This window comes from Sorex fumeus, unplaced genomic scaffold (assembly GCF_029834395.1).
Source record: "Sorex fumeus unplaced genomic scaffold, SorFum_2.1 ptg000047l, whole genome shotgun sequence".
In the NCBI taxonomy this organism is placed as follows: domain Eukaryota; kingdom Metazoa; phylum Chordata; class Mammalia; order Eulipotyphla; family Soricidae; genus Sorex; species Sorex fumeus.
This window is the reverse complement of record NW_026606104.1, coordinates 37,369,802-37,512,780: the sequence shown is the minus strand read 5'-3', so window position 1 is coordinate 37,512,780 and position 142,979 is coordinate 37,369,802. Positions and strand designations below refer to the sequence as shown.

General features: G+C 49.9%; 1 protein-coding gene across 1 annotated transcript; it reads right to left on the bottom strand.

The window, feature by feature from the left end:
• Positions 1-76,089: 76,089 nt before the first annotated feature.
• Positions 76,090-142,150, bottom strand: VWA5B1 (von Willebrand factor A domain containing 5B1). Its single transcript, XM_056122928.1, has 23 exons — positions 142,011-142,150; positions 141,589-141,662; positions 119,253-119,417; positions 116,201-116,350; positions 113,939-114,209; positions 109,724-109,917; positions 108,735-108,866; positions 107,836-107,960; positions 104,596-104,772; positions 99,458-99,568; positions 97,257-97,459; positions 96,747-96,861; positions 94,984-95,169; positions 91,633-91,816; positions 90,557-90,747; positions 86,044-86,245; positions 85,286-85,597; positions 83,934-84,071; positions 81,131-81,265; positions 78,472-78,540; positions 77,627-77,696; positions 76,783-76,903; positions 76,090-76,666 (listed from the first exon to the last, which is right to left on the bottom strand). Exons 3-23 carry the CDS (start codon positions 119,389-119,391, stop codon positions 76,175-76,177), a joined length of 3,717 nt encoding a protein of 1,238 aa, XP_055978903.1. The 5' UTR covers positions 119,392-119,417; positions 141,589-141,662; positions 142,011-142,150; the 3' UTR covers positions 76,090-76,174.
• Positions 142,151-142,979: the final 829 nt, after the last annotated feature.

The following is a 142,979-nucleotide window of genomic DNA, read 5'->3' as shown; positions in this document are numbered from 1 at the left end:
CCGAGTGCAGAGCCAGGAGTAACCCCAAAGCTCTGCCAGGTGGGTGACCCCTCAAAAAATCCCAACGTTTTATTGTTCACAGCTTGATAGACTTGCCTCCAATTCCTTGCTCCCTCACTTAGTGGCTAGTGACTTTGGGTAATCGACTTCATCTTGGGATGCCGGGGTGATCCCAATAATAAAAGCCATTCACATGTCCACTTGCAGATGTCACTCTTGATGCTCAGGGTACTATGTGGTGTTGGGATTCAAACAGGGGTCAGCTGTACACAAGGCAAGTGCCTTCCTCTCTGGCTCCTGTCACTGAGTTTCTACTACTAGGAACAATGTTAAGCCTCCTTTGGGTCAGGAAAATGTTTAGAAAGTAATGGGTGGTCCTCCCATCTTACCAGATGCAGTCAGATACTCATTTGCTGGGAAAATGAGTCTATCCTGGGAACAGACCCTCATTTGGCTCGGTTGGGTTCATGAGCCTGCCCTGCAGCCTAGGGGGTTCGGTGTCTGATTGGCCAGATCCTTTGGAACTATGGCATCCATCAGCTCATTTTACACAAGGGGTCAAAAGCAGGAGAGTGAATTTCTCAAGGCAAAAAAAAAAAAAAAAAAGGTAGTGGAGGGCTGAAATCTGACTCAGGTGGTGAGACAAGGTTGCCTCTCAGCCCCAGTCTCCGACCAGGGTGGGTGTGAGTGCCTCCTCTAGGCTGGCACCCAGTGGACAGCTCAGAAGCAGCAGAGAAATTGATCTGTGATGCCTCCTGAAGGTACAGAGATCAATCAACAGGGGTGGAGGATAAAGCTGCATCTTTCCAGCAAGATCCTAATACAAGATCCTGTGGACTCTTAATACGCATCCAGGAAAGAGGAGAGAGCTCCTTGAGGACATCACTTTGTGAAATACTGGACTGAACAGGGCGAATTGGTTTCTTAGCACTAGGAAGTCTCAGGATTTTTAAGAGGTTCAGAGCAGTGAATACTCCACAGGAGGATCTGGCAGGCAGTGTTTCCCAAGTTTGTGTGACTATGCAATCCTTTTTACAAGGTGGGGTGGGGTTCTCCCATGAAGTGCTCAGGAGTTCTCCTCCCTGCAACTTTTGTTGTTGTTGTTGTTGTTGGGTCACACTGGAACCAGAGGGATGGGCCAGGGATGTGTGTGAGGGAAAATGTGTCAGAGTGATGGGGCAACTCTTCCTCCTTCCCAAGTCCCCAAACTTCCATACTGCAGCCTCTTCTAATACCTTTTGTTTGTTTTTGTTTTGGGGGCACACCTGGCGGTGCTCAGGGGTTACTCCTGGCTCTGCACTCAGAGATGACTCTTGGCAGTGCTCAGGGAACCGCATGAGGTTCTGGGGATCAAACCCAGGTCAGCTGTATGCAAGATAAACGCCCTCTCGCTGTCCTACGGCTCTGTCCTCCTCTTCTAACACAGGAAGCATCCCATGGATCTCTGCTTCCCACCCCAGACCTAATCACAAGCATCCCTTACCTTGCTTCTGGCAATAGCCTTTACTCTTTGGTGCTGAGGCTTGAACTCTGTACCTCATTCATGCCTCGCCTGCATGTCACTACTGAGTTGCACCCCAGCAGTCTGACGACAGTCTTGGACATGGCCTCCCCACCTTCATCATCCTCCACCTCTTCCATCCTACCACTCATACCTGGTCTTGATGTAGCGGTCTGTTAAGAAGTCACAAAACCAACTGGGGTCAGAGAAATGGTCCAGGGCTGAGGGAGCTTGCCATGCATGGGGCCACCCCCAACTCAGTCTCTAGTTCCACATGGTCCCCTGAGTAAAGGCTGCCAAGCATCCCTGGGTTGTCCTGAGTGACCCTCAGGACTACAGGGTCCAAACAGTGCAGGAATTTCGGGTCCTTATATCGAATGTCTGGAATAGTTGCCAAGATGACTTCCCAAGGCCTCCTGACCACCACTTGTGAGCTCCTATCCTCAGCCCCCAAACCTCAAGTCCGATGTTGTGTGCAGTTTTCAGTGCATCATCCCTGTCTCTTCTTGGGGAATTCCCCTTGTCTTCTAGATATGCAGGTTTTCTCGTGAATGAGCCTTAACCTCTGAGCCTTTGCAGATGCTGTTCCATCTACCTTGCCCCCCTCCCCCTGCAAAATCCTCCCTCAGATGATGCTCCTTTTATTGGCTTTTTTTTCAGCAATAGTTCCCCATCTCTGTGAAGTCTGCCTGGGGACTGGGTGGGGGTGGGATGGCCCTGTGGTAGAGCCCCTACCTTCCAGGCATGAGGCTGCAAGTTGGAGCCCCGGTTCCACCCCAATTTTCTGAGTGTGATCCTAGCCGCACTGTCGTTTATGACTGCGGGTGGGAGACACAGCCAAGTATGCGATAGATCTCTGGAGCCTGCAAGCAGAGGTGTCCCCGAGGGTTCCTTTTCTAGGGTGACTTGGTCCAGCCTGCGTGAGAGGTGCCCGGTGAGCTCTGATGCTGTGGCCATCTGGGGCTGAGGCGCTGTGGTGCTACAGGCTTCAGGCTTCGGGGGCTCATTGAGAACTTACAGCCCAGAAATGTTCTTTCATGTTTGCACATTTTGAAGAGATGTTCGAGTATGTTCCCCCATGAATCCTGGGTATCCACTCCCAGGGAGCTCTAACTGCTCCGGAGAAGGGGTGTGAGATTTAATTTGCACTAATTATCCCGAAGTGAGAGAAGCGGGAAATGAGCTGGCTCTGCACATTTGGCCCCTTCCAGCAGCTTCATTTCCCCAGGTTGCAGTTTATTTATGTGCAAGGGGTGGGGGTGTGGGGGGGGGGTGCTGTTACCATGGCAACTGCAGCTGCTGGGACTCGGGGTGGCTGGGAGGGGTGGCTGAGTGGGTAGGAGGGAAAGGAGTGGGAAGAGCTGGGGCCAGCCCTGAGAATGTGTGCACCCCGCCCCCCGCCCCCCCCCGCCCCCTCCCCCTGCAGAGCCCTGGCTGTCTCTGAGTGGGAGGGGTCCAGCCCAGTGCCCCCAGCGCTTTCCTACCGCCCTCTCAGCTGCTGGAGTCCTTTGGCTACGTAAGGTCAGTGGCTGTCCCTGGAGACAGAGGCCAGCTCTGGTCTGGAGGGAGACAGCTGGAGAGAGCAGTTCCTGTCATTTCAGTGATACTCTGGGGTCGGGGTATCCTTCCCAGGCCCCCAGGACCTGCTGCTCAAGTCGGGGAGGAGGTCCGGAGGCAAGAAAGATGCCCCCTCTCTCCTCTTGTTCCTGTTGAAGTCCGTTCTTAGCTCCAACTTTTCCCTTCTCCCTTCTTTTCCCCTCCCCTCTCCCTGTCCTCTCCTCCCTTCCCCCTTCCCCCTCCCCCCCCTGTCTCCTTCCAGGCACGCTTTCCTGCCACCACTAGAGGGCGCTAAGGCGCCACGGTCGCCCGGATCTCTCTGCCTAGCCCGCCTGGGCCACCTTGACGGCAAGGGTGGGTCAGGGGGAGGAGGCCACGCAGCATAGGGGTCCTTGGTAGATCTGGGTTGATCCTTGCCCGTTTAGAACCTCATGCAGGTTCCCCGCGGGCTGAGAGGGTCACACAGACCTCTGTCTAACAACCTTAGGGGTTTTAGAGGGAAGGGAGCACCTTTGGATTCTGGAAGCAAGGGCCTGGGTTTCCACCCTGGCCTCTCATCTCCACCTGCACGGTGTGATTCAGGGCCTGCTCCTGTACACTGAGGCAGCCGACCTCCCTCCACTGCGAGGACTGGGTAGAATAACAGTCAGGGATGCCACTTAGTAGATACTCATAGGAAACTGTCTCTGCTGGCAAGCAGGCAAGCAACACCGGTTTATTGAGCACCTACTATATGCCCGGGGCTCTGCAGGGCATTAGAGACAGGGCTGACATGGATTTATCGCCATGAAACTTTCAACCCAGCAAGGCTCAGGTGGTTAGACATAATTGAAAATCCATTTCACATGATTATGGGCCAGAGATGGCTCGTGCACGCTTTGCATGCGGGAGGCCTAGGTTTGATCTCTAACAACACTTGGTCTCCTGATGACCACCAGGATTGGCCTGTGAGCGCAGAGCCAGCGGTAGCCTCCAAACACTATCAGGTGTGTCCCCAAGCCCAAAATAAGTAAATAAAACTACTGTCACTCTTTAAGTCATCCAAAGCATGTGTGATTATTCCAAAAGGAAAACCGCGCGTACCCCAGAAGTGCGGCTAGGGAGCCTGGCCAGCTCTGGCAGTCCAGCTCTGAAGGAAGAGCGGATATGTTTCAGGGAGTGGGGAGAAGGGGAGGGCCCCGCCGGCAGGGGGTGGGCGCAGAGGTTGGAAGAGCAGGATGTGTTCTGGGCCCTGGGGTGCGGAGGCTAGAGAGTGGGAGGGCTGCCTGGAACCCAGGTGTGCTTCCAAGTCTTCTGTGACAAAAGGACAAGGGTGGGTGTTTTCAAAGTGATGATAATGTTTCTCAATGGGAGGATGGAGCTTTTCTTCTTCCTCAGTGGCCCGGGGGCAGCAAAAAATAGAGCAGGCACAGGGAGAACATTCTGGCAGTGGCATCTTCCTGCTGGGCTCAGATGTGGAGAGAAGGGGGTCCCATTGCTGCTAGAAGGCTGAATTGGCCTTATGGTGTCTGGGGAGGCCTGAGTGGGCAGGAGTCTGGTCTCTAAGTTGTGACTCAGGGAGATTCTTTGCACTATTGGTCTCACCCTCAGCTTACCCATCTGTACAATGGGGAGGCCGGTCCTCACCACCTGCCTGGTCCCTGGAAAATGCTGCCGGAAGTCCTCCTCATTAGATAGAAGGCTTGTTGGTGCCTCAGAGAAGGTGTAATCTCTGTTCCAGTGGTAAGGAAATAAAGTTTGAGTCCCTTATTACGTGATGCCAGTCCAGTATTGGGGATGGAGTATGGGGGATGAGGGTCAAAATGACAAGTTTTTCTAGCTTCAGAGAGCTCAGAATTGTAGAGACATGAGATGATTCTGTATGCTGTAGGAATAAAACAAAACAAACTCTCTATACCTCATCCTCCCTCCCGTGCTCCCGCCCTGTCTCTAAGTGTCCCTTCTGACATTTCAGGAGCATAAGCCAGTAAAATGACTCTACATACATTTTATCCCTTAGTCTTTGTTCAGCCATGAGTGATGGATATTGCTACTCCCATTTTACAGGGGAAGAAACTGAGGCTCAAACACTTGAGTGACTTTCCCAAGGCAGTCACCACTAAATGCCAGATGCAGAAATTAGACCTTAAATTGCCAGGATTCAGTCATGTCCCCAAAAGCCTATTAGCTGAGAAATGAGTTTTTGAAAAGTTTACTCGGCAATGGAATATTACTTGACTGTGAAAGGGAATGAGGGACTGGCTCATGCTTCTGCATGAATGAACTTGGCAATATCACACACTCCTGGCAGCATTGGGTTTGGCTGTGGAGGGCTGATGGCTTGGTACTCAGGCCCAGTGATGCAATGAGGCTCAGGACCAGTGGTGCTGGAAGCCACCTGGGTTAAATTCAGTGGTGCTACGCAGTGCTGGGGACTGAACTCAAAATCTTGATCAAGCAAGTCATGTATTCTAGCACTTTGAGTTACCTGTCCCATCTGGAACAACTATTTTTGGAACAAATTGCATAGCACTATTTACTTCTTGTAATTGCATGCATACAAGTCTCACAATGTTACTGGGCCCACTCCAACAAATTGATGAGCAATGGGAGGACTGTGACAGTGAACTACATGCATAGAAAACTTGATGAAAATTTAAACTTTGGGGATATGAAGTTAATATCTCTGATTTCTGGCTAGAGAGACAATATAGAGATTAAGGCCCTTACCTTGCCCATGGCCAACCTGCTTTGATCCCCAGCACTGCATGGCACCTTAAGAATTTCCAGGAGCTGGTAATAGCTCCAGTACTGCTGGCCACTGCTGGGTGTGGTCCAATCACCTTCATTCCTCTTAATCTCTGGTCTAGAAGGAAGCTCAGCTATCCAGAATAGAGCTGGGAGGAGAAATGGAGACTGGAGAAAGGTCAGGAAGAGGGAGCAGGAAACTTAGACTTTCTCTTCTTGTTCATTCTTCGAAAGGTTGGGGTTGAAAGAAAGGAGCTAGAGGGGTCATGGTTCTGTGTTGGGGTTGCTAATCTTGCTAGTCTGGCTCTGTCTCAAGGAGAATCTCCCAGACAACATGCAACAGCAAAGGAGATAGGCCTATTGCCAGGAAAGCCGTCAGTGCCTGACCCAGGACCTACTGAGTGTGTATCTTGCACTAGACCCCTTCACAAATGTCACTCTAAATCTTGCAAGGGCACTACGAGGAAACTGGTTTCCATATTTTAGCTATTATGAAAACTGCACTTATGAACTATGAGTACTTATGTGTGACATTTTTGTGCGGATTTGTGTTTTCATATCTCCTTGGGTACCTTATACCTAGGAGAGGATTTGTTACATCATAAGACAACATTTTCTGTTTGAACCTCTGTTTATTTTTTCCTTTGTTTTTTTGGGTCACACCTGGTGATGCTCAGGGGTTATTCCTGACTCTGCAGTTAGGGATCACTCCTGGAAGGTGCTTGGGGGATCATACAGGATTCTGGGCATCAAACCCAGGTTGGCCGCGTGCAAGGCAAGTGCCCTGTCTGCTGTATGGTTCCAGTCCTTTGACACTTTGTTTAAGTGCAAGACTTTTCCATAGTGGCTGCACCACTTGGTGTTTCCATTTGCTATGTATGAGGGCTCCAATTTTTTCATGTCCTCGGTAACTTTTGGTATTTTCTTTTCTGTTTGATTTTTCGGCCACACCCGGAGATGTTCAGGAGTTACTCTTGGTTCTGCACTCAGGAATTACTTTAGGTGGGGCTTGGAGGACCATAAGGGATGCTAGAGACTGAACTCAGGTCAGCTGGGTGCAAGGCGAGTGCCTTACACACTGTACTATGGCTCTGGTCCCACACGTGTTATTTTTGAGTCTGGTTATTATTGAGTCTGGTTATCTGGCATTCTGATGGCTCTGAGATGATATTGTGTTGCGGTTTCAGTTTCTGTGATGGGTATTGGTATTGATTATATTTCATGTGTTTTTGGACACTTGCACATCTTCTTTGGAGAATATATATTCATTTAGACCATTTGCCATTTGACTCTTAAAATTTGAATATTTTGACTTTTGCCTATCATGTTATAAGAGTTTTTTATGGGCTAGGTTCAATTTCCAGATTAAGTATTTCCAAGCATTTTCCCCATTCTCTAGTTTTCTTTTTTACTTTCAAAAACTTTGTGCTTTGAAATACACATATTTTTAATTCAGATGAAGTTATTTTTATTGCCTGTGCATTTGTTCTTATAACTAAGAATCTGTTGCCAAATTCAAGGTTATTAAGCTTTACCTTTATATTTTTCTAAGTATTTATATTTATAAGTATTTATAACACCAAGCTCCTGGAAGAGAAAAAAGCAGAGTCTCCTGCCCCCCGTGCCTGGCTGTCCTCACCAGGGCCCCCTTGGAGGAAGGCGGGTTGAGTTTCCGTCTCTGCCCCGAGCAGAGCCCTGACAGCCGAAGACCTCCAGGACCCAGCCAAAGCCATGCTGAGACCACTCTCCACATGCTTGGATGAACCTCACGCATGAAGGAACTGGCAGAGGAACCCAGGTGTGCGGGACCCGGGGTTGAGATCTCCAAGCCTGCTCGGTTCGGGACTGGTCCTCCTCCACTCAGCTCCCCCACCTTTCAGTAGCTAGACAGTTACACCCACCAACTGCCATGTAACCCCATCAACGTCAGGATCCAGAGACTATAACACCAACCTCCTGGAAGCGCGCGGCCGCATTCACGGCCGCACAACTTGTTATTTTCTAGTTCTTGCTCTCAGAGAACCAGCAGGCTACTGGGAGTATCATACCAGCACATATGCCTGAATAGGAACACCTGTAAAGTTTATTTGTGTTTTCAGGCTACCGAGAGTATCCCACCCACATGGCAGAGCCTGGCAAGCTATCCATGGCATAATCAATATGCCAAATCCAGTAAATACAATGGGTCTCATTCCCCTGACCCTGAAGGAGCCACCAGTATGGCAGCGTTGAGAAGGATGTGGAAGGAGAGGCTGAAAAAATCTCAAAGCCGAACTAGGCTGCCAAAATGAAGAAAGACAAAAATTACTTTCAATGCACGTACGCTGGCATCAGATGCATCCATCGAGCACCTGATGGTATAAGCGCGAAAGCTCAAGTATGACATCATTGGTCTGACTGAAATGAGAAGGCATCAATCACATTGCACCGTTTTCGGCACTGGAGAAGAACTGTTCCCCAGAACATGCGACAAAAGAGGCGTTGGTGGTATTGGTGTCCTTGTCACATGAACTTAGCCATGAGCATTGATTCATTTAAATGCCTAAAAACCTGAATAGAACGATTACACTTGAATAGATGTGGCTCATTGCCAGCAGTTTCTATCTTCGTTGTCTATGCATCAACATCCAATTATGATGAAGGAGAAATTGAGAAGTTCTACATGGAGCTGGAGAAGTTCTATAAAGAAGACCACACCTTCTACAAGATCATTGTCAGTGATTTTAATGCCAAGATAGGACCAAGAAGATCATCCGAAGAACTCCTCATCGGGACCCATGGCCTAGAATGGAATGCACAGGGTGACAGTCTGTCTGAGTTCATCATGTTGACCAAGACCATCCATGGTAACTCACAGTTCCAGAAGGCCGAATTTAAACGTTGGGCATGGGAGTCTCCTGGTAGACGGTTCCACAACGAAATTGACCACATCATATTCAATCGACGGTTTGGCCTGACTGATGTCGCTGTTGTCCCAAAATTCCAAACGGGATCAGACCACGGTCTCCTTTGTGCAAAATTCTACTTCACAGAGTGGGGAAAAAGGACTGCAAAGTTTAAGAAGAGAACTCCCAGAACGACCACCAACTGGTAGCTCTTTGGCTCTGTTGCGGCAACATTGTTGACAACATTGATGAGGAATACAATCGACTGGTTCAGAAACTCCATGATTGTGCGAGGAACACCAAGAGAGAGATAACCACACACACACACACACACACACACACACACACACACACACACACAAAACCAAAAAAAAAGCCTGTCTTCGAAAACTCTTGAGCTTATTCGCCAATGTGGCTTGGCGAGCTCGCAAAGCAGTGCAGAGAAGTGATCAAGGAAGACCTCAAAGAGAGAAGAGCAGCAGTGCTGGTAGGAGCTGCAGAAGCCGGGAAAAGCATTCATAACGCCTGCCTGTCCTTCACCAACTACAAGACCAAGATGACTGCCCTCCAATGTCCTGATGGATCTATCACATCTTCCAGAAGGGCAATGGAGACGATTATTCATGACTTCTACTCACATCTCTTTGATAGCCACGTTCACCTGCCCACATACCAAATTCCACAGGATGGATATGTCGTTCCTAACATTCTCCCTTCCGAAATTCAACACGCCAACTCGTTGGTAAAGAAATGAAGAGCACCTGGCCCAGACAAGGTCAGACCTGAACACCTGAAGAACCTACCATCAGTACTTATCAATACACTGTCTCGGCTCTTCACACGCTACCTGTCTGAAAGCAAGGTTCCATCCCAATGGAAAACCAGCAGGACTGTACTACTGTACAAGAAGGGAGACATCCACAACACTGGCAACTATCTCCTGATCTGCCTATTATCTGTCATCTACAAGCTGTACACTCGAGTCATCCTGAATAGGATTAGCAGAACACTAGATGAAGGACAACCATGCGTGCAAGCTGGGTTCCGAAAAGGATTCAGCACCATCAGCCATATCCACATGATAGATAACCAAGCTCATTGAAATTTCTCAGGAATTCAAGATGCCACTCTGTCTAACGTTCATTGATTTAAAGAAGGCCTTTCATTCTGTTGAGACAGAAGCGGTCATCGAAGCCCTAGCCAATCAGGGTGTTCAAACTTAATACATCAGGATCCTCCGTGAGCTATATTACGGATTCACTACCAGAATCTCACCATTCTACAAAGAAGTAATCATCGATGTCAAGAGAGGGGTTCAGCAGGATGATACTCTTTCACTGAAACTCTTCAGTGCCACCCTCAAGAATATCATGCGACGACTGGAATGGGAAGGAATGGGAGTGAAGATAGACGGTCGGCAACTATACCACTTTCACTTTACTGATGACATCGTTCTAATAACACCAAACATTAACCAAGCGGCACAAATGCTGGCCGACTTCTACCGTGAGTGTGGAAAGGTCGGACTGCAGCTGAATCTCACCAAGACAATGTTCACGAGAAACAGTCTTGTTCCTGATGTTCCATTCGCTCTCAATGGAATGACCATGTCCGAATGCAACAGTTATGTGTACCTACGTCAAGAAGTCAACATGACAAATGACCTGTCACCTGAGTTGCGCAGGAGGAAGAGAGTGGCTTGGAACGCCTTCAAGAGCGTCGAAGAAATAGCTAAGAGGACGAAGAACCTCCAGCTCCGGGCACATGTCTTTGATTTCACTGCTCTTCCTGCATTAACATATGCCTCAGAGACTTGGGCCCTATGAAAACAGGATGAGAATCTATTCGGGACTCTCAAAGAAGAATTGAAAGAGCTATGCTTGGAGTATCACGCTTCATTCAAATGAGAGAAAGAATCTGGAGTTCCGACCTCCATCAACGCTCAAGAATCAGGGATGCTGTCTTGTTTGCCAAGGCATCAAAAATCAGATGGGCTGGACACGTAATGAGAGTTGGAGATGACCTCTGAACTAGAGCCATTACCGACTGGATTCCACAGGATGTCAAAAGATCACGTGGCTGCCCACCTATGAGATGGTCAGACTTCTTCGTCAAGACCCTGAATGGTTTGAGGCTCTTCGTGTTCCTAGAATGAGCAGATGCCATTGGGCTACACTAGCACGCGACAGGGACGAATGGAGATGTTACTGGCGCCTGCTTGAGCAAATCGATGAGTAACGGGATATGAAGTGATCAAGTGATTTTATATTTGGCTCTTACATTCACACCAGTGAATTTTCAGTACACTATTTTGTGTATGATGTGTGATAAGGGTCACGATTTATTCTTTTGTGTGTGACTATCCAGTTGTCTCAGTGTCATTTGTTCATAGACTAATCTTTCCCCATTGAATGATATTGATACCATTGTCAAAATTCAATTGGTCATAGGTACATGTTTTTATATCTGAACTCTATTTCTTTCTATTGATCTATTTTCTATTCTCTTATTAATATCACTCAATTTGATTAGTGTAGCTTTGTTGTAAGTTTTCAGGTCAGAAAGTGTGTGGATTTTTTGTTTGCTTGTTTGTTTTTTGGTCTATACCTGATGATGCTCAGGGATTACTCCTGGTTCTGCACTCAGGGATTACTCCTAAGGGGTTCAGGGAGCCATATATGGAGCCAGGGATTGAACCTGGGTCAGGTGTAGGCAAAATAAATGTCCTACCCACTGTACTATCCCTTAGACTCTCAGGAAGTGTGATTATTTAACTTTTGTTCTTTTAAAATGCAGTTTTGATCTTTGAAAGATTGTATTGCTTAATTTATTTTCTTCAATTTTTTCTTAATTTTTTTTACATAGCAACTTTACTAGACATTGATTGAATCTCTAAATCAAAATAATGTAGAACTGAAGTGACAAGGGTGGAGATCCTTGAGTTTATGGATTTGATTTGCAAATAGTTTGTGGAGGATTTTGCACCTATATTCACAAGAGATATTGTTCTATAACTATGTTTTCTTGTGATGAAGCTGATTTTGGCATCAGAGTAATACTGGAATGTATTTAGTTTATCATTTTTGAAAGATTTTTACAGGATATAGGATTGTAAGTTGGCAGTTTTTCTTTAAGTACTTTTTTTTTGCTTGTTGGGTCACACCCGGCGATGCTGGGGGTTACTCTTGGCTCTGCACTCAGAAATTACTCCAGATGGTGCTCAGGGGATCATATAGAATGCTGGAAATTGAACCTGGGTCAGGTGCTTGCAAGGCAGACACCCTACCCACTGTGCTGTCGCTCCAGTACAACTTCCACCTGATTGCCATTGCTTCTGATAAGAAATCGGCTGTCAAGCTTGTAAATAATGACACATTTTTTCTCTTGGCATTCTGGACATGTTTTCCTTATTGTTGGCTTCTGCATTTTTCCTAATTTGCTCCTATTCTACTTGGAGTTTTCTGAACGTTGTAAAGCTGCAGAGAAAACTTATTTGAAAATTATTTGTGGAAGTTTTCAAGGGTTGTTGAATTTTTTTCCCCGCTCATTTCATTGTCTTCTCTCCTTCTGATGCTCCCAGTCTGCATTATTGATGTACTTAATAGTGTTCACAATGTCTCTGAAGCTCTTCACTTTCTTTCATTCCTTTTGTAGTTTTTGTTCTTCGGATTGTAGGCTCTCTATCAGTTTTTCTTCAAATTTGTTAATTATTTCTTCTTCTACTTCAAATCTATGCTGAGCCCTTTTCTCATGAATTTTCAATTTCATTCATTATATTTTTCAATTCCAGATTTTCCATGAAAAACTTTTCTCTATGAGTATAGGGATTAAGGTGTTTGCCTTGCACACAATTTGTCTCAGTTCGATTCTCATAGAGAATTACCACTGTTGGATTTCTCCAGGTCCTTACCCATGATGTTCTTCTGATTAGAGGAGTATGTCTGGTAGCCAATGACCTGATAACAGCATGGGAGAGATGGTTAGGGTATTGATACCATATTCACAGGCTCTCCTCATCATTAGTAGAGTCCCATTCTGTGTGTTGAGCCTGGGATCCCCTACAGACAGGCTCCATGTCTACAGCTTCTTAGCAATCTTTAAGTTCAAATAAAATCTCTCCTTTATTTGAACTGACTTTAATCTAATTTCAAGAGTTATCTGATGCTGCCAATCTCTGAGGTTTGGGGAATCATTTTTGTCCTGATCTCTTGCACAGTTATTTTCACCTCCTGAAATTTTGTTGCCAACCTCTCCTGTTCTTACCATGCTGTGGACTTAGCGTTTTAAAGACTCATCAACCAGGGTTTACATCTGACTTCTTACAAAGGCTTCAGTTCCTTGTCTACTCTCCACTGTGAGCTCTTCCAGGACATGGTCTGGGTATTTTTCAGCTCAGTGTCCCAAGCCCCAAGTTCTGAACCCCAGGAGCTACTCCAGGAATGAATTAATGGAATGAATGATGCAGACTAGAAGTATGGTTAAAATGGGAACCAAATTTTCCTCTCACCGACCTGGGGAAGTGCCTCAGCTCTCTGGACCTCAACTCCCTTGATCTACCAGATGGGGAGAAAAGTAGTTTCCTACTCCACAAGGATTCAATGTGCTTGTGAATGAATTTGCTTACTCGGGGCCTGGCACAGAGTAGGCATATATTAGAAATCAGTGTTCTACTGAGTCAGGCTTCCCGACTACCAGCTCCTCTCTCTCCACTGCAGGTGCCTCTCTGACTTCCTGCTGGGGTCCTGGATCTCTCAGTTCCTGGCCCACCACCTTGGCCTCTGTCATTTGGGGCTGGTCTGTCTGCTCTTCATGTTGGTCTATAAACAGCCTGACCCTGTTAGACCTAGTCTTTGTCTGCTGGCTAAGCTGGAGAAAGCCACCCTGGGGGTAATGCCCAAGGACATGGGGCAGTGATGAGGAGCAGGGCCGGGTAACCCAGGAACAGCCTGCTGCTGGAGCACAGCTGGGCAGAGGGGATGGACAGGGATGCAGGGAAGGCGAGGGGTTGACCTGGGCCCTCTCTGGATAATTTGGGAAGGTCTGTATTTTTGCTGTGGTTTCAAAGCACCAAAAAGAAATTTTCTTTTCATTTTATATATTTTGGGGGGCTTCATGACTGTTGTAAAGGCCACTCTCAGTGGTGGTGCTTAGAGGCCTGGGGCTTAGAATTCAGAGGCTACCAGGACCATTTTCAGTGATGCCATCCATGCTGGGGATTGAACTCAGGACCCCACATGCTAGTCCTGTACTCTACCACAGAGTCACAGTTCTGTCCTCACCTAAAATTTTTCAAGGTGTGCGGCTTTCAATTGTCAAACATTTGGCAGGTTTGTCAACTCCAGCTCAAGTCAGAGCCCCTTCTCACTCTGTGTTACGGGGCTGGGGAGCAGTGGGTGATCTGGAATCTAACAGCTGTCTCCACAATGCTCTTTTCTTCATTGTCGTGAATTGTTGGTTAAATGCCTGCCTGCACTCTGAATGGTTCTCTGTGTGAGGGTGGGGGTGGGGAGATTAAAAAAAAAGTTGTTTATTCCACTTTTTTACCCCTTTCAAGCCCTGGGCAGTGCTGGCTATAGAAACATAATTGTTATGAGTAGCTACCTATTCATGAGTCCTGTCACCAGTCCTGAAAAGGTCTCTACTAATTTTTTTTTTTTGGTGCCTGGCAGTGCTCAGGGCTTACTTACTCTTGTATCTGTGCAGAGGAATCATTCCTGGTGGTGCTCGGGAGACACTATGTGGTCTCAGGGACTAAATCTGGGTCAGCCATTTACAAAGCAAGTGCTTTACCCACTGTCCTATCTCTTCTTCCCCTAGATCTCTACTTTTACCTTCACTTTGGGACAAAGAAAGTTTCAGAGAGGGCAAAAGTGGTGGCAGAGCTGGGGGAGGGGGGTGTGGCAAACAGAGATGACCCTTCTAACACCGGTGTCCTCGTCTCTAGTGCACAGTCTCTCCACCACATTGAACAACTGACAATGATGACGTATGGAGGTGGGTGGATGTGTCCCCAGGAAAGGACTTGAACAGTTCCCCTCTGCCTGCTACAGCTTGTTGGGGACAGAAAAGAAGATTGTCATCTGGGGCCAACACATCAGGGGGCTGGGATGAGGGTTGAAGATCCAGCAGACTCAGACGTCCTGGTGGGTTCACTTGCTGCCCCCTCTTGGGAGAGTTGAATCTGGTCTTTCTAGTAAAGTGTTCCCCAGCCATGGTGGGGGGGGGGTCCTTCTCTTCACGGGGAAGCATTCTTCTTAGGGGTGAACAGCTAGGATTGTCAGGGAAACTTACCCCTCCATTTCTCATGTCCTTGATGGCAGTCCTGTAGAATAGGTGGCATTGGCCCAATGCTCCTTCACATATTTGTCAAAAAAAAAAAGATAGAAAGATGCCATTTTGGTCCACGGGGGAGCTAAATAAGAGTTAATATTTCTGCTCTCTGTCCTGGTTTTACCTATCATTAATGCCTTAGCACAGGGGCTGGAGCAATAGCACAATGGGTAGGGCTTTTGCCTTTCATGCAGCCGATCTGGGTTCAATTTCCAGCATCCCATATGTTCCCCTGAGAACCACCAGGAGTAATTCCTGAATGCATGAGCCAGGAGTAACCCCCCTGCACTGCCGGGTGTGACTCAAAAACCAAATAAATAAATAAATAAATAAATAAACTACATTAAAAAAATGCCTTAGCACAAGTATGGTACTTAGTCAGAGCCTAGAGGATGAAGCTGGTGCCTGACTATAAGTCCTACTGCAGACGCCGTTGTTTGGGTTCCATGACGACTCAGTTTTCCCACTGATGTCCTTTTCCATTCCAGGATCCAGTCCAGACCCTCAGACTGCAGTGCAATTGTCCGTCCCCTGAACGACCTCTGGGCTCTGACGTCTTCTCTGTTTCTCCGTCTTGCTGGAGGTTTCCATGACCTTGAGGGTACTGGGGAGCAGTGATGGGACCAGGGCTGTGGCCTGGGGGAGGCGTCCACTGGAGGGAAAAGGTCTTCCTCATCATGTCATGTTAGGGGATACAGGGCACTTGAGGGACCTCACTGGAGATAGGAACTGGCCCACTTGGGGGTATTTGCCAGGTCAAGAGAGGGGTGCTTCCGTCCTGGTATGGAGGGATGTGTGGCAGATGTTTGCTCCTTTTCTCCTCACATGCTTCCTGGGGGATGATACTGATGATGAGGAGACCGAGGGCCAGAACGTGAATGCAGCCTGGCCGGGTCTGTAGTGCCCCCACAGCACTGGCTCTGGAGCTTGGCTCTAACTGGACAGATTCTCTCCAGGCCCCGCCTTGTTTTCTGACTGTGACCCGGTGCTGCTGCCCTCCCCTGTCTCACCAGGCTCCTGTGGCATCACAAAAGTGCCAGTTTCCCCTTCACCCCCACCTTGGCATGTCTCTCCTGAGCTCAACCGGCCACAGTCTCCTGGGTGCACCTGTTCACCTTCCCTCTTCACCCCTATGGAAGAGGCTCTGCACCCCTGAATGCTCTCTAGCCCCATGGAACTTCTGGGAGGCAGGCACCGGCCGACACAGACTCTTCATTTTCTTTTGTCTTGGCTGATTATTGCCTCCCTTGACTCGAATGTGAACTCCATGAAGACAGAGACCTTGCCTTGTTTGGAGCTGTCGCTGGTGCCTAAAATGGTGCGTGGCACAGACTAACCTCCTCAGCCCCCCACCCCACGCAGTGCATGCTGTCCACCCAGGTTCCTCCGTCATCACAGTCCGGAGGACACAGTCCAAAGACAGAGTCTAAGACACTTGCCTCCTTGCAAGAGGTGTCCTTGGTCTTGGGAACATGCATTTCACAAATGTCACCGCCATCCGCACACACGTACACACACAGAGAAACAAACTGCACTCACACAGGCTCACACATGCTCATAGACACTCAGAGACACACACACACACACTCATGATACAGACACACCAGTCCTGGGGGAAATCACTGATGCATGCACACATCTACTTGGCTTGAAGGATGTAGAGGGAATGAATAGAGAGAAATCAGGTGACGCTCCCCAGGGGAAGCAGTGAAAATATTATGCAATTGAATGTATTTATACACAAATAGTTTGCTCTGATCAGAGGCTCTGGGGAAACTGGAGTGTGTCTGGCCGTGTGAGTGGGAAGTAGACAACAGAGATTCCTCCGCTCCCCCTCTGTGGGAAAACAGCTCCAGGCACCTTTACAAAACGACATTTATCCGGGGCCTGCCCTGTGTCAGGAGCTTTGCGTGGCAGCTTCCTGCCGCTGCAGCAGAATGACTTGCCAAGAGTGGGGAGAGCTGGCGGTGGAAGAGCTGGGAGGGGACCCCAGTCTGTCTGCATCCCCTCCCCCCCATTTCCTGGCCCTGACTTGGACGCCAGCTGCCCTGGGTGGGGGACGGACTCTCTGCTGTGGGGGACAGGGGAGGAAGTCGCACCCTGTCATAGTGGGATGGACGGAGTGATTTTTCGTACACTCTGGCGTGTCCATCCAGCTTCCTGAACCTGGTGGCCCAGGATGGCTCCTAGGAGCCCGTTTCACCGTGGGACTTGTGACCCCTACCGGCACCGCTGCCAGGGACAGAGGCCTGGGACACGGAGCAGGAGAAACGCATTTCCGATTGTGTGTGTCAGCTCTGCGTTGGCAATGAAATGCCTTTTAATTTCATCGTCTGCTCTTTCTTTTGTCTCCATGAGTGGCGCTGTCTGGTGCCAGGAAGCCCTGGGCCACAGGATGTGTGTCGGAGAAATCCAATAGCGCCTTGATTGGGCTGGCTGCTGGCTCCCGGGTGCCCCCACCGCCTGGGAGACATGACTTCATTCAACGCAGCTCACCTGCAGCAGGAGGGGCAGAGGCCGAAGGAGAGGGGGGCATCAGGGTTCACAAGGGGTAATGGGGGCCTGTGAGGGTCAGTGTCCCGAGACTAGACTTACAGACCACAGCCTCAGCGAGCCCTGGCTATGCTAGATTTTGGTTTTCCTTCAGGAAAGTGGCAGGATTAAGCTAGATCAATGGATTTTATGTTTTGATGAAGATGTGGTGCAGCTTGGACCCTGTAGAGCTGGGGTAACCCCAGAGTTGTTTGCAGGATGGAGGCATGAAGTTCCCGGGATCAAATTGGGCTGTGCCCCTGACCTCTATGCTATCTTCTGGCCCGATTTATGCTTTTTATTTATTTATTATTATTATTATTATTATTTTTAGTATTTGGGTCATGCCTAGCTATGCTCAGGGCTTACTCCTGGCTTTGTGTTGAGGAATCACTCCTGGGATGGGGCACAGGGAACCATATGGGGTTCCAGGAATCAAACCCGCATCAGCTACATGCAAGACAAGTACCTTACCTGCTGTACTCATTCTCCGGTTCCCATTTTATGCTTTTAAACAACAGGAAGACCCCATCTCCCCATGTGAAAAGGGTTCCAGAAGGTTCCCCTGGGGTGCGGGTGGGGGTGAGGCTCAGCTCCTGGTCACATTGCCTTTTTGAGCTTTTAAGATGGCAGCTGGGGCCAGAGAAATAGTAGAAGGAGGGAGTGTAAGGGTCTTGTCTTGCATGCAGTTAATTCCAGTTCAAGCCCTCCATATGACATAGGGTTTCCTGAGCACTGTCTGGGGTTACTTCTGAGCACAGAGCCTGGAATATCCACTGAATATGGCCAGGTGAGGCCCAGCACCCCTTCCCACTAGAAAATGGAAAAGATGGCAGACCTGTTTCTACCTCAGGACTTTCCTTTCACACGGCTATTGTTGTGCCAGAATGTCCCATGTACAGCTGGCCTTGTTCTTGCCATTCTGCTCCAATATTGTTTCCTCAGAGAATCCCGGACCAGCCTGTGGAAGCACGTGAGCTCGCACCCAGAACCAATCTCTACCATATCTTTCTGTCTCTGTGTCCTTGGCCTCCATCGCTCTGTGATATATTTGTGTCTTTGTTTTTTTTTTTTTTTTTTTGGGGGGGGGATTACACCAAATAATGTTGGAATGGAGGACATTCCTGCTGGTGCTGAGGACGGAACCCAGGACTCCTACTTCAAAGCATGTGCTTCAGCCTTTGAGTCATCTCTCTGGCCCCTGTTAATGTATTTTTAATGACCCATTGGATTTGTTCACTTTGTTTTTTTCCTTCAATTTTTAAAAAATGTGTAATCATCTTACTCCCACTACCAAAAAGACCGATCTCTCTGCGCATTCCTCCAATCCCCCCTGCTAACCACCATGATGATCAGCAAGTCTGGGGTGAACACATCCCACCCATTTTATTTCAAACAGCATCATTTCATTGTTTCTTGCAGTCTAGTATTCCACCAAGCAACAACACTGCTGCGTCCTTCCCAGTCCCAGTTGTGGGTGTCTCTGCTGCTATGAATGATGCCGTTCTGAAAGGAGGCTGCCCCTCTTTCCCGAGTGCTTCCCTGTCCTTCTGGCTGAGATGTGGTCTTGTTGTCTTCTGTGGAATTTCCATTTTTATTTCCTTAAGGAAGTGCCACACTGTTTTCCACAAAGTCTGCCTCCATCTGAATCTCCCTGACACTGTCCCAGAATTCTGCTCTTCCCACAGCCTCGACAACACCTGTGAACCTCTTTGTGGTCTGTTTCTCATTGTCCTGCGGTTGGTTTTTGTTGCCCTTGCCCTTCTCTTTAGAGCAGGTGTGTGGCAGCAGATGCTCAGGAAGGCCCGGAGACGCTCAGCATCTATCTGGTGAATGACTGAATACAAGTCCAGGAGTGACTGTTGAGTGGATGTGGTGAGACTGGTCTGGATTGGAGGAGGTGTGAAGGTCCTGAAGTCTCCTGGTTCTGGACTACCCCTTATAACCTCCTTCTTCCTGCAGTCTTTAGGGTTCCCTCCACCTTCCCCCAGTTGGCAGGCAGGGAAGAGGGTGAGAAGCAGAGTTCAGTCTCAAAACTACTGGGACTTGATCTTGAAGGCTCCGAGCCCGCCCTGACTATACACAGAGACTCTGAATGCAGTCAGGCAGACAAGAAGTGCTGGGACTTCAGGGGCCTCTGGGGAGGTGGCTTTTAAACTGGTTTGGAGATCTGGAGACCATTTGATGACCTCTCTGAAGAGGGAGCAGAGGCCTGGGGAGAGTGTGGGCCTATTCCAGAGAGCTGCGTGCCCTCTGGGAGGAGCGGCAGGGCCTGGTGGTACCATGGGAGCTACCCACCAGCAGAGGGCCAGGTGATGTGTAAGAGGGGGCATTGATGCTTTGAGGGCACAGGAGGACCCTCAGAGACTTGCTGGTGGGCAAAAAATGGGATGCTGACACTGGAAAGGAGGCAGAGAGAGGGTGAAAGTGGTGGGAAAGAGTCCAAGACAGGGCGGTAGCTTCCAAACGTGTTTGTGGGACCCTGGGAGCCTTCTGGGTGATTGAGCAGAGACGGTGAGGATGGCTGGGCTTGTGGACAGAAAAAGAGGTTGGACCCGAGAGATGATGCAGCATTTGTCTTGCATGGGGAGTATTTGGGTTTGATCCCCAGTGTCCCATTTGGTACCCCAAGCATCAACAGAAGTGATCCTTTTTTTTTTCCTTTTTGGGTCACACCCTATGATGCTCAGGGGTAATCCTGGCTCTGCACTCAGGAATTACTCCTGGCAGTGCTTGGGGGACCATATAGGATGCCAGGAATCGAACCCGGGTTGGCCGTGTGCAAGGCAAACGCCCTACCCTCTGTACTATTGCTCCAGCCCCAGAAATGATTCTTGAGCGCAGAGCAAGAAGTAACCCCTGAGCATTGCCAAGTGTGGCCCAAAAACAAAAGCAAAAAAAAAAAGGGGTGCTTTTCCACCTCAGGAAAATAAGGTTTCACAACTCAGGCTCATCCCTGCCCCACAAACACCTGGGCCCCGACTCTAAACTGTCTCCTCCTGTTAGGTTAATGTGCTATTGGTCACTCAGGGCCCTGGGCAGGGAGCAGGCATGACTCAGTGCTGACTCATGCCCGCTGCAGCAGGCCCAGCCAGGGGACATTTTTGAGGAAAAGTAGCCTGTGGTGACAGGTTTGTGAAAGGCTGCGGTTCAGAAGGGTGAGGACAATCCCAGCCCACAGCTGCCCCTGGCCCACTCCTCCAAGCAAGCCTGAGCGCTTGCTGTGCTCTCGGTTAGATTAACCCAACTCAGGAGGAGACAACACAAGTGGGGTTTTGGCCACCGAGGGCAGCATTCAGGGGCTCCCCAGGGCTCTGTGCTCGGGAGTGCTCCCAGGAGTGCTCAAGAGGCCATGGAAGCAGCTGTGTGCTCAGTCCTTGTTGAGCCGCCTTTCTGGCCTTCTCAAGGCACGTTTTAAAGTTTCAAGGTGTTCCCTGGAGAGTGTGCAGCGCTTGCTAGAAATCGTGGATATTTTTTGGAGATCCTCAAGTGTGTTCTGGACCTTGAGTAAAGAACATTCTGGAATAAAATGACAGATATTGGGATTTCAGGCTTGTTCCAGGGCCCTGGTCTCTGTTTCAGAACTCCCAGGGATGTTTGATAAACCTGGGATGTGTGTTTGATAAACCTTGGATAACTCAAAACTCTGGGGACCTGTTGGAGCCGTGGGCCAGCTCCCCGTCATTCATCTCCTTGGACTTCTTTGCTGTGATCTGCCTTGTACACATGGTTACAGGGAGGTGGTTGCTATGGCAACAGTAACCATGGGGTGTATTCACTCCCAGAATTTGCTCGGTGCCTGTGACATTTTCGCTGGTGGAGAACCACAGTTAGCTCCTGAGGAGCAGGGAATCCTGCCAGCCCTGACTCTGTGGCTCCCTTCCCCCCAACCTTAAATAACCTTCATCCAGGCCCCTAGATCTGGCTGCCCGGCATTCCCTTGGGCAAATGAATATTCAAAAGCGGCCAAAAAGTGTATTCAAATCTTATAAACTTCTGCCTGGCTTGTTCTATTGAAATGCATCAGCATCTTCTATTTTGCTCCATTTATCTGCCTGGGAAGTGAAGGGTAATTCCAGGAGCTGAGAAGTGCTTTTCCCAAGATGCTGTAACATCCTTGGTGGAATGGATATGGGTGGGACTGGGCTCCCAGCTCTGTAGATTGGGCCAGAAGAGAGTCATTAAATCCAAGAATGCCAGAGTCAGCTGCTAAGAGTATGGTCCAGGGAGGGAGACAGCAGAGAAGTTACTGACCCCCAGGTTTCCTGATCCCCCAGGCCTTGGCACTCCTCCTGTTGCTCTAAACCAAGAGGGTGTGACCCCAGCTGCCATCCGCTCCCTACTCTGCGATGATGCACAGGAGTGAACTTGTCTAAATCCTTGCTTCTGGGGGCTGGAGCAATAGCACAGCGGGTAGAGTGTTTGCCTTGCAAGCGGCTGACCCGGGTTCGATTCCCAGCATCCCATATGGTTCCCTGAGCACCATCAGGGGTAATTCCTGAGTGCCAGGAGTAACGCCTGTGTATTACAGGGTGTGACCCCAAAAAAGCGAAAAAAAAAAATTAAAATAAAAAAAATAATAAATCCTTGCTTCTGTCTTCAAAATCACACATATCTATTAGGTTGAGAGCCATTGAGAATATTCTGGGCTCCACATAAGGGGAAATAGAGGCCCAGACACATAGGTCCAATGGCTTTTGATTAATGCCAAAATAGCGACCTGAATTTTAGTTTCCCAGTTTCCAGTCTGGAGCCCTTACACCTCCCTACTCCATACTATCTATTCATTTCACCCCCATCATTTGTCTACCCATATATAATCCATTTATTATCCATTCACCCTTCCTTCCTTCCTTCCTTCCTTCCTTCCTTCCTTCCTTCCTTCTTTCCTTCCTCCTTCCTTCCTTCCTTCCTTCCTTCCTTCCTTCCTCCCTCCCTCCCTCCCTCCTTCCTTCCTTGCTTCCCTCCCTCCTTCCCTCCCTCCCTCCCTCCCTCCTTCCCTCCTTCCTTCCTTCCTTCCTTCCTTCCTTCCTTCCTCCCTCCCTTTCTTTCTTCCTCTGACCTTCTATTCATCCACCCACCCACCCACGCTTTCATCCATCTATTCATTGTAGGTGATTTATGTAATGTGGGCGGAAGGCCCAGATTAGGTTCAAGTGAGGAGTCTGGCATCTTCCTCTTTACCCGCCTTGGTCCCTGGGAAGTGTCCTGGGAGGTTTAGGATTGATAGTGTCTCCTCTGAGCACCTATTCGATACAGATCTATGTCCCATCATTCCCACACAGTAATCTGACCCTGAGTCCCACTTGATCTTCATGGCATGGAAGTTTGTCCCTGTCACCTAAGGATTTCTCAGGGAGCCATGAGCTCTGGCTGGAGTGAGGAATTGCTTTTTGGAAGAGGAAAATCAGTCCTAATCTCTTCTCAGTCCATTGCCAAGCTTTGTAGAATAAAATTTGAGGAAGGAGATGAATAGTGAAGTAAGATAAGGATTTTTTTTTTAAATGAAGGCAGAGAAAGAGTTTCCCACTCAAGAGAGAATGTGGGCTTCTCCAGCATAGAGGGAGCCAAGTATATATCCTAAGTAGAGCTGCAGGCAAACCCCCAAAATGGATAATATGTGCCATCAAGTAAAATATAGTATACCACTCAGGCAGAGATGTGGGCAACCCCCAGAGTGGGGAAATGCACACCTTTTCCTCTGCCAAGTTAGTTTATATATAGTTTCTGCAAAATCCCCCACCTCAAAGTCTATTGTTAGGGTATAGTCGAGGGAGAGAGAGCTTGGGACGATTGTGGGTCCACTGGATTTTCTTAGCGTGGTCTTTGTTTCTGCAGTGGAGCCTCTCCTTCCAGGGGGTCCAGCCATGCTCTGAGCTTGGAATTCTGCCTCTGAAGGTTTTACAAGGCTCCTCAGGTGGTCAAAGGCCTCCAGGCTATAGGAATGTTTTTTGTGTCTTTCCCCAGTCCACACTTACTAAGGTCTCATCGCTCTGCTGGCAACAATCCATCCATTTATCTATTTATCCCTCCGCCTATCATCCACCCATCCACTTCCATCCACACATCCATGGATCCATTCTCCAGCCATCCGTTCTCAAAGACATTCAGTTTTTTGCTGAACGCCCTGTCTCACCTGAGGCTGAACATAACAGGAAGCTCATGGCTGGGCCTCCTGTTTGTGATCTGGGCCATCTGAGCCACCCCACTGCATTCATCTTCCTTTTTGACAAATAGACATTCTCTCATCCAGACCAACACGTGTCCACTGCCAACACACCAAGCACCTTTAGTTTATGATGTTTGCCTGGCTTAGAATGCTCTGCCGAGTATCCAAACCCAATCATCCGACTCATCCTTTCAGGCCACAAAACGGGTCCCTGCACAGAGTGTGAGCACTGACTTCCGAGCCCTCTCCTGAGAGGGGTCTCAAGAAGCATCCTGTTCCTTGTCTCTTCTTTCCCAGGCAGATCCATGTGGCAGTGGAGGGGACAGGAAGGGTGTTCTTCTCCCTAGGGATTCATTTCCTCAGCTGGCCAGAGGAAGGCTGGAGCACACACTGGCCCTTAGATATTTCCCAGGGAGCTGCGGCTTCCTAAGGGACACCCCACTTTCCAGGAAAACAAGGAAGCAGTCTACCTCTTTTTAAAAAATTTTTTTATTGAATCACTGTGAGATACAGTTATAAGCTTTCATGTTTGAGTTTCGTCATACAATGATCAAACACCCATCCCTCCACCAGTGCACATTCTCTACCACTAATGTCCCCAGCACCCCCCCATCCCAACCCTCCCCCTGCCTCCATGGCAGACAATTTCCCCCTTACTCTCTCTCTCTCCCTCTCTCTCCTTTTGGACATTATGGTTTGCAATGCAGATACTGAGAGGTTATTATGTTTGGTCATTTATCTACTTTCAGCATACATCTCCCATCCCAAATGATTCCTCCAGACATCATTGACTTAGTGATTCCTTCTCTATTCCAGATGCCTTCTCCCCCAGCTCATGAGGAAGGCTTCCAACTATGGGGCAATATTCCTGGCCCTCGTGTCCACTGTCCTTGGGTGTCAGTCTCATGTTATGTTATTCTATATTTCACAAAGGAGCACTCTGCCTCTTGACTGTCGCTCTGGCCTTTCTACACACCAGCCCCGAGTGGAGGCTGTGGGCGGAGGCTGGAGCCTCCAGCACCTGTTCCTGCCCTCCGCTCACTGCTTTGCCTCCCAGGGCTCAGATTGTTTTCCCTCGCAGTGTTTCCCTGAGAAAAACTCAGCACTGTCCACCTCTAGGTCAAAGCAGATACAGAGCACACGTGGCTCCCTCATGTGCCCAGCACATGGTCCAGCCTGAGACATATATGACAGCATGTGGCAATGTGGGACAGACACAGAGGCCTGGACTGTGGGACCCACAGGTGTTCATGCCCGGGCATGGCTGCGTTCCCCTCCTGCTCAGAGCCAGGGATCTGCTCAGGCCTGTGCAGTGGGTACATGGGCCCAAATATCGGCCCTGAGGAGGTCTGCGTGTGTGTGTGTGTGTGCGTGCGTGCGTGCATGTGCATTGTGTATGTGGGCTTGTGTTCATGCATGTGTCGAGCTGTGTGAGTGCAGAGTTGACACCCTATGAACGTGTGTGTCACTGAGTCCTTCCAACAGTCTGACACACAGACATGCAATAGGATTATTATGTCCCTTTCACAGATGTGGAGACTGAGGCTCAGAGAGGTCACATAACCCCCCCCCCACACACACACACACACAAGGAGGTTCCTGGTCTTGGAACCCAGGTAGGGCCTTCCCCAGCTCACACTCTAACCCCTGTGCTAATGTGACAGTGAAAGGGTGTTTGCAGGTTCTGTAGAGACCAACCTGTTCCTGCCTGGACCTTTGCTTCCTGCAGGCGTGAAAGAAGAAGGCAGTTTTGTGTGTGGGTGTGGAGATGGATGGAATGGACTGTGGGGGCAGCATGCAGTTTGAGCTCAATCAGAGGGTCCAGACCCCTGAGCTCACCTTTCTGGCTCTGTCCACTTCCAAGAACTTCCTCAAATCACAAGGGAAGCCTAGCTGAGCCCCTTCCCCCCAGACAGGGAGCCGAGCCACGCCCCCTGAGACTTGGTCATTTCCGGACCTTGAGAAAGTTCTCCTAGGCTGGAGTTCTCGACTTTGGTGGGTAGTAGAAGCTTGAGGTGTGGGTGTGGGAAGTGTTCGTGGCCCATATAGAGTACAGCTTCTTGGAGCCCGAGTGTTAGCAGGGCACTATTAGTGAGTAGGGCACTTGCCTTGCATGTGGCTTTTCAAGCTGCACCCCCCACTCCCCAAGCTCTGCCCCGACCCCGCCTTTCTGTTTTCTAGGAGTGGGAAGGTGGTGGCCACTCCCAATGGTGTTCAGGGGCCTGTGAGTGCTAAGGATCAAGTCCAGTGTCCCTGGTGTGAAGACGCACACCACCCTTGGAGCCATCTCTCCGGCCCCTCTTATTAAGATCACTTCAGGACAGATGGAGCCATCAGGACCACTGTGACGGCATAAAGGGCACCTGCCCTGAGTATCCAGCAGGAATGTGGGAATTCCCTGGGTCCAACATCTAGCTTGGCTGCTTCCGGGCTGTGGGATCTTGGACAAGTTTCTTCTCCTCTCTGATCCTTAGTCGTCTCCTCTGTCAAGTGAGGATAGGAGCTGACACCTAGCCCTGGAGTCATGATGGGAGGATTGTGTGAGTTAGTGCAGGAGGAGGGCCGTGGTCTCCCCGAGCACTTAGTTCCATCAGCACCAGCACCATCAGTGCAGCACCACTGTTGCTCGAGCTCTCCCATGCCAGGTTTATGTGGGGGCCAGACACGTCTTCTGGGCCTGGGGTGCGTCCTCTAAGGGCAGATGGGGTGTGCCATCTCTCTCTCTCCCCCCTCTTCCTCTCCCTCTTCCTCTCTCTCTATCTCATTCTCTCTCTCCCTCCTTCCCTCCCACTGCTGTAGTCTTCCTAGGCACTGTGGATGCTGCTTGAGTGTCCAAATGAGAGTCCAGTCCCCTTCTGGGTGGGAGCAGCTGTCTCTGTGAGTGGAATAAAGCCCATCGCCCAGTCCTATGGGGTGGGGGAGGCTGCTTGCTCTGTGCCAGGCCTGCTGCAAAGTAGGACAAGCCTCCCCAGGGGGGTTGCCGTGGCAACAGGCAAGTTCTGCTCCGATGCCCGGGGGCGGGGTGGGAGGCATGGCTGGGTTGCCGCCGCCTGGAGGAGTCAGAAGGCTATTGAAAATGACTTTCTGAGCTTTGGGGACTCATCTGTAAAATGGGGCTAAGCTGAGAAGAGTGCAGGTAAGGGGGTCCTGGATGGGAAAGGCTGAGAGAGCTGCTCTGGGCTGTCAACCTACCAGGATGAAGCAGAACAGAGAGAAGCCCTTGCACGGGCACTGGCTTGCCCCCAGCACCTGAACCAGCCCTATCTGCAGGTCCTGGTAAATAAGTGCAAAGTGAAGAATCAGTCCAATCAGAAAGCGGAGACTTGGGGCCAGAGTGATAGTACAGTGGGTAGGGCATTTGCCTTACACGGGGGTCAACATGGGTTCGATCCCCAGCATGCCATATGGTTTCACCTGTGCATGGCCAGGAGTGATTTCTAAGTGCAGACACAGGAGTAACCCCTGAGAACTGTCACTCCACAAGGTCCCGCTCCCCCACCACCCACCTCTCCCAACATTTGGAATTTTAACTGGCAAGGGGGGGTTGGGTTTCATCTGACCTTGGGAAAATTCTCCTAGGCTGGGGTTCTCGACTTGGATGGGTGGTAGAAGCTTGAGGTGTGGGTGTGGGAGGTGGTCATGGCCCATACAAAGAGTACAGCTTCTTGGGGCCAAAGTGTTAGCCCAGTGGGTGGGGCTCTTGCCTTGCATGTGGCTGACCTGAGTTCAATCCCCAGCATCCCTTATGGCCCCCTGAGCATTGCCAGGAGCCATCCCTGAGCACCTTCAGTGTGGCCCCCAAACAAAACAAAATACAGTTTCCTAGCAAACCCCAGCCCCGTCTCCTTCCCCCTAAAGCAGACACTGGGGTATAGCATTAGGGGTTTAACAAACTCTCACGAGACCGTGAGTGGAAATTTCTGCTCCAACCTCCTGAGAACAGAGTGGTTGGGTCTCTGTGTCCAACTTCAGGTCTGGTACTTCTTAGGCTCTGCGGAGGACTGAGGTGCAGGGGTATGAGGGGCTGCTTTAGCACTGGCGCCCCTCTGCCCTGGCCTTGGCTTCTGTCCTTCTCCATCCCCACACTGTGTGCAGACTACCAGGAAGGAGCCAGGCCACCACACTAAACTGGCCCAAGTTTGAAGCTGGGCTCCTGTCTAATGTCTGGGGCTAGTAACTTCACCCTCCAGAGCCTCAGTCTCTCTCTCTCTCTCTGTCAAATGGGCATGATGTGACACATTTTAAGTGCTTCAGAATGAAGACTTTGCAGCCAGAGAGACCTGATTTGACACGCAGTTCCCCTGGGCTGCCAGCAGTGTGACCCCAGTGAGCGACTTCCCCTTTGTGAGCTCTGGCATCCTCATCTGTAAAATGGGTACTTAAATCCCAATCTCAAGGAGATCATGGTGAGGATAAGTGTGGGAGCCAGACAGGGGCTGGGCTCAAAGGTAGGTCCTTCCACAGGGGAGCAGTGGTGGGGTGACTTAGACCCCAGTGCCAGAGGGAAGTCTGGGAGCTTTGCCAGGAAGGGTACCCAGAACAGGGGCAGTACAGGGGAGAGTGTTTGTTTGAATAGCCGGAGGAGCGAGGAGAGCAGGGGCCTCTGGTGTCTGTCCATTAGCCAGTTCCTGCTGAGTCCAAGGGAGTCGGAGGCTGGGGAAGTGATGAGCCATCGCAGCTGGGCCATACTTTCTCTGCTGAAAAGCAATTTCCAACTCGTTATCTTAATGGGCCTTCACAACAACCCCGGTAATTGTTTGCCCAGGGATCAGGCTTCCTGTTTCAGATGGGGAGATAAGAACCCAGAGAAGTCAACTGGCTTAACAAAGGTCACACAGCACGGGGGTAACCAGTGGGAGGGAGAGCAGAGGGTCACTGTGGTTCCAAAGGATGGCCCTGGGTCATGGGGACATCCCTTCTGACACCGTCTCGCTCAGTTCCGTGGTCTGCAGAGCTCTGAAATCAGATGTGTGATTTGTACCGGGATTCCTTGGCTTCTTCATCGTGTCCCCAGGAAGCCTGCACTTCAGGCCTGGAAGTCTGGGGGTCTTCATCTGTTCCCCCCCCCCCACAGTAGTTCCTGTCGTGCAGGGTAGTTTGGGGGAGCAGCTCAGGGATGGGAGGAACACAGTGCCGGCCAGTACTCCCAGGGTCTCTGCACCCCTAGGTTCACTTTTGGTGTCTGGGCCTCAGTTTTGTCATCTGCCAAATGGGGTTGCTGTCTACCCAGCTCTTCTCTTGTGTTAGTCCCTCTGCTAGTTGCCGGCAATTCTTGCTTTCACTTGTTAGCCCAGTCACCCGGGAGCTGCTCTATCCCTTTCTTCGACGAGAACACAGATAGCACCAAGAGTGTCTAGGTCTGGTTCCTTGGCTTACCATTGAGTTAGAGTTCAGAGCCCACAGCTCCCAGGGGACCTGCCTTCTGCCTTCCTTTAGGGTTGATCATCTTGCCAGAGAGCCTGTGGAATTGGGGGCTTTGATTGGGTCCAGGTGGATCAAGAACCTGCACCCTCAGGACCCTCTCCCCTCCCCACAGATGCTGGCCTCCCTCTGTGCCCTGTGCTAGATGGCGATTTAGCCCCACCCAGGGCCTCTGCATGCTCCTGACAGGTCCCAGGCCCCAGACCCCAGTGCTGGTCAGGATCCTTTTTTTCTGGGGTGGGAGGTGAGTGCTTGGTGGCTCCCCACCTTTAAATCTGCACATCGGGCTCCCGTTCCAGAAGGAAGCAGCAGGTTATGCAACTGGGATTGGGTTATGTAAGGAGATGGCAGCCCCTGTTGGCGCTGGGGGTCCCAACCTCTGAAGCACAGCCAGCAGAATCTCCACCCAGCTCACTCATTCACCCCAAGACTGGGAACACAGCTGGGTCGGGGCAGGCCGAGGAGGCAGAGGAAGGAAGACAGGGCTGGAGTCAGGGATGCCGGGGGGCCTGCTCACTCCTGAGTTAGTCAAATATGACTTGTCTTTCTAGGAAACACCAGTGGGCCCAGGTTCAATCCCTGGCACCCATTATGGTCCCCTGAGCCCTGAGTGCAGAGCAGATATAAGCTCTGAGCATTACCTGGTGTGGCCCCCAAACAAACAAGCAAACAGAAAACAAGGTGGGATGGTCCTGGTGATCTCTAGGGACCTCTGAGTTCTGGAGTATGGCAAGATTTCCAGGGTTTGAGTCTTGGACTATTGCCAGCTGGTGAGAACATGGCCTCTCTCTCTCCTCCACTCTGGTTTGTCTAGAGAGATGTGCGCCATTGGTGATGACCATAATCTGGGGAGTGCCTGGACTTTGGAGTTATGGACATGGCAGTCTCACCACCCTTCGCTGCTCCCCAATTGGCCCTTCAGAGACCAGCCCCAGCACAGCCCAGAAACCAGAGCAGAGCTGTCACTGCCTGAACCCACCCTGTCCCCACAGAGTCCCCTCCAGAGCCCTCCCAAGCAGACTCCATTACTTTCGCAGAGAGGGGCTGAGGCTTAGAATGGCCAGTCAGTGGCTCATGGGATTGGGGTTTGGGCCTGGTCAAAGCCCAGAGCCTATACCACAGGAAGTTGGACCTGGGCAGGCTGTCTCTGGGACCCTGGGAAGCGGGGGATGAGGAGGCAGTGGCCAGACAGCGTGAACGGCCCTGGTCTGTGCTCTCACCTCTGAGGAATGTCCATCCCCCTCACTAGCCATCCTCGGGTCTTCTGGGACTTCCCACCCCCCTTGTTCCCTTCATGCCGCCCACGGTGGCCATGATGGCATCTGGGAAGTGGGCAGCGAAGCCTGCGGGCTGTGTGGGCAGTTGGCGCGGAGGGAACTTGGGCACTTGTATTTTTAAACCCCAGCACCGGCCAACCTTTGATGTTGGCTCAGCGAGCTCCAAGGGGGGGCTTCTCTAGGTATTGTTGGAGTTGTGGAGTGGGGTGGTTGAAGGGTGAAGGGGTATCCTTGGCACAGAATCGGGTCTCTTACAACCAAGGATATGCTCTACCCTGTGGTGGTCAGCAGCCTGAGCAGATGCCAGGAAGCAGCAGGCAGGTCTGAGGTGACAGGATAAAGCCAGGGCAGAGGGCAGAGTGCCAGGGCAGAGGGGAGCCGTGGGGACAGGGTGCAGGAGACAGAGGTTTCTCAGGGAGCACAGCACCCCACTCTCAGGCCCAGGCAGGCCCAGACTGGAGATGGAGAATGTCCAGATCCTGGCGTGTGTTAGAGGCGGGTCAGGACTTGAACCCAGAGCTCATGTTCCTCAAGTAGCAGAATTATGTGGACACCATTTCTGTCTGAGTTCCCAGGAGATGATGGAGTGCCTGTTGTGAGACAGGCAGTTTCACCTGTAGGAGGAGGCGGGAGGATGAGGGAGAGGAGGAGAGAAATAGGGAGGAGGAAGAGAGAGAGGTGGAGGAGGGGGAGAATAAGAGGAGGAGGAGGAAGAAAGGGGGAGGGTGAGAAAGGGGGAGGAGGAAAGAAGAGAAAGGGAAGGAGAGGAGGAAGGGAGAGAGAGAAAGGAGGGAAGGAGGAGGAGGAGGAGTGGAGGAGAGGGGGATGGAGAGGCAGGAGGCATGCCCACATGTGCCACCCTGTAGAAGGATCTGTGCAGAGCCTCGCAATGGGCACCGGATGATCCCAGCAGAGGATGGCATCCAGGGCTGCAGCAGCCTCCAAGCCTGCCCCCCAATGCCTTCCCTTCTTATACATGAAGCATTGGTCTATTCCCTTACCTCTGTCCATGTTGCTGTTCCCTCCCACCAGGGACCTCCTAGTCACTAAGGTGGTCCCAGCAAACAGCACATGTCCCACATACGGGAAGCTCTGGCATTGAATGGTGTGAGGGGATATGTCTCTCTATCTCTCTGAGTTCATCCATGAAATGGGCTAATGTGGTGATTGGAGGCAGACAAGAGTTCCACCTCTTCTACCTTTGTATTCACAGGCTGTTAGGAGAATTTGGTAGCCTAGCTCCGGAAAACTAGAGGAAACTTCCAATAAAGGAAAACTCTTAGGGAGAGTCATGGATACATTCACCCCAGAATCTGTACTGAGCCCCCACTGTGCACTGCAGTTCTGCTGGGCGTGAGGACCGAGACAGGACTTGAACCTGAGTGCTCTCAGTATTCTTTCTTCTTTCTCCAGCCATCACCCCCTTCTCTGTGACCAGCATCTTCATCAGTTTTGTCTCTCATCACCATCAGCAGCACCGCTGCTTCCTTCTCCTGACATCTTTCTCATCTCCACCATCATCCTTTGCATCAGTGCCATCATCCCTGTCATTAGCACCATTCCCATCATTGTCATCAGAGTCACTACCACCATCACCTTCATCACTTCTCTCTTCTTTCCCGAATATCTGCTGGGAACCAGAATCCAGAATGCTGGAGCCTGAAGAAGGAATGTTGTCCTGGAGTGCTGTCCAGGGCAGCGGGTCTCCTAGAAGAATTTCCCCTGAAGGAAGTCATATCTATGTTCATAGATATTTTTTGTTTCTTGGTTTCTTTTTCTTTCTTTTTTTTCCTTTTTCCATCACACCTGGCGATGCACAGGGACCACCAGGGACCTCCTAGTCACTAAGGTGACTTTGCTCCTGGCTTTGCACTCAGGAATACTCTTGGCAGTGCTCGGGGGACCATATGGAATGCTGGGAATTAAACCCGGGTCGGTTGCATGCAAGGCAAATGCCCTACTCGCTATGCTATTGCTCCAGCCCACTATGTTCATGTTTATGTTTAACCGACACCCTCAGATACGTAACAGTCTAATCCAACTAAAGAATGTTTGCTCTTCTCCTAATGTTCACTTGTTCTAATAAATAAATACCATAAGCTGAGGATAGTGCAGCCAGAGGTCTCAGCCCACGAGGATGTCAGCCCCTTGACCCCAGGCTTTTTCTCTTATTTCTGTCTCTTTTCTTTTTTTTCATTTTTTTATAATTTTATTTATTGAATCACCATGAGAGCAGTTACAAAACTTTCGGGCCCAAGTCTTAAGTCTCGGTCATACAATGAAACACCCGTATCTTCACCAGTGCCCATTCTCCACCACCAAAAACCCCAATACACCTCCATCTCACACCCTCTCCCTACCTGTGGGGCAGATGATTTCCACAATACTCTCTTTCTACTTTCATCACATTTAATATTTTGACACCAGACCCACCATTATTATTTGGGATTTACCCCAACACTCAGATCTGCTGAAAAGGCAACAGTAGACAATTTGTTTTCTATTGCTGGTTAAGAATAACATATGATGTCGCATGGCTGCAGTAGTGGCTGCATGATTTTTAAATTCTGAAATTTTAATATTTAAATCTGGACGAATTTTTGCCAAAACCAGCTGGGTTCTGAGATTTTTTTCCTGAGTCTCTGGGATCATGGCCATTAAGAAGCTTGATCAAGAGCCAGAAAGGCCGTTCATGGGCGGTGACTTGGGGTCTCGTTGGAACTGGGAGGAAAAGGCCGGCTTCACCCCCATCCCGTGAGGCTCCACGTGCCTTGTCACTGAGGACTCAAACCTGATTTCCCAGTGGCCTCTGGAGGATGGTGGTCACCGAGCCACCTAGGGGGAACAGGTGGAGGGAAGCACCCTTTCCCCCCTGGGGTGGCCCAGTGACAGTAACCTACTGCAGGGTCTGGATGCGTTTCTGCCAAAAGCCGCTGGACTTTGAGATTTGTTTATGAGTCTCTGGGATCATGGCCGTTAAGCAGCTCAATCAGGAGCCAGAGAGGCCGTTCATGGGCGGTGACTTGGGGTCTCATTGGGACAGGGAGGAAAGGGCCAGCTCCACCCCCATTCCATGAGGCCCCGCGTGTCTCGCCACTGCGGGCCCAAACCTGACTGTCCAATGCCCTCTGGAAGATGGCAGCCACCGAGCCACCAAGGGGAGCAGGAGGAGGGATAGCACCTTTCCCTTGGGGTTGGCCCAGCAACAGTAGCCTACTGTGGGGTCTGGACACATTTCTGCTAAAAGCTGCTGGGTTTTGAGATTTGTTTCTGAGTCTCTGGGATCATGGCCATTAAGCAGCTTGATCAGGAGCCAGAGAGGTCTTTTGTGGGCGGTGATTCGGGATCTCATTGGGGTGGGGAGGAAAGGGCTGGCTCCACCCCCATCCTGTGAGGCCCTGCGTGTCTCATCACTGCAGACCCAAACCTGATTGTCCAGTGGCCTCTGGAGGATGGTGGCCACTGAGCCGCCAAGGGGGAGCAGGCTGAGGGACAGCACCATTCCCCCCTTGGGTGGCCCAGCGACAGTAACCTACTGCGGGTCCGGATGCATTTCTGCCAAAAGCCACTGGGTTTAGAGATTTGTTTCTGAGTCTCTGGGATCATGGTTATTAAGCAGCTTGATCAGGAGCCAGAGAGGCTGTTTGTGGGCAGTGACACGGGATCTTGTTGGGGTGGGGAGGAAAGGGCTGGCTCCACCCCCATCCTGTGAGGCCCCGCATATCTTGTCACTGCGGGCCCAAATCTGACTGTCCAGTGGCCTCTGAGGATGGCGGCCACTGGGCCTCCAGAGTGAACAGGTCAAGGCATAAAACCTATTCCCACCTGGGTTGGCCCAGCGTCGGTAACCTACTGCAGGGACCAGATGCATTTCTGCCAAAAGCCGCTGGGTTTCAAGATTTGTTTCTGAGTCTCTGGGATCATGGTCATTAAGCAGTTCAATCAGGAATCAGAGAGGCCATCCCTCCAATTATGTAGCTGAGCCCGAGGTGGTTTGTGGGTGTGTTTCCCACATACCTAACTTTTGGCTGTTTACTTTCTTGGTAAACTTTGCCCCAAGTTTTTGGGATCTGGCCAATGGCACAGCAGCAATTTTGGGGTACCTGGAAGTCTGAAGGCGCTATCAGGCTGCTGATGCACTTGCCTCACAGGTATAGATTGACCTGCTGGCAGCACCATACCCCCTCTGTCTTCTTTCTTAATCCTCGTGGCGTCCCTGCTTCAGGCCTGTTCACCCAGGGGCTGCCCCTCTGGGGAAATTCTACAAATATGAGATGTAAACCCTGGGCCAAGTCCTTTTTTTTTATTGTTCCATTAATTTTCACCCAAAATAAAATATGAACAAAAATCCACTTGCCCTCTCTGGAAACTTTTTACTTCTACCATGTGCACGTGACCCTCATTTTACTGAGGCTGAGACAGTAGCATTCCCTAGCTAAGACTTTACCAAGGAGAGAAGTTGAGTCCTGACCGCTCTTGGTTAGTTCCTCCAGCAACACAAAGCTGATTAGGGCTTCGGGGTCAGCTTGTCCTGAGGCTTCTCCAGGTTTGCTTCCTTACTATTCACACTCCCTGCCAAGAACTGGGAGGAGTTTAGTTCTCTTCTGAGTCCCCATGGCCCAGCAGAGAAAACACCAGCATTTTCCCTGTGAATTTTATTTAAAATCTATCTGCTGAGCAAGAGGACCTAGAGAAGACTTGAACCCAGGAGATGAAAAGACCCTTCCATGACTCTGCTTTTTTTCTTTTTTTCTTTTCTTTTCTCTTCTTTTCTTTCCTTTCCTTTTCTTTTCTTTTCTCTTCTCTTCTTTTATTTTCTTTTCCTGAATCAATGTGAGATAGTTACAAGCTTTCATGCTTGAGTTACAATCACACAATGATCAAATACCCATTCCTCCACCAGTGCACATTTCCCACCATAAATCTCTCCAGTATACACCCCCTTTCCACCCTCCCACTGCCTCCACGGCAGACAATTTCCACCATACTCTCTCTCTACTTTTGGGCATTATGGTTTGCAGTACAGATACTGAGAGGTTATCATGTTTGGTCCTTTATCTACTTCCAGCACACATCTCCCATCCCGACCGATTCCTCCAGCCATCATTGACTTAGTGATCCCTTCTTTATTCCAGCTGCCTTCTTCCCACCTGCCCCATCCCCGCTCATGGGGCAGGCTTCCAACTATGGAACAATCTTCCTGGCCCTTATGTCTACCGTCCTTGGGTGTCAGTCTCACGCGGTGTTATTTTATACTCCACAAATGAGTGCTGTCCTTCCATATCAGTCCCTCCTTTTCTGACGCATTTCACTTAGCATGATACTCTTCATGTCTATCCACTTATAAGCAAATTTCTTGACTTCATCTCTCCTAACTGCTGCATAGTATTCCACTGTATAGATGTACCAAAGTTTCTTTGGTCATCTGTTCTTGGGCACTTGGGTTGTTTCCAGATTTTGGCTATTGTGAACATTGCTGCTGGAGCGATAGCACAGTGGGTAGGGTTAGCCTTGCATGCAGCAGACCTGGTCAGCCCGGGTTCAATTCCTTCACCCCTCTCGGAGAGCCTGGCAAGCTACCGAGAGCATCTTGCCCTCACGGTAAAGCCTGCAAGATACCAGTGACTTATTCGATATGCCAAACAAAGTAACAAGTGTCACAATGGAAACGTTACAGGGCCCGTTTGAGCAAATTGATGAACAACGGGAGGACAGTGACAGTGATAGTGTGAACATTGCTGCAATGAACATATAGGCACAGATGTCATTTCTACTGTGCTTTTTTACACCCTTGGGATATATTCCCAGAAGTGGTATTGCAAGGTCATATGGAAGCTCAATTTCTAGTTTTTTTTGGGAGGGGGCTCACACCCGGTGATGCACAGGGGCCATTCCTGGCTCTGTACTCAGAAATTACTCCTGGCAGTGCTCAGGGGACCATATGGGATGCTGGGATTCGAACCCTGGTCGGCTGCATGCAAGGCAAACACTCTACCTGCTGCACTATTGCTCCAGCCCAATTTCTAGTTTTTGAAGGACTGTCCATATTGTTTACCAGAAAGGCTGGACTGACTCTTTGCTTCTATTATCTGCTGCTCCTGCCACAGAGCAGGGACCAGAGAAAGAGCAGAGTTTGTTGAGTCAAAGCTGTTCAGAGAGGCTCTCTCTGAGTTGAAGAAGAAACCTATAGAAACCAGTGCCCACCGGACCTCTCCCCAGGGCTCCACCCAGCTCCTCTGTGTGTGTGTGTGTGTGTGTGTGTGTGTGTGTGTGTGTGTCCTCTTTCTGCTCTGAGCTGGGGTGCCCGCCAGCTGTCAGGCAAGTGCTGGGCAGATCCTACTGAAGGGAGAGCACACACCTTAGGCCTCACTCAGAGGATCTCAGGGAAGACGGGGCCCCTTTCTGTGTACAAAGGGACAGCCCCGTGCACCCTCTGGGTATGCTCCAGAAGTCAGCTTCACTAGGTTGGGGGAGGCAGATGAAGGATGGAGGAGGCTTGCAGGGGTTGGGCCTTTGGTACACAAGTGGAAATAGCAGTGTGCGTGTGTGCCCGTGTATGGGAAGATGTGGAGGGGTGCATCCTACTTCTCTGGCTGCCCCAGGTGGGATTCCTGAAGCCAGTATGTGTTTATCACTCTGTGCTTAACATTGTCTGACAGGATGGAGAAATGAGTGAGTGAGTGCCTGAGTCAGTGCTTGTCTGCATAGTCTCAGTATTCCCCTCATCCCATCACTCGCCCTGCCACTATGGCAGATGATCTCCCCCATACTATCTTTTCTATTGCTTATTATGAATAGCAGAAGATGTTGCGCACTGCAAGAGTGGCCACATGCTCCTGGAATTCTAAAGTTTTAGATAATTAAGAGTCTGGAGAGATCTCTGCAGCGAGCTGCTCAGTTCGGAGATTCCATGGTGTGTCATTGGATCATGGCTGTTAAGGACCTTAAGTAGCAACTGGAGGCAATTTGTGGGTGTAACTTCCAGGGTCCTATGGGGATGGGAGGATGAGAAGGACCAGCTCATCCCCTTCCCTTGAGGCCTGGAATTTGTTATCACTGAACTCATGTACCAAGAAAGAAATTAAATGGCCAAAAGTTAGGTATGTGGGAGCCACACCCACAAACCACCTCCAGCTCAGATATACAAGCTCATTATTTGGCCTTATTTCAGAGACCCATAAATCTCGAAAGAGATAAAAATCCATAGTTAGGGCCGGTGGCATGGCGTAATGCAGGTGAGCAGGCATGCCCCGCAGGCCATAGGCCAATAGTTTGTTTCTCTGGAAAAGATGGAAACAAGAGCCATGATCCAAAGACACAAAAGAATCTCCAAACCGAGAAGCTCGCTGCAGAGATGTCTCCAGACTTTAAAAGCCAGGCCAACTTCACTGTGGGCCTTATACGGGGGCCTCAGATGGGGGCAGGCATCGTTCCTCCACCTGTCCCCTAAAAACCCCAGTGACTACCAACTTCCAGAACCTAATGAGGAGTGCAGGTACATGGGTTCAGTGATGGCAAACTCCAGGCCTCAAGGGATAGGGGATGGGCCGGTCCCTCTCAGCCCCCCTGCCTCATGGGACTCTGAAGGTCATGCCCACAAACTGCCTCCAGCTGTTACTTGAGCTCCTTAATGACCATGATCCAGAGACACACAAAAGAATCTCTGAACCTAGCAGCTTGCTGCAAAGATGCCTCCAGACTTTAAGCCAGGCCGACTTTACCAGGTGCCTCAGACAAGGGCAGGCGTTGTCCCTTCACCTGCTTCCTAAAAACCCTCGCGGCTGCCAGCTTCCAGAACCCAACAAGAAGTACAGCCTCGGAACTTTAGATTGGAAGCTCTCTTTGGTACCAGCTTGGAGGGAGGCTCATTTGCATGAGTGGCCCAAAGACATGCGGGAAGCTCCTCAAGTCCCCACAGGGTTAGGCTGGGTTGGCCTGGAGTAAGTGAAGCTCCGACTTTTGAGGAAGAGGCCTTTCTCCTTCCTTCTGCCAGCTTTGGAGAGACGGGGACCAGATGGGACACAGCTACTCTCATGAGCCAAACATCTGGACAATGTACTTATTAACCCAGTTCACACTAACTCTAGAGTATAGGGCAGCAGATGGAATGATCTAGATTGGCAGTCCCAAAGAATTCTCGAGAGCACCCGGTTATGCTTTCTGGCATCACTGTTGGCTTCACGGCTGGGTAGCAAATACTTCTTGAATGAATAAATTAAGTGGGCAGGAATATGACTCTTAGCAAAAAGACCCTGATCCCAGGCCAAAGCCAAGAGTGGGGCTGGGAGTGGGACGAGTGCTCTTGGCGTCACTGTCCTGGGAGCCCTGCCCCCAGCTCTCACGCTTGCTCTCTCTGGGCTCAGGATGGTACCCCACAGAGGCTGATGATGTGCTCAGCACGAGTGAGTGCCTGAGTCTTCCCATTCGTGAACAGACCCTGTTGAGCACCTCCTGTGCCAGGCATTCCATGGCACACAAGCCAAACGCTTCATCAGCATGGGGCTCGGTTTAGTGCTCACCAGAATGAGTCAGAGCTCTGAGGGGGCAGGGCATTTGCTGCTGCGGTGGTTTTCGAGGGTTTGTGCCACGGGGCATTTGCAGGTGCCAGTGGGAGCTGCCTTAGAGCTGAGACCCTCCAGCTGTTTCTGGGAGGAAAGGGGTGAAGAGAGGACAGCAACTCCCCAGGAGGAACCTAGAGAGAGAAATCCTGTTTATTGAGCGCCTGGGACACACCGGCCTCTCTCTGAGGTCTCCGCCAAAGAGAGATGCATGGGCTCCTTTTCATTTGCTCTGTTTTGTGCGGAAGGAACAGAGACCTGGAGCTCCTGCGACTCATCCCAGGACATGTGGGTACAGCAGGATGGATCCAGGATTTGAATCTGAGTCCATGTAATTCTAAGGCCTGAATGCTAAACCACTGCCCCCCGCCCCCACCCATCCCAGTGACCATGGCAGGAGGTGCAGAAAGCTCCCGGGGCTTCTGAGAGCTGTTCTGGCTGTGTCTTGGCCCTAAAGCACTCCTGTTCTTAAACATGGAGACTTCTCGGGGAATTTCAGGTAGAAAAGCCACCGGTTCCTGCTGCTGACCCATGGAGAAGGCCATTCTGCAGTGTAGCATATGGCTGCCTGGGCCCAGCATGGATCCCATCCATTCCCACAAATCATGGAGTAAAAATTACCCATGGCTGCAATTTCTAAATACCACCCATCTCTTGGAGCTGCAGGGGGAAGTGCTGAGAGCGTCAGGGGAAAGCTGGCAACCCCACAGCTGCTGGGCTGGGTGTGCCGCTAGGGTAGAGTGACTCAGTGGGGTCCCTATGATGGCAGGAGAAGTCACTGGCAACTTCAAGGATTGATGGATCCACTCCTGCTTGGTTTTTCCGAATGTGCACTGAGTCGTCTCCTCATCCAGGGGCCAGTCGAGAAACCAGAGAAGATCATCACAATAAAATAGTCATCAGAGCTGGTCCTCACTGAGCCCGTTCTACAGCCCAGGAGTGGCACTGGGTTCACCTCCTTTTTATGAAAGGGGAAACAGACTCAGGTTTGTCCACTCACTCAAGGTCACCCAGTTGGTGTTTGGGAAGCAACCACAGAACAAGTTCTGATTGTTGGCATGTCTGCCACTTACCAACATGCTACCCGTCCCTCCTATCCTCCTCCCTTTGAGACTTGGGAGCACTGATTCAGGTGCAGCAGCAATGAGGGGGCTCAGGACCCAGGAAAACAAAATGCAGTTTTGTGAAGGTCCCCGAGCCTGTGTCCTGCTGCGTGTTCTGGGGCATTTACACAGCTTCCCTGCTCCCCTGCCCTCAGAATCATGCCAGGCACGCTCTGTACTTAAGCCCTCACCTGTCAGCCATCGCTGGTGATTCTCTGTTCTCGCACCCAGCAGTAGCGTGTGTGAGTTTGTGCCAGACTCCATTCAGAGGGGCACCTGATTTTCAGTGGTGTTTACTGGGCTCTAGGGAAGACCCTGAGAGCTTGCCCCATATCCACAAATCAGGTCCCCACAATCTTAGACTATCCCCAAGTCATGGATCCAGAGAGCACCAGGTTGCTGAAACTTCCTCCCCTTGATTCCAGACCCTGATGCTCTCTTCTCTCTCTTCCTCATGATAACCCAAACCATGTGTTTTGGTCACATGGTTCAGTATGAAGATAGCTGGGTTCACAGGTGGCAGCATCAAAATCCCGGGCTTCTACCCAAATCACCTGACTCGGGTCTTCACAGGCCCTCCTGGGGACTCTGGCATCCTGAAGAATTTGAATCTTGAAGCCAGACTGCCCCAGTGGAGAAGGGATTCCAGCTCTGCCACATACCAGGCAATACATTATCAACTTGCTGTGCCTCTGACTCCACATCTGTGAAATGGAAAGCAGGGCAGTTCCCCTCCGCCTTTTTTTTTGAGAACTAAGTGGGTCAGTACAAAGTGCCTGAGCCCCCTGGCCCAAGAGCACTTGCTGACTGTATCACGGTCTATGACACTGGCAGGAACCCAAGAGCATCAGGGAGAAGCGAAGCTGAATGGACCAGCAGCCTGGAGGTGCTGGAACCACAGCTACCTCCCAGGGCCACTGGCGGAGCACAAAGCACTGGCGGGCTGTGAAAATGAGTGGGGCTCTGAGATAAAGTCTGCAGCTTCTGGAAGGTTCCTGTTCAGAAACTTGAGCCTCTGAGGCTGGGTCCACTCCTGGAAGATGCCATCCTGGGCTTAATCGGACCCAAACGCTTTGCTCAGTAGTGACAGCAAGAGAGTCCACAATCCAGCATGGAGGTGGGGGTGCTGGGAAGCCTGACCCCAATCTGGCCCCTCTCCTTAGCTGCCTTGTGCTCCAACCAGGTGACTCCAGGCTGCATGTCCCTGCCCGCCCTTCATGGCCCTCGTGGGCAGTGCTTTGGCATTGCCTTACAGCATTGTTCTCCAGGGAGGGCAGCAGAGCTTCCGGCCTGAGTCCAAGCTCTGAATTAATCAGCCTTTTTGTGAGAGGGGGTTCCTGAGCCAGGTGGAGAATTTGGGGTAAGGTTCCTTGGCCCCAGGGAAGTCTGATCTGCCTCTGTTAGGCCCCTTTGCCATTATAGAGGCAATGCCAAGGCCCCCAGCCTGGGGGCAGGTCTGAGGACAGAGAGGAGAGTGCTGGGGTCTTCTTCTTCTTCTTCTTCTTCTTCTTCTTCTTCTTCTTCTTCTTCTTCTTCTTCTTCTTCTTCTTCTTCTTCTTCTTCTTCCTCCTCCTCCTCCTCCTCCTCCTCCTCTTCCTCTTCCTCTTCCTCCTCCTTCTCTCTCTCTCTTTTTTTTTTTGGTGGAAGCAGGTGGGGTGGGGGGGTTGGGGGGTTGTTGACAGTTTTCAGGGATTTCTCCTGACTCTGCACTCAGAAAACATTCCTGGTAGTACTTGGGAGACCATATGGGGTGCTGGGGATCAAACTCGGGTTGGCAGCATGCAAAGTAAGCATCTTACCCTCTGTACTAGCAGTCTAGCCTCCACCTCCTTTTTACTTCTATTTCTCCTTCTTCTTTTCCTCCTCCTCCTCCTGCCCCTCCTCCTCCTCCTCCTCCTCCTCCTCCTCCTTCTCCTTCACCTTCTCTTCCTCCTCTTCCTCTGTTTTTCCTCAGGGTGGGGATCGGCATACAGTGACCTATTTCTGCCTCAGTTTCCCCATCACAGGGTCTCAGGTGCTCTGCTTCTCTCCCTAGTCCACCAGACCCTTTGTCTTCTTCCCCTATTTATGGCTAGCGTCTTGGAATATCCGCCACTTCAGTCCTGCCTCTCACATCTCCCACACACTTCTGACCTCATCTGTCTTATCCTTGGGCCTGGGGTTTACCCCCACTCACCCTCTTCCTGGGGCTCCCCCAATCTGCCTCCCTCCTGTCCCTGTTTCCCCACACCTGCCTCTTTTCCTCCCTTTTTTTTTCCCCTCCAGGTGGCTTCGTGCCAGCCCAGTACCAGCCCCCACTCCGTTGCCATGGGAACCACAGAGTTGCTTAGGAAGCTGCCACAGATCTAATCAGGGCCTTGAGGTTTCAAGGAACAGTTCACTTTCGGGAGGAGAGGCTGGTGTTGACAGCCCATTAGGCTGAAGCTGGGGCACTGGAGAGAGGAGAGTCACAGAAATGTCAGCCCAGGCAGGGCCAGGCCTCAGGGGCACCTGAGGCAGAAGGCCCACCTCCACTTGTCTGCTGCCTCACTGACACTCTCAGACCTCCTGGAATGTTCCTGATGCCCCATGGAACTCCCCTTCCCCCGCCCCCATCAATCATTCATTCACTCACTCCCCCTTCCCTTTGTCATATATGAAGGCCCATAGCCCAGGGACAGAGACAGGATCATACCCAGGAACTGTTCCCATGGGCCCAGGAAGAAGGGGCTTTGGGGAGAGAGAAAAGTCTGGAGGACGTGACCCCCAGGGGATCCCGGGGTGTACCAGCCGGCCAGGGTGAAGGATGTGCCTTGTCTGCATCCAGCGTCACCCTTGGCTTCAGAATGTGCTTCCCAGGCACTTCTGTCCCAAGAGGAGTGAAGCCTGAGGGATCACTCCAGGCCTTTGAGAGCAGACCCCATGTAGCTGTGCCCAGGAACAGGGCTGAAGAAGTCCCGTTTCTGGAAAAACACCCATGTTCCCCCAGGGAGCTGAATCTGTCTTTGGGGAGGGCAGGATGAGGCATGTAATGTTTCAACTGCTAGGTGCCCCCTGTCCTTCCACTTTCCTGTGTAGCCCACAGGATGGCATTAGCTTTAGGCCAGAAGGGCCTGCCCATTCGGAGGGCCCTTAGATGCTCCCCTGGGGCGCTGGCTTCTCTGCTCCAGCAGGAGACTGTGTTTGCACCTGATTTACATACATTTGCATGGGGCAGAGCTCAGCTCAGCTGGGGAAACATATTTTTCTCACCAGGATGCCTGCAGCCTGGATTGGAGCCCAGGGGCACAGAGAGGAGGGGCATGAAATTCATTCCTCCTATGACTGGACACTAATAGGACACCTGCCTTCAACCCATCTGGGGCTTACAGAAGACCAGAAAGTGGCCATTCATTTGCTTATTTGATTCTGTTCATTCGCTCTCAATGGAACGACCATCTCCGAATGTAACAGCTATGTGTACCTAGGTCGAGAAGTCAACATGACAAATGACCTGGCACCCGAGCTGCGCAGGAGGAAGAGAGCGGCTTGGAACGCCTTCAAGAACGTCGAAGAAATAGCTAAGAGGACGAAGAACCTCTGGCTCCGGGCACATCTCTTTGATTCCACTGTTCTTCCTGCATTAACATATGTCTCAGAGACCTGGGCCCTACGTAAACAGGATGAGAATGCTATTCAGGTCTCCCAAAGAGGAATTGAAAGAGCTATGCTTGGAGCATCACGTTTCACTCAAATGAGAGAAAGAATCCGGAGTTTCGACATCCGTCGATGATCAAGAATCAGGGACACTGTCTCGTTTGCCAAGGTGTCAAAAATCAGATGGGCTGGTCATGTAATGAGATTTAAAGACGACCGCTGGACTAGAGCTGTTACCGACTGGATCCCACGGGATGTCAAAAGAACGCGTGGCCGCCCACCTACCAGATGGTCAGACTTCTTCATCAAGATCATGAACGATCGGTTTGAGGCTCTTCATGTTCCCAGAGCGAACAGATGCCATTGGGCTACACTGGCACGCGACAGGGACGAATGGAGATGTTACTGGCACCCGCTCGAGCAAATGCACGACTAACGGGAAGTTAAGTGATTAAGTGATTAAATGATTCTGTTCAGAGTGTGTTTAGAATGCATCCTGTCTTCTGTTCTGGAAGGAGCAAAAGCAGCCATGTTCTCACCCTCAGGGAGTTTCAGGGAGACTAGTTTTAATCAAATGATCATACAAGTCAATAATTAATGGTGGGACATGCTACAGAGACCAAGAGTGACAGATTGCTATCTGGGTACTATGAATCTGGGTCTGAAAAGTCACAGAAGGCTTCCTAAAGAAAGTGTTCTTCAACTTTGGTATATCTACACAATGGCATACTATGCAGCTGTCAGGAGAGATGAAGTCATGAACTTTGCTTATAAATGGATAGACATGGAGAGTATCGCTCGCCGGGACCCCTTGGAGAGGGGCGGGTTGAGCTTTCCTCCCCGCCCCGTACAGGGCTCTGGCAGCCAAAGACCTCCAGGACCAGCCACCACCATGCTGAGACCACTCTCCACACACATGAAGGTACTGGCAGAGGGACAAAGCCACGCGGGTTCCGGGGCCGAGATCTCTAAGCCTACTCGGATTTGGGCCGAGCATCCTCCACCCAGATCCTCCAAATTCCAGTAGGCGGGGGTCACACCCACCAACTGGCCCCCTGGTGCCGTGTAATCCCATCAGCAGCCAAGACTCAGAGACTATAAAAACGAGCTCCCGGAACCGTGCGGCCGCATTCGTGGCCACGCAACATCTTATTATGACATCTTATTATCTCATTCCTACTTTGGACAAACTGGCAGGTTACCGAATGTAACCTGCCCACAGGGCAGAGTCTGGCAAACCCCCTTGGCATACTCAATATGCCAAATACCAGTAACAATGATGGGTCTCATTCTCCTAAAGAGCCTTGAATATAATCTCAGGGCAAGGATGAAGGAGACGTTACTGGGGCCTGCTCGAGGCAATCGACAAATAACAGGATGATTTGTGATTTGTGATTTTGTGATGGAGAGTATCATGCTAAGTGAAATGAGTCAGAAAGAGAGGGACAGACATAGAACTCAACGTAACATGAGGCTGACACCTAAGGATAGTAGATACATGGGACAGATAGATTGTTCCATAGCTGGAAGCCTGCTTCATGAGCAAAGGGGAGAAGGCAGCTGGAATAGAGAAGGGATAACTAAGAAAAAGATGGCTGGAGGAATCGGTCGGGATGGGAGATGTGTGCAGAAAGTGGATAAAGGACCAAACATGATAACCTCTCAGGGTCTGTATTGCAAGCCATAATGCCCAAAAGTAGAGAGAGATTATGGGAAATCATGTCTGCCAGGGAGGCAGGGGAAGGGTGGGAAAGCAGGGGGAGTATATAGGGGATATTGGTGGTGGGGAATGTGCACTGGTGGAGGGATGGGTGTTGGATCATTATGTGATTGTAACCCAAACATGAAAGCCTGTAACTCTCTCATGGTGATTCAATAAAATTTAAAAAAAAAAAGAAAGTGTTCTTCAGCTGAGATGCTAAGAATGAACTGTCATTTAGGAAAAGAGGGACTATAATGGTCTTCTGGGTAGAATAAAAAGCACGTGCAAAGGCCCTGGGGTGGGGCAATGTGTTGACAATGACCTGTGAATTATTGAACAACTTTTGAGTGGTCAACTGATGTTACTGTGGACTTGGAGAAGGCCAACTTTGTAGGTAAAGAGAAACTGTATTGAGTTTTCATTGTCTTTGAGGCATCGTTGAAGCAGCTGGGTAGAAAAGTCTGGAATTCAGGGAGGCAGTAGATGAGGGTATTGAGTTCTCTGACCCCTTAATATTAGGCTCAAGGAAGCAGACTCATCAAGACCACGTTTCTTCCAAGAACAACCAGCCTCATCTGTCCTTAGATTAGTATTTTGGGTTTATTTCTAATTTAAAGGTAGGTACAATATCAAGAAATATGATAAACACCTTCTCATCTTCTCATCTTTGTGTGATTTGAACTTCCGTTCTCCCTGTATGGTATCTAAACTTTTGAACCCCCGTCAGCACCCACAAAGATTTCAAGACTCATTGCAGGGATGGTGTGTTTATTGGAAGACAGTGTGGTTTAGAGGCAAAAATTTAGAGTTTCTGGGATCACTTGACCTGTTTGGATGCGGGGCAGAAATATCTGAAATCAGGACAGACTCAGACATCCGGGCTGTGTGGTTCCATGTCTCCTACATGGAGCTGCCAGAGGGGCAGGGGGAAAGGAATAGGTGGGAATCTATTATTTAGGAACATCTATTCCATGCCAGGATGGAGGCCAGTCTTTCTGTTTTCTTTTCTTTTACTAGTATCATGCTGTTTAAATCTCACAAAAATGAAGTTGGTGTTAATTGGTCCATTTGACAGAAGAAGAAATGAAGGCTTGTATGTGCTCAAAGTTGCCCAGGAGCGTGAAATTCTAACCCAGCACTGCTCTTTCTTCTACAGTAGTCTTATCTGGAGCTGAAGGCTTGGGCTTTGTTTCTCTCTTTGGGGGGAGTCTGCCAAGCAGTGCTCAGGAGGCCCAGGGCTCTTCCTGGTTATTCTTGGCCCACCTGGTCAGTGGTTGGATGGGAGAACCTGAGGAGGTGGTGTTGCTGGGCCCCTTCAGTGCTCAGGGAGCTCCAGGGCCATACTGGGCAGTGCTCAGGGGAACCAAGCAATGGTGGGGATTAAACCAGGATTAATCCTAAACTAGGATTGGGGGTGATATTTGTCATCTGTCTTGCCCAAGATTAGGAGTGCCTTAAAGACACAGCATTTTTTTCCTTTTCTTGTCCTTTCTTTTTTGGGGAGGGATAGGGAGGCATACCAATCAGTGCTTAGGATTTACTCCTGGATTTGTGCTCAGGGACCACTCTAGTAGGGTTTGGGGGACCATGAGTATTACTGATCAAACCTGGGTTGGCTGAGTGCAAGGCAAGCATCTTCCCCACTGTACTATTTCTTTAGTCCTTCTTTTCTTTTTGGAATCAAACAAGTTTATTTGGGAAGTGAGTGTGTGTGTGTGTGTGTGTGTGCGCGCGCGCGTGTGTGCGCGTGTGTATGTGTGTAAGAGAGAGAGAGAGAGGGAGAGAGAAACATATATATATATATATATATATATATAGAGAGAGAGAGAGAGAGAGAGAGAGAGGTGCTCACAGGCTTATCCAGAGTGGAAAGAGCAAAGTTTACACCCCGAGCAGTAATAAGTGGGATATTGCCCCCAAATGGGGAAATGTGCCCTAAAGTAGAAAAGCCCATACCTCAGCCTGGGAGGAGGTGAGAAAATGCAGCAACATTTATTTTTTTATTTTTTATTCCTAGTCCCTGCCAGAGGTTTGACACATATGAAGTGTCCTGCGAAGTGTTGTTGAATGAGCGGACAGCTGCTAGTCTTTTGATTTTATGATTTTGTTCAATATGGTTTTCGAAGCTAACAGCTGGGTTTTGAGTGAGCTGCATCCTTTAAAGAGCCCAGTCTGGATGCTACTGAGAGTATCTTGCCCGCACGGCAGAGCCTGGCAAGTTACCCGTGATGTATTTGATATGCCAAACACAGTAACAACAAAGTCTCCAATGGAGACGTTACTGGGCCCACTCGAACAAATCGATGAACAACGGGAGGACAGTGACAGTGACAGTGACAGTCTGGATGCAGCCGCTGCACAGAGGCCTGTGGCTTACCCCCTCCCTCAGGCAACTCCTTCCCCAAGTACTGATTCTAGCCTCCCATCCACACAGGCATCACTGTCCTCTGGGTGTAATGAATCCATATTTCTTACTGCCCACGTGATTCACCTTCCCCGCTGAGCAACCATATTAAGTGGCTGTTCAGTAGCTCAAGTGTGCAAATATTCCTTTCAAAATTATTGCATTCACCTTTTGTTGATAGAACATGCCACACGAGACTCCGAACCTCTTACTGAGCGTGGGGGTGTGCTCTCTGCTTCCACCTCAACGGCAGCATGAATGTCAAAGGCCTCCTTGGAAATCAAAGTGCCCACTTTGGCTGGGGCCAGTGAGGCAGCTGCTTCTGAGCTAGACTGGGTGGACCCGGGAGGGCTGTCATCACCATCACAATACCAATGTCTCCATAGCTGACGCCATCACCTCCACCATCAGCACCTCTACCACCATCACTCCCACCACCAGCTTCACTGCTCGGTCCACCATTACTGGCCTCATGATATCCAATGTCACCACCGCAACTACTGCTGCTTCCCATCCACCCCCACCCCCGCCACTATCACCGCCCCTATCACCACCATCACTATTTCCACCATTGCGACCACTTCCACCATCTTCACCTCCATCACCATCACCACTTCACTGCCCTCTCTACAGTCCAAATTTGCCACCACAGTCATTGCTGCCTTTCACAGAGCCCCAAACATCATCATCACCACCACATCATGTACCACCATCGTGCATCATATGACTGCCACAACTAATAAGACTATCACGAGCATCCAGTTGTTCGTCGATTTCCTCGAGCAGGCACCAGTAATGTCTCCTTCTTCCTAGCCCTGAGATTTTAAAAAATCCATTTCAATGCTCTTTCAGGATTAGGAGAATGAGACTCATCATTGTTACTGGTATTTGGCATATTGAGTATGACACGGGAAGTTTGCCAGACTCAGCAGTGTGGGCAGGATACTTTTGGTAGCCTGCCAGGTTCTATCAAGACTATCAATGATTGAGATTTATTGAGAGCTTTATCTGTGATGGACACAGAGCTAAACATCTGGTGTTACGTTTTATTCTCTTTCTGGAGAATGAAATGAAACTCAGAAAGATGGAGAAACTTGCCCATTACGACACATTCAGCGAGTTGGGAGGTCATTAAAAACGAAAGAAGCCAACTTACCCCACAGGCATTTAATAAGTGTTCATTAACGTGTAGGAGTACCAGGGACAAGAGAATGAGTGGGTTTCCTGACAACTGGAATCTGCAGAGCTCTCTGAGTGCGACCAAGACACACAGCATTCACACAATGCATCCTGAAGGACTATCTTTTTGCTTGCTTGTTTTGGGGTCATACCTGGCCAGATGCTCAGGGCTTACTCCTGGCTCTGCTCTCAGGGATCACTCCTGGCAGGACTCTGCAGACCATATGGAGTGCTAGGGATCAAAACCTGGGTTGACCGTGTGCAAGGCAAGTGTTCTACCTGCTGCATTATCACTTTGGACCCTCATGTTCTGTCTTAAGAGCATGTAGACATTCTGATGACTACTGGGAAGAGAAACTGTATATGGTTAAGGCAGCTTTCTAGGGATAACTCTTTCATCGCTTTTGATGAAAGTCACCCTAAGCTTTTGGCAGACTTGAGATTTTTTATAAATGTTGGAGTACTATATTTATTCAGCCAATGATTCTTGATCACTTGATCACTTGACATCCCGTTCCTCATTGATTTACTCTAGCGGGTGCCAGTAGGTGGGCAGCCATGCGTTCTTTTGATGTCCTGTGGAATCCAGTCGGTAACAGTTCTAGTCCAGTGGACGTCTCTAAATCGCATTATGTGTCCAGCCCATCTGATTTTTGACACCTTGGCATATAAGGCAGTGTCCCTGATCTTCGATCATTGACAGAGATCAGAACTCTGGATTCCTTCTCTCACTTGAGTGAAGCGTGATACTCCAAGAATAGCTCTTTCGATTCCTCTTCGGGAGACCTGAATAGCATTCTCATCCTGTTTTCATAGGGCCCAGGTCTCTGAGGTGTATGTTAATGCAGGAAGAACGGTGAAGCCAAAGAGATGTGCCCGGAGCTGGAGGTTCTTCGTCCTCTTAGCTATTTCTTCGATGCTCTTGAAGGCGTTCCATATTGCTCTCTTCCTCCAGCACAGCTCAGGTGCCAGGTCATTTGTCATGTTGAGTTTTCAACCCAGGTACACATAACTGCTGCATTTGGAGATGTTCATTCCATTGAGAGTGAATGGAACGTCAGGAACAAGACTATTTCTCATGAATATTATCTTGGTGAGATTCAGCTGCAGTCTGACCTTTCCACACTCATGGTCGAAGTTGGCCAGCATTCGTGCCATTTGGCTAATATTTGGTGTTATTAGAACAATGTCATCAGCAAAGCGGAGGTGGTGTAGTTGCCGATCATCTATCTTCACTCCCATTTCTTCTCATTCCAGTCATCAGATGACATTCTTGAGGGTGGCACTGAAGAGTTTTGGTGAAATGATATCACCCTGCCGAACCCCTCTTTTTACGTCGATGATCACTTCCTAGTAGAATGGTGAGATCCTGGTAGTGAATCTGTAATACAGCTCACAGAAGATTCTGATGTATTGGGTTTGAAGGCCCTGTTTGACTAGGGCTTTGATGACAACTTCAGTCTCAACAGAATCAAAGGCTTTCTTTAAATCAATGAACGTTAGACAGAGCGGCATCTTGAACTCCCAAGATTCCTCAATGAGCTTGGTTACTGTATGGATATGGTCGATCTTGCTGAATCTTTTTCGGAACCCGACTAGCTCACATGGCTGTCCTTCATCTAGTGATCTGCCAATCCTATTCAGGATGACTCAAGTCAACAACTTGTAGGCAATGGACAACAGATAGATCAGGAGATAATTGTCAATGTTGTGGTTGTCTCCAGTCTTGTACAGTAGAATGACCCTGTTGGTTTCCATTGGAACAGAACCTTGCATTCAGACAGGTAGCGTGTGAAGAGCCGAGCCAATGAGTACTGCTGGCAGATTATTCAGGTGTTTGGGTCTGACCTTGTGTGGTTCAGGTGCTGTTCACTTCTTTACTGATGAAATGGCATGTCGGATTTTGGAAGGGAGAAAGACATATCCATTCTGTGGAATTTGGTATGTGAGCAGGTGGACGTGCCTATAGAAGAGATCTGAGTAGAAGTCATGGATAATCTTCTCCTTTGCCCTTCTGGAAGATGTGATAGATCCATCAGGACATTGGAGGGCAGTCATCTTGGTCTTGTAGTTGGCGAAGGACAGGCGGGCGTTGCGAATACTTTTCCCACCTTCTGCCGCATTGGCCAGCACTGCTGTTCTTCTCTTTGAGGTCTTCCTTTATCACTTCTCTGCACTGCTTTGTGAGCTCGGATGTTAGCTTGTGGTTGCCTGAGGCTCGCGCCAAGCCACTTTGGTGAATGAGCTTGAGGGTTTCTGAAGACAGGCGTCTTTTTGTGGTTTTCTCTCTCTTGGCATTTCCTGCACAATCATGGAGATGCTGAACCAGTCGATAGTATTCCTCATCGATGTCGTCAATGATGACATCTTCCCATGTTGCTGCAATAGTGCCAAAGAGCTCCCAGTTGGTGGTCGTTCTGGAAGTTCTCTTCTTAAACTTTGCAGCCCTTTCTCCCCACTCCCTGAAGTAGAATTTTGCATGAAGGAGATGGTGATTTGATTCCATTTGGAATTTTGGGATAATAGTGACATTGGTCAGGCCAAAACGTTGATTGAATATGATGTGGTTAATTTTATTGTGTAACTGTCCACCGGGAGATTCCCATGTCCAGCATTTAGATTTGGCTTTCTGGATCTGTGAGTTACCATGGATGGTCTTGGTCGACATGATGAACTCAGATAGTCTCTCACCCTGTTCGTTCCATTCTAGGCCATGGATCCCAATGTGGAGTTCTTTGACTGATCTTCTCGGTCCTATCTTGGCATTTAAAATCACCAACAATGATCTTGTAGAAGGTGTGGTCTTCTTTATAGAACTTCTCCAGCTCCATGTAGAACTTCTCAATTTCTTCTTCATCATATTTGGATGTTGGTGCAAAGACAACGAAGATAGAAACTGCTGGCAGTGAGCCACATCTATTCAAGTGTAATCATTCGATTTGGGCTGTTAGGCATTTGAATGAATCAATGCTTCTGGCCAAGTTCGTGTTGACAAGGACACTGACACCACTGATGCCTCTATCGTCACATGTTCCGAGGAACAGTTTTTCTTCAGTGTCAAAAATGGCATAATGTGATCTATGCCTTCTCATCTCGGTCAGACCAATGATGTCTTACTTGATCTTCTTTGCTTGCACCATCAGGTCCTCGATGGATGCTTCCAATGCCAGCATACGTGCGTTGAAAGTACAGACAGTCATTTTAGTCCTTCTTCGTTTTGGCAGACTAGTTTGGCCCTGAGATTTTATCAGCCTTTCCTTGCTCATCCTTCTTAACGCTGCCATATTGGGGCCTTATTCAGGGTCACAGGAATGAGACCAAATGTTTTTACTGTTTTTGGCATATCAAATACGCCACGGGTAGCTTGCCAGGCTCTGCCGTGTGGACAGGATAATCTTGGTAGCTTGCCGGGCTCTCCGAGAGAGATGGAGGCTTTTAGGGAGGCCTATAATCACCCTTGCAGGTGTTCCCATGGTTCACACCATATTTGAACCTCATCAAATATGGTGAGGTAATAATAAAAAATGAGTATTAAGTGCTTTATGATAAATATATGCATATAACGATAGCACAGCGGTAGGGCGTTTGCCTTGCACGCAGCCAGCATGGCCGATTTGAGTTAATTCCTCCGCCCCTCTCGGAGAGCCCAGCAAGCTACCGAGAGTATCTTGCTGCACGGCAGAGCCTGGCAAGCTTCCTGTGACGTATTCGATATGCCAGACACAGTAACAACAAAATCTCCAATGGAGACATTACTGGGCCCGCTCGAGCAAATCGATGATCAACGGGAGGGCCTTTACTTTCCTTTTTTATTTTATATATTCAATCAGTTTAATCAATGGCTGGTGACATAGCCATTAATTAAACTGATTGTATTGGGCATGAACTCCATATTACTTTTTAACAATTATTTAAATTTTTTAATTGAATATCTGTGAGATTGACTATTACAAAGCTGTTCATAATTGGGTATCAGTCATACACTCCAGCACCCATCCCTCCACCAGTGCACATCTCCCATCACCAGTGTCCCCCATTTCCCTACTACCATTCCCGAACAACCCACCACCTCACTTCCAGCCTCTCTCTATGGGAGGCACTTTCATTCTTACTCTCTCTCTCTCCTTTTCCTTTTGTGCATTATGGTTTGCAATATAGGTGCTAAGAGGTCATGGTGTTTGTTCAGGGAATGCAGTATTTTTATTGGGACTGTAAGGCTGGAGTAGCTTTTCAAATGGGTGGCAGCCTTGGGGTGTGGATACGACTGCCAAGGCTTCCAGAAGTATCGGGAAGTGGGGGGAAGTAGCCCATCCCGACTTCGAGAAAGCTTGAAAATTTCAATCACAAAACCTGCATACCTGAATTTTTGGCAGATTATATCTTGGTGAGGTCTGTCCTGAGATGGTGAAGTTAGGCCTGGAATATGGTGGCAATTTTGGGTTGTGGAGCTGCCGGGCGCTCTGCTTGGGTGTGCCCCTTGCCAATCTGCCCCCTTCCTATTTTCTCTGGTCTGTTCAGCCATGCACAGGTCCAGGATTAATTGCAGCTTTTGATCTCTTTCAAGATTTATGGGTCTCTGAAATAAGGCCAATAGATGAACTTGCATAGCTGAGCCAGAAGTGGTTTGTGGGAGTGGCTCCCACATACCTGACTTTTGGCCATTTAATTCTCCCTCCCCCCCCACCCCAAGATGTTTTGTTTTTATGACTGCCAATAGTATGGCCAACTCAAGAGAAAACTCACTGTCTCTCTGACCCCATGCACTGATGCCCTGGTTGCTGTCTCCTGCTCTTCCAGGTTTACTGGGGCTGCCTTCTTGGTTCTCAGCAGCGGGAGCTTAACAGCCCTTTATGATGATGGAGAACCAAATACCACAGAAGAGAACCAAATCCCACTGAATGAAAAGAATTTATCGAGGGCTCAGAGTAACTTTCTTATTTTGTCAAGTTTCCTGAGAGTCTAGACACTCTGTGACAACTGAGTGGATTTGATCAAGAATGAAGAGGGAAATGCCCACCTCGGGAGGTCTTTCCTCAACTGCCTGATCACACTGGAAGTAGTGGGGTTGGGGAGGGGAAGGGAGCCTCCTTCTTTGGTTCTTTCCAAGGGAACTTCAGGACTTGCTGGTTGAATCTGGGAAAGGAGTCTGAAAATTCATGTTCCTCTACAGCCTTCTGGGAAAGGGGTGGGGGTGGAGGGCAGTTTTCCCTATTTCCTATTTTCCTATTTCCCCTGACTGCCCTTTCCCTGAGAGAAAGAAGGATCCAGAACAGGAGGCGTCATCTCCAGATTCTTCATCAGAAAAAATGAGCAAGCAGCACTTCAGTCCGAAGTGCACTTTACTCGTTCCTGGAGTGACTGATAGATAGCTCTGTTTTCTGAAGAGGCAGGACCAGAAAAGAGGGTGAAGCGAAAGGATTTTAGGACATATTATTTAAAGGGATTAAAAACGCTAAAGAAATTGGTTCTGAGTGATGAATGTGACTCTCTAGGCATTCTCTCAAGGCTAAAGTCTGTGCACTGCCTTTTGATAATTTCTGGCTCTGAGTCTGATGCTCCTTTGAAAGTGACTCATGCGGGGGTTGACCTCAAGGTGTAGGCGAGATGATGGACTGGGGGGGTAGTGGGGGTAGTTGCTTCCTTTATTTCTCATGCAACAGATCTCTCCTGGCCTCCCACGGTGCCTCAGGCATGGTGCTGGAATGGGCTTGGGAGGTGAGGATGAAGAAGCGCTTTTCATCCTCACGGGAAGACTGTAAGACACACAAGGCTTTCTCTGGGAAATAAATTATTTCACAAATGGGGAAATGGAGGCAGAGAAAGATGGAGCCAATTGGCCAATGGTGAACAGCTAGTGTGTGATGGAGCAGGGATTTGAACCCAAGACCTCTGACTTGGGAAAGCGGCCTCTTCGCCATTTTGTTCTTGTTGTTTCTGGAGGGTGAGGAGATTTGATAAGGCCGAGATGGGGGGGGGCACGCACTAGAGCTGGGTCCTAAGCAAATGAAGATGGCATTGCTTGGAAAGGAAGAATGGGGAGCACTCAGGAAGAAGATGGGGTGCAGAGCCCTGCAGGAGAGGGTAGGACTGATTTCACAGACCTGAGTGGGAGCTTCAGGGTTTGGGTCCAGATCCTGTATGAGCAAGACCCCGACAGCAGGCCCCGTTGTACCCACCTGTGCAGATCAGCTAGGAGCACACAGGCTGGTAAGGCCCCCAGAGCTGCTGGTACGTGAGGGGCTGATCTTCTTCCAGTCCTTGCCCTGCACAACATTTTTGGTTCCCACTGTCCTGCATGTCCCCAGAGACCTGATTAAGAACCAGCTAGCCCTTGACACTCCTTAGGTAACCCTTGGTTGACCTGGGGCTCTATTTCAGCCAGTTCCCAGGTGCTTTGCTGGCTGTTCTCAGGCACCCCTGGAAATCAAATTTTCAGGGTTTAGCACGTCAACGGCAGCCTGGAGGTGGAGTGCTGTGGGTATGGGGACACACTTGATCTCATAGCTTCCAACCTGTAGGGGGTGGGGCACTTCCTAGAGGGGCTGACTTGTCACTGCTCTGCAGCCCCCCTGTCCTTAGGGATACAGACATGTAATCCAGTACCAATCCACCCACTGGTCACCCACCACCACATCACTGAGTCCAAAGCTGGGACTGGATGCATCTCGCCCTGAGTTTCATATACTCACAATCACCAGGGAAGTCTGCTGGGGACCAGGAAGGAAGAGAGAGGTGGCGTGGAGTTGGGGGGAATGGGGAACAGAGAGAGACAGAGAGAAACAGACACATAGAGAGGCAGAGAGGCATAGAGAGATAAAGGGACACATAAAGAGACACACACACAGACACACACACACACACACATATATATAGAGAGAGAGACAGAGAGAGACAGAGAGAGACAAAGGCAGAGAGACAGAGAGAGACAGCTAGACAGAATAGAGATAGAGAGAGAAAGGCAGGGGCAAAGAGACACAGAGAGACAGAGAGACCTAAAGAGAGGCACAGAGAGAGAGACAGAAGAGACAGAGAGAGAGAGAGAGCAGAACCAACCAGTGCAGCGACCAACTCAGTGTAGGGGGAGAGGAGGAAGAGAGGAGGAACGGAAGAAGAAAGAGGAGAAGGGAGGATAGAGATTGAAGGTGGACATGGGAAGAGAGGGACAACAGAGATAGGAGAGTCTGGGAGGGTGAGGAGACCCCCTTGAGGCTGGGCAGTGTGTATGTGGGGGTCCTGCACTGGTGTCTCTGGGCATATGCCAGGAAGTCCCTGACTTACCCAGTCACTCTTGGAGGGGGACTGAGGAGACCCTGGGGGACGGAAGCACAGCTCATAGGCAAAGAGACCCATTCCTCGGGGCCCCCTCCCCTGCAGCTTCTGGACTCCCACTCACCCATCAGGGGGCCTGGCTCCCCATAAGGATGCTCCTGGACACAGCCCTTCACCGGACAGGATGGAAGCCAGCAGCAGGCAGAGCTGGAAGTGGCAGGGAGAGATGAGGCCAGCACTCCGCCCTCCGCTCCGCGTTTCCTTTAGAAGTCAGACCCCAGTGCAGCGGCCTCACTGTCTCAGCCTCAGGAGGAGACACTGGCACATCAGCAGATGTACTGGTGGTCATGGAGTTAGAGGGACCCCCATTCCCCGCCACCACCACCACTAGTAAATGGAGCTTCCCCAGCTACACTGGGAAGGTCTGGGGCAGGCAAACTGTTTTTATAACTACTGGCATTAAACTCCTCCTTTGTTGTTGTTTTGGGCCATACCCATAGATTACTGGGTATGGCCACACACTCAGGGATCACTCCTGACAGGCTTAGGGAGCCATATGGGATACTGCGGGTTGAACCCAGGTCTGCCACGTGCAAGACAGATGCCCTATCTACTGTTCTATTGCTTCCAACCTGAACTCACTTTTAAAAGTGGATGCCACACCCTGGGGAGCAAGGGGCTCCAGGGCCACTGGGGGACTCTCAGCACTGTGGACTGATGGTTCATTGCTTGTGCTGTACATCCACTGCCCAAGGGCCCGTGATGCTGGGGGCCACCAGGGTGACACCAAGCTAGTCGTACCAGGGGTAGAACTCAGAGCCTTATACACACCAAGCTTGTGCTCCACCCATTTGAGTTATATCCTTGTTCTTGACCCCCCTTGAAATGTCAAATTATTTTTACTCATCTTCTGAAAGCCCATCCTGGCTTGGCTGTGATCAGAGCTCCTGCCTCCGTCCCTGTCACTATCCTGCCACGTCCTGTCATACCGGTCAAGGCCCTAGTCTTGGCAGGGTCTCCGCACATGTAGCTCTCTGAAGAACCTGCCTCTGCCCTTTGTTGGCTGCTTTCCGGTGCATTCACACCTCACACAGGTCTTCCCCATCACCGTCTCAGGAAGCTCCTCAAATTTTCTTTGCTGTCACTTCCCTCTACGCACCCCAATACACAAGCTCTATGAAAGTGGGGACTTCCTCCTTTCCAGGCACCAGGGTGCACCCCACGTCATGCCCAGCTCAGGGTGCCATGAGCAGATCAACAGTGCACAGGATGAGTGAATGAGTGAATGAGTGGTTGGTGCTTCATGTTCCTCTTCCATTGGTTCCGAGGGAGCTGTTACAGTCCACATCCTGCTCAGGAGGAACTGGAGGTGCCCGCAGAGAGCTGGACCCAGGCTGTGCCCCAAAGCCCTTTGTCTTTCTAGTCTCCCGGGCTGCCCCACCCTTGGCTGAGTCGAGTGGAACCCACTAGCAAGGAACAAGTGTGGGGTTACTTTTTGCATCTGAGGGTCAGAGGGGTCCCTCCCACTTGGTTGACTCAAGGATTCCTGCTGGGGGCTCAGCACTGCCACCTACAGGCCTTATGGGGTGATGCCCCACCTGCCCACTGGTTTCCACCCACTGACTGATGGGAGGCCCAGGGCTGTGTTGGGTATAAGGTGTAAGTATGGTGGATCTTGGAGGTGACAAGAGCAGGTGCTCTGTCTGAGCATTGGGGCATGGGAGAGTGCTGCCTCTCAGAGCCACCCGGCCTCACTTCCCTGGCAGTTTATGTGATGGGGACTGCGGAAGGGCAAGGCTTGACTTCTCTCACGGGGGCACAGGAACCTGGGCAGAAGATGGGTGGGCAGCAAAGAAGTACCCAGCTCACAGGCTGCAGTGGGCAGCTTTATCCGTCTGCTGTTGGGGCTGGGGCATGGTCTGTGTCTCTGACGAGCCCCCAAACTGAGTTTTATTATTGTTGAGAGGTGAGATCATGGATTTTTGTTTGTTTGTTTGCTCTTTGGGTCACACCCAAGTGATGCTCAGGAGTTACTCCTGGCTCTGCACTCAGGAATTACTCCTGGCGGTGCTCAGTGGACCATATGGGATGCTGGGAATCGAACCCGGGTCAGCCGTGTGCAAGGCAAACGCCCTACCCGCTGTGCTATCACTCCAGTCTCAGAGATTATGGCATTTTGAGCTCCAACTTCACCAGTCACTGGTAAAATGATGTAAGTCTCTGAGCTTCAGTTTCCCCCCATTGTGCAGGGGGAGTGTATATCAATATTGAGTCCTACAGTCTGCAAGTGGTCCATCTACGTATCATCCAGCCATGCTCTTGCTTTGACCTCTCCTGGTGTGCCCCTTGGTTCAGTCTCTGTACACAGTATTCATGGCCCTGGTGCCCTGCCATCTGGGCATAGATATTAACCTTGATATGAATGGTGCCTCCTTCTGGAAGCCTTCCCAGGTGTCCCCTTAGGGATAATCCATCCAGATTTCTCTGGCCCTGTGATGCTCTGGACAGATGGGGCTCTCAGGTGGCTGTGCCCAGCTCATGCTTTGTTCACTGATGTCCTCAGCATCTGGCATAGGACTCAGCCCTGAGCTGTAGCAAAAAGAGTGTTGCTTGCACGGTTAGGTAGAAGAAGGAATGACAAGGAGAATGAATGAATGAGTAATGGACGAAAAGTAGGGATGAAGGGGAGTGTGAGGAGAAGGATGAAAGAAGAGACACCAGCCTTTCCCCGTTCCCTGTGCTCTGAGGCTGTCTACTTTCCCCACCTGCCCCTCTCTGCCACTCATGCCCTGGAGCTCTGAAGTCATCTCAGCTCCCACAAAATAGTCACTGCTCTCTTGCCTTCTCAATGCTGCCTCTCCCTGCCTTTCAGGTGCCAAAAACAGTGGCATTATCAGAGTCAAAAGTCTATCAGCAGGTTTGACTGGTGAGGTCACTGCTCCCTGTGGACTCATTGAAAGATATGCTTTGTTCTTGGTTTGGGTACAAGGTGGACTCAGGGCCTCCCGTGTGTTCCCCAGAGCACCCTGAGACAGTGTCAATGGTTCAGAAAGGGGATAGAACAACAAGGGTTGGAGGACCCATAGGGGAAAAAGGGTTCGTGGGTACTAATTGTGACACAGGCTGGGAGGGGTTGCCACAAGCCGACATAACAGCTCCTCCCAAATAGCTGTGCAGACAACTCTCACAGCATGATTGGCAGTGGTGGTTAGAGTGAGATGGACTTGGGCTGTCTAAAGGGGCTGGAGAGCATGTGAGAGTGAAGCCTGCAAAGGCCAAGGGCCAGAAAAGCTGCTAAGATGTGGACCAGCCTGTTTGGAGAAGCATAAGCTGAACAGCTAACAGCTATTCTAGGAGCCCCGTCTCACCCCATCCTCAAGACAGACTTCCGGGTGCCACCTCCACCCCTGCCCGAGGTATTATCCATGGCACAGATAGAGCCAGGAAATCATCAAATTCAGTGGTTTAAATCATTGATCCCCGACTGATGCAGATGGGCAGAAATTTCCTCTTTGTCCCTGAAAAAGGTATTATTGCTTAACATGGTGGTTTTTTGGGTTTCTTTTTTTGCCAACTCTTGGTTTGGGGGACACACCTGCTGGGGATACTCTCAGTTTGGTGCTTGGGGGTCAACCTCAGCGGTGCCCAGGGGACTCTGTGAGACAGGAGATGGGGCTCAGGCTTCCCGCATCAAAGCACGCGCTCAGCTTTCCAAGCCAGTGGTTTGCCGCGGCCACTGCTTGGTCCATCAGTGCCCTGGAAACTCCTAATCAAACCCATGGCTAGAAAATGTCAGCCAAGGGCCTTCAAAGCAAGCTGCCACCCTATGAAGACCCACTCCAGAAATATATCAATGATGTTCTAGAATATAGTGGAACACACTTGCTGTAGAAATTGTGAAAGTAGAGTTTAAAATTGAAAGCAGAATTTACCCGAAACCAAGTGGGCTTTTTTTTTAAATGCCCTTTAAAATAAATTACACAGCACACAGCACTTGGCATTTGGGCTTTTTTCCCCCTACTGAACATGAGAGCTTAAGCGTTTTCCTACGTGAGTAGAAACTCTCCGTAAACATCACTGCCAACAGCTAACACAGTGCTCTTCTAGTGAATTCAGACTCTCAGTGCTTTAGCCATTTTCTCTCCATTTGGACCTTTGGATGGTCTCCAGCGTGGCATGCTTCTTTGTGTTTCAGCTGTTTCTGCTCTTTCCCAAGCAGAGAATTCTGGACGGGGGATTACTGTAGGGACAAAGGAAGGGCTGCTTGGTGTGAGTTGGTGGAAGAGTGTTCCTGAGAAGGAGAGCAGCTCAGGGAGGGGTCCTGGCTTCCTTATGACTCACCAGCATATATCTGCTTTCTGGGCTTGCATGGAACACCTAACCCTGAGCTTTTGACGATCCTTTTGACTGCTTCTTAGCCTCTCCCTAGAGCTGGGAGAGTATCAAAGAAGCCTTAATGAATTCACCTGACTGCAGCTTTCCTGGAGATATCCACTGACCCAAAGGACTTGGAGGTATCTGGTCTGACCCTCCCCATGCTCCCACAGACGTGTATTTAACCAGTGGAGCAGAAAAGTGTCCACAAGGTTGGGGAACTTGTCAGAGTCACTTAGCCTGGTGGGTCGTTGTCTTGGCTGCATCTAGCTCTCTCATGCCCGCTTCCTTCCTTTTCCGATGACATCAGCCATTGCTTATTTCCTTATTCCAGGTCATACCATTGTGTGCCCTGAGTGCAATGCATAACAAGGGCTGGTACCAGGGTTACCATGGCAACCCCAGCCCCAAGTTTCCTTCCCAGGGGTGCTGGGAGCATGCGCTTGGGCTGTTAGAAGTCTAAGGCCGAGGTGGGGGCTGACCTGGATAGAGGCCTGGTGTCCTGGTATCTCAGGCCTGTGGGATGATGTCACCCTGAGGCCCTCAAGAAAGCCCCCAGGGCTGGATCAGGAGCAGGGACTATCTTCAGATGCTCCACTTTGGCGCTAAGGCTCACTGAGAAGAGAAGCAGGGCCCCTGTGTCGAAGGGTTTCAGGACCGGAAGAGGCTGAGTTCTGGAGCAGATTGAGCCCCGTAGGGAGGGAGGAGCTGTGGGAATGAAACCAGGTCAGGCACTTGGGAAGCTCCAGGAGGGAATGAGGGTGCAGATTTCCAGAGGTGGTGGGTAATGGGCGTTGGTTTATTTTGGAGAAACTGCCCTAGAAAGTGCCTGAGAGAAGATGAGGACCAGGGTGGGGTTAAGGGAATAGAGAGGCATCCAAGACACAGTCCTGAGACTCCCAGGCAGGCCTGGGCCCAAACATGGCTGAAAGCTTAAGTCTCAAATGGGTTGTGGGGGCGGGAGATGCTCTCCTTTCCCGCGGGGCTTGGTCAGGAGAACCAAAGACGGGGGCGAGTGAGAGTCTTCACCCACAGAGAGAAGGCTAAGAAGGACTGTCTGAGAAAGCATGCCATGGAGCTGCATCACCAGGTAGGGGAGCTGGCACTTTGTGGGCGTGGGTGCCTCTGTCCCTGGTGCTGAAACCAGGATGGTCAGTGGTCCCTTCCCCAGCCCAGCTGGGACGGTTGGTGATTGCAGAATATCCTGGGGGAGAGTCCCTCCAGACTGTGGCCTCATACTTTACAACAGAGGCCCCGGGCCCAGATAACCAGATTTCTCAGGCTTGAGAATTTCCTGTTGGTGGTCCAGGACTTTACTCCCTTGCTAGCATTTGTACTTGCAACCTTAGCCCACCACACCCCTGGATTGCTGTACTTCTATTTATTTATTCATTTTGATGGTAGGGGTCAGTGATATTATTTTCCAAAGCCAGTTGTAATTTAAATAGTCTCCCGAAAAAAATCAATTCTTTTCTAGCTCTCTCTGCCCCCACCCCCATTATGGACGGAGGGGAGTTCTGTTATTTTTGTAGCAGTAGCAACTGTTTTGCCACTCTGGGAGCCCGGGGCTGCACACTGCCTCCTGATTCCCCATTTGCTGGCCCTCTAAAGTCCATTCTGTTCTTTCCCTCCGCAGGTCTGGTGATCTGGGGCACAGGAGTGGTTTTAATTATGTCCATGTGCTCGCTCTGTCCTCAAGTTGCATTGCTCCAGGCGGAGCATTGCTCTGTTGTGGTGTTTGCTTTTTCAGATACCAAACCCCCCTCTCTTGAACACTGAGGAAAATTTTCCACGGAGAAGCAGTTACATTGGACAGTTAACCAAGAAAGATGCCTGTGGGTGTGGAAGCGGAGAGCTCTGCAAGGCTCTGATCGCCCTTTTGGTCTCTGAGGCTGTGGGGGAGGGAGATGTGTCCCTTGAAGTTTGTTTCATCCCTTTGTCCAATGTCCCAAATGTGATAGCAGGTGTGAGGGTATAAGGACGCACAGCAAACTGGTCACAGTGCAGTACTGGAGTCAGATCGGGGTTCAAAGCTTGGTTCTTCCCTTTGCTAGTCAGTTGACTTTGCTGGGCCTTGCTGGGCCTCAGTTCTTAATGGATCAAATATGGACAACGTACCCTGGTCTCAATAAGGCAGATGTAGAGATCAAATGAGAAAACAGACTCAAAATGTCATCTTATCAGCTATTAGAAGTCATTAAAACCTGGATGATGGCAGAATAGTTAAGGACAATATTCGCATTCCAATTATCTCAGTGCCCTGCAAACATTCATTCCTCTCCCCTTTCTCTGTAAATCAAATTCTAAGCATGAGACTGATGTTAGGGGTCAAGGAAGGCAAGACTGTGTATCTAGAGCAGAATGTCACTCACTGGCCTAATGGGTACTTCCATGCCTGAGGGAAGAGAAAGAAAATTGTCTTGGAAAGGTTGCTGTACCCCCCTCCCCCCGGAATTTTGTGTATCAGCCCGGGGACTGACTGGTTCTAAAGTCCCAGGTGTCTAGGTCGGCTTGAGGGAGCAGAACTCAAGATCATAAAATAGGGGTTTCCTTTGTGCCCTTTCCAAGATGGGATTATGAAGGCCCAGAGGGGTTAAGTAACCTGCTTCAAGTCACAGGATCAGCTGCAGCAGAGCCTGTAAAAGCACCAAGCATCCCTTTCATTCACTGCATACTTCATCTCTTGGACACAAGGTAATAAGATCTGCTCTTGCTTCTCTCTAGAGTTAAAAAGCAAAAATTTCAGGTCAGGGAGCTATCTCAAAGGACTGGAGCACATGCTTTGCATGTAGAGAGGCCAGTTCTACCCTTGACCCTGCACGATTCTCCCAAGCATTGCTGAATATGGCTCTAAGCCTCTTTCCCCAGCAAGGCCCCTGAACGTAAGGGGAGATGGAGATGTTTCTGGAGAAATGGGTTGGATTGGTTCTGTGTGCCTGCAGAGGGAATACTCAAGCTGAGGAATTCGGGACATCGACTTGGGCGTCAGAGGGACTCAACATGAATCCTGTTATTCACCCCCCAGTCAGTGCCCCAGTGCTTTCCTCTGCACCAGAAGGGGCCACATAGAAGCTAGGGTTTGTGTGAGAGGACACAAGACAGTAAGAGTTGAAGTTAGATGCATAATGATGGGGGCCCACCCAGGGACCAAAGGTCCTGCCTGTGTGAGTGTGAGTGTCTTATCATGGACGCTAGCAAATCCCGGGGTGGGGCACTGCCAAGGACGCAGACGTCTGTGGGGAAAGGACCGTGCCTCTCCTGTTCTGTGATGCCCACTCTCCCCTTCCCCAGATCCCTGGCCCCGCTCACCGGGGGCCTCTGTTTTCCAAAGCAGCCTGCAGCCTGCATAGTAATTACTTTTGGACTTATTAAGCATAATTATCCCCTAATTGCACACAACCAGTAATTACTATGGCTGTTACCAGGGGCTTACCAGGCAGTGCTGCCTGTGGCTCTGGGGTCCAGTACTCTCCTGTGCCTGAGGTGAAGCTCCTGTACCCTGACACAGGCTTGGTGTTGGGGGGGGGGTTGGCTGAGATGCGGCTGTGATACCCTCACCTGGGCGCCTTCATCCTGGACGTTAAGCTGATGCAGGAGCTGCTCACACAGGCTCCACCAGCTCCCTGGGAGGCTCCCCATCCAGTGGTACTCACCCCACTGTTGTTTGTTCCTCTTCTGGGGACACTCTAGGCACCCTCTCATCTTCCCCCTCCTCTCTCTTCTTCCCTCTCCTTAATAACTATTTTGAATCTCTTTGATGTTCTGCTCACTAATCCAGGTAGTAGCCACCCAGCAGAGGGAGAAGAGAAGACAGAGCCATACTTTTCTGGAGCAAACTTTCTAGTTTGGAGAGACATGAAGAACAAAGCATGTTTCACCGCATCTCGGAAGGTATTACAGGGAATAACAGGACAAGGAGGAGGAGGTGCAGATTTTGGTGGGGAGAGAAAGACTCGGTGTTAGTAGGATGACATGGTGAGCCTTGTGGAGAATGGGACACTCCCGCAAAAGGATTTGAAGGACTGGAAGGGCTAGAGAAAGTTCTGGACAGAGGGAAAATCTAGTACACAAGTCCAACTCTGGGAGCAAGCTTGGAGTGTCTGAGCACAGAGAAGGGGTCAACTGGGCCGGATCAAGGGAGTGAAGGGAGAAAAGTGGTCCTAAACTTTAGTGCTGTGTTTAACAACATTAATCTCTAGGCCTTGATCTTAAGGAGATTGATTTTCCCAGAATCAAGCATCTGACCTAGGAGTGGCCTGAGCTGACTTGCATTGTTTTTGGTTTTGTTTTGTTTTGCATTTTTTGAAAGCTAAAACTTCTATTTTGTTCTTTTTTTTTTTTTTTAATTCAATCACCATGACACACAGTTACAAAGGTTTAATGATCGGGGGTTTCAAGTCACACAATGTTCCAACACCCATCCCTCCACCAGTGTGCATTTCCGACCACCAATATCCCCCATATCCCTCCTGTCATCCAAGTTTTGGTTTTTTTTTTTTTTTTGATTTGGAGGCAACACTCACTGCCTCAGGGTTTCCTCCTAGCCCTGTGCTCAAGGATCATTTCTGGGAAACTTGGGGAGCTAGATATGGTGCAGGGGAAGGAATTGAAGTCAGCTGCTTGCAAAACAAGCACCTGAACCCCTGTACCACTTCTCTGGCCCCTGAATTAAATTTTTCTAGCTTTACTCAGCTCACAGGTGAGGTGGGGACCCTGAAGAAGAACTGTAGCCACAATTGCAGTGAGAAACTTGGGGGTTGGGTGTGGGCCAGGGAGGAACAGGAAGGAGTAGATGGGCTCCCAGATGGGATTCCCTGATGGGTGTGATAGGACATGTGAGAGGCATCGGGCAGTGTTGGGGTGTCTGCAGCTGGAGGGAGGGAGCCCCACTGATGGGCCCGGGAGGATCGACAGGCCAGGGTCTGAGGCTCCAGGAGCAGAGCCGGTCTGCAGCAGGTTTGGGTGGGAGCCCTTCGCCAGGTGTGGCCATGAAAGCTCCCAGGCCCTGCAGTGGGAAGTAGGGAGCAAATCTTGGGGGAAGGAAGTGGCCGTGTGAGGCCCCTGGGCCTGCTAGAGAGATGGGCTGCAGGTGCGGCCCATAGACAGAGAAGGGAGCGACCTCAAAAGACTGCCAAGTTTGGGAGGCTCCCCCTCTGTCCCTGGGCACTCTGTTTTGCCTCCTCCCCCAGGTCTGTGTCCTCGGGTCTTTTCTTAGAGATCCCCCCTCACCTCTTTCTAGATAGTTTTCTGTCTCCCTGGCCCTTGGGGTTTGCTTAGAGCCTCTTACTCCTCGCCTCTGTCAGTGGGTGCTCACCTGGGATGTGGGAATCTTGGGGTATCACCAGCACCTGCTAGTCTCCAGTCTCTGCTGCAAACTGCTGGTGTCGTCATGTGCTGTGCCCCCTGGCCACATAATGTGCTGTAATATTTATTTACATGCCGTTCAGACTATTATTTATTAAGGTATCGCTGCCAACTGTGCGCAGGCTAATTGCTCTTAATGTAACCCCTCCCGGTTCCCACGGTGACGCCTTTGTGGCAGCAAAGCCAAGGCTGCTGGCTCAGAAATGAGGACCCAGCACATCGAGGGTGTCTGGGGGCCTGTGCAGGGTGCGCGCATGTGCAGCTAAGGCAGAGAGTGTGCTGGGAGTCCACGGCCAGAATGTTGGGGACCCTAGGGCTGTGGAATGGGTTTCTGGGAGCAAAGGCGGTGTTTAGGAGCATGACTTAATTTGGGGGCACTGAGGGGTGGGGAGGAGTCCCTCATCATGAACGGCATGGTAGGAGACCTAGATGGGGGTCTTGGAGGCAGGTGGAGAAGCCTGAAAGTGAGGGTGGTTCAGGGAAGCCTGATGTCTGGAGAGGCCTAGGGGTCCAGCGGGCTCTGTAGGGGAAACCAAGTGGGGATTATTTGGGGTTTGTTTTTTGGTTTTGGACCACACACCCAGTGATGCTCAGGACTTACTCCCGGCTCTGTGCTCAGGGATCATTCTTGGTTGGACTTGGGTACCATATGGGGTGTCCTATGGCCCCGTGCAAGGAAAGTGCCCTCTCTATGGTACTATCACTCTGGGAGCCCAAGAGGACATCTTGGTGTATCTGGGAAGCCCAAGGAAGTTGAGTGGGGAAGGAGGATGCGTAGGGCCAGCGCACGTGTTCTCTGGGGACTGTGTGGGGGTGGAAGGGCAGAGGAGCTCCACGGTTGCTGCAAGGTTCCCTTTCTACCTGCATCCCACCTGGTCCTGCTTCTCCTGGCGTCAGTCACCACCTCTGGAGTAGGAGGGAGTGGTTTGATTGGCAGGTTTTGGGTTAAGGACAAAGGAGCTTCCTGGGTTTGGAGAGGATCCAAAGCTTGGGGGTGGGGGTGGAGGACGATAAGAGAGAAAACTGACAATCCTGGGATCTTGGATAGGGCAGCAGGAGGGGGGAAACTGAGGCAGGGCCTATGACATTGGGGAGGAGAGAGGCCCGGGACGAGGGAGAGAAACTACAGCCTGTTGAAACCAGAGAGGGAGACAGGAAGCGTGGAGCTGGGACAAGCCCCACACCAGGTGCCTGAGCCCCCTGCCCTGTTCGGAGCTCACCACCCCCACCCCCCCGAGACCCGAGACTCCCCATACTTCACACAGGCCCAGCCCAGACACCAATCTTGGAAAGGGAGAAAGTGGGTAACTTGTCATTTGATTTCATTGCAGGTTCAGAGGAGAGCGGCCTGTCTGCAGCTCTCGAGCCTGGTTTGCTGGTGTCAGTTGCAAGGTCTCCTGGGACTGGGAACTGCAAGGTGATGAATCCCTAGGGAGCCGGGTGGGACCTTCCCCCAGCATCAGGTGGAGACAGATATAAAGGCGCTGTCAAGAGCTTCTGGGCTTCCTCTGCTGAGCCAGGTGTATTTTCCTATCTATAAACATGCTGAAGGAGATGTGGTGGGTGTCCAAGGGGGCAGACCTGGGTGCTGGGGACTGAGGCACCCGCAGCTGCCAGGTAGAAGCTTCTGCCGCCCAGAAGCTTCTGCCCTTTCCACTGCCCAGAGTCAAACCTCATGTTTCTGGTGACTGTCACTTTGCCAGGTCACCTGTGTTCCAGAATGCTGCAGGGTGGCTATGTCACTTGGGAAGGAATCCCTGGATCTGCCTGGTTGGTGACTGGTGTGTGTGTGTGTGTGTGTGTGTGTGTGTGTGTGTGTGTGTGTGTGGCTGTGCATGTGTCTGTGTGTGTCTTTGTTGTCTGTGTGTGTATGTCTCTGTTTGTGTCTGTGTGTGTCTGTGTATGTCTGTGTGTGTCTGTGTGTGTGTATCTTTATGTCTGTGTGTGTGTGTGTGTATTGTTGCTCTTTGCATGTTTTTGGATTTCCTAGAGCTCATTTCTGCATCGGGATGGGAGGCAGCCCCTGGAGCATGACCACCTGAATGGTGGGCCAAAGGGAGCCTCCTCACACCCCTGAAAGAAGACTGAATATGACCACTCAGGGCTGAGTGCGTGAAAGGTGGCATCTCCACCACACTTTCATTCTGGAATGTTCTGGAGCCTGGAATCAGGATGTTCCACACACTAGCTTCAGAGTTGAGGGGACCTTGAGAATGATTCTATCCACCTCCTTCATTTCAGAGATAGGGAAACTGAGGCCCAGAGTGGAGAGGGCGCCTTGCCAAGTGGTGCACCATCTGTGAGTACACATACACACACATACAAGATGACATGTGCCTTTGACATGTCTTGTGGGGGAGTGTGGCTGGTCCCGGCCTTTCTTATGACAATTTTGGGGAGTCCAGGATTACCATAGAAAAGGTAAGGCAGCAAGGCTGGTCTTCTGGGTGTCTGCCCTCCATCTGCCCTTCCTCTCCCACCAGTGCTCCTTGCTCTCCTTCACCCCGACTCTGCCAGTCCATGGGTGGGGGGCCGCTGACATGCCCTCGCTTACAGGCCCACGTGTTTCTTTGGGGTTTCCCAACAATGATGCCTAGGGAGCAGCAATGTGAAAGCATTAGTTCCTGGGGTGGGGGTAGGGCTGACATATCAGGGCCTCCCTGGCTTAGGACTCCATAGCACCTGGGGCAGGGGCAGCTGGAAGTTTCTAGGCTCCCGACCCAGGTCTGGCATCTTGGGTCCCCCAAAGAAATAGGAGCAGTGGGACCCAATCCTCCAGGCTAAGACTGGGGGTGGGGAACTGCTTTCCCTGTGAGGAGGCAGCAGCTGGGAATCCAGGGTGCAGGGGACAAGATGGGGGAGAGGCACAGTCTTCCAGCCCCAGGAACTCACATAGTGCACAGGTAAAGGTGGGGGTCACCAACTTCTGGCCTCCTGCTGTGTCTTGAGCCTCCTCAGCACCTACCACCTGCCCAGGAGGCATAGAAGATGTGGGAGGATGCTTGCCTTTTAGGGACTTCCGGGGATGGTGTGTCGCAGTGAACCCCCGGCCACAGCTGTGTGCAGGGAGGCTCATCCCTCTCTGAGGGTGCAGCAAGTGCTCACTCTTACCCCAGTTGTGCCCAGTGGGCCTAGCAGAGAGGACATGAGGGGAGGCCAGAGGGAAGGAAGGCACGTCCTACTGTACAGAGCTCTGACTGTGGCGTTGGGCAGGACTCAGAGTCCTTTCCTAGCTGGGCAACCGCGAGTGAATTTTACCTACCATCTTCAAGCTGCCGGTTTCTCGTTTCCAAACTTGAGTGGTAAGTGTGAGTGAAATGCCTCAGTCGACAGCCTGCGCTGCATGGCTGAGGCTGAGACCTCTCCAAAAACCACAGTGACTGTTTTCTAGGACGGTAGGTCTTCCAGAGGGTCCACTGCCAGCTCTCCTCTAGCTTCCTTGTGGCGGCAGGACTCAGGGACAGGAGAGTAGGACAGGTGACATCAAAGAACCGAGGTTGAGCATCTTGACGACGATGGTGCCGATGGCCGATGACCGATGATGGCCTGGAGGGAGGGCAGAGGCAGCGCTGGGGAGTGTCCCGCAGATGGGGCTCCCGCCCCTTCTACATCTCATCATTTCCCCATTTGATTGTTCCTTTCTCAGAGTGGTGATGGTCTCTTGACCCTAATGTAAAACTCCCAGGGAACTTGGGTTCATGTCAGATCTGCCTTTTAGGGACTGGGAAAGAACTGTCACTCCCCAAAAGATGAGTCCTTGGACAGAATCTTGGAAGAGGGGTCGGTCACCTGACAGTGCAGTCCCATGGAGGAAGCAGGGCCGATTTGGGAAGGCCCTTTGTGTGAAGGAGGAGGTACCATCTGTGCCCACAGAGAGCCTCTGGTCTGACGGGGTCACCTCACCTCCCCAGCCCCTCATCCCCAGGCCTGAGGTAGCTCCCAGTGGGATGGGGAGAGAGAACACGCTTCCCAGCTGAGCTGCTGCTGGGAGCAGAGCTGTGGGGGCAGGCTTCCAGAAAGCAGCGGCTCTGCCTGGAGCTTGGAGATGGGTTATGCTAATAAGGGGGGGAGGAGGATGGGAGGAGAGGGCAGGGAGGGGCCCCACTGTCACCGTCTGGTCTCAGGTGAGCTAGCCTGGGATCTGCGTGAGTAGTGACTAGCACAACCTTTTGCTGGGCTTCCTCGTCATCACGAACCAGCCATTTTTAGCAGAGAAAAAAAACCTGTTGACAGGGGACAGGAATAGCTTCTAAAGCCTCCCTTCATCCCTGCCATTCCTCTTTCCCCAAATGTATCAGCAGCCCCCAACCCCCCCAGACTGGAAGGCAGTGCATGTCCACAGCACCCTCTGCCGGGAAGCTTGAGAATGGCATAGCAGGCTCTGAGTACCAAGAAAGGCACTTGCGACCCACTGCCTCTAGGTTCCTGCTGCCGGGAAGCTCCAGAGTCTAAGCCAGGAATGAAGGGAAGACATGGGAGCTGGGAGGGTTTCTGTCTGCAACTTGGGAGTAGTAGTGGAGGGGCGGTTAGTGTGGTTTGGGATACTGACAGAGGCATGATAGGTAACTCCTTTTACATCGTACTGGGGCACAGAGCGGCTGGAGTGTTCCCCATGCTAAGGGCCCAGGGCTCTCTCCTTCCAGAGAGCACTCTGGCCCAGCATACCACCTCAAAGGATCGTGTCCTTTTCTTCCTAAAATAAGACCCTGAATTGGGGTGATTAGACTTTGGGTAGGTGACCTGGAAACTTCTACCAGGAATTCACAAAACTAGCTGATGCTCTAATGGGAACGAGGCAGCCCTGTCTGGATGGAAGAGCAAAGGGACTTGCTGGAATTAGATCAGGACTCAAGCTCCCTCTCCAGTTCTCATGGAAATAAAGAAGAACAAAGGGCTCCGGTGTCCTGGGGCCTGGTTGTGCTTACAGAGGATGACTCAGAGGACCCAAACATCCATCACTCTTTTCTCTCCTTCCTGTTGCTATAATCTCCCTTGGACATAACCCCAAAGACACAATTCCTTGCTTTCCCTAGCATGCACTCTGTGGAGTGGGGAGGGCACCTCAGTAGGACACACACACACACACACACACACACACACACACCACACACACCACACAGAGAGCTAGCCTTTACTGGACACACAAAAGGAGACAGGAACAAAGGAGGCTTCTTAGAGGTGAAGCCTGTTGCAAATGCATATAACTCAGTGAGGTGCTAAAGGCACATTAGCCCTGCAGCCCAGAGAGATGGTAGGAGTCCTAGAAAGGGCTTGTCCATCTCAGGGAAGGCCTGTGGCCCAGCAGGAAATCATTCATGGGGGCCAGGCCTGTTGACCTATAGTTTCTGCCTCTTGGCTCCTTAAATGACCAATTAGGGGTTGCTGGCATATCCCGGCAATGTTTTTGACCTCTTGGGAGTTCCTGATTTAGGAATTTCCATTTTAGTGAGCTGTTCTGAAGACTGCGAAAGGGTGACTGACTATGGAAATGAGGTGCTGGCAGATTGCTAAGAGGAACTCGAATAGGATCTGGGAGACCAGTGTGTCGAGCCCAAGACAAAATGGCAATGGAGGGGTGGGGAGAATCTGGCCTTTGTGAGTGATCACCAGTTGCCCTTTGGCAACATCTAAGACCTAGAAGGATGTGGGGCAGCTTGGCCCAGGGCTGAGGGGGAGACTCATGTTTCTTTGCCTGGTGACTGTCTCTAGGGGTGATAGTCAGCTCCCTCTCCTCCCCCCACCCCTCCTGGGGCCCCGCGGCAGATTGGAAATGCCAAGGAATGAAGACCACAGGGAGTGGCTCCCACCCCATGACTGAATAGAGCTGGTACACCCTCCATCCCACTCCCTGTTTTGTTTCACTTTGAAATTCAAGTGTTTCCTTTGGTTCCAGAGTCCCCTGATGGATGGAGGTCCCACCCACCGCATAATCATCTCTGTATTGGGGTGCGGTTTCACTTCTTCACTTGCCTAAGAGTCCTTCCTGGGGCTGCCCTAATACACTGTTTGCACTGGCTCTTTATCTCAGGCTCCGCTTGCTTCAGGGAGCTACTTAGTCACTAACATGTCTTGATTACCCAGGGCATGGTCCAAGTTTCAGATATTAAAGTGCCACCTTCTTGGACCTGCCTGCACCCCTTCCTCCTAAAGAAACCAGGCCATTTGGTCTCCCGAGTGGGAAATCAAACTGAGACCAATATGCTCACGTTGGGCAAGTATCACCAAAATGCTCTTCTGAAAACCAGGACCAGGCTTTGAGAACAAAAGTGCAGACACAAATATACTTTTGTCATCTCCATGTTCAAGTTTTTATGAGGTAAAAGCCTATGAGAGCAGTAGCCCCGTTTACAAACATGCCACTACATGCCCACCCAGGCAAGGCCTGCCCATCACCGATGGACATTCAATGATCGACATCTAGGACAGGCCATGATGTTCTACATAGTTAGCTACTTGGATGAAAACTGGTGTCTCAGATGCCATGGGACCCTTTACAGCTGAGCAGGGAGCGGAAGGGACAGCATGTTGTAGGCACTTGAGGCTCTAGGGGGACAAGTACCAGCCAGGCCACTTGTGAGTGCCACCATATTCAACTACAGGAGAGAAGGCGCATAGTCTTGAGAAGCAGCTGCAAGCTCAGGACAGTTGGGCTGTAGCTAAGGAGATGTACAAATGGATGGAGAATCCCACTCTGTCAGGCCGGCCTGCGGGGCTGGGGGGACATGAGAGCTTGATAGCTGGGCCAGGGGCCTGTGTATAGGCCATGCTGGAAGATGCTGTCCAACACTGACCTTAGGATTCTGTTCAGATTACCCACCGCAAGCATGACACTGGTGGCTTGATACGGCACTGTCAAGTGGGCTGTAAGGAGGCTGACATCATTTTCCTATTGATTTCTCTATTCCCTGCTAGCTTGGCTGGAAAAAAAATTCACCAGTGAGAAGGCAATGCACATGGTTTGTCCCAGGGGGTGGTAACACTCTTGTCTCCCCTTCCCAAGGAATCTGGAAGTGTGTGGGGACTACAGAGAGATGATAGGGAAGGACAACTGTGGGTTTCCCCAATGGCAGGTATTGGGGTATCAGGGTCCAGCCAGGCAGTGAACTGAAGGGCTTCACTGCCAAGAGAGACCCTTTTCTTCCCTGCCTCTCAAGGAAGAGAAGAGGGGGACGGCGTCTGAGAAATAAACACCCCACAAACTAGGCACATGGGGGCATGTCAGAATTCAGAGGAAGCTTCTAGAAACAACTTCTAACGGCTGGTCCAGGTGAGCCAGTGGGGAGGAGAGGGAGAGCAACCTTTGCTTTCTGGACCCCAGGGATCAGGGCGGTGCCTCTGGAGGACAGTGGTGTACTTTAGCGTGTGGAGTTCAGGGGCCCTGACTTACATGAACCCCTTTCCAAATGTCTCCCAGCACTGGATAATTTGGCATAAACTGCTAATGCTCAGTTCACCCTAAGAACTGTGCTGGAAATGATTCAGAATAACAACTTTCTATAAAAGATGTGACAGGGGCCCAGAAAAAGCAAGCAAGCAACTGCCCAAAGCAACACAGCACATTGTCAGTGTTACTTAGCCAGGGCAAAGGGAAAGTTTCATCGGAGCATTAGAATCAGGAAATCATGTGGTCTGGTCCTGGTATAGTCACATATGTTTCTCATTGTCTTCCTCTGACCCATCGGCTTGTACCGTGTCGCCTGCGGATGCTGCTGTAAATCCAAATGGCCCTGGGCACAAACTAGGGGATCTTGTCCTCTAGTTTAGATCAACACTTAATCCCCCAGTTTGCAGCTCAGTATTTTCTCTGAACGCTGTCAGGCTTTGTTGGACATCTGTCCTCTCCTGGTTCTTTAGTCGAAGCATGAATGTCCCTTCTTGTGCTCCAGAGAGCAAGAGCTAGTTCAACAGCCAGATGCAGATCAATCCAAGTTAAACCCAGAGACCAGGGGAAGTTTGGCGCTTTATTCTGGCACTGATACGTATGCTAACTGCTAACTATGAAGGTGCTTCTCTAAGAAGCTAGTTCCCACGCGGTCCTCTGCTTGGGCAATCCCGGGGGAAGACCTACGAGTCTGTCATCATCATGCCACAGACAGGATTGAGATCATGGGCTGGTAGAGGGGCCCCGTGCCCTTGGCTATCTATCTGAATCAGTAAGGACGTGGGTCTCTGTATTTTGGGGGACCAGGTGGGCAGGGACCCAGGTCAGGGATCAGTTTAGTTTTTGCATCAGACTTGCAGCTGTGGCTGCTCCCTGGGGAATAGGGGGTGGAGCAGGGGTAGGGCACAGGCCTGCCACCTTGCTGGGGTTCTGCTTCCGCTTCCAGGCATTTTGCCATCAGTCCATGCTCACTCATGGGAGGCAGAGAAGCTGGGGGTATGGGAACATGGGGAGTCGTACCCTGATAGGGCACTTTGACAAGTTCCAGGAATTCCAGCTCTCAGCCTGATGGTGTTTCTGCTGAGTCCCAGGTGGGAGGTGGCCCTTCAGCCCCCCGGCCTTAGTCCCCGCAACTGTCTCATTGATGCAGATGCCTCCTTGAGGGGCAGGTGACCTGCAGGGATGTGAGGCTGCTTGAACACAGGGATGAGGGCCCAGAAGGCCCTGGGCACCTGGGGGTGGCACTGGTGCTATGAGCCAGCTATCAGGCTGCTGAGTGGCCCCTGAGGTGGGTCACCCCCAGAGGGGACTCTGAGATGGACAATGGTGACACACATGCTAAGGCCCCCTTTCTCCTCGGCACGGATCACCCGCTTTGGGGTATAGCCCCCCAGGAATTTTTGCAACAGATGCTGAGAACAGGGCAGGGTTTGGAGAGGGTGCAGGGAGCCCCACTTGACTGGGACTGTCTTCTCTCCACATTCAGGGGTGCGTGGCTGAGAACCCCTCTCAACTAGGGGATGCCCCTTGGGTCCATGCTCCCCTCTGAGGTGCCGTCCTCCTTCAGTGTCCCCGGGGAGGGCTGGCCCCATCTGCCCTCCCTGAGGTCATCCCCTCCCTCTGTGATCTCTGTGATCTTCCAGCATGCCAAAGAGCTTCCTTCATGCCAAAGCCGAGGAAATGCGGATAAGGGGAGGCCTGGGAGACGGGGCTGGGGAGGTGGGTAATTTAGCCTGGGACCAGCATGGTGGGGTTCCTAGGTGAGGACCAGGCCCACCATCAGGGCTCTCTGCACAATAGCTGAATGGGGCACCAGACAGGGACGCCCTGCTTTGAAACATTGGAAGTTTCCCATTTCACACCCCACAGAAGCGGCCATTTCATCTCCACACACCACAGCCTGCCAAACAGCCAGGCTAGAGGGAGCCCCCACAAATGCAGTGGGCCCAGGGTAACCCTCTAACACTTTCACACAACGGACGAGAGTCGGCCACACCAGCTCCTGAAACACATGTACATTATTTGGAGAGGGTCTGGCTTCTCCCTGCCCCCCACCCCCCACCCTCTACGGCCACGCAGCTCCTTTCCCACCTTGGACAACTTCCGTCCACTGCTTTGACATGCAGTGTGTCCCCAGCTGTGCCCACTGCCTCCTCTTAGCACGGGACACATCATTTGCAAACTAATGCTCACATGCTGTGCCCAAAAGAGCCATGAGCCGGAAGGAAAGGGGCTCTGGTGATTTCTGGAAAGCCCCGAGAACAGCGGTTCTTTGAGAGTCAGTGAGAGTTAGGGGTTCCAGGCCATGCAGACAGGTGCCAGGATGCCTCGGCAGAGGTAGCCTCCCTGGGCTGTGAGGTGATTCTGTAGCTCTGGTCATCTACAGTGGCCAGGTTCTCCCCTTTTATTTGAGGGGGACTTGCCCTCATGATCTTCCTCTAGAGGGGTCTCGGGCTTAAATTCTTCTCCCGCCGCTTCTCCCCAGGGGCACTCTCCCTCCCAGACAGCAAACCCCCCCACACCCACGCATGCCGTGGCTGTCTGCTTCTCTGGTTGGGAAGGAACCTTTGCGCCATCCTGGGATGGAATCCAATTCCCTTCCCTCAACCCGTCTTTTATGGGTGGAGGATGGGGGGCTATGGCCAGGGACAGGGGCTGCTGCCAAATCAGCTCGGTTGGTAGCAGACGGTGCTGAAACTCAGGCCTCCTGGTCGCCAGTCTGGGGTTCTTTCCAGCATCGGTGTATTGGTTTCTGAAGTTCCTCCCAGCAGGCCCCGATTGCGTCCTCCTCGCCCTTCTGCGCCCCCAGCCTCCCTTCTCCGCCCACTACATGGAGCTGGGGTTATAGCAGAGCATATTGAACTCCAGCGTCTCGTCCCAGTGCCGCAGGAGCACGAATAGCTGGCGGGCGGCGGCCCTGAGTGTGCTCTGAGTGCGGCCCTCCGGCACCTCCTGCTGCTCCAGCCACGCATGCGCCTTGGCGGCCACCAGCTCCCATTCCACAAAGTAGGTGGCTGAGTAGTGCTCCAGCCAGGCCAGTGCCACCACAGTGGCCCACAGCTTCCCTGAGTGCTCTGTCCCCGTCCTGGACTCCCGGTCTAACTTGCCCTGGGCCCCCCGCTCTGCTGAGGGCTGTTGAGGGGAGTAGCTGGTGCAGAGATGGGGACTCGAGGCCTTAGGCTCATTCTGGTGGGCTGGGGTCGAGACGCGGTGGCAGGTGAATGGCGAGGTCCACTTGAGCTTCTCCAGGGGGATGCGGGTGGCCTCGCAAAAGGCTCGGTTGAGCAGGAAGGCTCCAGAGGCCAGCTGCAGACACACCTGTATGGGAAGGGTGGGGCATGCTTGCAAACTTCCCCTGCCCTTTGCAGAGGGGAAGGGGGGGGGGGGAGGCCCCCTGCCCAGCTCCAGGGCTAAGGCCAGGGCTGTGCACTCACCAGTGGGATGTAGTTGAGACTCAGGCTCGCTGGCGATGCGGGGCTAGGAGCCTTGAGCAGTGGCTTGCTCAGAAAGCCCCTGGCTGCTTGGGTCAGCATCTTGGACTTGCTGAGGCTTAGCCTGTGTGGGTGAAGCCGGTGAGGGTGGACACAGAGCCTGAACATGTGCCTGCCCCTTACCCATACTGTGCCCCCATACTCAGTAGGCTCTGTAGGGCTAGGCCAGAAGAATCTGACACATGGCTTCTTCTAACTGCCTCGCTTGACAGCAGGGGAAACCGAGGCTGGTGGGGGCTGCATCTGCCCAGAGTCAGCATCAGCCTTAATGAGGAGCATATTAGTAGGATTTTTTTTTTCTGAGGGGAAGGGAGGGCCTCCTCAGCAGTGCTGGGGGCCGCCCCTGGGGGTGCTGGGTCCCGTGGTGGAGTTCGATGGCTCTTGGTTTGGCCTGAAGATGTGGGGCTCCTCCCCCAGTGGTGCTTGGGGCCCCGCCAGGATCACACCCAGTAGTGCTGGAGCAGGGCTTGTGATGGGCTTGAACTCAAGTTCTGGAGTGTTCTTTCTGTCACCCTGTTTTTCAGAGGATTCTCTGTCCTGCTCAGGAGCGCTGTTCACTGAGAAGATGAACCTCCTGTGGGGGAACTTCCCTGCGGGTGACACCTGGGTGTGGTGTGGGGGTCTTCCTAGAGCAGGGGTCTTACACTCAGCTCAGCAATGTGCCTTTCTGTGATGGCCAGGCTGGGCGCAGCCTTTGCCTTCCGAGTCAGGGAGTGTCCCTGGAAACTCAGGATGGGCGGGGGGTGGGTAGGGAGAAGATTGTCCACACACTGGGAATCCCACTTACCTGGATCCAAAGATAGTCTCGGAGACCTTCAAGGAAGAAAGGGTATCCGTAGCCAGAAAGCGCCGGGGACCTAGAGAGTCACAGAATGACCATTGTGGCTCATGGGGTGATCCTGTCCAACTGCTGGCCGCCAGTGGGGGAGATGGTATCCCGGGAGGGCAAGGTGTGACCCAGAGAGTCAAATCTGTGTCTAGGTTTCCTGGGACCCGGTTCCACTCTAGGATGAAGGGCTGATGTAGGTGCAAGGAGGGTTCCTGGGGCCAGAGCTACAGCACAGCTGGTAGGGGGTTTGCCTTGCATGTAGCTGACCTGGGTTGTGTCTCTAGCACCCCATATGTCCCCTGAGCCTTACCAGGAGTAAGACCTGAGCACAGAGCCAAGAGTAAGCCCTGAGCACTTCCAGGTGTGAGTGAGGGGGAAAAAGAAAGAAAAGAAAAAACAAACTGGTTCCTGGCATCTTCTGGAAGATAATTTGTGAGGACAGAGTTGGTGTCATGTCACCCCATAGAAGACCGCCACCCCCAGGAACGCCCTGCTCCACAATGACTTTTCTTTCCTGGCTTCTTGCTGGGGGTGGCAGTTTGGTCCCTTGTCTGGGAAAGGGAGAGAAAGGGATCAGAATGTAGACTTAGGTCTGCCACCAACTTGCCATGTGCCCTTCGGCAAGGCACTTGACCTCTCGGAGTCTCTGTCACCTCCTCTTTAACTGGGGACTTCTGCTTCCTCTCACAGGCCTGCTTTGGAACTCTGTGAACCACAGTGCTCTTCAGGATAAGCCTCCCAGAGTCCTGCTCCGTGGTGGTCACGCTGTCACTGAGGAGGGAGCAGGCAGTGCGTCTACTCACCGTCAGAAGCTGTGCACTTCTCGTCGGCTGGGGGCAGGGTTTCTTGCGGGGGTGTGGCAGGGCTTTCACCTACAACACAGAACCCAGCAGGGCCTCACTTCCCTGCACCTCCCTTTCTCTACTGCCCCCACGGACAGGGGTGGTCTGACTCCACAGGAGCAGGGAAAGCAAGGGCAGAGGCTCCCCTCTTGCTGCACGGGTCTGTCTCTTCCACTGCTCCACTGTGAGGGGCAACCATCCTGGTTCCCCACTCAATAGCTGTGTGGCCTGGGTACCACGGCAACCGAATGCAATTTTGCTGCCTTTCTGTATTTCAAGCACAAATGGGAGAGAAGAGTGCCTGCTTCATGGTGCTGCTGTGTGGATCCAATACGGAGATCCTACACGGACGGTGCTTGGTCCCTAGCCTGGTAAACACTCAACAAGGACTCAGCTGCAGGCCTTGCAGCAGAGAGCAGGGAAGCAGGCTGGAGCCTGAAGCGGGTGGGGAGTGGGGAAGCAGACATGTAGGCATCAGGTCTGAGTTTCATGAAGGAGAGGTTCAGCCTAGCTCTCTCGGAGGCGCCAGAATATAGTACTGACTTTGCGGAGGGTCCTGAGCCTTGGTTTCCCTGCCTGTAAAATGGAATAATAATTGCAAAGAGTTTGCCTAAAATGTTTCATTGAAGTGATTACTATTTTTTTTTTCTTTTTGGGCCACACATGGCGATGCACAGGAGTACTCCTGGCTCATGCACTCAGGAATTACTCCTGGCAGTGCTCAGGGGACCATATGGGATGCTGGGTATCGAACCCGGGTTGGCCGCATGCAAGGCAAACGCCCTACCTGCTGTGCTATCACTTCAGCCCCCTGAAGTGATTACTCTTAATGATTATCATTGCAAAGGTTGGTGAGTGATGATGATAACTATAAGGAAATAATCCGAACTTTGGAAACAGCCTTGTGCACAGATATATTCAACAAAGCCTCCATCTCCTCTGGATACCCTTAGCAGTCCTCAAGATCAGGTCAGGGTATTACTGGTCACTGGTTCTTAAGAACGAGACAAGAGTGAACTAGACACTTAATGTGAGGCAGCCAGGAGGCAAAGAGTGTGGAAGATTTCTGGGGCTTCTGCAGACAGACATGGCCTGCATTCAGGTCTTGGTTCTACCACAGGCTAGCTGTGTGTTCTTGAGCAAATCACCTAACCTCTCTGAATCTTCATTTCCTCCCCCTCTTCATGGGGAAAATAATCTCTCTGTATTGGGGAAATGGGAGGGAGAGGGGTGAGCGGTGGTGGTCCCAGCATGGAAGAAACTCAGAATGTTTGTCAGCATCATCCTTGCTGAGGAATAGGGTTGGGGATAGAATAAGAGCTGGGGAGTCATAGACACTGGGTGCCAATCAGAGGGAAGGAAAAAGAAAGGGGTTTGTCATTCTGACAGACATCCTGCGCTGCTGACAGATGAGCTGGGGGTTACAAATGGGATAGCCCAGAGATCTCCTCCAGATTGAAGCCCAGCTTGACTCAAAGGTAAAGCAGGTCCCTGCCCACCGATGAGTTTAGAGATTCTGTGGGAGCAAAGAGTGGACAGAAATGAATTATGAGGAGCTGCTCTAATTTTTTTCTTTTTGGGTCACACCTGGCGATGCTCAGGGGTTACTCCTGGCTCATGCACTCAGGAATTACTCCTGGCGGTGCTCGGGGGACCATATGGGATGCTGGGAATCGAACCTGGGTCGGCCATGTTGGCTGCGTGCAAGGCAAACACCCTGCCCGCTGTGCTATTGCTCCAACCCCTCTAATTTTTTTTAAGCTTCAATATGTGCCATTTCTCTCCCCCTGCCCCCACCATCCCATGTGACAGCGCTTGGGGCTTACTTCTGGCTCTGTACTCAGGAATCACTTCTGGCAGGCTCAAGAGACCATATGGGATGCCAGGGATTGAACCCAGGTTGGCTGTGTACAAGGCAAGCATCCTACCTGCTGTACTATTTGTCCCCTACATGCCTTTTTTTTTAAAATCGAAATTATTATCCAGTCTTTTGGATTAAAAGATTGTCTAATCCAGTGACTGGGCTAGTGACCGGCCAAGTGGGACCTTAGATGTCTCCGCCCCACACCTGCCTGCCCGGGAGGAGACAGAGATGCTGTAGCACATGCGAAGCCAAAAAGGAAAGGGTGAGGATGAGGGAGAGCAGTCAGGCTGTCTGCAGAGGGACCCTGAGGCACACAGACAGAGGGTGAGGTTCTGCCTAAGAGTTCAAGGTCACAGAAAACTCAAATAGTGTATCTTCCAGGCCCCAGTCTTGGGCATGATGAAATCAGGAGACACAGAGAGGAAGATGCTGGAATGATGATAGCAGCAGAAGGTAGGACCAGCAGTTGGACCCACCTCTGTCTTGTCCCTCATTAACTTTCTTGGTAATGACTGTCTGGAAGGACTGAGTCAGGGAACAGTCACTTCGGGTGTTGGACCTTGAGAGGAAAGGGTGGTGGGCGTGTCAAGGGGATGATCTACCTTTCCCACTGGGTGGGAGGTGAGGCTGCCAAAGCTGCCTTTTTGTTCACTGGGTCCCTTTGCCCATCTCAGGCCAGCTGACTCCAAGATCCCCCCTGCCCCCCACCCAGGGTCTGATCTGGTGTGTGTTGGGGCAGGCTGAGGATGTTCTTACTTGGAATCTGAGAGTTGCCTTCACCTGCGGCTGAGTCTTCAGTGTTCAGAAAGATCTGGGGTCGCCCCACGCTGGCGTCCATGCTCTTCCAATGCTGCGTCAGAGCCTGCGAGCTTATCACCCGCCAAGAAGCACCTTCCCAAAGACAGGAGAAGGGGTCAGAAAGGGACACATGTGCCAGTCTCTCACCTCCGCTCCCAGGCTGGTGCAATGCTCCAGCTTATGTCAGTCATTGAAGGCAGGAAGTCCTAGATAGGGCAAGATCCCCAGCAAGTCAGAGCATCCTTGGTTTGAACCTTTGCTCCACTGCTTCCTAGCTGGGTGCCCTGAACCTTCATTTTATCACCCGAACAATAAAGCTATATACCATGTATCTTGCCAGGTAGAAACTTGCTAATTTAATATTTAGAAAGCAACAATGGTTTCGAACTACAGGATTTTTTTTTCAGCATCTCCTCCTCACTGTTTTCTGTCTCTATCAGAGACCTTATAGACAATGCACCCTGAATTGTGTTTTGGAGGAACACACTCAGAAAACATCAGCCTATACATTGTTAATTCTGTTGGAAAAGAGAGTTTGGAGAAACTGCTTATGATCTGGTCCCTTATCTGAGCCTCTGGCTCTTTATTCTCATGCTAACAAATCTGAGAGATCTATAGTAAAGGAAGCAAGAACTTGCATGGGAACGAATGCAGTGGCTCCTGAAGCGCCTTCCTAATAAAATATTTCCCAATATTTTTGCTCAATGATCATTAGCAAGAGCGGGAACCAGAGTTCTGATTTCCAGGAATGCCCTCTGGGAAGCATTGATCCAGATCTTAGGGGGCTGGGGGAATCAGCTATGGACCAGGCCTTCAGAGGTGCTACAGGGAGAGATGCTAAGGGCAATGGCCAAGAATGAGCATGGCCAGCTGAGGAAGAGCCAGTAGCACCATGCAGGAAAGGAGAGCAATAGAGGGAAAGCAGGGGCCATGGCTCATTCATTATCTTGGAACCAGTGATTTTTAAAGATGGAAGGGGAGTATCAGGAAAGAAAATGAATAAACTATTTTGTTTCCAAACACAATTCTTTTGGGACATCTGCTAAAAAAAGATAGAAGGGACACACACACACACACACACACACACACACAGAGAGAGAGACAGAAAGACAGAAAGAGAAGAGAGAAAGCGAGAGAAGAAAGGGGGGAATGAGTTGTAAAGGACAGGAAAACGTAATTCAGAAAAGAAAATTGCATCTAGAAAAAATTTCACAAAAAGCTAATAAAAAACAACCCAAAAAAATTCCTGAAAGAAAGCCTCTTCCCATCGATCAGACTGGTAGCTTTTAAAATAGCATTTCTCCACTGGTGGGAGGAGGGATATTGGCACCCTAGGATATTTCAAGGGGGCCTCAGGTGAAAGCCTTGTCAAAGCGGGGGTCATGCTTGAGACTAGAGGGAGGGGAGCACAGGAAGGCATCAGCATTGGAAAGAAACCTTTGTGAGGAAAGGGCTGAGAAACTCTGATTTTGACCATTTAATGCTGCTGAGGGGTATGGGAGTAGCCTTTAAGGGAGGGTCAGTAGATCACATACATCATGATTTTAAAACTGACAGAGCCTTTGATGTGCCATTTTCTCCGAGTTTGCTAACCCCAAGTTTAGTTAGGTAGCTAGTTAACCCGCCATGGGCTAACCCAAGAGAAGAGAGCCAGACAAATGCACTGAGATGGAGCCAGAGTGATAGTACAGCGAGTAGGGTGTTTGCCTTGGATGCGGCTGACCCAGGTTCAATCCCCAGCACCCCGTATAGTCTCCCGAGCACCATCAGGAGTGATTCCTGAGTGCAGAGCCAGGAGTAACCCCTGAGCATTGCCAGATGTGACCCAAAAAGTAAAAAAAAAAAATCCAAAAACAAAATCGCCCTCCCAAACCCAAGTACATCAAGATGTTTTCTGCAGCATCATTTACAATTACCCAAAGTGAAATGAACTGAAAGGCCAAGACTAAGTGACTGGTTAAACTAGTTCTGATGAGCCCAATAAGTTGTGGTGGAGTTGACGAAGGGAGTGTAAGCCACAGATTGGGGCTCAAAGCCTCCTTGCTGTGTTACCTCAGGCAAATGACTAAGCCCCTCTTTTTCAGTCTCCTCATCTGCAAAATGGAATCACAGTGTCCACTTTGCAGACATGTTTGGGGGCTTAAATGACTTCATATCTGCAAAGTGCTTTGGAATACAGTTAATTGGCGATCATGATGACAATGACAATGGTGCTAGTGGGGTGGTGGTAATGGTTTCCTGCAGTAGAAGGCAAATGATGAGGGAACAGCTGCCATTCTGAAAGGGAAGAGATTCACCTTCATAGCAATTTAGTCCCTACACACATATTTTATAAACAATAGGACAAATACATACGATCCAATTCATGAATGGTGATCTGACTTTCAATTCTTCTCCAATGAGAGAATGTTCTGAGAGAATGGACACACCAAGATGTAAGCAGTATGTCTTTGGGCCTAGTATCTCATTTCTTGTATGTCTTCCTCTATTTTGGAAATTTCTAGTGACCATATCACTCTTGCATTGGAGAAATAAAATAAGTCATATTCATTTGGTGGGGAAAGGCGATTAGGATGGTTTTAAAGCCCTTTCAGTCCAGTGGGATGGGGGCTTAGATGACCCCGACCCATGGCAGCCAACCTGTCTCCCAGGGACCTTTCTGCTTCTGGGACATTCCTTGTATCTCTTCTAGCAGGCCTGTGCTTCATGTCTCAGCCCCTCCCTGACCCCCAGGAACTGCCTGGCCTCTGTCCTGCCTTACCAGAGTTGGGGTAGCGCACCACGGTGGGCAGGTACTGGTTCTTGCTGGTGTCCACCGGCACGAAGGCTGTGTACTTGCTGATGATGTTGCAGGCCTTGCTAGTGTGCACCGCACTCACCTGGTAGCGGCGTCTGATCCCTACGGAGTGAGGAGAAGAGCTCAGAAAGTCCCCCCTGACTTGGAGACTCTGGAGCTAAAAGGGGGCAGGTGAAAGTCTGTCTTTGGGACCAAGTTTGTCTTGGAAATCAAGGGGTTGTCAGTTTGCCAAATAAGAACATTTGTAAATATCTCCAGGTAGTTAAGCTCCAACCTCACCTGTCCAACCAGATGTCAAATAAAGACATCTGAGCTTGAAAGACATCTAGGAATCAAAGACAGGCACTTCCCTTAAATGGCCACAGGATTATTAAAAATTGAAAAGCCCTCTGCCTGGTCGTTCTCCGTCTAGCAGCTGCCTGCTAAGAACCTTGCTGCAAAAATTCTCAGGTTCCTCAGATGGCAGTTGGGGACACTGGCCTGACCCCTGGGGACAATTTTAGAAGAGATTGAAAACCTGAGAAGGAGCAGCAGGAGCAAACACAGGGAGTTAGCAATGGGCCCGAGATCAAGCAGGTCTGACTTCAAAGCCTCCCCCACGGAACTGTCTCCCAGGCTAAAGTGGGTGAAGAGGCAAAAGGACAGACACCTGCCCTGCCAACACGGGTGATTGCAGGGAGAAGGCAAAAATAAAGAGAACATGCCACTACAAAATAAAAAAAAATGCAAACCCTTGGGGCGGAGTGATAGCACAGCGGGTAGGGTGTTTGCCTTGCATGCAGCCAACCTGGGTTGGATCCCCAGCATCCCATGTTCCCTGAGCACCACCAGGAGTGATTCCTGAGTGCAGAGCCAGGAGTAACCTCTGAGCATCGCCAGGTGTGACCCAAAAAGCAAATAAATAAATAAATAAGGAATGCACATAGTTGCTTTGAATCTTTGTCTGCACTCCAGGGCTCATTCTGTTAAGATGGGTTGTCCCTACTGCTAAATCACCTCCCTGTCCCTTATCCCTGCACGTGCTCTTTATAGCACTGCTGACAAATACACTCAATTAATTATGTACATAATGATTGCATTACGATGGTGGTCATCGCCTGGTGCTCTCTTGCTTCGTAATCCCTAAATGATGTTGATGAGCGGGTGGATTGAGTAGGTGGGAAGTAGTGGCCTAGGGTGTGGCCTGGGGTGGGGGGCAGTTTGGCCTGGGATGGAGCTTTGTCAGATGCGGGGTGGGTAGTGAGGAGGGGGCGGGTCTGGGGCGGCTCTGGGGGCGGAGCCTCGGACCCTGGAGCAGGTGTGGCAGCTGTGCTCACCTTGCTCAATCTCCCTTTCGCGCTCGGCCAGCTGCTCAAAGTCGCGGATGATGGAGCGGGCCGCCAGGTGGTGGAAGGTCTCGCTCCAGGGATCGACGGCTTGCTCGTCGTCCAGCTCAGGGTCCTGGGGCCCCAGTTCGAAGCTCACCTCCCATTGCAAGTGTTGATTGTCGAGCAGGCCTCTGACCACCACTTTGCCCAGCACTGGGTCGTGGGTGGAGGGCTTGTCTGGCCGGCTAGGCTCCTCGAATTCCGCGGGGGACTCCCAATCCGAGGACGTCTCGGTCTCCAAGGAGGGGTGGTGGGACGTCTCTGGAGGAGGTGGAGGAGGGCAAGTGGGACGAGCTTGGGAGTTGGGGAACAGAGGGCGATCCCCAGGAGGCATGGTCCTTTCCCAGGGAGCAGCCAACTCTAAGCACAAGTTCTCCCAGGAAGAGATAGCCCTTCCCCTTTACACTTGGGGTGTCTTTCCCCAAGATTGGAGCAAAGCCACCTCTCAGGAAGCTGGACCCGAGGAGGGCAAATGGGGTGAGGAGGGGACCTTTCTCTACTGCCAGGGTGACACCTGGGGGGCCCAGGGACTGCCCAAAAGGTCAGGCTGATTGGGAATGGGTGAAGTTGACAGGTCCTTAAGGAGGGGTGGAAGTCCCACGGGCACAGACATGGGTATCTGCCTTGTGTTCCTATCTTTTGAAACTGAGTCCCAACCCAGGACCCCTGTAGTCCCTGATTAAGGTCCCAACCCTGTAAGTGCTTACCCAGGTTGGCGGGGCTGAGGCTGTCTGAGGCAGGCTTGTGGCTGGAGCAGAGATCCACTCCTTTCATGGCACTCCAGGTTTCAGTTACCTGGTCACTGGCCAAGGCAGGTTGGCACCCTTGGGGCAGCAGAGAAGGTCTACGGGCTCCTGCGGCCTGGGTTTTGGGTCCCTGGCTCAACTGTTGGCCATTGTTCTGCAAAAGCTAGGAGTGTGATAGGACAAAAGAGAGGCTGAGTCTTGGGTGCTGGCCGGGCCCCTTGAGCTCCAGTTGAAGCTCCTTCCCTGGGCATTACAGGGAAGTACCCTCCCCACTGTCCAGCAGATACAGTATAAATAATCCCAGACCAGGGATAACATCCAAACCACACACACCATGGAAAGGCACATATATACAGCAGGTGATTCTGAGTACCCTTTTTTGGTGGGGGGTGGTCATAAAATTCAAATCTCTCCCCCACCCTCGTGTGTGTGTTTGTGTGTGTGAGTGTGTGTGTGTGCGTGCATGTGGGTGTGTATGTGCTAGTTAAAATTATCATTCTTTCCCCTTATAGCTTCTCATATGTTGTGCTTAAAATGTCTTTCTAAAAAATAGAAAAATTCTTCCAGAATTGTGATTTGTTTAAATCTTTGATTCATATGAAATTAATTTGGGGGCAGGGAAATAGGAACCAGACATTCCTTGGTTTTCTGAATTGTACAAATTTCAATACCATTTGTTGATTTCAGGCCATTGAATTCTTAAGATTGATCAATTCTCCACCTTTATACCAACATAGATCTTAGGTGAATTTAGTTTTTCTGTCTGTTCTGCTTTGTGGATTAAGTCTGTCTATTCTTATACTGACACAAACAACAGCAAAGACAGGGGATAAGCTGAGAAATACATTTGTGACATGCACAACAAAGAGCTTTTTAATGCTGTTTAAGGCTCTATAAATCACTACGTGGGGGGGGGGCGGGGGCGGTGGTCATAAGAAACTCAGTGGAGCAATGAGTTAAGGACCTTTACAGGCAATTTCTGTCAAAAATGCTCAGACTAATGAAAAATTAGAGTAATTTAAAAATAAGTCCTGATTTTCTCCATTCTCAGATTGACAAATAATTGAATTTTGATGGTTCCAAGTGTAGTCAAACGGGGAGACTGAGTCTCTTGTGGATGGTTGGTGGTAGCACGAAGTGGGGGTCATTTGCTGATGAATATGAAAAAGGTACAAGCTCCCTGGATCGATTGATTTCATCCCTAGGATTTTAATCTGGCGGAAGAGGTCAAGGATGCAAAAGCCTATGTGCATGTATTGTGTATTTGTTTTGGTGTCATTTTCAAAAGTGAAAATCTGAAAACAGTCTAAATGTCTTTCAAGTGAGACTGGCAAATACACGTGGCCCCTCTATGCCATGGAACGCAGAGCAGAACTAAAAAGAAAGTAGGTTTCTTCATTCCAGTATGGGAAGCTGTCCAAGGGAAAGCACTTTCTGCTCCTCATTACTCATAATAAGGGAAATACAAATCAAAACAACAATGCCTGTGAGAACAGAGAGAGTCTGGAAAGAGTCTGGAAAGAGCCAGTGTTGTCGGGGTTGTGGTGAGAAAAGAATCCCCCTCCACTGTTGGTGGAATGTCATCTGGTTGAGTCTATAGGAAGCAATTTGAAGATCTCTAAAAAAAAATGGAAAAAAAATTCCATAGAATTAGCAATGCTACTTCTTCACATCTATCACCAAAACAAAAATATTATTTTGAATAATAATGTATAATAATTGGCTAAGTGTAGTGATAAACCCTTATGTTTTTATGTGTTTATGTTTATCACTACACTTAGCCAATATATGAAAATAACCAATAAATGAATGGATCAAGAACTGTGGTATCCATACACAATGGAATAGTATGCTGCTCTAAGAAAGAACAAAATAATGCAATTTGCAGCAAGATAGATGAAACTAGAGAATATCAAACTGTGATGCTCATCAGAAGGAAAGAGAAAAATACAGAATGATCTCTTTCACATGTGGGACTTAGAGATACACAGCAAAGTAGCAACAAAGGTCTAAAAGGAGAACTTAGCCACACAATTGAGTTGGTGGTGGGGGTGCTTGAAAGGGAGGATGTTGGAATCCTTGGGGGAGAGAGGTGAGTACATTGGTGATGGGTATGATACTAGAATTATGTGTAAGAGAAACCCTTATTAATAGTATTGTGAACCACAGAATCTCAATCAATAAAATCTTTTTAAAAAGAGAAAGCACTTTCAAAAGGTAAGCTGCAGTTATTATTTTCTTTTCTCTGAGTATATATTACTTTTGTAATGAAAGAATATTAAATTAGTTAAACATGGATCCTATGCCTTGGGGAGCTCATAGATCTGCCTAGAATGAGGACAAGGTGCGGGGGGGGGGGGGGGAAGGTATATTCTAGGTGTAACAGAGAAAAAAGGTGTCATTCTGTCAGTCCAGTAGTTAACCATGGGATCTTTTCCATTTCAACCAAGTCTCCATTGGAAAAGGAATTGTGTCTCCCAATTAGATAGGGGTCCTTGAATCAGGGCTTAGATTTCCCCCTTCCTTCTTTTCTGGGCCTGAGGTTCTTGAAATTGTACTAGGGTGTGAGAGCTGAGAGGGACTGGTCATTCTCAGATGGCCTCAGTGGGATAGGTATACAAACAGGGCTGCTGGGTCCCTTGAGAGTCAGGACTCCCCTCCTCCTTCAGAATAGGATTCTCAACACCCCTGCCCCACCATTACTGACCACACTGAAACACAGAATCTGCTGTAGTTTCCATGGCAACAGAGTCTAAGCTCCGATCTTTCCCCAGAGGCTATAGAGAGTGCGTGTGTGTGTGTGTGTGTGTGCGTGTGTGTGTGTGTGTGTGTGTGTCTGCATGACTGCCTTCACACACATGCATTTTCACAGATGTGTGAGAAGAATCAGATTGGAGAAAAAATCAGGCAGGGTACAGGGATAGATGAGTGAAGATGATCCAGAAAAGCTCTAAAGCAAGTAGGAGAGAAGTTAAGAGAACCCAGGCTTCCCAGAGCTCTCAGTACGCAGAGCCACATTTAAAGGACACCCAGCATGTACTGGGGGGCTACCCCAGGCACTTAACCTCTTATCAGCTGGTGCCCCACCTCTTACAGTTGGTGCCATCAACAGATTTCTGTTGGTATATATTAGCGTGATTATCTGCATAAGCCATTCTTCCCATTTTATAGGTGAACAAATTAGGGCTCTGGAGGTTAAGAAACATGCTTGAGGAGCAGTGACTACCTCATTCAAGGTCTTCCAGCCTGCATCAAGTGATTCCTGGTTAAACACGGAGAACAGCCTTAGGAGGTGGTGCTGGAGTGATAGTACTACGACTAGGGCATTTGGCTTGCATGTGGATAACCTGGGTTCAAACCCCCCCCAACACACACATTCTTCATATGGTCCCCAATCCCACAGGAGTGATTCATGAGTGAAGCTTCAGGTATAACCCCTAGGTTTCCCCAAAAATGACTTTTAGGGACAAGGTGGTAGTCTTTCTGTCCCTGGAGAATGTTAAGGCTGAAGAATAGTGAGGGTGGGGAGGAATAGAGTAGTAGGTAGGAGAATACAGGCACACCTGAGGGAGAGTGAAAGACTGCTTTTGTGGAACTGTAGACTCACAAGGACACATAACACCCATTCTTTAGAAAATAAAAAAAGGCTTATACAGATAATACCAAGACTCAATTGGCTCTAGGACATTGTGAACCTGTTATTTTTTTCTCCTCACCACCCCCTTAAGGAAGTTTATCAGTGTCTGCAGATGTTTTGGGCCAACTTTGGAGGAGGAGTGTTACTGGCATACTGCTTACTAGAGGCAGGTATGCTGACAATTTACACTCATGTTTGACAGTGATCACGGTCACGGTCATGGTCCTCCCATTGTTCATCGATTTGCACGAGCGGGCCCAGTAACATCTCCATTGTGAGACTTGTTGTTACTGTGTTTGGACAGTGATCATGCCAGTAATGCTAAGACAGAGGCCCTGCTCTCATCTGGACAGTGAGGGGTTGGTTCTGCTGTGGCTCACATTCTTAAATGACTTCAGCGATGGATGAATGCACAAACTCGGGAATCTGCAGGAGTTCCAGAGTGATAGAGAAAGGGAGCAAGGGATTTTTAAGGTAGAGCATTCTGGGTTGCAAGGCTCTGACTCTGGTTAAATCACATTGTCTCTTTGACTCTCAGTCTTCTTCCCCCATATCCCCTCCTTTCCTGGGGGTTCTGTAAAATCAAATGAGCGTGGAGGTGCAGGTACTTCATACCAAGCAGGAAGTCCTGTGTGCATAGAATGGGGGTTGTCATTGACCATGGGGGTTATTACTAGAAAGGTATCATTGTGAGTCAGGTAGAAGGAGGTCCAGCAAAAACAGGAAGTGACTTCACCAGGGAAGTCATGGACTGTCCTGGCCCTGTGGTTGAAGCAGGAGACATGGCCCTCACTTGGCCCTGGCCCTCCCCAAATGTGCCCTGCCCAGTGGCGATACCTGCAAGTCAACTTTCTGTGAGGAGACCTCCAGGATGGACTGGGTGGTGAGACACTGCAGCTTAGCTTTCCGTAGTGGGTTACTCTTGGCAGCCATTGTGGGGTCACTGGCTGTGGTGGTCCTTGGGGGAAGCTTGTGGTTGGTGATCTGATTGGTGCTGTATGCCCGTCGCCGCTGGGAGGATTCCAGACCTGGATAGCAATGGTGACAGTGAAGAAGGAGAAGTGGATCACAGTGGCAAAGGAGAAAAAGACTTGCATGCCCCTTTCTCTGTTTGGAAACTTCCAGAATTTCCCACTACTTGCCTACTAGCATATGTGCAGGGCCTTCATCTTACAAGACATTCAGAACCCTGCCAAATCTGGCTCTGTTTTATCTTCCCAAGGACTTTTCTTTCTGTTCTCTTTCTACGGTGCTTACTACATGCTCCACACATTCTGGAGGGACTGACAATGGTGTATGTGCCTTCAAGGCGTCACACCTCTAGCTCTTTGCTCAGGCAGTTTCTGTTGCCTGCAATCTCCTTTCCCTTCCCCACTTCCAAGAGCTGATGCCTCCATGAAGCCTGCAGATCTCTACTTGGGATCTTTCACCTGGGATTCCTACAATTTGTCAAATATCCCCATGGCCCCTGTTATTCTGCTTTCCACCTGAGTTAGGACTAGAAGGAGAGCAGATGGAGGACAGGTGCCAGGCTTGAGTGCTCTTTGCCTCTGATATTATGTATAGTGCTTAGCCTTACTGGGTGATTAGTATTGCAGGCCCGGCAACTGTGTCTCACAACTGTAAATACAGAATCCACACTAATACCAGAATGAGACTTAGGAGCAGAGAAGCCTAGAATCTTTTATCGGTATCCTACCTCTTTCATGAGCTTAGACAAATTGCTTAAATTCGCCACATCTCAGTTTTCTTATTTGTAAAATAGGCTTAATAGTAGACACCTCTGTGATTGTTAGGAATTCAGTGGGAAAAATATTTTTGGATAAAATGCTTCATGCATAGTACGTGTTCAATAAACTGGCAATTAGGGTCTTGTTGGAGAAGGAATGGGGCATAAATAGCAGCAGACTAACTGTGATGTGAGGTGGAGTCTCCGCTGGGTGGCCTGGCATCCTTGGCATGCTTCAGGGTTACAGGTGTCACCAAACTCCTGGCACAGTCTCCACTGTCTGGACTGGGTCCTTCATCTTGTGAATGGTAGAACACAGAACCGCTGGAGTCTTGAGGGCGCAGTGTGCCCTGTCGTCGCTTCTTGCCCTGGAGGGAAAGAAGAAGAAATAGGGAAGGAGATGTCAGGAAGGGCATCTGTGGAACAGGCTATCTGTGAAGGACCAGAACCAGGGAACACCTTTTACTCACTCCGGGAATATAGACAGATTCCTGTTGAGGAGATGGTTAATAGAATTCTCACATCACTCGCATTATTTATATTTTAATTTGTCTCCTTTTTATTAAAAAAAAAAAGGCTGGAGCGGTAGCACAGAGGTAGGGCGTTCGCCTTACAAGCAGCCAACATGGCCAACCCAAGTTCGATTCCTCCGCCCCTCTCAGAGAGCCCGGCAAGCTACCGAGAGTATTCGATATACCAAACACAGTAACAACAAAATCTCCAATGGAGATGTTACTGGGCCTGCTCGAGCAAATCGACGATCAACGGGAGGGCCTTTACCTTTACCTTACCTTTACCTTTATTAAAAAATTTAAAATATAATATGATTTTAAATGTTATTTCCAAATAGGTAACCAAGATTAACAAAATGAACCGCTGGCGGTCTTCCATCCCATTTTTATGATATAAACACACATATCATACATATAGTGTCTTTAGGGTGATAATTTTTTTTGATGAAGGTCACATCCCACTATACTCAGGGCTTAATCCTGACTTGGTGGTCAGGGATCATTCCTAGGGGCTCAGGGGAGTATATAAGGTGCTGGGGATCAAACCTGGGTCATCTATATGCAAGACAAATGTCCTAACCCCTGTACTATCTCTCCAGCCCCTGGAGGTGGTAATTTCTGTTTCACAAAAGCTGGAACACATTACTTACATTGATCACATCTTGGATTTTTCACTTAAAACAGTTTGGAAATTCTGAAAACCAACTATCCCCTTTGAAATTTAACAGCACAATATTCTACCACCTAATATTGTCAAGTGTTGACTTTATGGTTATTAATTTTTCCACCATAAAAATGCTACACTAAGCTCTTGGATATAAACTTATCGCATCTCCTTTATTAATATGTGCTGTACCTCTCCAAGGAACATCTGTGTTGAAAAGTTTGGCATTTTAAATTTTATTAGTTATTTCTTGATTGCTTTCCAGGAGGACTGCAGCAAGTCATGTTTTTGTGCACATTATAGAAAAGGACCCTTCCCCCAACAGCTCTAAGATTGGCAAGAGAAAACTTTTCCAGTGTCATGTAGTGGGCAAGAAAGGAGAATCGGGAGGCCGGAGAAATAGTACAGTGAGTAGGGCGTTTGCTTTGCATTCAGCTGACCAGGGTTTGAGCCCTGGCATCCCTTATGGTCCTCTAATCACTTCCAGGAGTAATTTCTGAGTGTAGATACAGGAGTAAGTCCTGAGCATCGCTGGATCCAAAGAAAAAAGAAAGGAGAACGGCCTTAAGGACTCTTGGTTTCATGCTAGCAGTAAGGTCTGTTGATGGTGTCCTGACTTCAAGATCTCTAAGAAGGGCTGACACTGTGCAAAGACTTAATCAGCGTTTTGTTTATTATTCCTTCCCCACAGTGGAATACTCTGTTCTCTATAGCACATTTGTTATTATTATAACTGTGTTCTTAAGAGATTTCATAACATGAAAAAAATAGAAATTTTACATAAAATTCAAACTTCTCTTGAAATAGTGGAAACACATTTAAATTAGGGCTCACATTCTGGGATAACAACAGTTTTTTTATTTAGTTTTATTTTTGGGCCACACCCAATGGTGCTGAAGTTTTACTCCTGGCTCTGAACTCAAGGATCATTCCTGGCAGAGGTTGGGTGACCATAAGGGGTGTCAGGGATCATACCCAGGTAGGCAGAGTACAAGGCAGCACTACATCCACTGTGCTATCTCTTTGGCCCACAATAGTCTTTTTAGACTTGAGCAAAAGCTGTATAATTTAGAGAGGACACAATCTATCTCATTTTCCACATTCTCTTCCACTCCCCCCACCTTTCTAAGTATGAACTTGTTATTAACCACTATCCCTAAGTATGAACTTGTTATTAACCACTATCTCTTTGCCCCTTTCCTTTCACAAGTCCATGTCCTTTATCTTCTACCTGTGTGATCATTCCAGATTCTTATTGAATTTGTGACTCTTGCTTAACAGCAGCAGCAGCAGCAACAACAATAGCAACAAGAAAAAGACAAGAAATTCTTCAAGGAGAGGAGGAATACTCACTAAGGAGGGACTATGTATGAGTGAGAAAACAGCTTCTCAGGCAATCTCCCATATTTTAGCATGAAATTTTCCTCCTTCAGTCCTCACTTGGGTTCCATTTCTGTTACCATACGCAAGAGCATTATAAATAAAGAAAAGATCAACTCATCAAAGGAGAATGAATTTGAATAGTTTTCTTGGAAAGAAACTTGAGAGTGGTTGTGATGAGTGGAAGTGTTCCCAAAAACCACCTGTGTGTGGGGTGTAGCACAGAGATAATTTCATGGGCCAGAGCTTGTGCTCTGCATGCCAGAAGCTCAGAAGCACCACATGATATCCCAAGCACTACTGGGAATGATCCCCACTCCAAACCTAAGTACTGAGCAATGTCAAGTGTGGCCCAAACAAACACAAAACAAAATGACTTTGGAGAGGTCATGTAAAATGCAGGCTCCCGAGTTTTAGTCTAGAGGTTTCTTAATGGAGTCAACCTGAATTGGAAATAAGGCACTCTTTTTATTTAATTAATTAAGTAAATGAACCAGTGTGATATGCAGTTAAAGACATACAAACTTTTGTGATTACGTTTCAGTCATACAATGTTTGAGTACTTATCTCTCCACCAGTGCCCATTCTCCACCATCAATGTTCCCAGTATCCCTCCCGCTACTCCTCATCTCTCCCCTCTGTGGCAGGTACATTTCCTTTTATTTTATCTCTTATTTTGGGTGTTATGGTTTGAATACAGGTACTAAGTGGAAAGACTCTCTTTTAAAAATGTTCCTCCTCCACCCCCACCCCCAAGTTCTTCTGATCTTTGAGAAGAATAACATGAGCTGGTAGCATCCAGCTTAAATAGCGTCAGTGTGACCAAATGTCCATGGCCTGCATCTGTTCCCTACCACTGTAAAGCTAGATCCAGCTCATTCATAACTGGCATGACTGGTCTTTCCAGATAAAGATAGCCTTGTGTACATGGTTGTACTCCCCACCCATTGATACCACTAGTTATTTCCAAGATACTTACAGAATTGGAATTGGAGAAGTATAAGGAGGCATCACATACAATGCCATACCCCACGAGCCGTTCTCCAGGGAAGAGAGAGCTGGTGCTGGTAGGTGAGATCAGGACCTCCGTGGTCTCAGGGAAGCTCCACTCCACAGTCACATCACTCAGGACAGGGGACATGGCCTTCTTCAGAGACTTGATCATCTATTGGAGAGGGTCAGGACACATGGCAGGTATGTGAGTGAGGGCAGGTGTAAGAAGCACAAACACCATGGGTATGAGCACAAAAGGATGTGAGTGAGAAAACGGAACTGTAAAGGTTTGGGGTTGACTTTTCTAGAAGTGCATGATTTTCTTTGATTCTTAGAATGTCAGAGTTGGATCCTGTGCTCCAAGTTTAATGTTATAAAGAAGAAAAATCCAAGACTCAAATTAGGATTACGGCTAACCAAGGGGGTACAGAAAGTCTCCGGCCAAACATGGACACAGTGTTAGTGCGAGTGATCACAGTGATCTTGCAAGTTAATTTGCCTTCCCATATCTCCTCAACTTGATATAGTTGGGGAGGGGGTGGTATTCTGAAATATTAGATATGAGATGTTTGCTGCAGATAGGTATTCCATAGATGGCAGCTGTGGTATAAATCTCCTAGGCTGATTTCTTCCGATGAAATGCAAAGCAGGAGAAAACAATTTAGGAATGTGGCAGTCATAGATGTACATCGGAACCATCCTTTAAGAAAGGATGCTCCAACTTTTGAACCATGATCACAGCTCTTTCTGGAAGCCCCAGACGATGACTGCGCTCAGCTGGCATGCAGGTGGCTCAGTGCAACACAATCTACCTGCTGGGAAATCTTTGCTCCAGAACTCCCCATTGGTAGAAACCTGCCGGACAGGCATTACTGTCCGAGGTTCTCCCTGCCTCACACTGACTCTTTCCTTCTCAGGTGTTGTGCCTGCATCTCAATGGAAGCCTTTGTCTTCCTTATTTCTTCACTTTTCTTTTTCATACATGTTAACCACCTAGTAATTTTCCTAGGTTCAAAACTCAATCTTTCTCTCTGGTTCCTGGATTGACAATAGAACTTTCTAGGGGTTAGATCATTTATTATTTTAAACTGATGCTGGATCATTTGTTATTATTAATTATATTATAATTGCTATAATTATTAATTGCTGTTGTTTGGTTTGCACTGTGGGCTTTTAATTGTTTTTTTTCTTTGAGGGGACCACTCCCTATGATTCTCGGGGACTATTTCTGTCTGTGAACTCAGGAGTGACTCCTGGGGGTGCTGGGAGACCCTCTGCAGTGTCATGGTTGGCTGCCTGCAAGGCAAGTGCTTCACTTCCTGTATCATCTCCATCCAGGTTGGATTATTTGTACCATTTGTGCAGAGAGTAAAGAGAAAACTATAACCTGTCTTCCGGGCTCTTCAGATTTCCTCTGAGACACCATTTGTCATCGTCAGTAACATGACCAGGACATGACCAGAAATGATCACGAACCCAATGTAGAGGGAGTGACACTCTACAGAGAATGACACCTGTGGAAGGTCCTTTACTGCTGTCAGTAGATGGAGCACGTGATCCTGTACCAGGAGACTAGGCGTTGATTTTTCTATGCCCCTGCCTCCACCGTCTTGATTCTCACTGAGATGCAGTATGACCTAGTAGAGAGCTTAGACGTGGGGTGATAGCCAAGCTCCACCCAGGAGCTGCTGTCCAACTGGTCTGGGCCTCTGAGTTTTTAGCACCTGAAGGGACTGTAGTTCTGCCTACCTTGGGTTGCAACCGCTCCCCCTCCTGCAGGAACTCAGCACTGCCCTTGGACACAGTTGCCAGCCCTGTCACCAGTCTGTGGCACACGTTGGGGCCAATCCCAAAGCTATAGCACCTGGAAGGGGAGAAGAGAGGTTGCCATCTTTGTCTCCAAATGGGAAAGGGACTGAGCACAATCCCAGCTCAGAGTCAACCCTAGATTCAGGCTCAGGGTTGAGGAGAGGAGCAACTCATCCACCAGTGCTCACTTCCACACAGTCCACCACCGGAAACTCCCACACAGTTCAAAGATAGAGCAGCAGGAGGAGCTCCATGGCCAAGGCTGCTCTGGGGGAGCTGTAGGCAGAGATGTGGGTGTCAAATCCCGTGGACAATGAAGTCCGACACTCTACTCTGGAAGCAAAGCTCACTAGGGTCTTTTCCTCTCCTCTGGTATTTCCCCAGCTCTGACATCCCAAGCTCAAGGAGGGCCCAAGATCACCAAGCCCCAGGCCTTCAGCCCGTGCTGACCTGGTGGAGAAAGCATGGTTTCGTAGCAGCTCCAGCACCTTCCCGGTGTTGTTGACGGTGCTGTCTGTGATCAGGAAGAGGAGTCTCGGGTGGCCTCGGTGCATGGGTTGCCGGATGACCCACTTGAGGGGGGAGAGGATGTTGGTGCCCCCCATGTCCGCCTGCATTTTTTGGATATTATCACAGGCCATGGCCAAGCTCTCCTGCAGGGAGGGTTCTGGTCAGAGGGTCTAGTCTATAGAGATTCCAGGTTCCCAGGAAGTGAATTCTTTATTCCACCTGATCTTACTGGAGCTCTCTCATGTTCCCAATTCCATCTCTTCCCATGCACAGAAAGAACAGGTGGCTATTTTCTTAGTGTTATTGTTCAGTAACGCCCCCCAACCCCCCCAATGCCACCATGAATGCCAAATGTACTCGTGGATTCCTCTTCAACAATATAAACACTCCTAAGCATATAAAGCCCCCCAAACTCAGCATAAATGGGGCTTCCTTCTATGATTATAGAAGCTGGTGATGTGGTAGAAAGAACACTTAGAAATAATTTTTGGTTTTGAGGCCACACTCCGTGGTACTCAGTGTGGTACTCAGTGGTACTCAGAACTTTCTCCAGGTTATGTGTTCAGGGATCACTCCTCAAGGTACCAGGGTTAAACTTGAGTCAGTCACCTCAAGACAAGTGCCTAATGGGCTGTATAACCTCTCTGGTCCCAGAGTTGGAAATCTTTAGACCTGAGAATCCTGGACTGACTGTGTTGCTACATCCTGATGGTGCTTGGAGAAAATCAATTCCTTAGCCCAGGCTTCAGATCCCCTCCCTCCCGGGCCAATGCTGAGAGACCCAGCTGGCCAAGGATTCCTGGCACTAGGCTAATGTCACTGCAGCAAGGACAATTTCTCAACAGACCTTAGATGTCCTTCTGCTCCTGACTCAGGAAGATTCTCTTCCAAGGCTATGCTTGGAGAAATGGCATATATCAAAAGTCTTCAAATGTCCAGTCACTTCTTGAGCCAAAAAACTAGAAATTTATCCCAAGGGGATCAACAGGATACATGTGGAACCTTTGCTATAAAGATGATGAAATAGAAAAAAAATGGAAATGGAAATGGCCAATTCTAGGGGTTCCATTAATAAGTCACTATCAAAGTAAAATACTAGACAGGTATTAAAATTTTGGCACAGATTAATACTAGCATAAAGATATGCTCATATTGGACTATTGTATTAGAAAAGTAGGTTCCAGATCAGTATTGAAGGTCTAATCCTATCTTTATTGAAAATGTGTGTGAACTCATAGGAAAGTTTGAGAGAGGCTTGTTTAATTTATTGAATTTTGAGGGGGCCCACTTGGCTATGTTCAGGGCTTACTCCTGGCTCTGTGTTCAGGGATCACTCCTTGGTGTCACTGAGGGGACCATATGGAGGTCTGGGGATCGAACCCAGGTTAGATGCATGCAGTAGAGTGTCTTACCCTATACTGTATGTCCAGACCCCAAAAGGGGTTTACATACAAATTATCACCAGTATTTTTCTTCTGAACCTAACCATGGTGACATAATCATTAAAAATTCGTTTTGCTTACATAGATTTAAAAATTATGGAACTATCAGCACATTTTATTATTGTGTTTGAAAAATCCATAAGGCTATTTTAAATCAGGAGAGGCCCCCTTTTATCATTGCCTTGTTCCTTTCCTTCCTTCTTTCTCTCTATACTTCCCTCCTTCCCTTCTTCCCTTCCTTTCTTTTTTCCTGTCCTAGAAGTTGGCAGAATGCTCCAATGCCCCAATGGTGAACTTGCTGCTGGGACCCACAGTCTTCTGGTTCCACATTGTAACCCGAGCCTTGAGAGTTCCATTTCTAGCCCACACCCATACCTACATGCCCATTTTTTGCTCTACTGCTCTCCACCATTTTCTCCACTGCTCTCCTTCACTTCAGCCTTGTCTCCTCTTAGGCCAGAGGGTCTCAGTGAGTGTTAGGTCTGGCTCTATCGTCCCTCTTCCCCCTCACTAAGTACACCCGTACTTTGCCCAACACCTTCTTTATTTTAGAAGCAGGTGCCTGAAAATAGTCACAAAAATGTTCCCTCTTCAATTCTCTGCCCCTGGGCATCATTTCTATTCTTGAATGTGGACAGTTTCTGAGAAGGCTCCTCACCACCCACCCCATTCCTGGTCCCATCCTTGCCCCTCCCTTACCTCATTGTAGGCATAACTGGAAGGGAACAGGGTCTTGAATGTGGATCCAAATCCAATGACATTGAAGAAGCAGGTTGGCATGAGACTTTTAAGAGCTACCACCATAGTTTCCTGACAGACAAAAAAGGGTGGTTCAAGATTCAGAAAAAAATTATTACCTCTCTGCCACCACACGTGGTGTTCTTATCCCAATGCGGGAGCAGCGCCAAAGAGGCTGGCCCACCTCCTGCCTGCACCCAACACCCACCGATGAAGAAATGTGCTGACACTGATCAGGGCCTGGGTCCAAGATATGGTCATAAAACTTCTTGCCCACAGAGCAGGGCTGACTTCTCAAAGCGTATCTTTGAGTTCAGTTCAGTTCTTTCCCACTCCTGCTGACCTGGGGAGGTTGGGAGCACAGGGTGTTCACCCTTCTGGTATAATATATCTATGGCTTCTGATTTTCAGTGCATCTTGCCATTACTTACATGGGTTATGGGCATCACTACCCACAGGAATGGTCTCTTGGGCTCAGATTTTTTGAATGCTCAGGGTGTGCTGTCATGCACCCCCTCAAAGAATCTTCACAACAAGCCTTAGAGGCCAGCACAGTATAACCCCCATGTTACATAGAAGAACGTAAGGATCCTGGGAGTTGAGCACAGCTTGTGGTGGTGAGCACTGATGCAATAAATGGGGAGTCAGGGTGCCAACATCCTTGTGCTGGCACTAAAATTTGTGAATACCGAATTGTCAACCTTGGGGCCAGAGATATAATACTGTAGGGCAGGGCACTTGCCTTGCATGCAGCTGACCATGGTTCTATTCCTGTTACTTGAAATGGTTCCCTGAGCATCATCAGGAATGATTCCTGAACAGAACCAGGATTAAGCCTACACTGCTGATATGGCTCCCCAAACAACAACAGCAAAAACCAGTGCACAAACAAAAGGAAACATTTGAATACATCGATGCTGGCATTACAATTTGTGTTAATTAAACCACATTCAAGTGTGAGCCAGTGTCAAAGCGTTAAGCCATGAGAGTGAGAGAAGGTAGAGGAAAGCACAGGATGTTAAATGGGGCCTTTTAGCTCGATGATGCTGAGACAATGAAACAATAAATACCAAACCATTACTATGTGCTGGGCAGTCCTCAGCATTTGCTGTTAGCGATCTCATTTAATCTCGACAGCTTCCTGGCTAAGAAGATTTAGAAGATGAACATACCTGGGCCAAAATCACAACTTCACAAAGACTCACTTGACCTTGGACTGATTATGTTACTCCTTCAAACACAGAGTGAATAGTCTATAAATAGCTATTACTACCAACCCAGTGAAATAGTAATACCTGTTAATAGTCATACCGCTGTTCTACAGATGGGAAATGGGCTCAGAAGGTTAAGGAGTTGTGCTGAATCACAAAATCGAACTAGGACTGGACTTCTAAAACCCAAGTCAGAGACATTTGTTCCTGTTAGCTTTGCCTTGGCACAGAGTTCAGGAATGAGGGTCACTGTCAGTCTCAGTTATTGATGGCATGCACCCTGAGAGTCTCAGTATGGCTTCATGGAAATAAATGTTACACCCCAAGAAGAAGAGCTGCAGGTGAACCCCAGCAGCTCTTATGCCACATGCTGGAGTTTCACATCAGCCTCTATGGACAAGCTGTCCCTCACCTGCCTGCTGCTCTACCCGGAAACTTCAGCATTAAACATAGCCATGAGCACACTCTCATTTCTCTTTTGTTGCTCATGTCAGTACATTTTGTTTCTCTACAAAAGAAGTCAATCTCTACTTATTTTCCATTAGCCACCAATGTACGTACCTCCCAGCTAGCAGGAGACTGCTGATCCATGCAGATAGTGTCTGCTTCTACCTATTAGAATTTTTAATGTCCTCATTTTGGCAGCAAGTAGTGGCTGAAGAATGAGAGCAGCTGCAGGAAACGAATTGGCTGAACTTTCCCCTTTGGCATGACTGTTTGGATTTCTAGTCTCTCCTACTTGCCTCCGCCTAGTCTTTCCTAAGACTTCAACCTAATGGACCACAATTAATGACCTAAGAAATTCCCCCATGGCCTCATTGTCATTCGGAAAGGAGCATGTGGCCAGAATAATTTCTGTTTCTTTCTTTAAAAGCAGCTTGCTTAGCAGAATGGCTGGTGCCAAGAGAAGTCATTTGTGAAGGGGTGACCGTGAGCTCAATGAGCTGAATTGGAAAAGGGAGCATGAGCAAATCTAAAGGGAAAGGGAGTAGGCACACTTAGAGGAAGTTATTGTCAGAGAATTCTGGAATGTAGAGGCTAGAAAGGTCTCACATTCAGGCATGACTTGAAAGTCAACTTTGGTGATTTGAAGTGGACACTGTAGGATCCTGGATCACAATTAATCTCAGAACACTGAGATTGCTCAGCCTAGATTGATTACTCTATATATACGCAGCAGAGATTGCTTGATCAGAGAGATTTTATTCAGGGAAGTGTATAATAATCCTGAACACCGAGATTAGAAGGATATCGAGACTGAACCCAGCCTGGGCTTAGGGGTGGTGAACCGAGGAGACTGTGACACAGTTTCAGCTTCTCTCTGAATTAATCCTCCCTTCTCACTTTACAGGAACAATAAATGAAGCCTAGAGTTGAGAATCACCTTATTCCAACTCACAGTAAGCTCGAAGCTGAGTTGGTCCTAGAACCCAGGCACCTGGAACCTCTCTTTCTACTCCGCCATGCAGCATCAATGACTTCATCAGAGAGATTTCATTCAGGAAAGTGCATAATAATCCTATATGATAATGTAAGGAAAATAAGCACCAAGTGAAGATAAGGAAGGCTCCAATTCTTTCTCTGGCCTTGTGATACTGGGAAAAACACATGACTTCTATTTCTGTACTGGAAAGGTTGTGAGAGAATATATATTCAGTGCTCTCAAGATACACTTTAGGTTTATGATTCCATAATTCTTTAGAGTGACCCAAGCAATGCCGTACACGTTGGCTTGACTTGGTAATGGAATACACTTGGCCATGCCTTATGGTCCATGAAGTATGCTTCAGTACTTTAGCGTGCGGACAGCTCCTCCAATTCTTACTTTAGGGAGTAGGCAATGTCGCCACCAGTCCTGTAACCCAAAGTCAAGAGAGACCTCCTGTGGGGGGTCTTCCTTGGATATATATATATATATATATATATATATATATATATATTCAGTGCTCTCAAGATACACTTTAGGTTTATGATTCCATAATTCTTTAGAGTGACCCAAGCAATATATATATATATATATAATTGCTGTCACGCTTCAAGACAAAACCCTATCATATCAAGCTTGAGAGAGAGCAGGCCTCTGAGAGGCCACCAAACTGCTCCCTTCCTTGATAATCCTGTTGCCCTGGAAACAAGAATTTGCTTCAGAGACCAGCTAGGAAGAGGGATGAAATTCCATGCGACAGCAGAGCTCTCTCTTTTCTTGTTCCCTTGTGCCTATTTTTCTGAGATGGTGTCCTTTACCCAGTAGGACCAACAGTTACGGGTGGGGGTGGGTGTGACTTCTTACACACACACACAGAGCTAGGCCCCCTGCAGAGAGACAGATGAGGAAGATCCGGTCCTTTGCCTTAATGAGTTCATAGCTTCAGAAGAGACAGACAGCGGCATAACTAAAAATACAAGGTTTGATAATGCTGTAATGGAGAATAATCTCCTGAGGAAGATGAAACACATGGAGTGGGGATGGGCAAGACTTGGTTTCTCTCTCTCTCTTTCTCTCTCTCTCTTCCCCTCTCTCTCTCTTCCCCTCTCTCTCTCTTTCCCTCTCTCTCACACACTCTCTCTCTTTCCTGCTCCCCTTCAGCAGCCTCTACAGCCCTGCGGCCACTATCTTTGGGTTGAGGCCTACTTTGTGAGCGCACCTCTCCCTCGTCACCTGCATCTCAGCTCTCTGAGGGCAGAGGTGGTGTTATAACCTGCTATCTTTCCATAGCCAAGAAAGCACATAGCCCATGTGAGAATATTTGAGGAAGAGAGGAATCAAATCTTTCCTACTGCATCAAGAACTTTACTAGAAATTTCTTTATGGCAGGTGCTGAGTCTAAGGAACTTCTGACGCCAGCTGGCACAAACAGAGATGAAAGTTTAACTAGAGGGTACACTAGTTTAAGATACTGGTAGACTCCCAGATCAGTTTTCTAACCTGAAACATAGAGGCAATTCCTGATGCCTTCCCAGTGCAACCCCCTAGTGATTGTCTGGATCAGACATTGTTTCAAGTTGTTAACCCAGGACTGGAAACAGCAATCCCTCAGCCCTGCCTGCTCCTTCCCTCTCTCTTCTGTACCCTTCTCCATTCAGCACCCAAGAAAGGGTTCCAGACCAAGAGAGCATTAAACAAAAGAGTAATGCAGGCCAAGGAAAGCTCTGGATTTTGCCTTCCCTTATAAACCGACAATTCTACCTTGCTCAGACATTTTTCCGGGTTTATTATTGTTTTTTTCCCCAATCTTTTTTTTTGATGCAAGTTCAGTGCGAAAGTGTCTAACTGAACTATTTTTGGGGGGAGACTTCCCAAGTGTTGCTTTGGAGGCCCTGAACCCTGTCAGTTATTATCGGCCAAACAAGCAGGTGATTCAGTGGGGGGGTCTGGGGATGAGGTGCTGCTCCAACCCCATCCCCATGCTGCCATGGGTGACCCAGTCACCCGGCATGCTGGGGTTTCCAGGGCTATACCTGGTGACACTGGGGAACCAGATGCTGCTGGGAATAGAACCTGGGTCAGCTGCATGTGAGACATGTACCCGAGACATATACCTCCTCCCTCACCTGATCAGACTACTTCAGTTATGATGTATGCACAGCTTTTCCTACTATGTGAATTAAAATCTTTTTAATCAGTAATTTTTCTATGTCAATTTAAAAATTTTTATTGGATCACAGTGAGATATAACAGTTGTTCATGATTAGGTTTCAATGTTCCAACACACATCCCTTCACCAGAGTACATTTCTCACCACCAATGTCCCTAGTCAAACTATTTTTTAAAAAAGTGATTTGTTGTTCCTCTTAGCCTGAGTGATTTAGGGAAGTTTCTGGAGTGAAGTGCTGAGGATCTTGGGTTTCGGGAGCCCCAGTGCAGTGGAAGCATGCACTGTCACATACCTTGACGTGGTTGATGCTGTTCCCACACATGCTGTTGCTCCGGTCAATGAGGAAGATGAATTCTCCATTAGTCTTCCGCAGCTTGGGCTCGGCTGACTGGAAGTCAGGGCAAAAGTTGAGCATAATGACAGAATGGTGCAGGATGTCCTTGTGCAGGCGTTTCCGGATGATCTCTCTCTGGGGGACAAAGGGAAACTCAAATGAACCTTCAGGGAATGCCCCAGGACACTCCTGAGCTGGTTCTGGGGGCTCCCGCTCTAGTACTCACGGAGGGTTCCAGATCCCACCCAGAGTCTGCAGGAAAACATCTCTGGGGTGACTGGACAAGTCAGCAGGTGAGAAAGCAGAACTGAGCTGGCACATAATCAGGAGACTGGGCAGTCACACCATCCTTCCACAGAACAGTGGGTCCCTTCTCGCACACCCAGTGAAAGAGCCATTTGGCTCATTGTGATTTTTGTGTCTTACTGCTGATCTTTCACAGTCTTAACTTCCCATTCACTACAAATTTTGCTTCGTTTAAACACTTTCCCCCACCTTCTTGACGGATTTGATTCATTTTTTCACCCATGCAATGAGGACAGGAAAACATGTTCTGTGAGTTGTGTGCATTCGTTGCAATACTTGTGAACCCACTGTGTGCCTGGCCATTGTTTCTCAGTGGTTGTCTTCTTACTGTGACTGGGGTGTGATTATTCATGCTGAGGCCAGGTTTTCCTCACAGGGGCTCATATCTATGACTCTCCCCGCTAGGTTGTCTCTGACTTGAGGGATGGCAATGGCTGAGTCTCTTTGGCATCTCTAAGGTTTCTCATAGAGTTTGGTGTAGATGAACTGAATAACATTGAAGGAAGGCCATCACTTAGTTCCTTAACATTTTTCATCTTCTGTTATTTGAGTAAGGATCAGTCTCAGAAGTGGTAGGGTGACTAGGGCCACTCCTAGTGATACTCAGGTGCTTGGGCTCAGTGGTATTCAGAGACACCAGAGCTACATCTGGTGGTACTGGTTGAGGGAGCACACAGGGCCAGGGTTCAAACTGAGGGTCTTGGATGTGAGGGTGATCTGCTGCAACATTGATCCTTCCATTGATGGTCAGGGTTGATGTAGTGAACCTGGTTCTTTAGGTGGTCTCCTTTCTCTCATCTACCTACCCCCAAACTGTGTTTCCCTTAAAGCTGCATGTTTGATACAAAACAATGTTCTTCCATAAATAGAGATTAACCAACCATTCTTTGGTCAAAGGAATGCAAATAATGTGTACCCTTTACCAAACTTCCCAACAAGCTCTCGGATTCGGGATCTTATGTTTTACCACTTGAGATACCCCCTGATACTATCCTAGATTTCTCTCAGGTCCCTGGTTCCTCTCCAAACAGATTTGGTTTGTTTACCTCTTGTCTGTCTCCCTGTGCTAGAGTATAAGCACCAGGAGACCCAGGAATGAGTCATTTTCAGTGCTGTCTGCCAAGTATCCAGAACAGGTCCTGAATCTATTGGGTATCCCGTGTTTGTTGAATGGATAGACAAGAATGAAGTGTGTGGTTCTTTTTGTTTGCCCCTGACCTGCATGGCTCCCCAATTCCACCTTTCTTGCTCTTGGGTCTCACTTCTCTCTGCATCTGCCTCTTGTACATAGTGTCTCCCTCTGTGTCATGGTTTTGGACAGCTTGTCCCACCTACTCTTCCTGATTGACGTCCGCCCTCTTCATGCCTGCCTCCTTCCCAGACTAGGGACGCATGCTTCCTCCCACGGGAACACCTGTGCCAAAAGTCACAGTGCTACACAGATGTCTGGGTGACAGAGACTGAGGAAGCAACAGCAGCATGAGGCACATCTGCCCATGAGCGGGACCACCTCTGAATTCTGGCCTCTCAGAGAGCTCAGGAATCTCTAACGTCTCCTTGAGCTGTTACTATCCAATTATCATAAACTCATCACTTCTTAGCAACCTCAGGCTGATTGCTGTCATCCAGGGGGCTCTAGAGAATACAGGACATTTGCATAGCCAACCCAAGGTGGCAAGTGCGTTGTCACTGACTTCAGTGGTCCCAGAGCTGATGGATGGGAGTCTACAAACAGGGGATTCAGGTATAACTTGGTACCCCTATTTACCATCCCCTGTCCATATGCCATTCCTTACTGCCAGACCTTACTGTCCCCTGACACTGCCACCCTGGCTCCAGACTTCTCTCTAGATGGACTAATTTAGATGAGGAGTTGGGGGTCCTCTGGGAGGACAGATGTTGGCAATGGTGTATCTAACCTGGGGATGACCTGATAGGCTGTTGCTGAGCCATCTTCCCATCCTTTGATGTCTCTGTCACCCCCACCCAGTGGGGACTCCCAGTGGGGTCTCTGGTAATGGTGACATGTATATTGTAAGCTGTGGACAGGTACCCAGACATCCTGGCCCACCCTGCTCTCAGCCCCTGGGCCATTCAGGTCACCTTGGAAAGAGGACCTTCACCATAACTCCAACTGCTCCATGTTAAACAATGAAGCTCATTGTTACCAAAGCCAAACCCCAAGATCACAGCCTTCCCTTTCTCCCAATTCACCAGTGCAGTTAGGATGAGACACCTCAGTTCTCTCAACTCTAAAAGGGGGACACTACAAAAATGTGTGCTATCATTTCCTTTTCTGTGGGTGACTCAAACAGTGCTGGGGGATGAGGGGTGGGAGCTCAGAAGCCATCCTGCTGGCACTCAGCTGCTGGGCCAAAAGGATTTCTCGGGTCAGCAGGAGCTCCCAGGGGCACCCTGGTGCTAAGATATTGGGGTCAGACCCGGAACCTTGCACATACAAGGCATGACCTCTGACCTCTGAGCCGCCTCCCCAGTCCAGAGCCCATCTTTTCAAATCTCTCTGGCATTTTGTTACTGCCTGGGTGCCCAAACTCTGAGCTGGAGAGAGGTGGTCAGGACAGTGTGTGGCTGGTGGCTCAGCCCTTGCTCTTTTCTTTCCCAATCCCCTCTGCTGAGCTTCTCGGGGGAGGTGGAAACAGAGCAAGGACCCAAGGGGAAAAAAGTGACAGAGGAAAAGGGAGTTCAGGGAGGGCAAGAAGAGCAGGGGCGGTGCCTGGTTGCAATTTCCTGGCTGGCCTTGCAGATGGAGCTGCTTAGAGGAGGCCGGGGCAGGGTCCGTGTGTGAAGGATCCCCCTAGGCAAGTCACTCCCCCACTTCCACCTCAACGCCCAGCTTCCCCCCACCGCCCCACTGTGCCTGTTTGGCTTCACCTTGTGCTCTGCACGGTTGTCCTTCCTCATGCCCTTGATGAAGTCTGCTCTGCCCTGCAGGTGCTGCTCGAACTCTCCAGGGCTCATGTCTCCCTTCTCCACCAGCACGTGGGGCACGTGGGGCTCTATGGAGGAGACACCAGTCCTTGACACCTGGTCCAAGATGAGGGTAGTGCCAGGTATGGGGGTTAGGAGCAGGATCTGCACTGGGGAAGGGGGCACTTCCTGTTAGAAGAGGGGGTGAAGCCTGTGGTTGCCTGCAGCAGTGGGGGTGGTAAGAGACTCCTTAGCTAAGAGGCAGGAATGTCCAAGGGCCTGGTGCCCTCACAGTCCCTTGAAGAGCCTCTGCCTATCTGTAAAACGGGAATGGGATGGGGCCTAATTCTTTCAGGACTTCACTTTTGCTGACTTCTTTTTGGGGAAGTGGAGAGAGGAGGGAGGCACATTGGCAATCCTCAGGGCTTACTCCTTGCTCTGTGCTCAGGGGGTCACCAATGGCAGCACTCAGGGGACCATATGTGGGGACAAGGATCAAACCAGGGTCTGCTGCATGCAAGGGCAATCTCCAATTCCGTCTTGCTGTCCTGTCTCTCTGACCTTTCTCTGACTCCTTAAAGAGATGAAAGTGTTGATCCCTGAGGGTTCAGAGCTGCAGGTCCTTGCTGTGCTCAGGGCTTCAAAGCTTCCTGGGATTTCTGCTCAGCTTGCCTGGAGGCACAGTGCCGTGAAAATGGGATAAGACCCCAGTTCCCCTAGAGCTGAAATTAGGACAGAAGATGTTCCCTTCTTCTAGCCAGAGGAGAGTGAACTAGGGAGCAAGTTGGTCTCTTCAGTGCCATTATTTCTGCCTACCAGTTGGGGGACCCAGGGTGGCCTCCTCCCTCCCCCAGTCTCTGTACCACTCGGGTGGATGTGGATCTCCACTGGCCGGTCAAAGGTGTGCTTGCTGGCCAACGTGACGATGATGCTCTTGGCCGAACTCGCAGAGGGGGCAGCATCTGCCCGGATCTCATGGGTGGGACTCTCTACTCCTGGGGGCACAGAGAGACAGAGTACTCTTAGAAACCCCAAGAGAGTGAGGGGTTCATCAGATACATTAATACCCAGGTCAGAGATGATTGCTACTCGAGTCTCATGGGGGTTCCTGACCTGTGGCACCCTCACCAGGACACCTCAGTTTTCCCATTTGCAAAATGGGGGCTCAGATAGATGAAGAATGACCCAGAATCAAGTAGAGGGGAGCAAAGATTTGTTTCCTCCTAGAGTTCAGAGCTCCCCTGTGGGTGAGCACCCCTGCATCCTTCTTGCTGCTGTGCTATTCTGGTCCCCCAGATCGGAGACCCATGGACAAGAAGATCGAGGTCCAGTGTGCCTGGAGGAGAAGACCATCAGGACACCAGTTCTTAGTAAGGATGCTCATTCGTGGCCCTTGGGAGCTCTGACCATCTAACTAGTGCCTCGGACTGGACCAATTCCTTGAGCTGCTGGGGGAAATAAGGGGCACTGGGGATCAGTGTCTGCAGGATAGCTCCAGTTCCCAGGGATTCTGAGAGGCAGGGTGAGAATGGGGAGCAGCCTGATGGTGGTGAACTCTAGGAGAGACCCCAGCACCACCAATTAAACCATGGAAAGGGAGGATGAGGACAACCCAGAAGCTGTCCTTGGGAGGGGACTCATCTGGGGGTTGCATGTCAGAAACATAAGAAATGGGGGTGCCTGAATGTCTCTGTGCCTCGGCTTCTCTTCCACTTGAAACCAGCAGCCTTCCTGCCCTCTCTCCCCCTTCATCCCTGGAGACTTTAGGTCAGAAAGCCCCCACCACCACCCCCATCCCCTGCCACACTGCCTCCCCTGCAGCCTCATCTCAGTCTGCACAGCCCCCTCTCACCTGCAAGCAGGCACGGCCCCCGGATCTCCAGCTGGAAGCTGAACTCATATTCCATGGGGTTGGACACGCTAGTGTCCAGGAGCGCTGCCAGGCTCAGTCTGTTCCAGGAGTTCGGGGCCTGGGTACCGAAGCAATGCTTGTCTTTGCTGGGAAGGCAGCCAGGAGCAGGAGGAGGAGGAGGCAGGCAGCCAGGGCTGAAGGGGGTGGGGGGCAGGGTGAGAAGACATGGGAAGACAATGCATCCCAGGCAGCCCTGGCATCCCTCAGCCCCACCCAAAATGGGTCTGAGGTGCTTTCTGTATTACTCAGCCCTGACTCTCCCACTCTACCTGAGCCCGGGGACAGGCACAGCTATCAACATGAGGGACGGCCAGGGTTCCACTCCCACCCCCACACAGGGAAACTGAGTATCAGGAGTATCAGGGTGGTGAGGCAACTGGGAACTTGGTGGAGCTTGCACCCTTCTCCTAGTTGAGTGTGTCTGCATGGCCAGACAGTTCTCAGCACACCACACCACTTCTGCATCCTTGCTTGATTCCTGGGAGCCAGACAAGTCCTGCTCCTCAAAGATTTGGTTTACTTATCTGTGAAATGGGGAGAGTGAAGACCCAGTGCTTCACCAAGTGCCACTCACCAAACACTCAAGGTTCTGAGCTTCTTTCTGCGTCTTCCTCTTTCTGGCCTTAGATTTGCTCTAGGCCACCCCACCCCAGGCACTATGTTCTTATATACGTGTGTATCCTGGGTGTTTGGTTGTATGTGCTTTCATTGAAAAAGAGAAAGAGAGAGAAGAAAAGTGCCTACCATTGAGGCAGGCTGAGGGGGAGGGAGGCAGTGATGGGAGGGAACCTGGGGACACTGGTGCTGGGAAACGTTTGTACACTGGTGGAGGGATGGGTGTTGGAACATTGTATGACTGAAATCTAATTATGAACAGCTTTGTAAAGGTCTATCTCACAGTGACTTGATTAAAAATTCTTAAAAATAAAAATAAATTGAAAATAATGAAAAATTAAAGTCAAAAAAAGAAAAAGAGATTGTTTTGTATTATGAATTCCTTCAATTGCCTCTTTTCCCCCATTCAAGTGCTGAATATTTTCTTACTTAAAAACTTTTTTAAATAATTATTTTAAAAATAACCACACCTGGCAGTGATCAGGGTCCCAAAGCTGTTCCAGGCTGAGCTTAGCCCATGTGGCCTGTGAGGTTCCTGTGGTACTGCAGGACTCCTGGGGCCATACCTAGCAGTGACGGGGAGCTATGCAGTGCCGGGAAGCAAACTCAAGGCTTTGTATGTGCTCTGTCGCTTGGGCAATCTTCTGACCCTCAATGCTGATTTAATTCATTGATTTACTATGTATAACTTTTTTTTAGCTTCTTGGGCCATATCAGGGGACACTCCTGTTGGTGTTCATTTTTTGGCTGGGTGGGGGTCACACCTGGCAATGTTCAGCATTTACTCTTGGCTCTGTACTCAGGAATTACTTCTGGCATGCTTGGGGGACTCTATGGGATGCTGGGGGATCCAACCCAGGTCAGCATCATGTAAGTCAAATGCTCTATCCATTGTACTATCACTCTGGCTCACCTGTTGGTGTTCTGGGGGACTACATGTGGTGCCCGGGATTGAACTGGGGTCAGTCACATGCAAGGCAAGTGTCTTAACCCCTGTACTATCTCACTGCCTTCCAATGTTGTGGTTGAAACTCTGCCCACAGGGCTGTCTAGAAAAAGACTATTTGCTGATAACATGGCATTTCCTGGGACATTTGTGATATTGTTGTTGTTTTTGGGGTTTTTTTGTCTTTCTGGGCCCACCTGTGTCGCCACTATAAAGATTCTCGCCTATGTCCCCTTTGTACTTAGGAAAGAATTTCCCTGGGATCCCTGGGTCAAAGAGCATACACCAAGGACAGCCAAGTTGCCCTTTAGGGTGACTCCCTGGGTCTGTATTCCTAGCGATGAATAGGAGTTCCCCCACACACCTCCTCCCTCTGCTTCACTAACACTTGGTATTCTCCAGGTCGCTTGGAGACACACAGGGTTCCTAGGGATTTCCGGCTTCTCCTGAGAACTTCTCTGCCAACTCTGCTTGTTGGCATGGTCAGGAATAAGTGGATTAGAGCCACTATAGGGCCATCTTTGCCTCTTGATTCCTGGCCTACCAAGGTCTTTAATTGCCCCAGCCCTGCCACTGAAATGTGCCAAGACTAGTGCCAGGGCAGCACTTACAAAGACCAGTGGCTGGTACACCCTGGACTGGAAATGACAGACTCACTGCAGTTTCCAGGCTGCGTACACACATCTCTGCCCACTGAGCTCTCCCTGAGCCGTCAACCACTCACTCACTTCCTCCTTCCTCTTCCACCTGGCTGGCCTGGTACCTTTCACTTCTCATCATTCCCAGCACACTCTGAAGCAGGACTGAGCATTTCACGTTCCTCCTGCCCTCTGCCCAGAGTACTCTTCCTCCAGAAGCACTGCATTCAGGGAGACCTGCCTGACTCCTTTCTCTGCTGCTTAAAAGCAGCACCTACTCCACTCCTGCTGAGAGCACTTAACTGTATAGAACCCTACCCACCAGACTCCAGTTACAGCCCACCCCCACCCCCACCTCCAGTTTGGTGGTGTCCTGTGCCAGCATGTCCTCTGTCCCCAGCTTTCATTCCCTTGGGCACCAGCTCCCAGAGGCCCTGGGACCCCTTCAGGGCATGTATGAAATGCTGGATACGCGTGGCACATCATCCTGGATTCCAACTTGGCTTAAAGATGGGGGTGGTGGGGGGAGAGAGTTGGGGGGAGGTTAAGTACTTGAACTGGTAATGAAATTATAGTGTTATTTTTATATCAGATACCATGGACTCAATTATTTAGCGCTATTGCTTTTGAGTTTAACTCTTTTTATTCCAGCACCTGAAATCAATTTTTAAAATTTGCACGGATTAGACCAGAATATGGCTCGGTGGCAGAGCACTTTGCCTTGCATATGTGTGACCTTAGGTTCAATTCCCAGAAATGCCTCATCCCCTGAGCACTGCTGAGAGAAACCTCTCAATACCCAGTGGTGAACTGTTCCTGAGCACTGCTGGGTGAGGTCCCCAAAGCAAAATAAACAAACATCAAAAATGTAAACTCATTGAATATAATGCAACATTTAAACAGACATCTGCACTTAGCAGACTTTATCCCCTCTCCAGAGGAAATGCACCTCCTCTGTCACGGGGGTGGGAGTGGAGGCCCTATTTCAGGCATCCATACCCTAGACAGCCATCCAACCTTCTTTTGCCTTCTAGCCCACTGAAGTGCAGATGCATTGCCCTGCTACTGGCCTCAACAGGGTTCCTCTCCCTGGACCGTGGAAGCCCCACTTTAGTGCATCCTTGCTGTTTTTGGGAGAAATGCAAAGTGTCTCTGAAGCCTCATCCTGTGTTTCTGCAGCCTCATTGTGTGTCTCTGCAAACTCATCATGTGTCTCTGTGGTCTCATCATGTCTCTGAGGCCTCATCATGTGTCTCTGAGGCCTCATCGTATGTCTCCATGGTCTCATTATGTATCTCTGTGGTCTCATCATGTGTCTCTGTGGTCTCATCCATGTGTTACTGAAGCCTCATCATGTGTCTCCATGGCCTCATCACGTGTTCTCATCTCAGGTTGCCTGGACTTCACTCCCTCTCTGGGGCACATCCTGGCTCCCCAGAGCTTCTGTTTGAGCTCTTCTCAGCACAGGAGAGCACCTGAAGTGCTCATACTCCCCTCACAGTTTCACTTCTCAGAATAGCCTGACCAGGCCCTGAGGCTGGGCTGGGAGGGTGTGTGGGCAGCTGGCCTCTCTTACAAACTTTAAGTCCTGGGAACTTGCCCCTCGCGGCCCTGTCCACTTGAATCAGTGCCCAGATATAGACACTCCAAGTTGTGCGTTAGGTGTGCCGTGAAGGGAACAACGTGTGCCCTCTGACCCCAGTGCTCATGGGCACAGAGTCAGTACCCAGGAAATCCCTCTCATGTATGAAGGAGAAAACTTGGGGTGCTGACACTGAGATGTTGCCTGGCCATTCCCATCAGGGCCCCTCAAGCAGGCTGGTGAGTGCGCTCCATGTGATTGGGGGTGCATTACTCAGAGGGCGGCCAGGAGCCCTCGTCTATACCTCATCTTTCTTCCCTGTGAGCCCTGATCTCCGCTCCCACTCCCGCAGCCCCTGGGCAGGGCCACCTTACCCTTGAGTCTGTTGGTTGGTGGTGTCAGTGTCATTGGCACAGAGCGGGGGCACTGTGGGGGTGCAGACAGCGGGCAGCAGCACCTGCACGGCCCCATTGGGCAGCGTCGGGAGTTCCGAGGAGGTGCTGATGAAGACGGTGATGTTCTCCATGGGGTCGATGGTCCCCAGGTTGACCACAAACAGGATCCTCTCCAAATCCTCATCCAAAGGCACCTTGCCTGGTGGGCAGGACTGTGGGGTGCAGGGAGCACCTTTTTGTGGAAAGTTCCCTAAGAGTTGGGTCTGGAGTCAGGGACCATGGACTGGTCACCTCTAGTCCCCTGTAAGCTTGCACTGCCACCAGTGTGAGGAGCCCAGTTTGCAGATGGGAGAAAGGGCTCTCTCTGGAGGACTCAGTCTGAGCACTGCCTCAGCTACTCAGAAAACAACTCACTCACCAAACGCAGATCTGAACAGCCCGGGGGCTGCAGCCAGGTCAGTGGACTATCTCCCATCTGCCTTGAAAGTGGGGGACTTGCACCCCCAAATGCCTAGAGGGGTCATGTTTCCACTGCCAGATTCTACTCCCTGAGAACCTCAGTCAAGCATCTGCCCAGTTTTGTGATTCAGGTTGTCCTCCATGGTCTTTCCTTTAACTTTCCTTCTTTCTTTCTTTCTTTCTTTCTTTCTTTCTTTCTCTCTTTTTTTGTGGTGGAACTTGGACCTAGAGATGCCCAGGGACCTCAGTGGGGTCACATGGTACCGGGGATGGAACGCAGGGACTCACACATGCTAGGCATGTGTTCTAGCCCTTGAGTTCTGTCCCCAGCCCGTTGGGTCTTTACTTGGGTCTGAAAGCCCCCCTCCCTCCCCCTGCTTAGTCATTCTCACCCCTCAACCCTACCTTGGTTCCAGTCTGGACCCCTCTCACCCTCCTTTGACATCCATTATCCAGACCTTTCTCCATGGTTACTGGCAGGTCCTGACTATTCTTTCAGGGGGAAAATCCTAAAAAATGGTGGATGACTTTGTATCTGTACACAGGGAGCATATATTACTATTCTGGAACATCTTGCTCACTCTCCAAGCCCATGTTCTCTCCTCCCTGGACACGCATCTCTCTGGCTTGTCTCTGTTATTTTGTCTGCCAATTTCCACCCTGGAGAAGCCTCTGTTCTCTCCTGAACACATCCTTCTCTCTTTCTCTCCCCTCTATCTTTCTAAATAAGTTCAATAAAAGTTATCTTACTTTATCTCTTCCCCTTCACAAAAAAAGAAAAAAAAAGATTCTTAATGTGTTAATGAACAGGTGAACAAACTTCCTTGATCTTAGATCCAAACAGTGGGCTGGAATGATAGCACAGCGGTTAGGCCGTTTGCCTTGCAAGTGGCCAACATGTCCGGCCGGAGTTTGATTCCTCCGCCCCTCTTAGAGAGCTGGGCAAGCTACCGAGAGTATCTCACCTGTACGGCAAAGCCTGGCAAGCTACCCGTGACATATTCGATATGCCAAACACAGTAACAACAAGTCTCATAATGGAGATGTTACTGGGCCCGCTCCAGCAAATTGATGAACAATGGGAGGACAGTGCTACAGTTATCTAGGTGAACTGAGGACAAGTTAAGAGCCTTGCCCTAACTCTTATGTCTAAATGCTAGGTGGGGAGACATTCTTTGGCCCCCCTCATTGTGACAGTGACAGTGACAGATCCAAACAGTGTGAATCTCATCAGACACATGGTCTGATTCAAGACCCGGTCCTGCCCCTAACATGCTGTTTGGTCTTGGGCCAGTCACTCATCCACTCTGAGCCTCAGGCATCCACTGCTGATGGGAACAACTTCCTCTGTAGGGGAAGGCCCTGTAGAGGGGCCTGAGGCATGTGCTTGATTGGGTGAGTAGAACCTTAAGCTCCATCTTCAGAGATTATGTTAACTGTCTTATCTAACTCACATAACAGGGAAGCCACTGATCTGGGACTCATTCTGATCTGACTTATTCTGCCCCTTGTGAATTTCAGGATTCGGCAGAGAATAAGATTCTTTTTCTTTCTCTCCTTTTGTGCTCATCACATGTCAGAGGTGAAAACAGCAATTGCTCCCTCTAATCTGTAGACAGCAAGGTGAGGTTCAGAGAGGTTAAGAATTGGTTCCATATCACACGGGCATCCATATCTCAGGATCCCTGATACTTGGTCCAGGAATCTCTCTACCCTATTCCTATCCCGTCACCTGCCCTCTGTCTGCCCGAGGCCCTCCCACATCCCTCCTGGCTGCCCTACCTGTGACGGTGGCTCTTGTGTAGGGGGGATCCCGCTGGCTGCTCTCGAGCTTGGCTTTGTCCTTGATCTGCACTGTCACGATGCGGTCAGCAATGACTGCTTCAAAGCCGATCACCGTGGTGGACTCATCCAGGGGGTACACGAAGAGGCCTGCCAGAGCAAGACCCCACACTGTGAGACATCCCCACAGCCCTGCCCTGCATGCCTCAGCTTTGGACAGGGACCCAGACCTCCGTCTTACTGAATATATGGACGGTCCTCTCCACTGGGCAGTGGGGGCCTGCGAGGTCTCAGGTGGAAAGCCTGGGGCCGAGTGGGGGGTTGTGGTATCAGGAATTTTTGGAGCAGGGGACCTTTGGTAGGGGGCAGCTATCCCCTTTTCCACCCAACCCTTACTCTGTGAGGGCGGAGGGGTTAGCACTTGTGATTTTTCACAAGAGAGAGTAGAAACTCTTTTTCCTTTCTTTTTGTTATCATTATTATTATTGTCATTATTATTATTGGGCTGGATTGATAGCACAACAGGGGGGGGGTGTTTGCCTTGCACGCAGCCAACATGGTCAACCCGAGTTCGATTCCTCTGCCCCTCTCGGAGAGCCCGGCAAGCTACCAAGAGTATCTCGCCCACATGGCAAAGCTTGGCAAGCTCCCCGTGACGTATTCGATATGCCATACACATTAACAAGTCTCACAATGTTACTGGGCCCCCTCAAGCAAATCGATGAACAACGGGAGGACAGTGACAGTGATTATTATTATTATTGGAAAGAAGAGAACTTAAAATTTTCAGAGTTAAAGATAAGGATTGAGGCCAGAGAGAGAGAGTATAGGGGATAGGGAATTTTTCTTGTACATAGTTGATCTGGGTTTGATCCTCAGAGCCCCATATGGTCCCTTGAGCCCTGTCAGGAATGATCCCTGAGCACAGAGCCAGGAGTAAGCCCTGAGCACGACTGAGTGTGGCCCAATACAAACAAACAAAAAACTAAGGGCTGGGGCTGGAGTGAACACAGTGGGTGGGGCGTTTGCCTTGCTTGCAGCTGACCCAGGTTTGATTTCCAGCATCCTATATGGTCTCCCAAGCATCGCCAAGAGTAATTGCTGAGTGCATGACCCAGGAGTAACTCCTGTGCATTGCCAGGTGTGACCCATAAAGAAAAGAAAAGAAAAGAAAAGAAAACTAGGACTACATCAAAGAAAACCTAACAAAGAAAAAATTGTGTCTAGTTGCTTTCCTGGTCTGCTTGTACTTCTCAAGTCAAGGTGGGTTCCAAATTACATGTGGTTGGAACAAGAGTTGTTTTTTTCTTTAGTGAGAAATAGGGATTTTTATCTGAATTGTGGAGTGGGCCTAAAAAACCCATCTGTGAGGGCGCCTAGCCCCATCCTGCACTAGGAACTGGGGCTAAAGCGAGTGGCCGCGGGTCCTCACCCCACCCTCCCACCTTTCCTCTCCTGTGACCTGGGGCAAGTGCTCAGTATTCCGAAGTCTCGTAGCTCTGCCTGCAAAGTGCCAATAATAAAGCTCAAGTCAGGCTCTAGGCCAATGTGAAGAAAGCCCTATGCCCTAAGCTGTGTGTCCCAAGACACCTGCCCGCCGTCTTAGTCTGCTTATTTTTGGTTTGCTTAGGGGCTACACCTAGAAGTTCTGGAGTGCGGTAGGGGGTCACCCCTGGCTGTGTTTGGAGCACTGACCTTCTACAGGCAAAACCTGTGCTCAGTCCGTTGAGCACTCTCCCTGGCTTGCTCTCAGTTTTGTAGGTTTTTTTTTTTTTTGTCACACCTGACAGTGCTCAGGCCTTACTTCAAACCTGCGCTCAGGGATTACTCCTGGTGGGACTCAGGGGACCATATTGGATGCTGGGGATCAAACCTGGATCAGCTGCCTGCAAAATAAGTGCCCTATTTGCTGTACTCTCTAATGTTCCAGTCCTACCCGCAACTATAAACTTAATGCTTCCTTGACTTTCCGAGCACATGCATTCCCTGTGATTAGGCTCTTTGGAATTCAGAGTTTCTGGATGGGGCCTGCCACTGCCTTTCTCTCCTGGCCCTGAGTAACTCTGGGCCCAGAGGCTGTGAGGAGGCTGCTCACTAATATCTAAACACCACAGTGCTCAGCCCAGAATAGTACTGGAGCACTGTCCTCCTATTGTTCATCGATGGCTTGAGGAGGCACCAATAACGTCTCCATTGTGAGACTTGTTACTGTTTTTGGCACATCGAATACGCCACAGGGATTTTACCAGGCTCTGCTGGGCAGACAGGATACTCTCAGTAGCTTGCTGGGCTCTCCAAGAGGGACAGAGGAATCTAACCCGGGTCGGCCGCATGCAAGGCAAACACCCTACCCATTGTGCTATCACTCCAGCCCAGAGTAAGACTTCCACAAACCCTGGCTTCCATTTCCTTATCTGTAAAATGGGGAGACTGGTCTGTCTTCACTTGGAAACCAAAAGACTGCCCCCAAGGGATTAAGTAATGTAACCTCCTGAGTCCCAGCCAGCTAGGTGCTCTGGGAGTCGCTTTCGCTCCATTCCCTTCTACTGAGCGGTGGGGGTCATTTGCTCTGCCCGGGAGCCATCAGGATGGCACCCACAGATATGAGGAAACGGAGGCCAGAGTTTGTGGAAGGCTTACTCTGGGTCGAGCACTGTGATGTTTAGGTATTAGTGAGCAGGGTAAGATCAAGATCAAATTGTCTGGAGCCTCCTTGCAAGCCCTGGGCCCAGAGTTAGTCACTCCCAGGCCCACCTAGATCCTACTTTCTACAGGGATAGGGCTTTCCCCAAGTTTGTGCAGGTATAAAGTGCAGGACTGGGGGTTCCTGGCCCCCTCAGCCCTTCTGCTAACCTGAGGTTCCCTGAGAAAGTGGGTAGGCTCCCACTCTGACCCATTTACTGTCAGCTTGGAGACACACAGGATCGGAATTATAGCCCTTCTTACAGAGGGAGCTGGGACTTGTTGCAGGTCATCAGGCTAGTAAAAGTCGATGTGGGCATTCAAAGTGGGGAAGGAAGTGGTTCTGGGTGGCCCCCAGGGGACTCCTTACCCTGGAAGGGCTGAGCCTCCAGGTTGCCATAGGTGAGGGAGGCGGTGAGACCCAGGGCATAACCACTGACGAAGGAGGTGACTTCGGATGCGGTGAGGGGCAGGGTTGCCCCTGTGAGCTGGTTCAGCAGACCTGGCATCCTGCCAGCTACGCAGCTTTCAGGACCTGCAAGAGTCAAGAAGGGCAGCAAGTGGGGAGGGGGTCCCCTCTCCCTCTTCAGTTTCCACACGCACTTCCAGTGGGTGAGCCTCCATGAGGCAACCCAGTCCTGTCCAGGCCCTGAGAAGTGGTCCTGCCCTTTCCTGCCACTCCCAGGAAATACTTGGACAGGAGCTGTGGGATTCACCCCCAGCTTAGCCTTGACTCCCCATGGAGGACCAGAGAGAAGATTCGTCCTCACTCTGGAGGGCGGGTGGGCACCTGCTTCTATCAGCTATGGCATCCTGAGACCTGTGACATGACAGCCTGGGAATAGCTCCCCAAGTCCCTCCTTCTCTGACTCAAGTGCCCGTTTCAGTTCTCACTGGGTGCACAGGCTGACAGCCTGGGAGGCAATTCTGGTCCTGCCCACCACACCCCCACCACTCAGACTGTTGCCAAGTCCCTGCTTCATCTCTGGAAGATCCTGGACTTCACTGTGTCCTTTTTCTCTGTCACCAGCATCCTTTCCAAGCCCACTGCCATTCCTGCCTACAGGCAGCTCTCCCATTGGCCTCTCGGATCTCCCCTTCCCAAGCCAACATTCCAATACACAAGTTGGACTGGTCTCCACGACACCATCTCTCTATTTCCAGCGGTTTCCTGCTGCTGGTAGATGGACTCACATACACACACCCTCACAGATTGGGGCCTGTGGGGGTCCTTCTGGCCTCTGGTGCTTCTATATCCTCACACACATTTTGCGAGGATTCTCAGCTACTATTCCGTTACTCAAATGTGTCCCAGTCACTTCCATCTTTGTACTTGCCCTCTGTTTCCTGGAAACCTCATCCCAAGGCCCACTGTTTTTTTTTTTTTAATTGAATCACTGTGAGATACAGTTACAAAGCTTTCATGTTTGAGTTTCAGTCATACAATGATCGAACACCCATCTCTCCACCAGTGTACATTTTCTACCACCAATGTCTCTAGTATCCGTCCCCCCCATCCCAACCCTCCCCCTGCCTCCCTGCCTCTATGGCAGTCAATTTCCCTCTTACTCTCTCTCTACTTATGGGCATTATGGTTTGCAGTATAGATAGTGAGAGGCCATCATGTTTGGGCCTTTATCTACTTTCAGCACTCATTTCCCATCTGGAGCAATCTCTCCAACCATCACTGACTTAGTGATCCCTTCTCTATCCCAGCTGTCAAGGCCCACTTTGATACAGGGAGCTTTTAGTGTATGCTCCTGTGTCAACTCAGGGTGTCCCCCACAGGGAAGCTGGACCCCTAAGCCCAGCAACCTGTCTCTCATAGAGCCAAGTTTCTCTCTCAGAGAAGCTTCTGGAGGCTGGGTGGGGAGGGCGATGGTAGTGTGAGGAAACATTTGGTTTCAGTGAGGGCCTTGTTCTGGTCTGTGTCTGGAAGGTCTGAGGCACATATTCTGGCTCCTCAGAGCACTGGTGAAATGAATACAAGCATGGATGATAGGCCTCACGTTGGGGAGTTGGGGGTGGGGGAGCTTAGACTTCACAGTACTGTCAAGCCCCAGATAATCGCTTGCCTTTGAGAGGTGAGGAAGGAAAACAAATCAAGCAAAGCAAATAGGAGGTGAGACTTTTTTCCAGGTTCCCTCCCACTCCCCTACTGGGGTAGATCCACCATCTCACTGGCTAGGCTATTCAGTGAGCTCTGATAACGCTGACCCTTCACAAAGTCGGGAATTCTTGCCCTCAGAGTCTCCATCACCCACCGGTTCAGCTCCTGTGCTTCAGTTCTCTCTGCCAGACTCAACAGTGGCTTTTAATTAGGGTCTGGCCCAGACAACTCTCAGTCCTGGCTTATCTCCAGCAGGCTGACTGACAGCTGGGAGCAGATAAGGAGCTGCTGGGCTGTTGCTTCCTCTGGGGAGTTTGCTTTGCTGGTGGCTGTAGCAAAGCCTGGCTGCTCCCAAGGGGCAGAACAAGATGGCAGAATTCATTTCCGGATGGAGGCCATTTCCTCTCCGCTGCTGCCCATCACCCCTCCCCCCCCCCCCCCCCCCCCCCACTCCTCCACATCCGTGTTCACTCCCTGGCCTGCATGCTAAATGAGGCAGGCAGCCTTGGAAATTAGCAGCCAGATTGGACGCAAACATGGGGTGCATGTTGGGGTAGAGTTTTGCCAAGGCCAGTCTTTCCACACTGCCCCCAGAGCTCAGTCCAGGATGGCATGGTTGGGCGATAATGTTAACACAGAGCAGACTCCCGACAGATCCTCAACAATGGTAGCCCTCTAGGGAAAAGTTAACTTGAAATTCTGGGGTTGGGGGAGTGCTAACGGATGCCTATTTTCACCCATTCGTCCAGTATTGATCAGTACCTATTGCCTTTCCTGGTCCCAAATGAGCCACTGAGAATGCAAAGATAATACACAGCTCCTTCCTTAGACACTTAGATTTAGCAGTAAGGAGTCCAACAAGTGAAGAGCACTGTAATATGACAGAAACGAATGAGGTGGCACATATATGAATATCATTCAGCCCTCAAAGCAACCTTCTATAGTCCATAATCTAAAAGGCAACATTACATGCAAGTCTGGGGTACTCAAAGGATGCATGGCATAGGGCAATCTATTTGTAGTTGATGCTCTTTGCCCTTCTTTTGGGGTACCCTTTTCCCAGTGTTGCTCAGAAGGCCTGGGTAACCCTCCTCATGATTCTCAATCAACCAGACTGGCAGGTCTTTGTAAGGTGAAAGGCTGTAGTGCTGAAGAAGACCCCTTTACCTCCCAACAGTGCTCAGCTCAGGTGCCTTCAAATCATATCCAGAGGTACTTGGGGGCCTCCAGGGCTTTACCTGATGATGCTCAGGGGACCATGAGGTACTGGGGTCTATCTGAATCAGCCAGATGCAAAGCAAGTGCCTGAAGTTCTACACAACCTCTTTAGACTCCCATTCTCCCTTGAGTGAGCTCTAGGTCACGGGAGGCACCTGAGACTGACAAGGAAGAAGCAATACAAAAAGTCAGGGATGAGATCTTAAAAAGGATCTGGGATGAGCAGATATCAGAACGTCAGTATTGGCATATAGTCTTTTTCCTTTGCTATATCCTTCGTGATTTACTACACAGTCTTCGTATAGGTTCTTGACTTTTGAGATACTGAATCAGGAAAATGGGTTGGAGAGGTGAGAGAAAATAGCAAAGGAATTAGTAAATTGGGTCTGGGAGAAGAGACCGGGGCCAGAGACCTTAGAACACCTATGAGGGACATTTGGGGAGGAACAGAAAAATGGATTATTTCAAAGACGGTGCCCTGTAGCATCTTTTGTTTCTTTGGATAAAATATGCTGATTGTGAGCCCTAAGAATTTCCTATAGACTCTAGGAGACTCTAAGCAGCTTCTGGTATGGACATTCCACACCAACACTGTTTCTTGCTGGTCTAGAGTTCAGAAATCTCAAGTGATTTTTGTCCTTTTGGGGCCAAGCAAGCCTATATTTGAATCTTAGTTACTTAACGCCTCACTCACACCAAAGGAGTCACTTCATCCTCAAAGGCTGGTTCCTACATCTAAAAACCTGGATGAATGGTGAGATCAATGGGCTCCTTGCTCACTTGCACTCGACAATTAAAATGAATATAGTCATCTTTGGGTATCGTGAGGGATTGGTTTCAAACCCTGCCTCCCTACCCCCACCCCGTTCCCATCCAACAGATACTGAAATGCAGGGAGGCCCTTGTCTCTTCTATAAAATGGCATACTATGGCTGAGACATCCCAGACATCGAGCCCAGGGCCAGTCCAAAGAGAGTCCCCCACAGCCACTTGTTTCCACATTGCAAAATCGCTGCCATGCCCCTGGCCAGAATCTATTGTGTTGGGACCAAACCTCATCCAGAAATGAACCAGCTGAAAATTGAGGTATGCCGATTTTCAGAGTTATATTTGTGACTGAAATCTCCAGGCTTTCTTGGAGTCGGGATAGGTTACCTCCCCACACCTTTCTTTACTTCTGGAAGATCCAGCAGTCACGTCCATGCCCCAAAACCATGGTCCGGTTAAAAATTTAACTCCACTTGTACCACCCAGTTACAAATTCTGGACTTTTTGGAGTGTGCGAGCAGCCACCTTGTGGCCTTGAGACATCTCCAAAAGGTATAAGAGTGATAACCCAGCAGAAGCACTCAGACTGAGAAGGCAACCAATCCCCACTAACCAAACAGTAACACAGAAGTCCCTCATACAAGGACTTAATGTCTCTGTGGTGAGATACAGTGATTTACACTAATTTTCCTTTAAGAAAATATTTTTGATCATTCTGTTAGCAATTTGTTGATAATAAGCAATATAAAATAAATTACTGTGAGCCTACTATGGGGACAAACTTGAGGAGTAGTTGAGAAAATTGGAGACAATGGTAGAGGGAAGGTGATAATGGTAGTGGAATTGGTGTTGGAATACTGAATGCCTCTAACAAATCATCACGAACAACTTTCCAAACCACAGTGTTTATATAAAGTGTAGGAGGAGAAATTTACATAAGTAGGCCTTACCTATTTCATGTAAATTCCAAAATATATTAGTACACAATTTCTTTAAAAGTTTTATTAATGATAGGTAAGGCATAATTATTATCATGATGATATCCAAAAATTTAATGCAATATACTTTGGATTCCAGAGTTGAGAACTTACTTATGTAAATGAGAATAAGCATCTTGTTATATTTCCTTAAAGAGTTTTTATTTCCTTATTCACATAGTTTAAAATAATATAGAAATCACAAATTGGCTCTTACTAATTTATTTTCCGATCATTGTATTTGCTGTTTCTTAAAGTTTTGTTGGAAAAAGTAATATAAAGCCAATTTGTTACATGTCTAAGGGGGCATTTTGGGGATGGGAAGGAAACTGGGACACTGGTAGAGAGAAGGTTACACTGGTGGTGTTGAAACACTAAATGCCTGAAACAACGGTATAATGGACAACGTTTTAAATCATGGTATTTTTCATAAAAATAAATATAAAAATAAAATGGCATTATATGCTCAAGCAAATAGATGAACAATGGGAGCACAGTGTTACAGTGCTACAGTGCTATTATCTGCATGTCATCTGTTCATATATGAATTCCTACTAGGTGACTTAAATACCTAAAGAGTGTGAATATGCTATAAGCAGCTGCTGGGCTGCACTGGTTAGAGAACCATGAGGAGAAACAAAAGTGTGTTTCCAAGTTCAGCACAGACACAGCCACTGCAGGCCTAGCTACAGAGGACACATTTTTGGTCAGTTAGCTGGGGGGCCAACTATGATCTAGTTATCCACTATGGAGGCTAACTGTGATATTTAAAAAGCACCCAGTTTTTCCTGGCATGCAGCAGGTACTCAATAGGTGTGAGGTGAAATGAATGAAGGAATAAATGAATGTCAATAGCCTCCCAAGGGCACCAACCTTTTGAGACCTCCTAGATGCTAGACAGACAGTGGGAAGTGGCAGGTACGAGTATTTAAATGATGGGAGGGACAGATAGTAAAACCACAAGTCCAACAGATTTAAACTCTGGCCTCTTCTTGCCACCTTCACTATTGTCACCCTTTTCTCCCCATTATGTATAACCCCAGTGAAACAGCCAGTGCTCTTTAGACGATATAATTCAGTCATGTGACTACCTTGATGGTTTCCTATTCTGGACCCTTTGCTTTCCTGTTTCCTCCTCCTGCCCTGGATATTTCTGCTCCCAGAAAGTCTTCTCCCTTATATGTACCCAGGGTTAGCCCCCATCACTCCCTCAGCTCTTGGACCAGCTAGCACCAGCTCTCGAGAACTCTCCTAAACACCAAGTTGCAATTGACCAGACCTTTCCGCTCCCTCCCTCCCTCCTGCCTGGGGTTGTCTCTTCTGCAGCATGGGTCACCTAGCAGACTAGAACAAAAATGTTTCTGGAGTGAATTGTTCATTGTCACCTCCCCTCCACAGGGCAAGGATGTGATGCATGTTGGCCTCAGAGATGTAACCATGTGCCCTGAGCAGTGCCTGTCCTGCAGGTGGGTAGTAAAGAAATAGTTGTTGAATGAGTGGATGGATGGATGGATGGACATGAAAGGGAAATGCCAAGCTGTCCCTTTCATGGTTTCCCATTGGGTCAGTCTCAGGAGAGCAGCCGTCAGGTGCCAGGTTCAGGGCAGAGGTTCTGGGAAGCTGTTGAAGCTATTCCAACCACAGGGTTCTTAACCTGTTGTGGCTCCACCAGGCCCCCCAAATATACCCTCCCCACTGCAGATCGGTTTCACCCAGTTTTGCACAAATTTTTTAGCTTCTGAGGGCTATCTTTTTTGCACACTGAGTGGGCCTTACTCATGATTCCCCTCCACACCTCACACCTCACCTCTCCTCCGGAGATTCTCTTGGGGCCTCCCCTGTAGTCCTCTCCAGGGGATACTTCTTAGTCCTGTTACTCCCCATGTTGAGAGATAGGATATGGGTCCTCCTTGGTTCCAGCTGCTGCTCCAAGACCGTCAGGCTTGTCCACCTATAAAACCCTCTTCCTAAGCCTCAGCCCTTGCTGCCTGCCATTTTTGAGGTCCTCATGACACCTTCTGCCACCCATTTGACAAATATGTGGCCCTGGCTCCAAGCTCCCTCTACTCCCTTGTCCTGTAACATCCACCGACTCATCCTTCCACCCCAGCTCCACTCACATCTCAGGAACATCCCTTTGGGCCTCCTATATCAGCTCATGCACGATTGCCTCATCTCCAAACTCAGACACAGAGACCAAACTTCAGAGGAAAAGTTTGCAATCTGTCTTGGTCCCTAGCTTGTTGGTTTCCCCTTGGCATCAACCTGACAAACTAGATCTTTTGCTTATTTATTCTGTTTAATGTGTCTTCCCAGCCCTCTGGCATGCAATCCCCACTTGAATTTGCAGCTCTAGCCATCAGATGTAGAATAAAACCAGGGGCATAGGAGGTGCTCAATAAATATCTGTCAAGTGGCTGTAATGTCACTTCATTATATCAAGCGCCTTATACAAATTGAATATGACGACTGACCCCACTCCTCAGAGGTCGAGGTTCTGTGCCTAAACGAAAACTACAAAGCTCAGAGGGCTGAGTTTTCTGAAGCCAGTAGGTGATGTTGCTGAATTCCAGGAAAGAAAAGACGACAGGGCCCATGTGCTTACACGTCAGGCTACCACGTCTTCTCCTGCAGTGAGTGGCATCTCCTGCACCTGTGCCCCAGCTTCCTGCATACGGCTCAGTTCAGAGGGGGAATCTATGTGGCGCTTCCTCCAGGTTCTTGCTCTTTAGGGCTAAGCAGGAGATTCATCTCCTGCTTCCCTTCCCTCACCTTACTGGGGAATCTGAGGTATGGAAGAGGAAGTCTGAGACTTAGTGTTAAGCAGCAGGACAGTGACTCTACCTCCCCAGTCTGTCCTCTTCCCTCACCAGCTGCTGCCAGGATCCCTGGAGCTGAAGTGATGAGGGAGGGAGAGAAACAGGTGAACTGGAGTCTGGCTCCCCTAGCTCTAAGTGCCTCTCAAGCCGTGACCATGAGCTCAGACAGCTCCTGCCCTTGCCCCTGGTCTAGGATAGCCCCTTGGGGTAGCCTGAGTTCCTGGCCAGGTTGAGGAGATACAGGGGCCAGCAGACCAGATGCATGTGGTGATTTAGCTGTGGGAGAGTGCCTGCCCTACCTGTCTTGTCGTCACAGCAGGATCAGGGGGGCTCTGGGTCAAGGAGAGCCGCTCCATGCACCTCCTACCCCCCTTGTTATATAGACAAGACAGAGGGAAAGAACAACAGGCTTGGTGTGGGCATCTAGAGTACAGCCTGAGTGGGACCTGCCTGAGCCAGGTCAGCATCTCCGCCTGGTTCTGCCACTTGCACACGGCACAGCCCCACATGTTCCTATTGGGACCTCCTGTGTCTCGGCATCTAAAGGGTCACAACCAGGCAGTGCTGCTTCCTAGGTGTCTGGGAGGAGGCTGGCAAGGGCTGCCTGGGAGCCAGTGTGTGGAAATAGGAGCAGACCCTCCCTGCCTCTTCCGTGATCCTCTCTGCAGAGGGCTCATCCCCTCCTGGCCCCAGCGCAGGATGTCAAGAGCTAGGCAGGTCCTGGGGGTCCATACCTGACTCATCAGGATAGTTTCTTCTGTTTCACTCTCAATATCTCCCTGTCCCAGAGATAGCACAACAGGCTCCTGGAAGGCTATTCAGGGGCTGCCCCATCCTTACGCATACCGCCCGCCTGTAGTGGGGGATCCTGACAAGTTGCCACACACAATGTGAGCTGCCATTAACCCCTTCACACCTCCCAGTTTGGTACTCTTGGGTCCACTTACCTTGGGCAGGTGGTCTTAGTCCCTGTCCCCATCTGCCCTTCTAGGTAAAAGCATGCCTTCATTCCCCACTGGGAGCCTACCTCCACAACCCCACCACACCCTGGACCAACACCAGCAATCCTGGAAAAGGTGGGCAAGGTTGTTAGGTTTTCTGGCTCAGGGTGATGGCTTGAAGCTTCTAGAATTCTGCTGTCCTAACATTCTGTTTTTGTTTACTTCCTGGCTGCCGTCTCCACCAGGCCTTTCGGAAGGTCCTGGACTAGATATTCTTGCTCCTTCCAGCACAGTCTCTCCATTGCCCAAGTGACACATGTCATTTAAAATGTGCGGGGTCACAGCAGATTGCAGAGTAGGGGTGAGGGAGGGGATTGAAGCCTGTCGAAGAGTCCTCTTGCTCTCTGGCTCTTTCAGGAAACCCAAACAAAAGCCCTGTCCCAGACCCTCCCGAAATACCTCTTCATGACAAATGACCAATGAGAGACCCACTGCTGCCCCTGGAACCTGCCTTTCCTCCCCTGCATCAACACTTCTCATTTTCTTGGCAACTCTGTTTCATCTCCTGCATAATGGGTGAATAGCAGGGTCCTTCATTTCCCAGGATTATTGTGAGGATTTTAAGCAAGACCATCCCTCTACAGTCTTACTCCAGAGTTGTTTCACCCCTAGTAAATGTTGGCGAGTCCTTTTTCCTTCCCTTCCCTTCCCTTCCCTTCCCTTCCCTTCCCTTCCCTTCCCTTCCCTTCCCTTCCCTTCCCTTCCCTTCCCTTCCCTTCCCTTCCCTTCCCTTCCCTTCCCTTCCCTTCCCTTCCCTCCCCTTCCCTTCCCTCCCCTTCACTTCCCTCCCGTCCCCCTCCCGTCCCCCTCCCCTGCCCTCCCCTCCCCTCTCCCCTCCCCTCCCCTTCCCTCCCCTCCCCTCCCCTCCCCTCCCCTCCCCTCCCCTCTCCTCTCCTCTCCTCTCCTCTCCTCTCCTCTCCTCTCCTCTCCTCTCCTCTCCTCTCCTCTCGAGTAGATTTCCTCCTTATCTGTCTCTATCAACTTAGACTGTATCCGGGCTCCTGTGTTTATAACATTTTTCCATGCCAGCCATGACTAGATGTGATATCCAGTCACCCCAGGGGACCCTTCTCCCAGGGCACTGGTCTAGATGGTGGCTATGGACTATATTATTAAGTTCACTTCCTGTGCGTGTATGCCAAGTTGCAGATTGCTTCCCTGCATGTACTCTCCCGTCAGGGGAACAGGAAGACCGAGTGGGCGGAGGGCACTGGACAAGGAGTCCAATCCCTAGGACTGAGTGCCAGCACAATCACCAGTGTTTGTAGGCCCGTCATAGTGACCCTGATGTCACACCCACCACAGGGAGACAGCTAGCGTGCCTTGATGACTAAAACAGAATAGTGATAATTGAAACCAGTATGAAGAGGCTCAAATCTGGTCTAGCCAGAATCTGTCTTGTTCCTCATATATTACCCAGCACAAAGAACAGTGACTGAAGCAGTTCTTAAACAATAGTAACAGGGACAAGAGAGATAGCCTAGGGGTGAAGGTGCAAGCAACCAATTCCTGTTTGGTCACTGGCACTGCTTGGTCCCCTAAGCACTACTGGAGGGTTCCATGTAATCTCCAGCACTGCATCCCTGACTCTGGAAAGCATCACATCCCTCAGCACTGAACCACTGGCTCTGTTGGCTGAGTATTGTGGGGAGAGATCCCCAGGTCTCCTGAGGATCACTTGGGAAGTTGCTTTAGAATAGAAACAGCTAATGCATCTGAAAAATGTGATGCTTCCCAGGTATGATTCTAAGTGAGTAACTTCGGGTGCCTTTGCTCAGGCCAAACCCTCAGGACAACACTATGGACAGGCATAGGCTCTGGGCACCACCTCTAACACCATGAATGTGTGGCCTGGAGAACGGATGCTGGATCCAGCCCACACCAAGACCTTGGCTCCAGGGGAGTGGGAGATGGGCCCCCTCCCTCATGAAGCTCCCAGTCTTAGAGGTGGTGCTCAGGGTCTCGGGGTGGGGGACTTATCTTGTGTCCTCCCCAGGAGGAAGAGCATCTCTTATTCCAGAGGAGAAAACCCAGGCCCACTAGGGTGTTACTGTGTTACTGTCTCACAGTGAGTCCATAGGGAGTCAGGGTCCAGAGGCAGGGGGCTGTTTTGCAGCAAGGTACAGGTCAGTCTGGGGGCCCCTGCTGGTTCTTACCCAGGGGTCCTCATCCTCACTATGGACTAGAAAATCCTCTCCTCCCCAACAGTTCTGCACAGGCCCATCGACCACTGCTTTTCTGATATTCCTTCCTGGAGTGGGGGAAGTCTGAGAGGTCTCCCAGGCTTTGGGCAGAGAGGACCACTCTGCCCCCTCACCTTTCTCTGCAGTCAATCCGTCCAGGCAGCTCCACTGGGAAAGGCTCTGGATTAGGAGGCAAATGGGGCACAGTGGATGCACACAGCCAAAGGGCTCCCAGTGGATCTGGGGTGGGGCAACTTCCTGCATAAGAGGTTTCAGTGTTTGTCTCCTGGTGGGGGCTGCAATTGGTGCGGGGCTGGTGTTAGATGAGCAGGGAATGGGGGAACAGTGGAAGAAGCTGGGCTTGGGGCACAGATATGGATGGGATTGGCACTCTGGAGTCCTCATGGCTTGTATTTGTTTTACATGTTATCTAGGCTGGAGTGATAGCACAGTGGTAGGGATTTGCCTTGCGCGTGTCCGGCCCGGCCGAGCCAGGTTCGATTCCTCTGCCCCTCTCAGAGAGCCCGGCAAGCTACTGAGAGTATCTCGCCCGTACGGCAAAGCCTGGCAAGCTACCCATAAAGTATTTGATATGCCAAACACAGTAACAACAAGTCTCACAATGAAGATGCTACTGGGCCTGCTCGAGCAAATTGATGAACAACCGGAGGACAGTGCTACAATTATCTAGGTGAACTGAGGAAATGTTAAGAGCTTTGCCCTAACCCCTATGTCTAAAGGCTAGGTGGAGAGACATTCTCTGGCTCCCTCATTCTGGGGTCTATGCAGCCATTATTTTATCCCCACAATGTCCACAGAGGTAAGAGAAATTCTCTCTCCCCTTCCCCCACCTACAAATCCCAGGAACAAAGAGGGGTTGTCACAATGGAGACTAGACCAAGCGAGATCCCTAAGCAGAGAGAAAGGAGATGGTGGCAGGGTCCTGTCAGCCAGGGTGCGGGTCAAGGGCTCAGCTTCCACAGAGTCTTCATTTTTTGTTTTATTTTGTTTGTTTCAATACTGGGGATCAATGCCAGGGCTTTACACATGTAACACAAATAGTGTCCCACAGATTAAATCCTCAGCCCTGACAGCCAGCTTTGAAGCCCAGATCTCGCTCTGCAGGGTGATAGGGGCTGGTGATTTCATTTCTCTGAGTCTCAGCTTTCTGATGTGAACAATGGGCGCAGCAGCCAGCTTCCCTCCTGGCGCCATTTGGATGAAATGAAGCAATGTGAAGGGGGATGTCAACTGAGCAGGCCTCACATCTGCGCAGATAGGTGGGACTCAGTAGAGGTGAAAGGTCAGAGCCCCTAACCAAGGGCGAGGCTAAAGCTGTGAGGACAGAACAGGACTCATTTAAAGGGGAAGGGGCAAGGGATGGGATTCAGTGGTCAGACCCAAATTCAAACTCTAGCATCAAGTGACCCTCTTGTGCAAAGCTCAAGATATCACCTTGCATGCTTGTGAGCACTGCTGAGATGACCATGGTGGCTTCTGGTACCACAGGGCCCAAGCAACACTTCATTCTCAAGCCCTAGCACTGAACCAGAGACCAAGTTAGCCAATTATCAGCAGGGCTGGTCCCCTGGCCTCCTGAGCATTGCCCAGGAGGATCTTCTCCTCCCCACCCACCTCCCGCAACAAACACATAAAGAAAGATAAAAGTCAGTGGGCAGCTTTGGTCTATGGGTGGGGAGGGGGGCAGGGAGGGAAGAAAGGGGAAAAGCAAAACCAGTTCAGGCTTTTGAAGAATCTTGGAGAGATGGGACATCTTAGAAAAGGTTTAAAAATTCCAAGAATAGGGAAGGATAGAATTAATAAGAATTGGGGAGGACATGGTCCCCGACTCTCAAATCTGCCTTGAGTCATACAAAGAGCAGCAAGCACCCATGCCTCTTAAGAAGTGATTGGCGATAAAATCACGTTCTCCTCCCTGAAATAACGGTGCTCTGTGAAAGGAACCAAATAAAGCTTATTGTCCGCATTCTCAAGACCAGGGGACTGAAGCTCCGAAGAGAAGAATCCTGAGGAAATTGGAGCTTGTTGGGTCCATTTTTCCTATGAGATGGACTGAATGTGTATCCCCCCTAAATTTCTATTTTTGAGGAAGTCATGATCTTTGGAAGTAGAGGACTTTGGGAGGAAATTCAATTTAGATGAGGTGCTGAAAGTGGTGGCACTTTCCTTCCGGGAAAGGATGACCCCTTCCAAGAAGAGAAAGATCCTGGAGCACACTCACCCATTTCTCTCTCCACTGCCCAGAGCAGTGAAAATACAGCAGGAGGGTAGCCACTGGCTGTGATCTGAAGGAAAGAAGGAAAGAGGGAAGCAAGGAAGGAAGGAAGAAAGAAAGAAAGAAAGTGAGAGAGAGGAAAGGAAGGAAGGAAGGAAGGAAGGAAGGAAGAGAAGAGGAGAGGAGAGGAGAGGAGAGGAGAGGAGAGGAGAGGAGAGGAGAGGAGAGGAGAGGAGAGGAGAGGAGAGGAGAGGAGAGGAGAGGAGAGGAGAGGAGAGGAGGGGAGGGGAGGGGAGGGGAGGGGAGGGGAGGGGAGGGGAGGAGAGGAGAGGAGAGGAGAGAAGAGAAGAGAAGAGAAGAGAAGAGAAGAGAAGAGAAGAGAAGAGAAGAGAAGAGAAGAGAAGAGAAGAGAAGAGAAGAGAAGAAGAGAAAAGAAAAGTCAGCTACCTAGTCTATGGTATTATTTTTGGTCTGGCAGCCCAGAGTAAGATGTGATTAATGAAAACTACAGGTTTGCTAGGTGAGGCTTGATAGCAAGAAGTGATGTGGTTAGCAAGAAGTAGATTCCACTGATCACAAGGTTTAAATATCTGCAGACAAAGTACTACTGGTCCGTGTTAGGAGGGTGATGTCAGAATGATCCCACCCTAGAGAGCCTTTCCTCCCGCCTCCACCACCATCTGTTAGACTTCTGATCAAGACTATTGACCAGCTCTCTGGAAGAATTATGCATGTGGTCTTCATGCTGTTGGCCAAATCTTTTTGGTTTTCCTTCTCTGTAAAGTCTGCTCTTCCCTGGCCCTGGAAGACTGGCTGTGTGTTATCCAGTTTTGCTCCAGTCAAAGACTTGCCTAAGTGAAATATGTTACACCCAGGTGGAAGTTCTTCAAGCTACTATATAATTGGGGATGCCTTTTCCTCCCATGACAATCATTGGTGTGGTGTCTGTCCATACGGAGCCTCTGTTAATCTGGGCCTAGATGTGGTTGCATCTATGAAGTGTGAGCCACTTCAGACATGCAAGATGAGCAAGAATTAAATGATGCTTTTGACTGCAGTGTGATCCTAATCTCACCCTGAGAGTTTGAGCAAAAATGATGGAATATGGGACAGAAATCACACAATTGGGAAGGGAAGAAGAATAGGGGTAAGGGGAGATGGACAGTGGGTCCATTAGAATAGAAGTTCCACAAAGGCAGAGTTTGGATATGCTTGGTCAAGCTTGGATCCAAGAAGTACACATGGCAATTATCTACTTATTGAAATTAAGGTACAGGAATGAGAGATGTAAGGAATGAATGATGGCTAGCAATGCAGAAGCAAGAGACTTGAAAAATGAAACAGTGTGGCTTCAGATTTGGTCTCCTAATTGTTTACTCATCCACCCACCATCCACCCACCCTCCTTCCTTACATCCATCCAACTCTATAGATGTTGAATGCTCCTTAAGGGAGTTTTCATATCCTCCAATAATTGGACCAGGATAAGTTCACGCCAACTAAATTCACTAAAAACAGGGACCAAATTTTCACGGAAGTAATAAATAAAAATGATTTCAAGTGGGATTTTATTTTGAAAGTGAAACTAAAAATATCAGAGGAAAGTAATAATTACCATTACAAATATGCTAAAACTTTCAATGAACAAAGAACAAACCCTCTACTGGCTGGTTTGTGGAGAGGGGCATTATTTTCTGAACAAATTGTATGTAGCATGATGTGACCTTTTTTTTATTTCATATTTCACTGTTGTAGCATCATACTGAACTTCTCTTGTTGAGGGGATATGGGGACCACAGTTGATGGTGATCAGGGGATAGTTCTGGTTCTGTACTCAAAGGTCATGCTGGCAGTGCTCAGGGAACGATACATGTTCTGGGAATTGAACCTGGGTCGGCTACATGGAAGGCAAGTGCTTGACTCCTGTATTATCTCTCCAGCCCTCCCCTCATAAGCTCGTAGTTATTAATTTCTTTTGTGGCCCACTGGTCTAACTCTACCGGGTTCTCATTTTTCAATGATGGTATAGAATTACTAGAGTCATCCAACATAAATTTTGGTTGGTGTTATAAAATTCCACAACTTTCACAGCACTGTGGTTTTCCCATGTAATCTTCTGGCATTACATGGCATTAAATGGTCAGCTGCTGACCTCTACCCAGTAATCAAGGGAAGTTCATGGACACAAGACGTGAAGTGATGGTCAGTGATCAATGTTGGCACCGAGCAAGAACAGATGTCCATGCAGGAACATTCTTTAAGAAGTCAGCTCATTGGTGTTTTCTGTTTTATTGACTCTACTTACACAAAACCTCACATCTATGGGGCCTCAGATAATGATGGTTATACAACCCCTTGCACATGGTTTAAATGAGCATGGCAGGGACGCATGGTAAACCAGAGAGACACATCTGCTATATTCCGATTGCTCTTATCCATGGGCCTAATCTAAGAGCCTGGAGCATCACTTCATAGTCTCCAGAGGAAAATTCATGGGAAAACTTCTTAGCAGTGTCCTGGGCCCTGAGACTTGATCCTTAGTGTGGTTAAGAAGGAAAAGAGTTTTGTATCAGGCCACCTGCCACCCTTGTCTTGGGAACCTTTGCAGCACATCCTGTGGCAAAGTGTTGTCAAACAGGGCCATGGGATCTCTCCAGATCCTAGAGAGGATTAAGAGGCAATCCTTGGGGGTATGGTGCTGCCAGCAGGTCACTCTGTACCTGTGAGGTGATGGCGCCTTCAGACTTCCAGATACTCCAAAATTGCTGCTGCGCCTTGGCCAGACCCCAAAACTTGGGGCAAAGTTTACCAAGAAAGTAAATGGCCAAAAGTTAGGTATGTGGGAAACACACCCACAAACCAACTCCAGCTCAGCTATATAATTGGAGGCATGTCATCTCTGGTTCCTGATCGAACTGCTTAATGGCCATGATCCCAGAGACTCAGAAACAAATCTTGAAACCCAACGGCTTTTGGCAGAAATGTGTCCAGTCCCTGCAGTGGGTTGCAGGCGCTGGGCCACCCCAGGTGGGAATAGGTTTCATGCCTTGGCCTGTTCCCTCTGGTGGCCCGGTGGCCGCCATTCTCCAGAGGCCACTGGACAGTCAGGTTTGGGCCCAGAGTGACGAGACATGCGGGGCCTCACGGGATGGGTGTGGAGCCAATCCTTTCCTCTCCATCCTAATGAGACCCTGAGTCGCCGCCCATGAACGGCCTCACTGGCTCCTGATCAAGCTGCTTAATGGCCATGATCCCAGAGAGAGACTCAGAAACAAATCTTTAAATGCAACAGCTTTTGGCAGAAATGCATCAGGACCCCAGAGTAGGTTACTGTTGCCGGGCCACCCCAGGGGGGGAAAGGGTGCTGTCCCTCCGCCTGCTCCCCCTTGGCAGCTCAGTGGCCGCCATCCACCAGAGGCCATTGGACAGTCAGGTTTGGGCCCACAGTGATGAGACACGCGGGGCATCATGGGATGGGTGTGGAGCTGGCCCTTTCCCTCCCACCCCAACAAGACCCTGAGTCGCTGCCAATGAACGGCCTCTCTGGCTCCTGATCAAGCCGTTTAATGGCCATGATCTCAGAGACTCAGAAACAAATCTTGAAACCCAGCGGCTTTTGACAGAAATGTGTCCAGACCCTGCAGTAGGTTACCGGTGCTGGGTCACCCCAGGTGGAAAAAGTTTTCATGCCTTGGCCTGTTCCCCCTGGCAGCCCGGTGGCCACCATCCTCCAGAGGCCACTGGACAGTCAGGTTTGGGCCCACAGTGACGAGACACGCAGGGCTTTATGAGATGGGGGTGGAGTCGGCCCTTTCCTCCCCGTCCAACAAGACCCCGAGTCGTTGCCCACTAACGGCCTCTCTGGCCCCTGATCAAGCTGCTTAACGGCCATGATCCCAGAGACTCAGAAACAAACCTTGAAATCCAGCGGCTTTTGGCAGAAATGCATCCGGAACCTGCAATAGGTTACTGTTGCCGGGCCACCCCAGGGAGGAAAAGGTGCTGTCCCTCCACCTGCTCTCCCTTGGTGGCTCGGTGGCTGCCACCTGCCAGAGGCCATTGCACAGTCAGGTTTGGGCCAACAGTGATGAGACATGTGGGGCCTCACGGGATGGGGGTAGAGCTGGCCCTTTCCTCTCCATCCCAATGAGACCCTGGGTCGCCATCCACGATCGGTCTCTCTGGCCCCTGATCAAGCTGCTTAACGGCCATGATTCCAGAGACACAGAAACAAATCTTGAAACCCAGCAGCTTTTAGCAGAAATGTGTCCGGACCCCATAGTAGGTTGCTGGGCCACTCCAGGGGGGGAAGGTGCTGTCCCTCAACCTGCTTCCCCCTTGGCGGCTCGGTGGCTGCCATCCGCCGGGGGCCATTGGACAGTCAGGTTTGGACCCACAGTGATGAAACACGTGGGGCCTCACAGGATGGGGGTGGAGCCGGCCCTTTCCTCCCCATCCCAACAAGACCTCATGTCAACATCCACTAACTGCCTCTCTGACTTATAATCAAGCTGCTTAATGGCCATGATCCCAGACACTCAGAAACAAATCTCGGAACCCAGTGGCTTTTGGCAGAGATGCATTTGGACCCCGCAGTAGGTTACTGTCGCTGGGCCATTCCAGGGGGGAATGGGTGCTGTTCCTCTGACTGCACCCCTTAGGCGGCTTGGTGGTCGCCATCCTCCAGAGGCCACTGGACAGTCAGGTTTTGGCCCTCAGTGATGAGACACGTGGGGCCTCATGGGATTGGGGTGGAGCCGGCCCTTTCCTCTCTGTCCCAACAAGACTTCGAGTCGCCACCCACTAACAGCCTTTCTGACTCCTGACCAAGCTGCTTAACGGCCATGATCCAAGAGACTCAGGAACAAATCTAGAAACCCAGCAGGTTATGGTAGAAATCCCTCCAGATTTAATTGTTAAAATTTCGGAATTTCACTACTGCAGCCATGCGACATCATATGTTATTCATAACCACCAATAAAAAACAAATTGTCTACTGTTGCCTTTTCAGCAGATCTGAGTGTTGGGGTAAATCCCAAATAATAATGGTGGGCCTGGTGTCAAAAAATTGAATGTGATCAAAGTAGAGAGAGAATAATGTGGAAATCATCTGCTCCACAGGTAGGGGGAGGGTGTGGGATGGGGTTATACTGGGGTTTTGGGGGTGGAGAATGGTGAAGGTACGGGTGTTTCATTGTATGACTGAGACTTAAACCCTAAAGCTTTGTAACTGCTATCATGGTGATCCAATAAATAAAATTATAAAAAAATGGAGCGATAGCACAGCGGTAGGGCATTTGCCTTGCACTCAGCCAACATGGCCGACCCGAGTTCGATTCCTCTGCCCCTCTCGGAGAGCCCAGCAAGCTACCGAGAGTATATCGCCCGCACGGCAGAGCCTGGCAAGCTCCCCGTGACGTATTCGATATGCCAAACACAGTAACAACAAAGTCTCCAATGGAGACGTTACTGGGCCTGCTCGAGCAAATCGATGAACAATGGGAGGGCCTTTACCTTTACCTTTACCTTTTATAAAAGAAAATGGAGTGATAGCACAGTGGTAGGGTGTTTGCCTTGCATGCAGCCAACATGGCCGACCCGAGTTCGATTCCTCTGCCCCTTGCATGCAGCCAACATGGCCGACCCGAGTTTGATTCCTCTGCCCCTCTCGGAGAGCCCAGCAAGCTACCGAGAGTATATCACCCGCACGGCAGAGCCTGGCAAGCTCCCCGTGACGTATTCGATATGCCAAACACAGTAACAACAAAGTCTCCAATGGAGACGTTACTGGGCCCACTCGAGCAAATCGATGATCAATGGGAGGGCCTTTACTTTACTTTACTTTTACTTATAAAAAAAATGGAAAAAAAATGTAAGGTGGAGTTCATGCCCAATTCAATCAGCTAATCAGTGGCTGAATAAATAGCAGTACTCCTACATAAAAAGAAAAAAGAGGCAATCCTTGGATAGGTCAGTCTTCTTGAGGTTCTGGTCTGATTCTACTGTTCCCTGTTTCAGGAACATCAATACCCAGACTCCAGCATGTCAAAGTCAGTCTCCTGCCACTCAGCCAACATCTGCCCCAGAGATCTGCTCTCATATGGCTCCAACTCTCCCTCTACTTTCCTGACAAGTTAGGAGGTTTGTTTTTTCCAAGACCCCTGAGAGGCCCTTGTCGAATTCTTTTTCTTCCACTCAATCTATTTGTTTCTAAGGCTACTCACCCTCCCAGACCCTTTCAAACCCTGTCTCCTCTGAGCCACTGCAACAGCCTCTCTTAGCTGTGTCCTGCTGTAATCAGCTTCTTCCATGGTGTGCTCCTTATCCTCCTCTAGAGGGTGGCTCAAAGATCCTTCTCATCTCACTTTTCTCCTATGGATCCTTCATATATAGAATGTGCCCTGGATACGCTTACCTCCTTCACTGTGTTTCTGGAGATACGGCTCCACATACGTTATGTGACCTTAAATATAAGGCTCTCTGAGCACACCAAGTTTCAGTTTCCTAGACTGTCAAATAGGGATTAGACAATATCTCATGGGTAAGGCACTGGCAAGGGTTAGACATGAATAAGGAAGATACCAGGTACGAATTTCCTGCCTGCAACCCTATCTCTTTTGTAGCATCACTCTGTAGGGTCAAGACTACAGTGAGGCAAGTGACTGGCCCATCATTAGAGGCAAAAATTCCTCAGGATGCAGTCTCAGGCCGTCTGCCCCACACTCTGCTCTCCTGCTGCTTTCTTGCACATGAGACTCTGCCTCTCCAAAAGGGAATGCCCTGCTACAGAGGCAGGGTGGGGTGAGGAGGATGGGGTAGGGGGGGTGGAAGGGATACAGGGATCATTGGTGGTAGAGAATGGGTACTGGTGAAGGGATGGGTACTCGATCATTGTACGACTGAAAAGTAAGCATGGAAGTTTGTAAGTTTGTAACTGTACCCCATGGTGATTCATTTAAAAAAATAAAAATGAAAAAAAATTTTAAAAAAGACTCTTCCTCTCTGCAGCCTGTCCCATCCCTATGCCCTAGCCCACATTCATCCTTTTGAGTTTCGCCTCAGGACGAGGTCCTAGAGTTAGAATCCTATAGTTAAGGCCTGGGTGTCATTGACCTGGTCTTGGACAGCTGATTCTTGGTGGTCTCTCCGTTAGAGGCAGCACTCTTCCTGAGAAAGAGACCCCAAACACAGACATCAGCCTAAGTGGACACCCAGTGACCAAGCTATTTCCATTCTTCTAACTTGTTTGCTCATTTCTTTTCTTATTAGTGAAACACCATGAGGTACAGTTGTAGACTTACAAACTTTCATGCTTGGGTTTCAGTTATACAATGATCGAGTACCCATCCCTCCACCAGTGCCCATTCTCCACCAACAATGATCCCAGTAGCCCTCCCATCCCCCCACCCTGGCTTGGGGTTGGAACGATAGCACAGCGGTAGGGCATTTGCCTTGCGCGCAGCCAGCCGGGCCGAGCCAGGTTCTATTCTTCCGCCCCTCTTGGAGAGCCGGGCAAGCTACCAAGAGTATCTTGCCTGCACGGCAAAGCCTGGCAAGCTACCTGTGACGTACTCAATATGCCAAACACAGTAACAACAAATCTCAAAATGGAGATGTTACTGGGCCCACTCCAGCGAATCGATGAACAATGGGAGGACAGTGACAGTGATCATCTGACTTGATACCTGTCCATCAAGACTTTCTGTCCCTTCCAACCCTGCTTGTGCTCATACCTCCAGTCACTTTTTCTTTTCTTTTTTTTTCTTTTCTTTTCTTATTAGTGAAACACCATGAGGCACAGTTGTAGACTTACAAACTTTCATGCTTGGGTTTCAGTTATACAATGATCGAGTACCCATCCCTCCACCAGTGCCCATTCTCTACCACCAATGATCCCAGTAGCCCTCCCATCCCCCCACCTTGCCTTTGTGGCAGGCATTCCCTTTTGCTCTCTCCTTTAGGGTGTTGTGGTTTGCAATAGAGGTATTGAGTGGGCATCATGTTCGGTCTATAGTCTACTTTCAGCATGCATCTCGCATCCTGAGCAAATCCTCCAAACATCCTTTACTTGGTATTCCCTTCTCTATCTGAGCTGCCTTTTCCCCCAGCATGTGACGCCGGCTTCTCAGCCACTTATGAAACCAATCCTGCTCCTCATGGTCTGTCTTCCAAGTCTTTCCTCTAACATTACCACCTCCAGGAAGTCTTCTAAGTCCCACACTGCACACCCCTGGTCTCAGCCTCTTCTCTTTGAGGGCTTCCTCTCTTAGAAGGGAGAGAGCCCTTCTAAAGTGCAGGGCTATCCTAAAAGAATATCCAGAATACTCTGTCCTTAAAGAAGACTAATGGGAAACAGGATTAGGCGACCTGAAGCCTTGCTGTGCCCACTTATCCCTGAACTGGTCCCAATGGGTCTAGGAAATTCTGTTGACTTATTGATGGTGACTCTCTGCATGACATTTCCCAAGTTCTCTTTCTTGGGTGACTGGCCTGGGGACGCTCCTGAGACAGTGATAAACCTGAGTTAGCACAACTTGGCCCCTGAGTCATGGAGCTGGAATGCATTAGAGAAAATTGACAGGAAGAGCTGGGCTACAGCGGCAGACAAGACAGATGGAACTGTAGCAGGAGGTCACAGTGAGCTGACCTGGGTGCTGCTCCCACTGTCCTTGCCATCCAGTTTTCCCTTCTGCCTTACGGGGTGGGCCTTACCTGTACCACTGTCTGGTAGGTGAGGCCAGCCCTATGGCACCTGCTCAGGGGCATGGTCAGTGAGAGACAGGGGAAAAGGCTGCCCAGGGTGCCCCTTCAGGCTGCTTCCCCGCTACCAATGTGGGGCTGGTCACCCAGGTCTCAGAGAATATTTACAGCTGGAGTCACCCCAAGCCAGGAGCCTTGGCCTGTCTCATATCAGAATAGTAGACTGATAGGCTTTTGACCTGATAGGGACCCAGGGTTCTGTTATTTGCCCATCGGGGTACAGGACATGGATCATCATCCAGGAGGAACCAGATAGAAAAGTCTCCCCCCCACACACAACCCCCAGGAGAGATGCAGAGCAAGACTGAGGACCCTGCAGGCAGCTACCACCCTAGGCCTTGGGGTGCAAGTTCTGGTGCAAATTCAATCTACAATCGGGTTCATGCATGTGTGTGTGTGTGCATATACACAGGCATGCACTTCATTCTTACATCCCTGTATACATCAACACATGCAAGGGATCCCCCACACTGCTTCATGAGGTAAGCCACTCATAGACACACCGGAACCCCTTCCCCATCCCTGCACTCACACCCAGATACTACACACGTGCATTCAGTCATGCCCCCAACCCAACATCCAACACAGCCTGTACCCTCTGCCCTGCGCCCCAGGACAGGAGGACTGGGGCTCACCTCGTGCCTGGAGGGCCTCCGCTCAGTCCCATCAATTGGCTGGGTTCAGACAGGAACACTGGGGGAGCAGGCTCCTGGGACCAAGAGGGGAAGAGCAACTGCCTCTGTTTTACTCTTCCAGAGAGAAAGGGTGGGGGAGGGAGGCGGAAGAGCCTGTTGCTCTTAGGAAGGAAGGAGGTGGGGGAGAGCTTGGAACCCCCAGCAATTCTCCCTCCCTCTACTGTAGGGGCACGGGGAGGATGGAAGGTACTGTGGCATCATCACCGGGGCTCCTGATGTTATGACGGGACTTCCAGTGGGGGGCTTGTCTTGTCAGCAGACACCGCTGCTGCACTCGCCAGTCAAGTCCCCCGCCCCGCCCTCCCGCCCGCCCTGCTGATCCCTCCTCTGCCGAGCCCAGCGGAGCAGCTGCTCCTGCTTACCTGGCCGGAGCAGAGGGACTTGGGTTTTGAGAACACAGGCTCCGGCCGCCAGAGGCTTTGGGGACAGTAACGCTCCAGGCTCCAGGCGGGCAGCAGTCACGAGCCCAGCAACAGAGGCTGGACAGCCTGCAGAGCTCTTGGCCACCAGGGTTGCTGGAGGACTGACAAGAGGTGCTGGGGGGCCCCCAAGAGGTGGAAGGAACAGGTGTCAGGGATGGAGGGGGGAGCTTGAGAGAGGGAGGAGGCAGGGACAGAGGAGAGAGAGAGAGAGAGAGAGAGAGAGAGAGAGAGAGAGAGAGAGAGAGAGAGAGAGAGAGAGAGAGAGAGAGAGAAGAGAGAGAGAGGAGAGGCAGAGAGAGAATGGAGAGGGAGAGGAAAGAGGAGAGAGAGGAGAAAGAGGAGAGAGAGGAGAGAGAGAGAGGGGGGGAGAGAGAGGAAAGGAGGGAGGGAGAAGCCATCACTGGCACTCCAGAAAACCGGGAGGGAGGAGGGGAGGAGGTGGAGAGGCAGGACATACATGTGGAGAGCAGCCTAGCTCTGCTCTTCCACTTCTGATGCTGAAACATCCAGAGAAACCCTGGCTCTCGCTGAAGCCCCCTCCCCACTAGTGCTGGCACACAGACCCACCCCCACAAACACACCCAGATTCCCCAGGAGCCTGCCATGCAGCACAGCACCTTGGGACAGCCCAGCTGCAATCGGCCCTTACCTTGCCTCAGAAGCAACATGTGTCTGGGCCCGTGCTTCCCCTGCCTGTCCCTGCACGCAGAGCTGCTGGAGGGAGCGCCCGGAGCTGGGCTTCAGTGCCCAAGGCTGGCACCCACTGCCCTGGCAGCTGGCTTGGCGGATGCCCACATTGCGATGGCTGGCAAGGTGGCCTGCAGGAAGCAGAGCCATTTGTTTTTTCAGCATGTAACCATGACAATCACCCCATGCACACCACTGGGGCCCTGCTCCCCCTCACTCCTG

What these genes read in the sequence shown, in the direction of transcription:
- VWA5B1 (XM_056122928.1), bottom strand. Translation starts at nt 119,391, where the DNA reads ATGCCAGGTCTGCTGAACCAGCTCACAGGGGCAACCCTGCCCCTCACC. An exon ending in CACAAGAGCCACCGTCACAG is followed by an intron (nt 114,210 to 116,200) that starts GTAGGGCAGCCA and finishes CCCAACTCTTAG; the next exon opens with GGAACTTTCCACAAAAAGGT. An exon ending in ACTTCTCCAATTCCAATTCT is followed by an intron (nt 91,817 to 94,983) that starts GTAAGTATCTTG and finishes CTTTCCCTCCAG; the next exon opens with GGCAAGAAGCGACGACAGGG.